This window comes from Phalacrocorax aristotelis, chromosome 4 (assembly GCF_949628215.1).
Source record: "Phalacrocorax aristotelis chromosome 4, bGulAri2.1, whole genome shotgun sequence".
Classification (NCBI taxonomy): domain Eukaryota; kingdom Metazoa; phylum Chordata; class Aves; order Suliformes; family Phalacrocoracidae; genus Phalacrocorax; species Phalacrocorax aristotelis.
This window is the reverse complement of record NC_134279.1, coordinates 73,986,974-74,130,410: the sequence shown is the minus strand read 5'-3', so window position 1 is coordinate 74,130,410 and position 143,437 is coordinate 73,986,974. Positions and strand designations below refer to the sequence as shown.

Here is a 143,437-nt window from a genome sequence, read left to right as displayed (position 1 = left end):
TAACTGAATTCCATAGTTGGAGATCTTGTCAGTATCACAGTACCAGCTTCCAATCTGGCCCTCCCATATTTTTGTAGTTATACAATTCTCTGATGCTTTTCAAGCAGAATAGAAGTACCTGAAATTTTACTCAAATTCATCTGTTCCTTGGGACTGAGCATGTTTTACAAACAAACAAAATGAAATGCCAAGCAGCCCTCCCTCCCCTCTCTTCCCCCCACCTCAGGTTTGCATTTTGGATGATGCTCGGTCTGGTGCAGACAGCTTACACTGGGCTCTTTACAACTTCTGTGCCACATGACTGCATAAAAAACAAGGAAAGATACTTTTACAGAGCAGCCATCACAAATGGGCAATCAGGTGTAAGCAGAGATTCTGCAAGAATCAGAAAGAAAGACTGATCAGCAAAGGTAAACCACATCTCGAGGCCAGGAAATGAGGCTTGCCAAAAGTCAAGCTAAACTAGACATGCAAAGACAATTATAACAAACAGACCAAGGGTTTGCAGGCATGTTAAAAGGAGAAAGAAAGAAAAAAAAAAAAAGAGGGAACAAGGAAAGAGGAAGCAGGTCTGCAATGAAGCGAGGGGCAGTGTCATTCTCAGAATTCTGGATGAGCTGGCTAACAAAATCACAAATAAATATTTTGAGAAGTCTATTAGTTTGGGAAGCTAGTCCAGCTGAAAATCACATACTGTGTTTCATAATGAGGGTTATGCAAATTCTGTATTTAAAAAGAATGGAAGTGAAAGCAGTATTACAGCTACTGTCCTGTCAATCTGATATGTTATATGCAAATCTGAAGATAAATTAAGGATGGAGAGGTAAATGGGACAAAATGGATTTTTTCCCCCAAAGGAGACCATGCCAGACTAGTCTGACCATTCTGTTTGATAAGAGCATGGATTTTTCAGATCAAGGTAACGTTATATTTACTGATAAAATGAAGTTGGGGTGTTTCCTCACTACAGAAGATAATTGCAATTCAGAAAAACTGGCTGGCTTCAATGACTAGAATAATGCAAGTTCAATAGTATATAATACAGTTGTGAGCTGGTAGAAGTGTTAGGTACAAGTAATGAATTCATCAGTTTGAGAAAACTGAGGCAGAGCAGGCTCATAAAATAATTATGATTTCCTGATGTTACACAAGGATGATCCTGAAAGGCCCTGAGCACAGTGTTTCCAGGAGGAATAAGCAAGTGTTTGAGTCCTCTCAGCTGGAACACTGTGTGCAATTTAGGTCAGACAGAAAGCTTAGCTTGTACAAAAGGAAAAACTCAACTCAGAAGAGAGCTGGAGAACAGCCTGTTACACTGTAATACAGTTTGTATGAAGGCTGGTCAGCTTAGCCTTCAGCTTGGGGGTGGGGAACCTTTTCCCTGCTGAGGAGGAAACATGCCTTTGCAATGCAGCTGGCAGACTACACGTTAACATGCTCCACTATCCAGTAACAACACACAGGGTAATTTTAATCACGGGCTGTACCCTATAAAATGAAGTCAGAGGCCATATTCAGCCAACAAAATGAAGATTCCCCTCACCTGCTTCAACTTAATGCTGTCAATGTTCTAATCTGTCTTCTCTGGAGACTGAAAGTTCTGGGTTTAGTCAGGCAGGAAAATAAACGCTGTAATTTCCACCAACAAAGTCAGGGTGTTCTGACACAGAACTCGCACCAGAAATCAGTGGAAGTGCCACATGTGAACAGCTTTCCTGCTTGTGGTCTTCGTATGGGACTGACTTGTGTCCCACAGCCTGCCCACAGTTCTATACAGCTGGCAGCCTCTGTGCACAGAAAGCGAAGGCCAGGGTAGAGGCTGCTGCTGGCTGCAACTGAGGTATGTCTCATGGGAAAGCTTAAGAAACCTCATTTTCCTTAGGCCCTGCCAGCGCAATTACTCCCTTGTGTGTAGAAATGATCTTTTTCTTTACGTAGGTACTCTTTCAAATCCAACAGTAGGTGTTAACAGCACTGTATTTATGTTATAAATCAATCAAAGATTGTCACTAAACACATTTTGCTAGCCAGCTTTTGCTAGTCTCCATTGTACTTACAACACAGGGCTTCGTTTCACAGACCAAGCACTCTCTCTTTTGCATTCAGAAGGATTCTCTTGCGACTTCATACTACAGATTTCTCTGAATGACAAATAAAAATGCTAATAAATGGCATTCACAGGAAACGTCACACCACCTTATGTTCTGACCACAGAAACTACTATAATACCATTGTAAACGTTAAAGGCTTTAAAACTAAAGTATTAGCTGACTAATCACCAAAGGAATCCGCTGGTTTTTTTTAAAATAAATTCCAAAATTATCCAAATAGTGACGTTTTGGGAATATTGCTTGATTAAGCGCTCCTTTTCAGTTATATTCTTGTTACTAAAGTAAATGGAGTTAAAACCAACTGCGTTGTACCTCTCATAGCAGTACTCTTACAGTAGTAATACTACTTTGTATATAATTTTTACAAGACAAAAAATACATTCTAAGTTACATTTTTAAATAGCCTTTTGATAGATTTTTTCATATTTTGCTGTTGTATATTTTTAAATGTCACTTTGATTTTTCAATTTTCTACTCATCTTTTTAAAAAAACTGATTTTTTTTAGTTAGAAAAAGAAATCTGGGAAGTAATAAAAGGCAAATGGAGAAACAAACAAAAGCCCAAGAGAATCCAAAATACTGAATAAAAGCGTATCTTAAATTAACATTCAACACATGAGAATGAAGTGAACAAAGTGAACTTATCAAATTTTAAAAGTCACCTTTTAGTGCACTTAAACACCTTTCCAACCGTGTGACATCCCTTGGGGGTACAGGTAAGCTTCCAAGCAATGGGGTCTAGCTACCATGGATATGGGGAAAACCTGGATAAAATGAGAGTTGAGTGCAGAGGCAACCCAGTGTCTCTGTGCGCAGCCAGTGGAGCCAGGAGCATGGCTGGTGGGGCTGTGGGCTGTTTCATAGACTCACAGAATGCCCTGAGTTGGAAGGGACTACTGCAAGGATCATCAAGTCCAACTCCTGTCCCTGCACAGGACAACCCCAAATTCACACCATGTCTCTGAGGGCACTGTCCAAGTGCTTCTTGAACAGCGTCAGGCTTGGTGCTGTGACTGCCTCCCTGGGGAGCTGTTCCAGGACTCCACCACCCTCTGGGGGAAGAACCTTTTCCTAATATCCAGCCTAACCCTCCCCTGGCACATCTTCCTCCCCTTCCCTCGGGTCCTATCGTTGGTCACCAGAGAGCAGAGATCAGCGCCTGCCCCTCCTCCTCCCCTTGTGAGGAAGCTGCGACTGCCCTCAGCCTCCTCCACGCTGAATAAACCAAGTGACTGCCTCTCATACAGTTTCCCCTCTAAACCCTTCACCAACTTCGTGGCCCTCCTCTGGACACTCTCTAGCAGCTTTATATCCTTACTGTCCTGTGGCGCCCAGAACTGCCCCCAGCACTCGAGGTGAGGCCGCACCAGGGCAGGACAGAGCGGGACAATCCCCTCCCTCGGCCGGCTGCAATGCAGGGCTTGAGGCACCCCAGGACTCGGTTGGCCCTTGGCTGCCAGGGCACGCTGTTGGGTCACGTTCAGCGTGCTGTTTCAGACCCAGGCCACCTCTGCAGCGCTCCTGGTAACAAAACCTGGTGCCTTCCAGGGACCTGCGGCAGACCCTGGCGTCAGTCAGATAAATCCCGATCCGTCCAAGTCACGGCCTCCGGGGCTGCGACTTACATCCCTGCACTTGCCAGACTTGAGACAGCGGCCGCCAGGGCTCCCGAAGCCGCCAAGAGTTTTCAGCACACACAGCCCTGACAGAGCCCGGCGCTGGCTCCGGCGTTAGAACCGGACCCTGCCAGGGTAGGGCAGGACAGGGCACCCCCTCAGGCGCGAAGGGCGGCTGCTGCGGCACGGCGTAGCAGAGCCCAGCTCGCTCCCCGCCCCACGGCAGGCCGGAGCGGGGCGGCGCGGCTGTGGCTGCCAGCGGCAGCCCCCACCGGCGGCAGCAGGGCGGGAGCGGGAGGCGGGCTCATCCCGGCAGGTGAAGGAAGGGGCGGGCGCTGCGCGCCGCGGCGGCTGCGGGGCCGGGCCGGGCTGTGGAGTGGGGCTGGGTGGCCGGCGCGGGTGCTGCCGCTGGCGTAGCGGAGCCGATCCTAGCCAAGCCAAACCGCGGCTGAGGTAAGTGCCCGCTCCTTACAGCCGCCTCCTGGGGGGGCTGAGGAGGACGAGGCAGCAGAGGCGTTCCCACTCCAGCCGCTACCGCTGCTCCCGCATTGCCATGCGTGGGGCGCCCGTGCGGGAAAAGGCGGGGGGGAGGCGGGAACGTCTCCGCGTCTCCCTTCCCGTCGCCCGGTGCCGGGACGCTCCTCGTGCGAGGCGGTGGGAGCCTCGGGAAGGGCCTCTGCCGCCTGGCCGGGCAGCCCGGGCGCCCGGCGTGCGGCCTCGCGGGGGAAAGGCGAGGGGTCGGGCGGCCGTTCGAACAGCTGCCGGGCGTCGAGGTGCTCCGGAGCGGCCGGTTTCCCTCGCGAAGATTTCTAGAAGCTTCCCTGGGCTCGGCCTGCGTTCCTCGGCGGGTACGCGGCGCCGGGACGCGGGTGACCCTCGCCGCGGCTCCGGGGACAGTGGCATTGCCACCGCTACGAGGGAGATGGTGGGAAGGTGCCTCGTGTCTCCCAGTCCCATCTGTTGACGCCTTTGGTTTGGTGCCGCTTTGGTTGTCTGCAGGTGGGAGTGCAAGGGATGGAGTTGGTTTGGTAGTGCAAGCCCACCTACGTGAGGAGGAAAGGCTCTTCAAGGGGGAAAAAAGCATAGGTGCTTTCCTGCAAGAAAGAAAAGATGGAAGAGCCATACTGTTTCCCTGCTTACGGTGAGCTGTGGCTTTGGTGATGTTGTCTTCTTCAAGTGCCTTCAATCTTGGAAGGTGCCTCGTATTTACTCGGGTCATGCTGTTCCTTCTGCCTGGGTTTGAAGTTCCCATTCATCCACAGGTGTGGGCTCTGTAGAAATTATGTATTGTACTTCTTGTATCAGTAGAGAGCAAGGACACCTGGCATGTGTGTGTTTAATTTGTCAGCTTTTATCCCACAACTGCCTGGCACGAATTGGTAGCAGCTTAAGGATACTGATACCCAGAATGAGTTGAGAAGGTGGATAAATGTTTCCCCTCCTACCATTCTGTATGCTAAGACCTCTTTTCTGTGGGTCTTGATGATGCTAGCAAAGAACAGGCCAGCAGTGGGACAGAACTGGCCTTGTATCTTGTTTAACTTCAGCACTACAGATGAAGTAATGTTACTAAGTGGTATTGAAGAGCCACTCCTGCTGTTGTACGTGGTCTGGCTGGCCTGTGCACAGGCAGGACTTCAGTTTCCTGTGTGAAATTAGTTGCATTAAATCGGTATGTTTCCTACTGTGAAAAGCAAATTTCCATTTTCACTCTGCTCTTAGGGTTTATGAAGCAAATTCAGATCCGAATAATTACACATCTCTTCTGTTTATTTTCAGTTGTATTTGTACAGGAAATGTAGAGCTGGACTCTCTGCAGTTTATTTCATTCACGTACCTCTTTCATGCTACAGGCAAAAGTAGAATTAGCTTGCTGTTTTTCTTTTAGCCATAACACATTTCTTTCCCTTCCTGTTACTGTATTTTGGAGCCATCTTGCTGTTGCAACAGAACTGATTAATAGATAACCCTTGCCAATATTCCATTACTGAGGAGTCAGTACTGGGTCAGCTTCGTGGGGGGTTAAATGCTGTTTCCTGTTTATAATTTGTTTGTTTGTTTGTTTTAAAATTTCCCAGCTCTCTATAAACTTCCCCACAAAACATGACAAACTTCATGCTAAAATGCCCAGAAAATAAAGAGCTTTTTTTGAAGTTACCAAGGAGGGAGATACAGAGATACCAGTTTTGGAAGAGGTTTGGTGTTTTCAAACCAGTAAGGATGAATATACAAAAATAAATTCCTGCAGGCACCTCAGGCAGGGCTGTCTGAGTGAGAATTCCTGTGTTTGAGGCCAATCTCATCAGTTGACAGCAAATCTGTAAGCTCCCGCAGACAGATCAACCCCCTGTACTTCTAAGATAAGGCTTCCAATCTAATTTTGTTGTTAGAAAAGTTAGCCTACAACACTAAAAAGTCTCCTCCTTCAATTTCTTACTTAAGTGGACATGGAGCAGTCTCCTTTGATAGAACACCACACGACAGCCACTTTGGTAATGAGTAGAAGTGGAAACGCATTAAGAACTGTTAACTTCCCCTTTACAATCCTGAAACGCAAACATGGATGGCCAAAAGGCGCATACATGTTTGTCATTTTACCTATAGGAAAAGTGCTTGTGACACTCAAACCCTGGTGGTGAAACTGTTTGCTCTTCGCCCTGTAGCTTGTCAGTATATTTATTGCTATGCATTACAATATGGTAAGATTGCAGTAATAGAGGGGTATGAGTTTTAACTTGATGATGTTGACTTAGCGTTGGTGTATCTTCCAGTCTGTTTGGCACGGGATGTTAGACAATGGGTAATTTACGCTTTCATCAGATTATCCAGCAGTTTTGTAAGTTGTTTGGAATGTGCAGCCCTGCAAGTATTGTGTCAATTGTTGCTGGCTTAAGCCCTGATCTTAAAAGTACTTGCAGATGTAAGTAACCCTATTATTTGTAAAACTGTTAGTTTGTATTAGTGTAGGATCAGGATCTTGGCTTATTACTTCTATTGTACCTTGCAGGAAAGTTCATACCAGCTCAGACTCTTGGCAGAATTGATGAATAGCTCTGTAAACAATGGTGAGGACTCATAATAGTTACTGGGGACTTCCTGAGTAATATGTTTTGTTTAGATGTGAAAGTATGGGTTGGTACAATGATTCTTCCACAATGTGTTTTGTCTTCTGATGGGGATTTCTAAGGGAGGAGAGAAAAATAACCTCCTAGATGGCTACTCCTCTTTTGTGTAGCTAAGCATTCTTCTGGCCTTTTTTTAAGGTAAACTTGTTCCATGAAGGCATTTCCTAATGCCATTGCTTCACATTTGCTTTTGAATCTGTACTGTAGTAGAACAAACAGTGTCTGGAAAGGAACTGGGAGTCTGGAAAACAGAGGGACTTAAGGCAGCCTCAAAGGTAGTCTGACAGACACAATAGATTTCAGTAAACAGGATACTAAATGGAATATCTATTTCTTTATACTTTTATCCCATGTATGGACGTCCCTGTCTATTCCTCTAATATTTACGGGCTATTGCTAACTCTCTTGTTAATCAACACCTCTTCTACTCATCTTATGCTAGAATGTTTAGACAAGTTATGCCTTTTGCAATGTGTTGAGGAAAGAATTGAAGTCACTGAAGTGTTGGTCAGTATAACTACACTGGGAATAGTAAACTTCGAGGAATTATTTGTCGTACTGTATATTACAAGCATATGTATCATCAGATTGCTTGCTTAAGATAGATGACTAGAACACGTAACAGAATTCTCACTGCACTATGCTTTTTTAGAGCAATATGCTGTCTCTACAGTATTTTTCCAGGACCTTTTTGAAGGTTTTTTCAATCTTGACTGTTTTCCATAAACTCCTATGTTGAATTTCTTTGTTAAAAAGAAAGGGGGTTGAAGAGTCCACATTTCATTTAACACATGCAGGAATCTGAAAACTATTTTTCCTGAGGTAAGGGGTGAATTTTAAACAGGGGAGAATGCAGAGACATGACTTCCTATGGAGACAAACCTAAATGTTGTTCTCCCCTTATCCCAGCATACCAGCACAACTGAAATAATTTATTTTACTTGCATGCCAGCTCATTTCCAGTAATGATCAAGTTCTTATCTCTTCTAAGGTGTTGTTACTGCAGTAGTTACACATATCTGAATATCTTTGGCAGAAAGGTATTTAAAGTTGAGTTACAGTGCAGAGAAGGAATTACAGTCATTCAGAAATCAGACCTTGGCAATATTTGTCTTCAGCTCCTGTAAAGTTTGTTTTTAGGAGCAGGGAAGACAATAGCTTGCATGCATGTTGTAAGGATTCCTGTTGTATCTTCCTGCTGCAGTCGCAGGCTGGTTTAACCAGACTGTTTCAGGGACCTAATCTGTAGCTAGGGCTCTCTCTAAAGTAGTTCTGGCAAACCTTATTTTCATGGAAAGTGCACGTTCTGGATCTGTCTCCTGAAACAGCTGTCAAGAGCTGAGCTAGATAGCTGGTGTGAAATAAGCAAATCTTTGGCTAATTTTAGGAGTAGCTGCTTGCTGAATTTTGTTGCTGGATACATCTTCATATCTGTGGTTGCCCAGGGGTAGGGAAAGCAGACCTTTGCTTACTTATAATCTTAGCTTACTGGACAGGCCACAGGTAAAACCCCAAGAAGGCTAGGGAACTCCTGTTTTCATCCTCTTTATGTTTGAAAATTTTCACTGTTCAACTGGTTATAGTTAAAGCTTTCTGGTTATAACTTAGCACAAATAAAATAAAAAACACTGGCAAACTGTACATCATTAATCATTTAAGGTCAGGATCACTTCCATCCTAATGGAACAGCAGGTACATTTGAATCATTACGTCTGTTCTGTCTTCGAGGGAATGCATACGTCTTGGATTCCCACCGCTCTGACCCGCTCGGCTCTTCTAGTGTTGATTTGTCAAAGAAGAAACTTCCTAATTCAGGCTAGCTTTGTATCCTTATGCTTTTAAAAGCTAAACACTTTTTCCATAGTCAAACGCAACCACTCTACTGTAACTTATAGAAACATGAGATTTGTTTTTGTCATTGTAGGCCATTTCCTTGGATATGTTAGGGCAGAAAGACAGGAATTTTGGGTTGTGTTCTTTATGGTATGACTAATTTATGTAGGTGGTGATATTGTATTTTGTAGTGTGTGAGCACTTAGGGATGACTGGGGTAATTGCTGATAATTCCAAATGGTTTTAGGTGCCTATGGAGACTTCTACAGCATGGAAATGGTTTTCACTCTCTCACGGAGAGTTTAGAAAACTTAATACCTGTACATAGATTTGAGATCACTTCACAAAAACTTTAGAATGGTCTGTGTAAACAGGTTATGATTGCTGCTGCTTGATGTAGTAGACATTGCAACTAAACTTCATTTATGTGTACAGCATCATCTCCTCTTGATACATGCATGCACAAAGGACTTGCATATATCTCTGTAAAATGCTTCATAGATATTCTTGTTTTTTTCAGTGCAGGGAATATATTACCACCCCCAAATGGGAAAGTTACTGAACATATTTAAAGAAGGCTTTTATTTCATTATCTCTTCAGTGTTGCCATATATGAGAGTACTAGGAGAAACTTGGATTTATACCTTTAATCATTAACTCACCTGTAAGGGCTCTTCAAACAGGAAATCTTTCATTCCAGATGGTTTCCTCAAAATATGAAAATGGCATTTCCATTGGAACTCATACGGGAGCAACAACTGAGCAAAGTATCAGCCTTAATTTTTTAAAAAAAATCTGGTGGCCATACTGAGTAATAGTTAATGTCTTTGTGAGCACCAAACCCCTCAATTTTTAGAATTATATTATTTTTGGCAGGAACACTGCACAAATACGCAACGGTCATGAATGAGGTCCCTAAGAAGAGGGAGCTATATACATTTTAAGCAAGCATTTATTATTAACTTTCTTTCATGGTGTATGTACTGTATGTTTTAAGCCTTTCCTCTCATTGGAAGGATAATGTGCTGTTTTAAAAACTCGGAGACTAAAATCCCTCACCATAGTAGCTGGAGCCTTAAAAGAAGCAAGGCTCAAATTTAGTAGTCGGCAACATTCAGTGCTACTTAAATACCATAAACTTCCAAGGGCCTGGACACTTTTGCAGAGTTGACAGTTCATCATGTTATCTCAGTTCTCAGAGTTTGAATTCAGTTATGAGTTTCTGTGTAGACAGAGCATCATTTTTGCCCAGTAAAGGAGGTAACTGTTTCACAGACTGGAGCGGCTGCCTGTTGTCACACGGGTTGAGACTATGTCAGGGTGTAGTCATCCTTTCTTTACTGTGATTTGTTTGTTCACCTTCTCTGCCTCCCTGCCCCCTCTCCAGCAACTGTAGTACTGTCTTTTTACTGTTTTCAGCATACCTATGAGAGTGGTAACAGTCTGTGGCCCAAGTCTTCAGGCAGACATGGGGTTTTTTGTTTTTCTCCTTTCCTTTTCAAAATCGATGGCATGACAGAAAGACTGGAGGTGGATCAACTATTTATTTTACCAATTATTTTTTAACTGTGCTGTGCAGCAATACCACAGTATGTTGTTTGCATATTTGGAGCAGTACTGCAATGATGCTAGAATTCAAGCACTGTATCAGTTTCAGTATAGTTTCAGTGAGTTTAAAAAAAGAAACCCCACGCTGACTGACTAGTGCTTCTAGATAGTGGCTGCTCACACCTAGAGCAGTGTAAGAGTAGCAATATGTAGACCAGAAATTTAATAAAGCACCCAGTTCTTAGTGTTGGGTATTAGTATTTTATGGTACAGTTCATCTCCTGTCTTACAGCTACCTTGTAAATTGCAGCACCCTGACTTACCACTGTTTACCAAGTTCCAGTTAAGTGATTTGTCCCAGCTTGCTGTAGAAAAACAACCTGCATTTTGGAATTTGAATTATTTCCCTCATTCTTGCTTCTGGCAGTACTGGGAAGGAAAAGGCTGGGAGAGTCCAACGGTACCAGTGTGCATGTCTGGAACTGTTACCTGCCTCAGATCTTTGTTTGCCTAAGTGTTGACTAGAGGGAGAGGTGATGGGAAGCGTGCTGCAAGACTCATCATGAAAGGTGATTTACACATAATGGAGACATGACTCAAAGCAAAAGATTTCTCAGGAGTTTGAAGCATATCCGAATAATCAAGAGGAGAGAGAGTAGTAGAAGGAATTAGGAAGATTTAGGATTCCTAGGTTTAGTACTTGTATGGTCAAAAAAGTAAATCAAACATTCTGGGTGATGGAAATGTAGTCTGTGTGTATGGGTTTTCTCTCTGTTAGGACAAGAATGTAGGTTTAGATTGGGCTTCAGTGGCTTGAACTCTGTTGTTACTGAGTATAAATGCACTTTTCATTTTTCAGATTATCCAATCTGGAACTGCCAGCTGACCTGCATCTTTTGGTGTTATTCTGCTTTAACAGACGGAAATAACGTCAGCTCTAGTTTAGCTGGCAGTCTCCTATTTAGATGAACCATGAACCTGTGCTGTGCAATTTAATAATTAATTCTTAAACAAAAGCAAGACTTAATTCTAAATATTCTTGAATTGAGATTACTTTAAATAATTCCTGATTCATCTTGTATTAGCATGGAGTTGTTCATTTAAAGATATGCAAAATAAAAACCAAGAACCCTTGGAGGAGGGAAATCTTACTTAATACGTCAGTTTCTACTTTGATGTTGAGTTCTTCAACAGACAAATAAACTTCCTACTCTCCAGGAGAGCTTTAGTCTGCTGAAATCAGTCACTGAGATGTCTATTTTTATTTACGCAGCACTACAGGGCAGCTTCTCAGATCCTGAAACAGATTCTAGTAAGTATAAAAGCGTGTGTTAGTCGTTTTCATTTTTCGTGTACTAACCGCTTAGTAACAAAAGAAGGGGAGAAGAGAGGCGGAAGTAGATCATGTTGTAGATGATCTTGTCTGAAATATGGCTTGTAAGACCAAAAAAAAAACCCAAAGTGGTTTGGTAGGAAGCTTAGTTTCCCCATTCTAATTTTAACATAAGCTACTGTAGTGATAGATGTTAATCATCATTCTGGAAACAGTCATTTTTATAAATATTTGCATATTTTCCTATTAAATAAATGGTAGTCTGTTGAGGTGCGGAAAAACTAATTTTAAGTCTCGTGAACTATGATTTTTGGGGTTATAGCCTGTTGAAACTATAGAAGTAGAAACTGGATCTCATCTGCAGTTTCCTTTCAGTGTCTGCATGTAAATCTTATTCCAAGTTAAAATCTCTTTGAAATGGTCCTTCATCTCATGTTTTGTTACCTCTCTGACATTATTTTGCAAGACTTACCGTACTTCTGAACATTCTACATGAGTGAGGGACAATCTCTCTATTGGTGTAAAACTTGTTAAAACTCTCCTATAAAGTAAAAAGTTTAGGTTTAAATGCCGTATCCTTAGAAGTTTCACCTTGGAGCCTACCTAGTTCCTCGTAATTTCAGCTGAAGTTGTTTGGATGCATCTAAGTGCTAAGGCTGGCATTCAAACCAGAACGTAGTTAGCGCTGAGAGCTAGTTCCTGCAACCAGGCAGCAGAGGCTTAAATTATTAGTCTCTAATCTTGTGACAACCCTGCTAAAAAAAGTAAATCATTACCATGATGTTGCTTAACAGTAATTCTATTACAACATGTCACAGAATTGTTTGTTTCTCTCAGACCAAGTTGGCACCCTGAAGAGACTTATCTTAAGATCAATGTATTACAATTGCAAGACAGATTTCCTCGAGTGAGAGCATCGCCTATCTCGGAGTACTGTGGTACGATCTCATTGCAGAGGTGGCACAGGTTGTTACTGAACATGGTTTCTTCATTACATGTGCTCCTAAACCTTTTACACAAATTTGGTGATCGTACTGTTTTGACCAAGGCTATGTGCTGAAGTAAGTTTCTGATATTTCCTTACACTAATAAAACTGTACACTTTAGATACATAGGCTTGTTTAAGAACTAGTTGTCCTCCTTTTTCATTGTTTTCTGTACTTTCCTGTATTCCTGGAAGGATTAGCATTTTTTCTATGTTATGTCCCGATAATGATCTAGAGAGAAATTTAACGCAAAGAAACCTGGACTATGAGCCTGCAGGTCCTATTGACAGATCAAAGGCTTATAATTAGCTAATTCAAAATTGATCTGATCTGTAAACTTGACTAATCAAAATGAGGCACTTGAAACTATGTTTGAGCAAAAGAGTGACCTGACTTGCACAGCTGCTGAGCATCGACAGCTGTTAACTGCCTTCAATCAGACAGGCTTAAACATTGAAGCTTTCCACTGTAATTTTTCAGTCAGTTAATCAGACTCTGCTGTTGTGCCAGGTAGGTGTGTTTCTAAAGCACTGCAGTTTCAAGTGAGGAGTGGGACTTTTGTACATGTTGTGGGGAGAAATTCAGCTTTCTGCTGTCAAAGCGGGCATACTGCCTGTAGGAGCACGGGACAATCAGTCCTGTGCAGTCTCCGTTGTTTGGTGTTTAGGGGAGAGTGCTTAACTTTGATTTCTAACTGGAGATTTACATTAGGTCTGTAAATAAGTGAATATACTCAACAAAACACTAACCAGAAGGGTTTTGTGAGAAGACAAAATACCCATTGCAGCGGGGGAAAATGAGTCTTGCTACAAGATTAGAACTGGAGGTAGAAAACTATCATGAATACTAACGGGATTATATACAACAATTGTGATCCTGGATTTAGGAGAACCCAAACAAATGATAAGATGATGCATAGCCTGGCCCAAATTTATTACAGTCATCAATAAGCTTGTGTGGGGTACTCTTACTCTGTAGTAAATTAAGCATGGCAGACTGCTGGAATTATGCTAGCTAAATACTTGATGCATGACGGTGCAGTGGGGGAGGGAGGAAAATTTGGAAGGGAAAGAGGAATGTTTTTCATGTACTTTGCATTTTAAACTAGGAGAACAGGGTTAGATAGCCTGACTATTCTCTAGCTGCTTAGACAAAATTATTTTATTTGTGGGAAGCTGTTATGGGAAGAACTTGCAGTGAAATCCTTTTTTTCCCTTTGAACTCAAAGCCTCAGTGAGTCATTTTGCTCTGTGCCACCCCCCTTAAAAAAAAAAAAAAGCCCTTATTTCTGTCCCTGGACAAATATCACAGCTGTTGTGAAGATGGTTGGAGTTCAGAAAGCCACTGATATGAGCATCTGAAGGGGCAAACTGAAGCATTATCAGAGGAATGTGTGAATTTGCTGAATCTCACATCTTTTGCTTTGAGGTGCAGATAACCTTTCTAATAATGATGGAAACAATGCTGATAAGATGGAATACCATATTTCCAAATGTACACAGTACTAAATAATATCAAAGTGATTAAGTCTGGAAACTATCTGTCATTTTGGCATGATGCCTGCTATGCCTCTGCTGCCAGACTGTTTCTCCACAGCTGCATGGTATTCCTACTCCTGCAGTGGAGAGCATTTGTGTTTCTCCTCCTCCGTGCTGGCTGGCAGCTCTTCTGCTTAGCAGAGCTGGCTGATGTCATGGCTCATGGGTCCTAGAGAAATGAGAGGGCTCCTGAGGGTAGGAGGGTATCTTAGTTGAGAAGGATGTCACAGTGCTGCTGACGCCACCTGTGTGCTTGCACTGTGGGATGCAGCTCCCCAGCAAAATTGGGTTGGCAGGTGGCAAGGGATTAGCAACAAATCTGTTAATAAAGATGTACTAACCTCTAATTGAATGGGCTGCAACAGTATCATGCTACTTAATAATTACTCGGTAGTAGTAAGCTTGCTGCTGGACTGGAAGCTAGGTCTCTACTGCTAGAGCTGGAGATATTATTTCAGGGAATGTGGCGCTCTGTTGATGGGCTTTGGTTATTGAGAGAGTGCCGAGCAGAAGGGGTTTGCATCAGCGTCATTCCTATGAAATGTGGCAAATGGAATTCTTTTTGGTTAAAACTCTTAACTTCACAACTCTAGAATTCCTTTCTGTCCTGGAGAGTTTTGTTGTGTGGGGTTGTTTTTCTCCACACACACCCCGCCCCCCATGCCTATGCCATTTCTGCCATTCTGTTCAACATGCTAAGTCATTTGACTGCCATGTGTTACTCATGCCCTGTCACTTTTGTAGCCCTAAAGCGATGATGAAAAGTGCATGGTCTAGTGGTGTGGTAGGATTTTGCTCTAAATGTGCTTGCTGGTCTGTGTTAACTGAGAAGGTATGTGGAAGAAGTGCACCTCACATATGAATCGGGAGTTCTGAAGTGTCATTCTTACTCTCACAACTTTTATGTCCATAAGAGAAAGCTCTGTCTTCCACACAGTCTTGACCATTTGCAGTAGTGGTGTTGGCCAGTCTTCCTTTCCTTTTTTCTTTTTTTTTTTTAGTTTCCTATTGTAGGGTTCTCAGTTTTTTGAGCAGCTCACAGGTAAAGACCAAATATTAACTTGGTCCAATACTTGGATGTGAGTTCACATAAAAACCAAATACAAACCTGATGTATTCCTAATAATCTTGTGCTAAGAAGATAAACTATATCGCTATATTTAACCCTCATATCCTAAGGTCTGATGGTTTTACATTGCATATTTCAGCAACATCACCTAGGAAAAGCAGAGAGAGCTTGTAGTAGAATGAAAAGGATTGAGGATGGTGTTCTGTAGAACAGTCAAAATATCGAAAGGGATGGTGAGTCTTGGAGAATAGTTTCCTTGTGATTTCTAACTGAATGGTTGCATCTCCAACAAAGTAGAATGAAAAGGGCTAAAGAAAAACTATATAGCGTTCCAACCAGGAAAAAGTTTGCGCTTTAAGATTTCAAGGTATAGAGTACACAACAAGAACTCTTTCAAGATCAGTTGTGTATACTTTAGTCTGAATACTAGAATTCTCTCTATCCTTTCTGACTTAAGCCTTATTTTTTCACATTCAGTTAAACTAACTGTTGCAGTCCTTGCACTTGTTGTTTTTGATTTGCCATGCCAGCTGCTTGTTCTCTGGTAGATTGCACAGGAGAGGAAGTGGTGCTGGAGCAATGGAAGTGAAGCACAATGGTTTTGTTGTTACTTTCGTGTTGCCCAAAAAAACCCCAAACCCAAGACAAGTTTTTACTAATGGTTATTACAATTATAAATGTCTTATCTGGACTTAAAAGGTAGACAAGTCTTATTATGTCTTGTGAATAATTTGACTTACTCTTTTTTAAGATAGATCTATTAGTTCTATACAGTTAGTTTTATTGTTAGAAGAATTTGGCACCATGTTATAGCTGGAGTAATCTAACCACCATCTGTTATAGTTCTTCCAGGAAAAACAAAATAGCCATAAATGAAAGACTAGCATTGTTAATCAAAACTGTAGTGTTATGCTACCTTTTGTTGTATTCCAAATAATATATTTTATTCATACATACCCGCATGTTATGCTACATATATAAGATGTATATGGATATAAACATGCACAGATACAGATGGAATATAACCTGAATAACAGGAGGTGGTAAGGGTCTGCAGTTTTACCTAAAACAAGCTATTTTCCAGGAAGCACCTTTCATAACCATAATGATGCTTTTGTTTTTTCTGGTATGAGAAGACCTTTGTTGAATAATCAAACTGCTTATTGTAATTTTCCTTTTTTTAAAGAGTGATTCTCTGGAGCAAAAATCCTACTTAATCTATCAGTAGTGTATCATTGGTTTATAACCATTGGATAAACCATTGGTTTTTCATAGAAACTGTATGTGCTTTTGTGATTGTATCAAAACCTTTGCTAACCTGTGAGGATGCTAAATTTAGAAATATTTTTATTTCTGTAGACAAATTTTTTTCTAGTATGTAAAGAGATAAGTTTAGTCTGAAGCATTGGGACTGTTCGGTTTTGATCTGCTGGAGATGTGTATCACAGAAATTGAACATGAACTCCGTTACAACCCGGGAAATGTCTTTCACTAAAATAGTAGCTTATTAGTTAATGTTAAATTACTAGAATGCATGAAAGATTGTCCCTTGGAGGAAGGGGAGGCTTTTTGGAGAGTCTAATGGACTTTTAACACTTTCTAGCACACATCTTAAGCTGAGAGTGTTTTTTATGGCTGTAGATATACACAGGTGTTTAATGCATGTCTATGCTTTGAGATAGTTAATTAGTGCAGTTTTTTGGTGGATGTTAAGAGTATCAGTCTGTATGGATTCAAATGCTTTACAAAATGTCACAAATACCATTAAATACTTAAAAGGGTGCAGAAACAGGACTTTCTTCCTTGAAGTTCAACTTCTGTAGACATTTTATTTTGTGGTGCCAGTAACACACGCAGTTGAATCAATGAATCTGTGATATACTTGATCTGTCAATTGGCTTGGGTCTGGGTGAACTGTTGTATTTACTACACAAAGATGTCAGGTTTGATTACTTGGGTTGAAACAGGACTAATCCTATTGACCCAAATTCCTGAACTTCCTTTGTGCAAGTGAAATCCAGCTTCAGCTCTTCTTTGTGTACAAGTGACTTGTATTTAGAATGCCTTAAGAGTATCTAGGATGAATATAGCAGGATGATAATCTGTTAATGTTGTAAAAGCTTCTACTGGAAATGTTATATGTTCCATATGTAAGAGTAAGCTTGAATTTTATGGAGTACAAAACTTGGAAATGAAAGAATGGTGTACGGACTTCTTGGAGATAATGGCTGTTAGTCCTAGGCAGTACACAAAACATATGCTTTTGAAGGTCATAAAGAAGAGTGCCCTTATAACTGGTTTGTGTCTGTAAGGAGTCTGGCTGTGCTGTTTTGAAAGAGTTTTTTAAAAAAAAACTTTTAAGAAAGGTGCACAAAGGCAATGTATTCCTTGTAGTTCATCCTGCTAAGATGATTACTAGGGTAGCTGGAGTTTATACCTTAGACCATTTATTTAAGAACTGTATGGATAGGAATCTCATATATGTATTTATTTATAGTATGTATAATAAATAAGAGCCAGTTTTGGAGATGAAAAGTCAGCCCAGGAGTCAGCCAAATGTTCTTTGGACAAGCTTTGATGTGACCATAGTAATGGAAAGAATAGACAATGCTGTTAGATGTTCAAGAAAGGATTTGGAAAGAAGCAAGTTCTCTAAGGTAGGATAGATTAATGTGGTGCGAAGAAGCATCTTTAAATTAAAATGGGGGGAGGGAGGGGGATAATGTAGCTGGACTGTAGGATGTATGTAAAAAATTCCAGGCTTCTGCTAGATTCAAACTTCAGCTGGAATAAGTCCTTACGTCTTAATTAAAAAAAAAAAAAAAAAGAAGAGTTGATCGGAAGGAAATGGAAGTATCCTTTAAAGTGAGCTTTCCAGTTTACAGACTCTTTTTGCGCACTTGATGGCACTATAGGAATGGCTGTATGGAGTCAGACCTGAGGAGTGCTTACTGAAGAGTGTAAGAACTGGAAAAAGATATAGAATATTTTTCCAGCCTAAGAATTTGCAGCTCAGGGGCTTGCTGGTGTCATTTGAAGGGCTAGAGACTGAGATCTTGGAGTCTGAGACAGTTTTCTGTATTCCCAGCTTCTCAATCGTTGTGTACTAAAATAGATGCATTACAGTTCTGGTTTTGGTTCTGGGATTTTTTTTTTCCTCCTCTGAAATATTAATGATCTAGGAAGGGTTTTGATTTACATGTGCAGTACCACTACAACCATTTTCATAATATTTAGTTTTCTGAAGACTTCATCCCAGTGTGAATGAGTTAACCCTTACAGAAGCTTTTGTAAGAGTATAGGTCTTGAATTTCAAGACAGGTCAGAAAAGGAGACGATTTGAAGAGAAGAGTTAAGTGATGTCAAGATCAGATGGAAAGTGGGGATCTAGAACTTGTATTTTAGCTCCTCACCTTTGGCCTATCTTACTGTCAGGTGTTTGTAATTTTTGTAGTATGTTGTGGGGTTTTTGTACCTCTTGTGAAACCTTTCTGCAAACTTTGGCACTATACCAGTAGTCGATTTCATTAGGCAAATTGTGATCTGTATTGTAAAGTAAGAATGTTGTTGTTCATGTCAAGTATTGTGTATGAATGTCTTCTGTACTTGGAAAATAGACCTGCATGAACTCACTTTTGAATGCAACTCTACAGCTTTGGAGGCGTAGGCCAATGTTGGGCTAATCCTTGCTGTTGGAGTTTATTTAAATAAGGTTGAAGGGGAAAATTTTTTTTCCTTTTAGTCATACTTCTGAAGCAAGTAGTAGTTTCCCTAAAAGAAATTATAAACTGGCATTGGCCAAGTTGTCCTGTAGAAGCCCATTGCATGTGATTATACATTTTTAGGGTTAAGTGATATGAAATGACTGTTCCTTCTCATGTCCTCCAAATCAAAATTGTTTACTGCAGTCTTTCCGGCACAGCCTTGCAGTGTACATTTGTTTTAATTTTAAAATCTTAACCTAAAATCCCAGCTACGCATGATCTGGTGGCTACAATTAAAGTCAGCTTTTGTAGAAAGTAAGTGTGAGCTTGCAGAGATTCTTCTTTCCAGTGCATGTTTAAAAACCAAAACAAACCAAAAAAGTAGTGATGAAAGAAACAGTAGCCTTAAATCCCGGTTATTGTAATCCATGCTTCTACCAGTTTCAGTCTTAGACTGAAACAAGACTTAGTGTTTGGGTGGTTGGAGGTGGGTGTGGCAAAATACTTATGCCTTCCAGCATCCTTTAGATTGGAATCACAATAAAGAAACCTTGTTTCTGGTACACTTGCTTGCATGAAGTTTTTTGCTCAATGAGCTTCAAAGCTGTTGGAGGTAGGGACTGTCCATTAGCAGCACAGCCCAGTTGGGCCTTCTAATTCTAGAAATCACACTTGCATGGTTATTAGCTTATTCTGAGATTCTGGTTTCTAGTCAGAGTTTCCAAGTATGAGAAGAGCATACTCTGAGATGCTGCACTGGATCACTACTTAAAAACCAAGCACCATCTGCTGTGTTGTATGGCAGTAAAGTATACAGTGAGTCTTTCCGGTTATACTTTGTCTTTAAATTATATCACATAGTCTCTTTATAAGCAAAATAAAAATAGGAAATGTTTGTCTCATTTTGTTCTCCCAGGGTCTGACAGAAGTTGAGCTTCCTCTTTGGTGCTGGCTGCAGCCATTTGCCTGCAGAGGTATATTTCCCTTAAATACAAGATTATTGCAGTCTGCCAGAAGAGGGACATGCAAGCTTGAAGGGCTCATGAATGACGTGACCAAATGGTTCCTCTAAACCAGGGCTTGCTGAATTTCTTTAGTATTAAATTAGTAGCTTCTTACTGGGGTCGGGGATAGAGTTTATAAATTTACCCATTGTAGCTCTTTGCTGATAGATGTTCTAAAGGTCTTTCTCTATAAGCTTTATGTGTTTTTGTTGGTTTTAATACCCTGCTGCAGGAATGTTTTAAAACTGGTTATATTCAATAATTTTTCTGTTAACTTCTATATACACTCACATGAAATATTCTCTGTAACAAGTAATAGTAGTCTTGGACCTATGTTTTTTTTAAGTCTTGTACAAGCACGGTATATAATGAACTGATGGATGTTGTATGTCTTGCTAAAATTAAAATGCTTTAGCATTAGAAACGGTAGAAAATGGTGAACATAAGTGTAGGCCAGTAAGGTGGGGTGTTTTGCCTTTCTTCCCCCCACCCACCCCCCCCCCTTGATGTTTTTTAAATTGATTTAAGTAAAATTCTAAGAAAACAGAAAAAATATTTCCGAACAACAGACTTAACCAGCAGGCGTCTTGCTGTATAAAGTTAAATGTACCTATCAGATATGCTTTATAATCAGTAATGGATATTTGAATCCCTCTTGTAAATTTCTAAAAGCCTTTATTTAGGTGTTGCTTTTATTAAAGTTCAATGGTGTGCCAGCTTAAATGCTTAAAGGTGTTTTGACATGTAAGTAGAAATTTTATGGGCCAACAGCCATTCCTAAACTATCAGTTATGAGTACATTAGTGATAGAATTGTACACATTTCATCACGAACCAGCCTAGCAGTAAAATTGTCTCAGCTGTAGTATCTTAGAATCGAACATTTCTGCCAAGGAAATAAATAATTTGTGGAAACTCCCACTCCACGTGTATTTGGGAAACTCCCTTTGCAGCTCTCTGCAGGAATAGGACATTGGTAGTCATGTTTGTACTTCTGCTCTGTTACATACATTTTTAACTGTGGTCTAGTTTAAATTGTTCAAGTACTGTTGAAAGATACCAATTGTATCATAGCTGCATTTACAGTCTTTATATACAAGGTCTTTGTAGGTAGGTAATAGTTAAAGGAGCAAAGAACCTATCCATCTGGTTTGAATAGTAAATGAGGATGGAAGTTTTGCCTTGGTAATATCTTTGAATTTATTTTAAAGAAACATGATAAGTAGCAAAAATGATTTAAGAACTTGCCTTCTGACTTCTAAGAGTTACTTATACCAAGTGTTCTGGTATGGTTTGACTGGCATAGTCTTGACACCCAGTGAACTCACTGGGTGAATGCTTCTATACAGTTTTGAGGCGCCTTTTTCATTCATCAGAAGTCCCTTAAACTTAACTTGAAGGTACTCATAATAAAATTGCCAACATAGTACAGCTATCCTAATGTAATTTTCTGATTTTGATTGAATCCTTATTTAAACAAGTATGAAGTCTTAGGTTATTTTTCAAGGCTAGTTGATATAAGAGAATCTGTTGAATGATAATGTTCTTATATTGAGAGTTTGCAGAAGGTTATTCTCTTCCAGCTGCACAGTGTAATTTGTTTTTACAAGCTATGCATATATTGCAAATACTTTGCAGCTGTACTTTGGTCTACAGACATTTGAGCAATGTATGACATTAACCATATCGCAAAATCCAAGTCAGTATATCATCTTCTAGGATTTATGCCAAACTGTTCGGTGAAACAACCAAGAAAAGTTACAACTTTTGTTTTAAAATTGATATACTCTTTCCCTGAAGTATGGCTTATTTATTGCAGATCAGTGCTGTCTGGCTTTTTTGAAGTTCCAAGCCAACAATATGTCCATAGATGTTCAGAGCTTAAGAGCAGTGGGGTATAAATAGAAACTCAAACTTTTTGACCTGAAGTGTTTCTCAGTTTTAGATGGAATATACATTATTAAGGCTTTAGCTACTTTTTAAAATATGTATTAAGTATGTAAGTAAATATATTATTAAGGTTTCTTCAGCTCTGAGTAAGCTGAATGAGGGAATAATAGTTGAAGTTTAAATAATAGGAATTCTTTTGGCATTGAAAGAGGATTTTTGGAAGTTCTGGCCTAGTTTTTCCCCTTTCCTGATTTTTTTTTTTTTTTTTTTTTTTTTTTTTAAATTCTGCAGGTCAACCAGCAGAAGTAATTTTGATGTATGGTTGTTCACATTTTCACAGGACTGCCTTACCTAGCAGATGAAGGATTCAGGTGAGTAATTTACACTTGCTCTTTTACAATTTCCAGTTGTGGAGTTACAGAATTGACAGATATACCATCTCTCAATATAGAGGATGTGTTTCCACTGTGATCTAAAAATTTGAGCCTAAACTAGTTTTGTAGAATTAATAAAACCCATAATAATCTAATCCTGATTCAAGCTCACTAAAGTCAATAAAACTTCAACCGAATGTGGATTTCTTTAATGCCTTCCTATCTGTAGGCTTTTGTGGAAATATATAATTTAAGAACTCTTATGTTACCCTGAGTGGAACTTGACTACTGAGCTGACTAATTGCTGCAGCTGGAAAATGGGTTTTATATCATTTTAAATTTTTTTTGTTACTTTGTTAATTTTTCTGCCTTGCCTGCTGCTGTGCTCTTCTCCTGCTGCCTTTATTTACAGTCCATTCTTGCAGTTTCCTGTAAATTGGTCAGTAAGAGGAAGCTCTCTTGCTGCAAAGACAGCTCAACCCGTCGGCTAGACTAGTGAAATTATACTGGCAAGGACAGCATAGTGCTAGATGTATATTTTATTGCTCTTGATTTCCATTAACTAAAGATAAATAGGACTGCTTTTGACTGGGAGCAAGAGCTGTTCCTAACAACGGCAGAGATGGCTGGCTGACTTCCTGAGACAGCGGCCCTGCTGGAATGAAATCCAACGGTTGGTTTCTGGTGCTTTGGTTATACCTATTAAGGCTACCTGACTGAAATCTCATAATGTTGAAGAGATAAAGTAACCCCTTTTGAGGGAAATTCTCCCTAGGCTAGCTTGGTGCAAGGCTGCTTCTCACTGTTGATTTTGTGGGGTTGAATGAAGGTTAGTGATCTAAAAACCACATACCAGAGTTCTGTGCAAAAATCAATTTTGCATTGTGAAGGATAAATTTAATACTCTGTCACTTCCCTGACAGACATGTTAATCAAATCCATAAGGATTTCATGTCTCTTCAGATTTTATTTGCAATTTTGAAGCACAACCCTTCTGATTAATGTTTTGTCTAGAGAGTTAAGCTGAATTTTCATTCTTCCAAAGCTGTGAAACATCTACATTTTTTTGTTGTTGTTGTTCCTCAGTGGAACACCAGCTTGTGTGTGTGCATGTGTGGAATGGCTTCTGTTCTACCTCTGACCGTTGACAGTGTTGGAAATCACCAGAAAAATCAGAAGGGGATCTTGGAACTTGAAATGAAAAATTCTGTATTTCTGAGTGCTTAAGTGAAGAACAGGAGAGGACAGCATCAGAAAGGCTGGAGTGGAAAAGCAGTGTTCCTTCAGGAACATGTGTTGGATAAATGAGACATGATTAAAATGAGACTGAGGCCAAAGAGCATGGTACTATAGTTGCTGAGTTTGGAGGGGAAAGCCAGGACTTAGGTGTGTCAGACCAGAAAAGGGAAAGAGGAACTGCTTTTTTTTCCAGTGTTACATATACTCAAATGATGTCATTTTGATCGTCGCTTTTTTACTGAGGTAGAGATAAAGGCTGCAAAGATGGTAATGCAAACTTAGAAGAGTATGCTTATATAGCAGAGAACTGGGGGAGGAAAGATTAAAGCGTTTTGTGTTGATGCTTAAAGTCTAAATTGGTAACTGATATTGCAGCAGATAAAGCAAGTGAATTTCATTCACAAACTGCTGAGATGTAGTCCTCTTTACATCTTTTCTGTGTGAAAAATCTGTTAGTTAAGCCACTGAGACAATGGTGTATTGATTCTTATTAAATAGCATTGGGATTTTGTGCTGATATGCTGATCATTTTAGCTAATAACAGGTGTGTGATATTGATGGTTTGCTTCCACTTCCTAAGTAGCCTGGCTATGGAAAGAACGCAAATAGGTGCCCTATGGTGAAGAATAATTGCTTTTCTAGCCATGGCCAACACCTGAAATGTTACTTTCTTCTGTGATTTGATTATTGGGCAGCTTACAAAAAGAAAAGATGTTATAGAGAAACTTCTTCCTTCTATTTTGGAGTACAGATTCATGTCCATTTTGCAAAAAAATATGTGAAGTAAGCTTTACTTGTCATACTCATGTATGTAGGTTTTGTCCATCATTCTGAAATTTGCTAGTTGTTGTCTTGTTTGAACTTTCTAGCCCGGGATGTTGGTTAATTCCAGACATGGTTAGTGAAACACGAATCCTTTTAAGAGCTCCAGATGAAAATAAGTGTGAAATAATGCCATGTATTCATCCTCAGTTGGTGGTACTTGTCCTGTAGAATTGTCACCCTTGTGTTGTGAGCCTTCTGGATTTGAATTTTATTGTCTTTTGTGGTTTGCATAGCGTCAAATGTACAGGCAAGACTTGCTCTAAAGCATGTATATGCTGCATAATCTTTTAAAATGGTTAGTTTTAATTTCTTGGGTTGAAGAGGGATGGACAAGCTCCAGCTACAGGAGAGAAGAGAGATTAAATAGTTAGCATATTTCTGTGGTGCTGTGCCAGTACCCGAAGCACAGGCTCTTCAGAAGCACAGTCAGTATTTCTGAGCTGTGCCTCTGCTCGTGTGAGAGCCTGAGTACACTAAGAAAAAAGGGCTACTTTCTTTTTCTCCCAAGGGAAAATAGTTGATTGAAAGGTGAGTTGGAAACAAGTGAGCACTGGAAAATCCCCTCTGCTTTCTGGCTCACCATCTGACAGATGTTTGAGGTATGCAGGGTTTGATTTATAACCTTTTTGGGAAGCTGGGATATCTGACAAAGACAGTGCTGCCCACTAACACTGGGGGAAACAGGAAGTAACAAAGGAAACAAGTCATTGCCTAGGCGTCCCTTTTGGCCGCAGTGCAGATGCACAAGCCGTTGGGGCAGGGTTTCTTTTCCTTTTGTGTGTTAAGCGTACAGCAGCTATCGCAGTCACATTCAGCCTTGTAACACGCGAAACGGGGAGAAGTGCAGAGATGTTCCTGTCATGCCTGAGGGGGGGTCTAAGTTATTAATGGCTTTGTCATCACAGAGGAAACAAGCATTCAGTGAAACTGTCAGCAGAAAAATTATGTGTCGTTCAGGCACAGTCACCAGGTTAGTGCATATTTGTGGCTTGTATTTCTGTCATCTTTTCTCTTTTAGGTAGAGAGCAGACTAAAACTAAGAGCAGAATGTTCTATCTGGGGTAAAATACTTTTAACTCATGCAGAAAATTCAAGGGTAAAGAACTGAAGGTGGAAGAGATGAGGCGAGTGTTGGTTGAAAATATTTGCCAGAAAAGAAAAACCAGCTGAAGCAAGTTACACTGAGTAAACTTACAACAGTGTATCTCAGTTGGGCTTAGTTCTCTGTTCCCTTTGTCCTGTAAGGTTTATTTGACTTTGCAGTGTTTGTACTGTGCTGTTAGTCCTTTTGAGAGACTATTGTGAAAGGGTCTGTTAGAAGTATTAAGAAATGGAATGTGTACCCAAAAAAGTAGGAGAGATATGAAAGAGTATTTCAGAAATACTGGAGAATGTTTAATAAATGGAAAAGGGACCGGAAAATTTTGCAGAAAGTTTTAAGAACAGATGGTAAGTGTTTAGATGGTTCAATTGGAGAACTAGGTTTTTTTCAGAATTGCAGAGGGCACATTGGGGAAGCTTTTATTTTACAGTTATGCTCTCTGTAATGCTGCCTCATTTTTGGTTAAGCCTTTTCTAGAGACTGGAACTTCAGTCTCCCTCTGCATTAAATGAAGAATGCATTTGTTTCTGTAAGTTATGTTATATATGTAATGTTCTATGTAAGTTATATATTCAGAAGGAAACTAGCATCTTGCTTTGCTAGGTTTTACTTTCAAAATAGATTTTAAAGACTAGAAGTTATGAGATATTATGGAGTTTAAAAAGTTCTCGGACATAATTGGCATAGAGATACTTGTTAAATTCAGATCAGGTTTAATTTTTATACTCAAACTTCAGAGGCTGGCTTCTATTTGTTTTCAGCATGACCAAACTGGGCTCCAGGACAGGCATAATTATTGTTGTAACAAGTGAGAATTTTTAATATGACTTTTGGCAGCTGTAGTTTCAGAGATGAGGGTAATGTGTTTTTACGCCTGTATACTGCAAGATGTGGAGATGATCGCATCTGCCATATGTTCTGCTGAAGTTAAGCAAGAACTGAGGACTCATGGCTCTTCCAGGATGTGATCCTTAGCTGAATCAGGTTGTATTTGCGTTAACTGAGCTGAAAGCCAATAGCTCTTAAGGCCAAAAGGGGTAAGTGTTCTTCTGTAATGTAATCCAAATTTTTTAATGTAGCAGAATTTTATTTTTACTCATGGAGGGACTTCTACCCTTTAAAATTATGCCCTAGCCTCCAGTCCAGCTATTCTATATAAGCTGACTGAGGGGATAGGTTAAAATTACTTCACAGATGTATACATTTGCATCCTATACAATAACAGAAGTCGACTCTCCTTTTGGAGTTTGAGCTTGGCAACAGCATTGTTATGATTCAGAAGAAACTTCTGCATCAGACTGGCATTATCTAGCTTACATGAAGTGTGTAATTTCACGTTTTTTCATGCTGTTGTGACTTTCAGGGTACATTAAAACAAAAACCACCTCATTGTGATAGTGTTTGAGAAAATTATACTCACGTGATAGGCTTGGACTGACTTTATTGATACCTTAACAATACATTGCAAATTGGTTTGGTTTTTAGTCTGGCTGACCAGTTTGTATATATGAAGTGATTACAGTAGTAGCTGTATAAACTCTGTATCATGTTCAAGAGTGCTAGCTGCTCTTTTCTGTCTCTCTAAAAGCACTGTTGAATGATGAAGGAAATCCTATAAACTGCTGTTCCACCATTTCTCCTACTACTCTCTAAGGCCTATCATCTTCCTCACAGGCATAGAGTTATTGTGGGGATCATCTGAGAAACAAAGGGATGCGAGGCCTTTCGCTATCTGTTGCCATCCTCTTCTGGTTCAGGGGGTTCCATTCAATGCTGTTTCAGTGGGGGAGAAGGTTGATTCAATAGCTACTTATAATGGTTTTTGGGGCTTGATGGAAAACTGAATTTTAAAATATGCATCTAGTCCCTTGGTGAGTGGGAAGAAGAATAAAATGTATAGCTATTACTAGGAGCTTGCACAAAGCAATGGATGAGTAATGTCACCTTCTGTTTGTAACAGAGGACCGCATCAGAAGGAGAGCATGGCTTGGCTCTGATTGCACTTAGTGGGCTCTTTCTGTTAACTTCATTGTCAGCTCCATGGAAGAGACTGCTTATGCCCCTGGGGTGAAAATTTGTAGTGCGCTCCTTGGCTTGTAGTGCAAGAATGTGACTGCAGAAGAAACAACTTGGAAATATCTTTCTGGTCTTAACTATCACGGAGCTAACAGGCTCTACAGTGATGCCAGTGCTTACTATCAATCTGTTCTTCATGCAATGGATTAAAAAAATAAGAGAAATATAAAGAGTGGAAGGAACCTTTTCAGTGAGCTAAAGGCAATTGTATTGTAGATTTTTAAGACCAGAAAAATCTTGAAGAGCACCCATTTTTCCTTCCTCCCACCCCTACAATGAAGATACACTGGTTACATTGTTTTGACAGCTTTTTCCTGGTAGCCGGATGCAAAATAACATCTAGTGTCATTCCAGGATTGTTTTCTGCTATCAAGAAAAGAAGAAAATCTGCTTGGGACTAGATTCAAAGTACTTAAATAGATTTTAGAAGCTAACTCAAGCATTTCAATTCAGAATACCGAAGTCCTCCCTATGTGTCTGCAAACGAAAGTGCTTGAGCACTCCCCGCCACATCTGTAGGCTCCTATAAGTCACAGTGACGTTCAGCCTTTAAATGTATTGAAAAGCCTGGTATATTAGGTGGGCTCTTTAGATTGTATAATGTGTACTTGGTTCTGTGGAGTTCAGCCACATCTCCTTTAATTCACTTAGCTGGGATGGGGAAGTTCTGAGGTTTGGTATCTATTCTCAGGACTGTTTTATGGTAAATAGTCATAAGTAAGAAACAATAATGAATAGAGGAAGCAGAACCTGATACTCTGCCATCCTTCCTCCTCAGTTAAATCCTGTAGTCATCACGCTGTAGAACTAGATTCCCCCCCACCCCCCCCACCCCCACACTTGCTCCTCTGCTTCCATGACCTATTTCCTTTTTTTTTTATTCCCTGTCTGCCTGATATTCGGGCTTTTCAGGTGGAGGAGAAAGTGTCCCATCCAGGCACGCTTTAGTGAGTAGTCTAACTAGCCTGTTCCTGCACAGAAGGCCAACATGACCTCATCAAGTATTTCTGTTTTCTGTATTGACCTAGGGTGGGATACCTTTGTCCCCAGTGTTTGTCACTGGCTTCCTAGAAATCTCAGCTTACTGGTTGTTTTGGATAACCTCCATGAGACATTTAACTCTGCCTCTTCTGGTATGTTTTCAACCTAAGTACGTAACACCGAAACAGTTTCATGCTGAAGGCTAGGTGCTTAAGTCCTCTCTTTTTCTGTTCTTTGTCCTTAAAAGCACACAGGATTTGAAGACCCATGATGAACTTAAAACTGTTGGATGGCCTTGAGACTAATATTAGGGTTAGATGAAGCAAACTGGGATCAGAGTATATTTGTCTAAATAAAAAGGTTCCATTTTTACTTAATCTTTTTTCTGAATCTAACTAGAAACAGGCTGAAATAACTTAATCATAAATTAATTTCTAATGTTTGAATGTTGATGTGCCTGTTCTTAAAAGAAAAATTTAGCCCAGGACTTGCCTTTGCATTCCTCGTTTCAAGGAAATCACTCTTAGCAGTACTGCTGCGTGGTTTGGTGTCAGCAGCCAGCTGGTTAACGCTCTCCATTTCCCTCACTTTGACTTTTCTGCAAGATGTGGAGAAATAATGTGAAGGATTCTTTTTTGGTTTTGCCTTTTTTTGGGGGATGGGGAGGTAACTTTTATTACTGTTTTTTTAATTCTCAAAAGCCTCATTTATCTGTGCGTAGCCCCTTCTTGGATCTGTTAACACATCACTGTTGCTAGAAATTTTATTCTCGGGGAGGAGGAGGAAGGAACAACTCAGCTTGGAAAGATCTCAGTCATACAATAGGAGCATGGAGGAAATAGCAGAAGAAAGGATATAGCTAAATAAAACAAAAGTAACTTACTTTTTGGTGAGCAGGGAGGTCCTGGAGGAAAATTGGGAAACCATGGTGCCTTCCAGTGTCTGCTGTGAGAACCGTTCTAGGGCCTTGGATCTTATCTTCTCTGCTTGTGCCTGTTTTATAACACTGGGGACTAAAATGTAATATTTGTTATTAAGTTTTCTCTGCTGCCTAGAGAATTTAATTGAGTTAAAAATCTCCTGGTAGAAATGGCTAGTAATTTCCACCACTCCCACACATGCATCATCAGCAAATTAGGATCTAAGTCCTAAGCTGATCCACTGAAAGATCAATTGACTTGCATTTCTGTTGCTCCTAACACATATACAATGGATGTGTACTCTACTGTAGCAATTAATCCCTCAACCGGACTGTATCACTTACTTATTCTTTTCCGTATGGGTACTTCAAGTTGCCATCTTAGGCTGGAGAAACTAGTGCTCAGGTAGGCATGCTGTGCTGTAGGCTCTTGGATTCCTGTACTGAGCTACACTATTGACTTCCATTACTCTCCCTTAGGGGAAAGGAGAAGCAAACAGGATCCATTCGATTTTAGTCCTTCACTAAAAGGTTTTCTGTTCTAAAACATCATTTCTCTATCCAGAAACTAATTAACTGGAACTTCAATAGTTTGCCTAATTAGTCTAGCCCTACACCTCAGGATAACAGACCATTTCATGGCTAGGTCAAGCTTCCCATTCAGTTCATGCACGATTTCTGTTCTGTATTGCCCAGTAGGATTTTTAGCTTAGTTTGTTACCAGTTGAAGAAAGAAAGGTTTCGTAGTGATATATCAGACAGAAGAAAATACTACTAAGACACTGATTTTGTTGTAAACTGTTTAAGATGATAGCAGGAGTGGTAACTGCAAAAGCACTTGCTGGAACATGGCATTAATAACTGATTTATAAATTAAATGGCAGTCTGAAGCAATCTGAGATAAACTTCATTTCCACGAACGCTGTGCCATGTGACATCCAGTATGAGATTATATACTGATGCTTTCATTGAGAATAAAACATGTAAATATACAAAGTAAGTAGTATTAGACACTGCAGTTACTAAAATATGACTGTTGATTCCCCGATTATACAGGAAAATTATACTGTATACATGTGTGGCATTAGAACTTTGGAGGAGAAATTGATTTGCTTGTCACCTGCCTGATTAAGTCTCACAGTGTTATCTGAGGCACTCTTAAAATAGTAAATGTTATCTAAGTATTTCTAAGTACTCTTCCATTGTTTTAACAACTGTCAATCACTTTGGAGAGCTGTATAAAAATAAATTGGGACTTTTTGCACCATGTGTTTTTATACATTACAAACTTCCTGGAATCTATGAACACCCGTCTGTGCTACATACTTGACTGCTGAACCATGTTAGTTGTTTGGAAAACTTGTTTAAGGAAACAAGCTTTGTTTCTCAGTACTCATTTGTTAAAGTAAAATCTATGTTAAACTGTTTTTAATTATGCTACATTGCAGAACGATGGCCTCGCAGGAGCAGGTCTGGCCAGTCCCAATGAAGGCAATTGGAGCACAAAACCTTTTGACAATGCCTGGAGGAGTGACCAAATCAGGGTATCTTCATAAAAAAGGAGGCACCCAGCTACAGATCTTGAAGTGTAAGTTGAATGAGGTATTAACTAAATTAAATGTTTTAAATGCTTGCCTTTGGGGCAGTTAACACATTTCATGTTAGCAGACTATTTAATGAAGGTGTTCTTCCACTTTGTCTAATGGATTCCAGTTTTACTGGAATATATTTATAATGGTCCCATATTGAAAGAATTTCCTTTAATTGTTTTGGAATTGTAAATCTTAGATGACAAATGTGGTTGATTTTCTTTTACTTTGTTAAATCTCTTGTCTAGTCCTTCACAAGTAGGATTTTTAAGGACAGAAACAGATTCCTGGTATATGTATCAATTTCAAATACCCTTTTATAAAAGAAATTAGTACACAGCTTTTTTTTCCAGTTGGTTATTCTGTACTGGGAAAATATCCCCACCTCCTACCGCTGTTGTGAAATGGAAATTTTCTCACTGCCAACGTTAGGCTGTACTTAAAACCAGTAATTGTTTCTGAAACGGAAATCTATTTATGTGGAGAAAACTTACAATTTTGGGTTTATTTATATGCTATTCATTTGCTATCCCCATTTACAACTAAGCTATACTTACATAGTTAAGAACAAAGATTACTGCCTTTGGTAAAGGCAGGAATGTTGGCCCCTTTAAAAAAAGAAAATAAAACATGATTTTATTGGCAGCTTTATGTACTTGAGCTGAAAGATCAGAGGGAGGTACTGTCATGGTTTTGGGATGGACATAAATAGGTATTTGTAACCTGTGGCTACCTTTCCTCCCATTTTGTTTTAGGTTGCATTCTTATGTTAGTTTATTCCTCTAGTAAAGGAGCACAGGTGGAGGTGAGACCTGCAGTCTCTTAGGCTTCTTTTGAGGTTTTCAGATCAGCTGCCTCTCAAACGAGGGAAGGAAATACTACCCTTAATCCTGAAACTCTGTGAATGGACAGCTGTACCCTGTGGCTGGTCATCAACAAGCTGTCATTTAACTAGTTTGTGGTGTTCTATCATGATTAATAAGATTACTAAAATCTTGAACAATAATTCTACCCAAGTTGAGAGGTTCTAGTTAATGTGCTGCCTTTGTATTTATGTTTTGCTCACTTTTTTTCTTTATCTTTTCAGGGCCGTTGAGATTTGTGATTATCCATGAGGGATGTATTTACTATTTTAAGAGCAGCACATCTGCGTCTCCACAGGGTGCATTTTCTTTGAACGGTTACAACAGGTGGGTGCCAAAGAACGAACTTAACACCTAAGCTCCTTTTACTTCATTGAGGGGGCTATGGTTTTCATTTCCAACTAGGTTAAACTCAACTACATCAGTTGTTTGGTTTAAGCACTGATCTCAGATTCCAAGAGATATATTCCTTTCAAATTGTATATATGATGTTTCGTGTGCCTTGCAAGTGTATAGCCTTCATATTTTGTAAGTGAACTGGTAAAGCTGTTAAAATTGCAATGGGCTTACTTACAGAATTAATGCAGACTTTGCACATTCAGGCACATGTGGATTCTTTCAGACAAACAGTCTTCGTTCTCTTGTGATTTCAGTGATAGTCACAAAAATTAAAGGAATCGGAAAGGAATATTTATGGAGTTACTGATTCAGTAACACTAATTTGTGTCAAAATTGAATCAGCTACGGGAGTGATAAGTGAGAGGATGCATGTACAAAGTGTCTGACTCATTTTGCTGTATGTTACAAATCTTAATATTTGCTTTTCAAGTTGAAGACAAGTATAATGGCTTTCAAGCTAGCCAGTAATATCAGAATCTGACTGACTGCAGCATACATACAAGGCCTACTAATAGAAGTCCAACCTAACTTCAGGAAATTGCAGTTGTAATTGATGCTAAGAAAGCATTAATGAGAGAGAGAATGTAGAGAGATATCACATTATTCATCCTAACCACTGCCACTTTATTGTTTTTGTGAACATGTATGTTATTCTTGTACTGCATATTGCGCTCAGACTTCTGGAATAAGGAAATACCTATTATTAGAATGTGAGAACTCTCTAACTGACCACAACAGTGGCATATTTTATAGGAAGGCAGTTGTAAACATTGTAGCTAATTAAAGGTTCAAGATTAATTTGTATAAGCAACCTATACTGTAACTTGGCCATGACATTAGCTTCTGTAATCACATAATGTGAAAAATTCTAGGGAATTTGTAAATGCTAGGGACTGTCCCATTGCTTTTTATATATCCACATTCTAGCAGCCTTGTAGAGACCTTGGCTGGAATTGGGACCAGGTCTTGGTTAGTATTAGGCACAGACATAAGTGTTATTGAAAAAGAATTTGAAATTAAATAACTTGTTTAGAATTAGTAATTGCATAATATTGTGTCAATCTAAATAACAAGTCACTCTAAAGCTTCCCTGGACTTCTGTTTTGCAGTTTCCACTCAATAGCCTTTATGTGTTAAGAGTGGACAGGAGATGAGAAAGTTCTGCATTCACTAGTGACTCAAAATGTATAGTGATGCAAATTGCCAGTGTCCCTCCCAGCTGTACCACGGGTATTTCTCACTTTAACATCTCTATTAGCCTTACAGTAGTGAAATAACTTAGTTCCTTTTGTGGCTTTGCTTTGGGACTGGGCAGATGCAGAAAACCTCCAGCTTAAAAGTAGGATTGGGGTTCTAAAAAAGATGCAATTTCTAATTCTGAAATAATTTTGCAGTTGACATGGGTCTTAATGGCAGCTTCAGGGTGTTGATTAAATACATTTTATTCATAGAATGGTTTGGGCTGGAAGGGACCTTTAAAGGTCATCTACTCCAAACCCCCTGCGGTGAGCAGGGACATCTTCAACTAGATCAGGTTGCTCAGAGCCCCGTCCAACTTGACCCTGAATGTTTCCCGGGACGAGGCAGCTACCACCTCTCTGGGCAACTTCTGCCAGTGTTTCACCACCCTCATTGTAAAAAATTTCTTCCTTATATCTAGTCTGAATCTACCCTCTTTTAGTTCAAAACCATTATCCCTTGTCCTATCACAGCAGGCCCTTTAAAAAGTCTGTCCTCATCTTTCTTATAAGCCCCCTTTAAGTCCTGAAAGGCTGAAACAATGTTACCTAACCAAACGCCAAATGTCACTGATAATCTTTTCTCCTACGTTTACAAACTACTTTCCCAAAATATTAAGGACTTATGGAAATACTGTATTGTATGAGGAAAAATTGGTGAGTTAAAAAGTTCAGGGACAAGAAAGCAAGCCCTAATAATGATGGTAAACTTTAATCAGCTTTCTTTATGGCTTATACTGAATAAATCTTAGAAATGTTACTTTTAGACTACCCACAGTCTTAGGATTTTAGTCTCCTTACTTGTTCCAAAGCCTCATTTACAACCAAATTTTTGTGTGTGTAAGGAATTTCCTCATTTGAGACTCCTCGGGGCAAAAATAAAAAGGAACAAACATATCTAATGCAGTTTGTGAAAGAGGTTGAGTTATGCTTGTTTTAAAATAAAGAGGTACAAGAAAGTGTTTATAGGGGAAAAGTGGAAAATTAAGTTAACTTTTAATATTCTCATTTGTTTTCACGGACAACCTGTGTTCTGATTTCTCCTCTGTGCCTTTCTGAAGTAAGGATCACAGGCAACCTAAATACTCTTTGCCATGGTGTGAAGCTTGTGAACTAATGCAATGCATTAAAGTATTGTACAGGTGAAAACATCCATTTCTAAGTCTGGCTGATGGTTTAATTTGTGCTTCTCCTGTCAGTGCTGTTGCATTGTCCTTTCTACCACATTAATGGAGAAATACAAAAAATGCACATAGGGGGATTTTGGTGGTGTTTTCCTGGGCTTGGGGGTTATTTTTGGTAAGGTAAAACTAGCTGGTAAAACTGTTTTCTGTCAGAGCTTTATGATTTTCAGAGCTGAATTAACTTTATAGAGTAAGGTTTTTATGTATTGGTTGTTCTGTTTCTCAGGGTTATGCGGGCAGCTGAGGAGACAACATCAAACAATGTGTTTCCTTTCAAGTTAGTTCACATTAGCAAGAAGCACAGGACGTGGTTTTTTTCAGCTTCTTCTGAAGATGAAAGAAAGGTAACTTTCTTTTTCTTCTGCAATGTAATTTTCCTTGAAGCAGAAAGTGAATCTTGGACTTCCCCAGAATCTAAATGGACTGGATGCGCAGCTGGCACTGAAATCTGTACACAGAGTTCTTTGGGCTCCTCTGAAAATCATGTCTGAAGTTTAGCTGTTAAGTTAGTGTTAGTTCAAGTTGTAATTTAGGGAATGGCTATAAGTGACGCACCAAATGTCATGCTTTTCTCCATATTGCTCATTTTATTTTTAGCCAAGGAACAAATATTTGTACATTAAAGCTTTGATAAAGTATGAAAACTGTTTAGTGAAATCTGACCTGTAAACATACTATGAACAATTACCTGGCTTTAGAAATAACAGCTTGAAATTTGCAAACTGAAAGTTTAATATTTTAATATTAATATGTCGTGGTTTAACCCTAGCCAGCAGCTAAGCACCATACAGCCCCGCTCACTCACGCCCCCACAGTGGGATGGGGGAGAGAATCAGAAAAGTAAAAGTGAGAAAACTCGTGGGTTGAGATAGACAGTTTAACAGGCAAAGCAAAAGCCATGCAAGCAAAGCAAACCAAGGAATTAATTCACTACTTCCCGTGGGCAGGCAGGTGTTCAGCCATCTCCAGGAAAGCAGGGCTCCATCACATGTAACGGTTACTTGGGAAGACAAACACCACCACTCCAAACGTCCCCCCCTTCCCCCTTCCTCCCCCAGCTTTATATGCTGATCATGATATCATATGGTATGGAATATCCCTTTGGTCAGTTGGGGTCAGCTGTCCTGGCTGTGCCCCCTCCCAGCTCCTTGTGCCCCCGGCAGAGCATGGGAAGCTGAACTAGTCCTTGACTAGTGTAAGCACGGCTTAGCAACAACTAAAACATCTCCACGTTATCACCACTGTTTCCAGCACAAATCCAAAACATCGCTATAAGAAGAAAATTAACACTATCCCAGCCAAAACCAGGACAATTCTTAGAGCATTTTAGATAGTCAAAACATTTGGACTGATAAGCACTCTGTGTGTATATGAACTCAGGGATAAACACTGTTTCAGTGTAGGCGCCTTGCACAGTTACTCTGTGCTCACAGAGGACAGAGACTGTGCATCTTTGTTTAATGATTTAAAGGTGGATGTGTTGAATGTTGTGTTTTCATTCTTATGTAGAACTGGATGCTATCCCTGAGGAGGGAAATTGATCACTACCATGAGAAGAAAGAAACAATAACAGAATTCAGGTATCAACCCTTAATCTTCATTTGCTTTCATCTCTTTTGCACTAGCTCTTGCCAATGGTGTTTTAGGCTCTTTGCACCTACAGGTAATTTACCGTTCAATAAAAACAGGTGCAGTAAGGCCCAAGAATGAAGGGCCTTCCTAACACATAGTTTAAAGAATAGCAAGACAAAAAAATAAGAGAACTGTAAATGTCAGCTTTATGTAAAAGAAAAACTTCAAAATGACAGCAGCAACATACCTGGCTATTAAATGGGAAATAGGAACAGACGACTGCTCCTTTTTCAGCATTTCTTTCCAGTGCTGCAGTCCTAAAAGGCATGTTTACTGTCCCAAGACCCATAGCACAGTGATGCAGAAGGTACTTCGTTCTCTCTTGCAGTGACTCTGGTTCTGATGCAGACAGCTTCTATGGCTCAGTAGAACGTCCCATTGATATCAAGTATTCTCATCATTCAGCAGATAATGAAGGTAACAAATTTAGGCACTGATAAATAAGACTGATTTGCTTGCTTATTTATTTCTTCTGGATTCTGCAGGAACTACTCCCATAGCTTAAGCAAACTGATCCAATTTGCAACTATAAACTCTTGTTTTTACAAGGTGTGTACCTGTTGAAATTTTAAATTGGAAGCAGATATTGTGTGCCATAAAAAAATCAGTAAAAAAATTATAACTAAAACTCAGATCTTTCAAGGCGTCTGATACCCTAAAAATATTATTTTTTCATTAAGACTGCATGTTGGAGAGTTTGCAGATCTAGCAAAAAGAGAAAACTTTTGAGTATGTCCATAGGTCATAGTGTAGAAATACAAAGTGGTCTGTCTTGTTATAATTGAAATTATTGACAATAATTGAATATAATTATAATAATAGGATATTAGTCGCTTGAAAGTATGTCTGAAACCATGCAGAGACAATTCAGTAAAATGTTGTGGAACTAATTACTTCCTATCTAGACTGTAAAATTAATTCACCTGGCCGGCAAATCAAGCAGTCACCCACACTGGGATGTTGTTGTATCTGTGTTGTAGTCTGTTCAGTATGAAACAGAATTGATCGTCTTTCCAGTTCAGGCAGACCTTACGTCAGGCATAGGATGGGCCTAAGTGAAACATGTAGGATAACATTGTTCAATGACTTTCAAACTGAGGAACTTTTTAAAGTAAGGCTCTAAAAATCTCATTCTTAGCATAGCCTTTTTTATTCAAAGTTTGATACCTGTTCATTGCTGTAGTTGTTTCACAGTAAACAGTTCTGGCTGAGCATGTTTATTTTTTAATTAGAAGTGAGGACACTACAGAAAGCCTGTTAGGTAGGCCTTCACAGCTTAGTTCAGCAACTGTCTTCCTCATCAAGAAATGCATTAATAAAATCCAACATGAGCAGCTTCACCTCAAGGCTCACCATAGTTTCTTCACTAGGCATTTTCCCATCTGCCCTTTCAGATCTCTAAGGGCAGGGCTGATGGGAGCAAGTACTCTCATTTCCTGAAAGGAAATTCCTCACTATTTTTCCTGAGTAGGACAAGAAGGCAGGAGTGAGTCTTTTTTAGGAAATCCGGTTCAGTTGCTGCAAAGCAGAGGAAAATAGACTTACTGGCATTTCATGTAGGATTGTGATTGAGTACTTCTGTGTCTATGGGAGGGGAGGGTCGTATGCCATACGAATCATGCTAAGAGGCCTAGCAGGAGTTGAAATTAGGAAAATTAGAAGAGCTAACTGATTTTTATCAGATACTCTTTATTTTAAAAAAAAATGCATTTCTCTGGGGAAATACTGCATGTTGTCCTTGAGGCTCCTGTCATAGTCAATGATGAGAATTTACTGCCTAGAAGTAGCATGTTTTTCATGTCTTGATTATTCTGACTTAAAGACAACGTTGAAACCATTTAAGCTATTTGTTGTGGTGAATTTTTTTGTCGCCAGAGCAAGGCAAAAGAATTTTTTTGTAGATTGCTAGGCTTGCTTAGGGGCTTCCGTATTGCAAAAACATCAGTGTTTCTGTGTTAGGTTTTGGGGCTTGTTTTTTTTTTTTTCCCGCAACTGTTTTTGCCAGTGCATCCATGTAGTTGTCTCTGCAGCTGATTTGAGATTTTTCTTGGGAAGGCTATAACACTAGAGGGTGTCACCAGAAAGTAAATTTTAACTTGAAAAATGGAAAAAAATTTAATGTGCAGTGTAGATGATCTCCCACTGTTCTAAGCAATGGCTTTCTTATTTGACATCAAAATTTAAGGAAACATCTATTCTAAATAGCACAGAGGTGGACCAACATTTTTAATTTTTTTCACCTCTTTAAAAAATAAAAAAGCCAACAACAAACAAAACTAAAACAAACAAAAACCCCAAAACCCAAAACTGAAAAATACTTTTATATTAAAAAGCAGTAGGTACTCAGTACTCTTCCCTGGTTCCAGGAGTACTTCCCAGAATCTGACACATTGATTTATTTTTACTTCTAATCTGCAGATTACGACCAGGAGGAAGAGGAGGAGTCTTACTTGCAGCCAGATACTTCTGACATGGTGAAAGATGGTGTGTGATTTCTTTTATTCCGTTCACAAAAGGCCACCAATGAAGGGACTATTCATGTAGAATGCCAGATTATTTTTTTGGCTTGGTCATATCTTAATGGGTATCTAATCTTCAGGGGTGTTTGGGGTCATGAGGTCCTAGTAACAGCAGTTACAATTTAGAGTGTTACATGCCTTTAAGGGCAGGTTTTCTTGCAGGCCTCCTGCCCTGGAAGGACTTGTATCTGGTCATTAGTCTGGAGGAGGGGTAATGCTTTTAACGTAGTCTTTCTTTTCTTGATTTTTAGCAAAGGGAAACTGCAAAATCATTATAAGCCATGCCTGAATAAAAAATGCAGTAGTTTGCCACACATAACATTCAGAATTGTGCTGTAAGTTAAACGCTTATGCAGTATTTTGGGTACTATCAGACCAGACACCAATGAAATACCTTAAATCACATGGAAAATAAATTTGAAAAGTCAAGTTTCTTGACATACTGTATATCCCCTCAATGTCATGTGTTTTGGATGTTTTCTCTGTGTAGATATGGTCCTACCCCCAGCCTACCCACCTCCACCAGTTCCTCATGTCAGAAAAGCTGCCTACTCAGAATCACGGGCAAATTCCTTTGCTGGCAAATCTACTGTGCCAGTACCACCACCTCCTCCTAAAAGAAGCTTACCTGACTTCAAATTAGAAGATTTCTTACACGTGAGAGAACCCCAGTTACAGTGCCGAGCTGAACCTAACCTAAAGATTCAATCCGCAAGCTGGAGACTAAGCGAACAGCTGCCCCCGGTACCCCCTCTACCTCCTTTCAAAAAGCCTGTGTGTGTCAAAGAATCTTGCTCATTGCCTCCGGAGCCTCTGCCTCTAGCTCAAGTTCTTCCTACTCCAGAAGGATGTGAGAAGCTAAAAACTTTAAACCTTTCACCACGAACTCCTCCTCCACTACCAAGCAGTAAACCCAAGCTGTCACAGTTTACTGAAAATCCAGTCGAGCCCAAAGTGCCAAGAGAACATGGTAAACCTGGACTGTTTGTGCCACCAGTGCTCCCAAAGCCACCTGTGCCAAGCCACCTGCCCCCTGGAATGAAGCCCAGAGCAGAGAAGTCTTCATGTCCCCAGTTACAGTAAGAATGAAAATATAATGCTGTATGAAATTTTTCCATTGCGTATTAGTTAGCTCATTGACAGACATATTTCTCAGATTCACAATGACATCTGTTCCTCTTCCCTGCGCCATCCCTCTTTTCTTCAGTGTTGTGCTTTTTGGCCTCTGTATTTATTACTTGAAAAGTTTGCAATGAGTTCAGCTTCTGAAATAGTTCAGAAAGAATAGTAGATAAGCTAAACTTTAAAAGAAATTGCACCAACATTTTGTAGTTCATTTGTTTTCAGGTCTGGCTTGAAAGCTTAAAAGCCTTTGATTACAGTGAATAAGAAGCCTTTATGTCAGAACCTCAGCAAACTGCAAAAACAATAAAACAATTTTAGGCTTCTGTGGAGATAGGAAATGTGTTTCGTTTTATATAAAGATCAGCTGTAGTAAGGGACGTGGAAGTATTTATGGTGGTGAGTCAGATGAAAATATTTTTGTCAGTTGGATCGTTTAGCAGCTCTGAAGAACAAGTAGTAAACTCTTTAAAGACAGTACAAGGAAGGCAGCGATATACTGGAGTGAGTCCAGTGGAAGGCCACCAAGATATTTGGGCTTTAGTGCATGATATGTAAGAAGGGGCTGAGAGAAGTGGGTTTATTCAACCTTTAGGAAGGCTAATGGGAGATGACTGCTGTCTACAACTACTTAATGAGTGGGTATGGGGAAGACAGAGCCAGACCTCAGAGGTCTGTGGTGATAGGATAAGAGGCAACAGGCAGAAGTCACAACCTAGGAAATTACAGTTAGATATTAGGAAAAACTATTCACCATGTGGGTAGTGAAACACCAGAACAGGTTGCTGTGGAAAGGCTGTGGAATCTCCGTCCTTAGAGATACTCAAAACTTGACTGGACACAGCTTCCTGAGCTACTGACCTAGTTAGACCTGCTTTGTGCAGGAGCTTGGAATAAATGATCTCTAGAAGTCCCTTCCAACCTAAGTTAAGCTGTGATTTGGGACCTAACTGACTTGCTCTTCAATTCTAGTTTTATTATCCCTTCAGTGTTTTGTGTATAATTGTTCTGTTTGCCTGTGGAGATGTCCTTCAGTTTTTGTTCTGTTTCTGCCAGGAGATCACCACCAGATGGACAGAGTTTTAGAAGCTTCTCAGCTGAAAAACCAGCACTACCCTCCAAGCCAAACCAACCTGATGATGACTCTGATGACGACTATGAAAAAGTAAGATCAAGCAGATGATCCATTCTCAAATAGTATTTTTTCTTGCTTATGTATACTTTCGGGAATGTTTTAAATGCATATTTCAGGGAGAAAAAAAAACTACAACCTTCTGAAAACACAGTGCTGTGTGGGGTAGTTTTGGCTTGTCGGTGTTTTGGGGGTGGCAGTTTGAGCTTTAAGGAATACCTTGATAAATTCTGGATTTTAATATTGGATGTAAAGGAGGAAGGAACATAAAGTAAAGATTAAATCACCATTAATAATTTCAGATACTGATGGCTGTAGCTTATTTGCATAAAAAGTTGCTAGCATTTTGACTTCTCATTGACTTACACAGTGATTTATTTTCTGCGTGTTTTCTTACAGATTGGGCTGCCTCCTTCAGTGTTTCTTAATATCTCTGAATCCTTCGAAGTCGAAAGGTAGAATGTGACTTTAAAGCATTCTTTACAAGTCCTACAAAAACTTGCACTGAACAGTAGTCCAAAGATCATTTTGATAGGCACAATTTGTGTTTAGAAAAACAATAAAAGTATTCAGATTCCTTTATTATGAAACTCAGTTTTTAGGGGAGTTAGTTCAGTGCTCATGTATCAATTGAAAATGCATACTACTTGCAAGGTGATTTTGCTCCACCTGGAGAAGCTTGTTCTGCCAGGATGCTACTTGGGACAGAAAGTCAGATCATCTGTGCTGTGTTGCTGGGTCAGATGCTAGAACAGTGAAATTCTTTCAGCTGTGATGTACTATGAATTATTGCAACTGAAATAGAGACTTATAATACGAATTTTAAGAATCCAGGCATTTAACTTATCTGACGCGTAAAATGCTAATATATGTAATTTCTGTATTATTTTTAGGACATTTAAAGCTAGTAGCCCACGGGGACAACCACAAAATGGATTGTACTGTATTAGGAACTCATCTACTAAGCCTGGAAAGGTAACTTGCAATTACTGAATCGACTCCCCAAGAACCTTCTTGGTTTAGAGATACTGTATCTTATATATGATAAAGTACTTAATTTATGTGTGCTCTTTCCTTAAAACAAGACAATCTGAGACAATCACTACCGTAACGTCAGTGATTTTCTTTTTTTAGGCTGGATTGTAGCTAATTTCTTAATACATTGCCTTAGAAGAGCTTATTAGCATAGACTGAATATGTTGCATTTTTCTTCAAGGTATTGGTGGTATGGGATGAATGTGCAGAAAAAGTGAGAAACTACAGAATCTTTGAAAAGGTTAGTAGTTGCACTATGTGCATACGTGTATGTATGTGTATGTATATACATGAGATCCATGTATGTATGTGTGTAAAGCGTGCATGTGTATAGGTATATATTGGAATTAACAAGTTAAAGTCTAAACTTCTTCCCGTTCCTAAAAGTAAAAATAAGCTGATCTACAAATACCTGGTCTAGGATGACAGTCCAAGCACTCAGATCTGGGCTTTCTAGTTGCTATATTGTGCAACAGACAAACTAGCTGTAAACATTCACATCTACATTTTGGCTCCAGTTGAACCCTAAAGGAAGGAATATTAAATTCCTGAGCTTAATTTGGACATGTTGATATAAGTGGCTAGTTTGCAAGGCAGTCACTTGTTTGAAAGAACCTTCTTAGTTCTGATCATGATGTTTTGGGGTTGTGGGGTTTTTTTAGCTTTGAGTTGGAAAAATTCTTGTCAATGATTACATGCGGTTTTGTTCTACAACAGGATTGCAAGTTTTACCTGGATTCAGACATCATGTTTTTGGACATGGGAAGTTTGGTTGAATACTACAGCACTCATGTCTTACCTAGTCATGACAGCCTGATTCTTCGGTGTCCTTATGGTTACTCTAAACCAAGGTGACGTGACTGGCATAGTTCACTGACACTTAGAACAGATGGACTCTCTACTGCCCTTAAATTCAACATGGACTCCTGCCGCTTTTGGACATCCCATTGTTTGCACACTGAAACTGAGTCTGATTCAACCGTTTATTCTCACACAGATTGTATACAGACTCCATTTAATGAACTCGTGGTAAAACCTTACAATCCAGATCAGTGGATTTTATGGCCTTTTCTTTTAAAAAGATCTGAACTGATTATGCTGTGAAAGCTGCCCGTGATACCTACATCTTTTATAAAACTGCTGCTATTACTAATCTCCTTGGAATGTGGAAGATGGATGTGAACAAAGAAGTGGTCTGAATACAATACAGAAAAGGGAGGCTTCTGAAAGTATATCAGAAGTCACTTGTGACAGGAGATACTAATACTCTGACTTGAAGGTATTACTCCTTAAGTCAGCACTGGTGCTCAACTGAGAGGTTTTGTATTACTTGTATAGTTGATGTGTAAATAATGAAGACTTCTGTGCAAATAATTTGGTTTACTACAGGTAAAGAGGATCAGGAAATGTGGCTTTTTTTTAAGCGACCTCATATGTAAATGTAACTTCTGATTACAATGTCTGCAGTGATCAGTATCAGGGTACTATCCAACTGATACGGTTATGCCATGCCATATATTACTTCATGACATGCATTTCAGATAGGTGTGGAGTAATATTGACCTGGCTTTCATAGGAGCCCCATTACTTAGTCCTGAACTAGGTAGGTGCCACTAGTATTTTTAATGTATGAGAAAACTACTTAAGATTGAGGGGGAAGGGAGGGGTTTTTTTGAATACCCCAGATTCTGACTAGCAGTTTTCTCTCACATTGCCATCATCAAAGGCTCTTCAAAACAAAAAACCCTGAAACCATGAGTGTGATGCTACTATCGCTCCGTAAATCTTCGTGGTCAGTCTCTTAGGATCGGGTTGCCAGCCCATTGCATTCTGTTCTGTTCTAGGGCAAAACATACTGCCTTAGTCTACTTTTTGTAGTTCAGCAAGAATTTTTCCATTATTACAAACCGAGTAGCGATGGTAGTTGCATATAAAATAAAACCTGTTTTTAACATACTATTAGCACTGTCAGACTATCAGTGATACGCATTAGCAGGGTGTTTGTAATATTTGTTCCTGAATATTTTGGGGACAGGTATCCTAAAACCAAGGGCTTGATATTTATGCCAAAATTACCCTATTCCTATATTTGAATAAAAAAGAAAAATCTGTTTTAATGACCTCTTAAGTATCTTTGATTCTGATAAGTACTAGTATAATGGTCTCATAGCTTTACTAATGTTTACAAGACTTACAGTAATTTTTTTAAAAAAATCTTGTTACTCCTGAAACAGAAGGTATCTAGTTTGTCAGTCTGAACCTGTATCCACAAATGTCACTTTTTTGTTACCTTTTCAAAGTTTACAATGTCAGTTTTAATCTTGTTGCAGTTAGATGGTCATAACTTTAAAAATGTAAACAAAACCATTACACCAGAAGATTTTTCTGTTTTATGAAAACAGTAAACCAGGATTTAATCCCTAAGGGATTTTTCTTAATAAAGAGATGTAAAATTAGGACCACACATAGAGGCAGAGTTCCTTGCCTCAATTCCTATCTTTTGCAAGAGACACAGACATTGACAATATCGGTCTTTTGATCCCTGTTCCTGCTGTAGTAGGTTCTATGTGCATAAAGAATATGCAGTACTTAAATTTCAGATTTTGTTGAACATTGGATATTCTAAGTTTCTAATTCCTTTTATTTTAAGTGAGTATCCCTGTGGTTCACTACCCTGATGTGATCCACTCTGTCAAGAATGGTCAGCCAAGAAAGCATTTAAAAATGCTTTCGGTGTATCAATACATGTATATCAGAGCAAGTTCTAGTTTTCTTGCAGTATTTACACGTACTGTTTATGGAGTGAATTTTTCTCTGTCTGGGAATAATTGACTTCGTGTCACGACAGTTGTACAGGATGTTCTCTTTGGAGCCCTATTCAGATATCTAAATTTTTTTTGCGGCCATACATAGTATACTCTTAAGATTTTTAATCTATAAAAATGCATATGTCATCCAATACATATAAAACGTAACACTGCCTTTACCTGTGTAATACAAGGTTTGCAAATATGTAAATTTTTGTGTTAATTTCCTTTTTTATATAAATGTATATATTTCTGAAATGGATAAACATTCAGTGCCAGTTCACTTAATTTTGTGCTGTCGTCCTTAACTTTGTGGGTGTGTGTTTTAATTCTTTTACTTGTAGTTGTGTTAAATAGCACTTGATTCTTCTAACCATGATGTTAGAATAATTTGTTTTCAGCCCCCTTAAGGAGCAAATCTTCATGTAAGTAACAAGTTTGGCATTCTGGTCATCGGGCAGTGGGGCTGGGGTGAAAATTACCCATTTTCCATTTACTTCAAAGTTACCTGAGTGCAGCTTTGAGGACTGAAGTATTCATTTTATCTACGGACACAAAATACAAATACGACTGTAATAAAAAGAGCATCTCGGAGGAACAAAAATGTTTGAGCAAGAAACCAAGCCTCCAAAGGTGTTCTTCAGGAGCCTGCTTGGCAAAAGGGGGCCTTCCCATTTCCCAGCACCTTATATCCCTCCTGCTCAGAAATGTCAGTGTAACCTGGTAGGTTTACGCCAGTCGGTTAGTACAAGCACAGTAGGCTCACAACCTGGTAGGTTAACATCTCCAGAGTTCAAGGTGGGAGGTGCAGGTAAAAGGACATGCTAGGTGATCCCCTCATCCCTCCAGAAACAGGTAGAAGGGTTCCAAACAAATCTGCAATCACTCACATACACTCTTCCAAGTCGTCTTGCTCCTAAGTGCTCTTCGAGTCTTTTTTTACACAGAATTAGATGAAGTTAAATGTCTGGTGTTTGTAGGGAGGAAAGGCACAGCTAGAACATGTGACTCATGGTCTTGTCTCCTATACCTCATACTAACCCAACTCGCCTCTTTCCTTTGCCATAAATCAACTTCTTGCATATACAACCTACCACAGACTCTTTAGCTTTAAAATAGTTTGTGGAGAAGTGTAAAAGCAGTATTTAGTATGCAGAAAAAAATGCAGTTTGAATTTGATAATATCTAAGTCAAAATAATTGATACTAGTTTGGAAAAACTCTTGCCTTTTCTATCTGAACTTCTATTAAAAAGTATTACAGGTGATATTTGTGGGAAGATTGCTCTTCCAGGGGGAAAAAAATTAGAGTGGTTTTGAAAATAAAAGTTTCAACAAGGGACTGTCAGGCAAGAGCTAGTGTGCCATAAAAAGCGATCTGATAGCCAGACAGTTCTTCTACAGTGAATGTGCTTTGTGGCAGTAGCCTGTCCAGTATTCCCCAGTTCAGAACTTCAGTTTTTACAAGAATGCAAATAAGTGGCGACAGTTTTCATGGCTTCCGGTGCTCCATGCTTTGGGAAGTTCAAAAGGGCCATAAAGATTTCTGAAGCTGTAACTGTGATTATTTTGAATTTGGGGACATCTGCTGGTCAGCCTTTTCCAGGCAGGGTTCCAAGCAACAGGAATCCAGCTGCTACGTGTGTGCATAGAAGTCATTTGGGTAGAAATCAATCCGAAGTGACTTTGGATAGAAGCTAGAGATTAAAGCTTAACTTCAGGTGGGAACTTGGCAGACCAGGTCTTTGAAACTTCAGATTTCTTTTGCCACATGCTTCCCATGTAAGTAGCAACGTTATTTAGCCAAATTTCTCATCTGAATGCCTTTTAACCTAGATGACAACAAAATTAATTTAATTTTATATTCCTGTGTTTAAATTACTTTGGGGTAGAGTTTACGTAATAGACATCTGAGCACAACCTAAATTATTGACATCATGAAGCATTAAAGAGTTGTTCTGAACACTGAATACTTCACCTAACAGCAAGCAAATCGCATGATGGTGTAATAGGTTCTTTCTAGTCAACTCTTGAAGTCAAGGAGATTGTTGGTTTTTTTCTAGCAATGGGAGTGCTTGAGATGACCATGAGTACATCCTCTTAAATAGGAGAGCTCATAGTTCTGTTACTATAAATACCAAAGGTATTTATATGAGGTACCAAAATACCAAATAACAAATGCTACCAAAACTTCTAGAGTAGATAGCATTTGAGCAAACTTTAAAACGGGATGAACTGAAATGATTACGTTCAGTGGGCTTAGGATACATGGTGAATCTTTTAGCACAGGCAGCCCTAAAATGTATTCCCTCGGGATTTCTGTTCCTGCCTTTTTGATTACAGGATGATCATTGCTGTCCCTCACCTCCATCCCCTCCTTTACAGCATCGTGTTGCCAGGGAAATGGGTAATCCAGCCGCTCAGGTTCATGACATGGCACTAATGACCAAGTAAGTTTAGAGAACTCAAAGAATAGTTTTTAATATAATTTTACTCACACAGCTCTCAGCTGGAGTTGGTTTGCACAGAAATGACAGTAATTAATTTACTCAAAATTGAATTATGAATCACATTTGTAATTAATTCAGTAATCAGTTAACCCCAATTAATAATAACTGTTTGCAGGATTAGATCTCTGGATATATAAAACCAGTGAAAACGATCTTAAGCCTTCCTTGATTTACCACTTTTTCTGCCTTTTAAGAGCCACTTCGTACCAACTCTCTTTATGTGCAAGCTTGGCCCAGTTGGATCTTGTGATTCCAGGCTTTGGGGATTAAGCTGTCCTTTAATTTATACTGTGCTAACATTCATGCTGGCTTACTTTTCCAAGTAAATGCCAGCCGTACCCTAACCGTGAGGATACTGCTGAAAACATGCCTTTTAAAAATTAAATGTGATTTAAAGGAATTCAAAATTTAATATTCTAATATTGCAAAGCTTCTCCTGAGATTAATTAATATTTTCCTGTATATAATAATTAAAATATTAAATACTTCAGAATCTTTTTCTTAGGCTACTCAGCCCTCCTTATTACTTTGAACTTGCCCTGGTATCTTTTTTTTCTTTCTTCATTTGTTTTACTTTCCTGGGTCTGTTTTTAAGTTGTGCCTCTTCAAAAGTTCCAACTTCTGTTACTGGCACTTTTCCTTCTCCTACTACTGAGGATGAAGATGTCATTAGAGAGCAGCTAAAAATAATCTCAGCAGCTCTAGCGACACTTAGCATAGCAGCAACTTGTAGACACCATACATCTAGAAGGAACACGAAGCTTAGGCAGTCATAAATGTTGTAATTGAAAGAATCAGCTTTACTTGGAGAAGCATTTTGGAGAAGGAACCCCAAACCTCCACAGAGTGTGTTGTGATGTTATAAGAGGAAGTTGGTTCTTGGTTTCCACATGGCTAAAGCAATAATTGCGACTTTGGTTGTGTTTAATTGAAGCAGTTATTAACCAGCTTGAACCATGAAAATAGATTTATGTTTAATTTCAATCCTGTATATAAGTTTCCCTATGCCCCCCCCAAGCATAAGATAATGTTTTTCAAACTTAAAGCCAAAGTGGCCTTTCAGTTTAATAGATTGTGTAAAATCTGGCAACATTTAGTATCGGCCTGTCCCAGCTGCTCTGCCCTTTCCCCACTTGCTGCTTCAGTTCTTTTTTTTTTTCAGCTCAAATAAACCTCAGATGTGTTTTTTCGTTGTGGAGGGAGATGAAAGTAGAGCAGAATATGGTTTAGTTTGGTTTGGGTTTTTTTCCCTCCATGTCATTGTTCCATCAAATGTTTCTCAGATATATGTACGTTGATACTATCATTCCCAGTTTATAGGTAAGAAAACTGACCTGGAACTGCTTACGTGGGATGAGTGCAGCCCATAAAAAGGAAACGATAAATGTCCCGATGCCAGATTTGTGACATCAACTTAGTATCGTGCTTCTCACGGGTAGCTGTAAATGGTTTGATCGTCGAGGAGTGCCAATGCCAGGTAAAGAGGTCAGCTGCGTAAAAACAATTGTACAGAGTTATTTTTCTGATATTTTTCTGTAAGTTGAGTCCAGTGCTGCTGATGCTTGAGCCTGCTGAGGAAAACAACCTTCTGTGGGTGAGGCAGCAACTGGAACATCTACACTGCCTAAACAGTACCACAACGTTCTGACACCTCCTGTGGGAAAGTTGTGCTGTCTGTAAATACGTGGTGGTATTTTCCTATTTCGTGAAGGGCCAGTAACCGTTCTCCAGTACGTGTGCAGATGTGCACACAGCAAGTGCAAGCCTACTGGCAGCAAGCTTGTCTTGGTCGTTTTCCCAGATCCCTCACCAGCAGCGCAGAGATCTTGAAGGGATCAAGTACCACAGGCTGACAAATACCATCTGGTTCGTATTGCACCTTTTGTTGTAGCTGTAACGCTGTAAACCCAGCTGGTAAGAGTTATCACGGGCAGGGAAGTTCTTAAATAATGCAGAAGTGCTTTTTCAGGTTGTCTTTGATGCCGTATTTCTGCAGCACAGCATACTGCTTTAGTACATGTGTGCCCTCCCTTATATTTTTACCCATGTAATACTGCCTTTGCCTCTGCACCAGCGCTGCTCTTCCTGCAGCTGGGTAGAGGCAGTTCAGGAACCTGGTCAGGCCAAAAACCAAACTGGCAAGATTAACAGCATCATGCATCAGCTTTAGCAGGCTTGGGCTGCCAAATGAGCTGGCTGAGTCGGCTGATTCAGCAGAACACTGGCCTCACCCCCTCCTTCACCCTCCGATTCTCCCATCATATGAGCTAGGTGAAACAATATCTTCTCTGGCCTCATGATTACAGCAGGGGGAAGGGCAAGGGACAGTGGGAACCTGTGACCTTGGGCAGGTCACAGCATGGGACAGCAGAAGAGAGTGGTAAAGCCACAGCACTGTCCGCAGCTCTTCGCCATTTGATTGAACAGGTGCGATGATAAAACAGGCTAAGCTGCTCATGACACCGCACCCGGTAGTTACACAAACACTTCAAGCCAGCACTGCTAGTGATGCCCTCCCCTAGTCCCTGGGCACTGCTGCTGTCCTCAGCCATCCCCCTTTTCCCTGGCACTGCTGTCCTTACAGCTGTGCACTGAGGCAGGTAGGAAAACCATACATTTTAAAACAAAACAGCATTTTTTTTACTTGAGTTAGTTTTAACATGGATCCATTCTCCCATTTTCTTTACCAGACAAGAAGAAAGAGAGCTTTATTTGTTGAATGCTACAGTAAAGAAAGGAAAAAGAGGGTAGTGAGGTGCCAGGATGAAGAAGAGTTTTGTCAGGCAGTCACCTCTGCGCTGAGGGGAAGGCAGCACCTGAGGCAGGTGGCTGGATCCTGCAGGTGCAAAGCATCCTGGAGATCTCGTTGAGTAGACTTGGAACAGGACCAAAGTACGCTACCTGGTATGTAAACACATCTGCTGGGTTTAACAGGGTCCAGTACTAGACAGGTGAAGTGACTTTAACGTTTTAGGCCTACAGCAACGGTTCTTAAAAAAATTTCAGACATGATTTGCTAATTATTAGTAATTACACTAACATGTGTCCTGTTATGGGATGTTTTTGATTAGGCAGATCTATGCCCAGTAGTGCTTCTTGTCAGATGTGCCATAATCATTTGTGTCATCACTTGACAGTGGTGGTTGAATTCACATACAAGGTTATGTACATCTCTATGGCCTGTTTTTCCTTCTGAACAGTGAAAAAATGAAGATTAATTGCCAGAAAGCGTGAACTAGATAAGCAGAGTGTGTTTCCTCGGTGGGGGTGGCTGGAGCTGGTTAGATTCCTCCCATATTCCAAGGGAGAAATGCTTTTGGCTCATGAAGGCACCCACCAGGTTCTGCTACCAAGAGTCTGTTTTTCTTCTGATCATATGGGTAACTTGGGGTAGGGGTACAAAGGACAGAGGAGAAGAGTCTGGTGTTTCTGAAAGCGTGTTACCAGACCCCCAACTCTTCATTTAACCTGAGGCAGGCACTATTCTATACAACAGGGTTTCCAAACAGAAGTGTAAAGCAGCAGTCTTAAAATGAGACAGAAACAATAGTAAAAATGTACAGAAAATGAAGATAGCTAACAGAACAAGTTAACTTGACAGTTGGTGATTTATTTGCAGTGACTAACAAACTGGGGGTTGTACTAGCCACACAGCTCTTCAGAAGATTTAGAAGATCAAAAGGGATGATTTACAAAGATCTGATCAGGCCTCCTATATACAAGTTACACAATATATCTGCACATTACTTCCTGAATCAAGTATACTATATGAGGAGTGGCTGAGGGAACTGGGGTTGTTTAGCTTGGAGGAGGCTGAGGGGAGACGTTATTGCTCTCTACAGCTACCTGAAAGGAGGTTGTAGTGAGATGGGGGTTGGCCTCTTCTCCCAAGTAACAAGGGATAGGATGAGAGGAAACAGCTTCAAGCTGCGTCAGGGGAGGTTTAGATTGGATACTAGGAAAAATTTCTTTACTGAAAGAGTGGTCAGGTATTGGAACAGGCTGCCCAGAGAGGTTGTGGAGTTGCCATCCCTGGAGATGTTCAAAAAACACATAGACGTGTCACTTGGGCATGGTTTAGGAGCCAAGGTGGTGTTGGACTTGACGATCCTAGAGGTCTTCCAACCTTAATGATTCTATACTAAGAAGTAGTATACAACTTGATTATAGACTGGAATTTAACATCCGGACGATATTCGACTGACTTAAACACCTGCAGTTGGATATGGGCGCTTCCTGATCGCTCTTGACCTGCCTCGAGCTTCCAGCGATTAGATACCGTCACCGCTGTGCGTTAAGGAACCCTTTATATCGTAACGCTCTCCTGGCAATTGCTTGATTTCTGCCCCTATCTCCCCGCCTGCTGTCAGATAAGCTTCCCAGGCGACGCGCTGCTCCTTTCTGGAGGGATCCAGCTCTACGAAACCCTTCGCCGGGCCGTGTGGCTCTGCCCCGCCCTTACCGCCACCCCCACCCGCAGCCCCCCGACCGCCCTGCCCCACCCCGCCGCCACAGGCAACCCCCGCCGTCCCCCGCCCGCGCATCCCGCCGGCCAATGGGAGAGCCGCTTAGTCGCCGAGCGTTCGCCCTCCAATGGGCGGCACAGTTACTGGCCTGCGGCCTCGGGAAGCCGCACCCTGTCAGGTGGGGGCTGGGGCGGTTCGGTGGTGGCGGGGGGTGGGGGAGGAGGAGGAGGAGGGGGAGGGAGCGGCGCGGCGGGAGGCGGGGCTGAGGCTCAGCGGCGGCGGCGGCAGCCTCAGCCTCCTCAGCGGGACCGTCTGCAGCGGCTCCTTCTCTCCCGCTGCGTCCCGCCGCCCTTTCTCACCTGCTGTCGGGTGAGCGCTGCAGCGGGGGGTGGCGGGATGGGAGGGGGGGTGCGCTGGTAACGGCGCGGGGGGTGGGGGTGGGGTGGGCAGCGGACAGGCGCAGTCGTTAACGGTCCTTCGTGCGCGCGGCGCGGGTGCGCAGCCGTTAACGGTCCTCGGTGCAGGGGGGCGCAGCCGTTAACGGTCCTGGGGGCGGGGGGGTGCAGCCGTTGGCGGCGGGCGGGCCGGGGGGGGGGGCGGTCGCTGCGGAGGCTGCGGAGAGGCGAGTGGGGGGGGGGGCGAGGCTGGGGCGCAGCCGCTGGAACCGGCTTGTTTAGCCCGGGGCGGCGGGGAGGGGGAGGGGGTGGGGGTGTTGTGTCGTCTGTGCCTTGAAAACAAGCAGCGGGTGGTTGTGGGGGGTGTGTGTGGAAAAGCTCTCCGTGCGCGGGTCTCTGTGGCGGTGGAATGAGGTAGCCTGCAGCCGCCGAAGGGGCTGGGGCTGGGCTGCGGGGGCGATGCAGGGTTGGATGAGGCAGGTTGCTGCCAGCCCTCCTGCCGGAAAGCGGCCCCCCACCCCTGCCCACCGCCCTGGGCCAGGTGGGATGCGCCTGCCGCTCTTCCCGCCGCAGGAAGCGGCTGCTCGGCGTTTAAATCTCCATTTCACCCAGGCGATGCGTCGTCTGGCCCTTCCCCCGCCGCCCGTCTGCTTCACCTGCCTCTGCTTCTGGGCTCTGAGGTGACCTGCCGATTGGCAAAATGCGGGCATTAGCGAGTCCAAATAACCGTCCGCAGAGGACGTCGGAATGAAGGAGGGGATGTGATGCATTTGTGCGGTGTTATTGATTGGCGGGGTACCAGAAGCAGCAGCAGACGGGCAGTTGTTTTGTTTCCTCTGCTGGAAAGGGGTATCTGGATTGTAGCATTTCCAGTGTCTGCTTTTGATACAACATGTCCCGTGTCTTTTTTACATAATTACTGCACGGTCTCTATGCTGCTTTTAAGCATTTGGTTCTTAATCTACATTGGCTTTAGTTAAAACTAGCAATTAGGGAGGGGGAAATTCCAGTCAAGCTGGAAAAATATTTATGACTATACTGAGATTGGGGGCTAGGAATAGCACTGGGATTTAAATCTTTCATGTGATACTGCTTTAGCTCAATGGTGTAGGCTCATTGCTGGGTTTTATTCTCTGCTTTTTGGAAAGTCGCTATAGATCATAACATTATCATATACTAAATGTATTCAGTATTCTTGCATGATGACTTATGTCTTTATAGAGCTTTACGAAACATGTCTACCTTCAGTTAAAGGATTCTCCAACTGCAACTACTGCTGCGTAATTTCTGTATGCTTTGCTGAAAGCTACAGGTATCGCCATGCACAGAGGCTGTTTGCGGCTCTGGGTTCGTGTAATGTGACTGAATGTGCTAACGGACTACTCAGCAGTTCTTGACTGCTGCAAATTTTTTCTTTTTTTGGTAGAATAAATTATTTTTAACATTAAGAAACACAAACTATTTCTAAAATGGGCTTCCATTTTTCTTTATTAAATTGATTGATGTAACCATTCTGTGCCTCAATAAGAAAATATTCTTTTTAAAGCTGTTGTATGATAAGTGAGAAAAATGCAACTATGGACTGGCTCCTTAGTTCTGGAGCAGGTGACTTTGGTATTTTGTTATATTCAGTAAGCAGATGTGATGTGATTGTGTGAAAATAGTCTTAAGCGAACATAAGGTTCTATGTAGTTCGCCTCAATGAAGGAATTAATGCTTGGTGGTTTTCTTAGGAGAGTTTCCAAGAAGAGACAGTTGCAAGTTTTCACATCTTCACTGTAACAAGATAATATGTGCATTACCACATTTGCACGTTTAAGTATCTTGCAGTTTTACTGGAGCTCTGTTTTCTATGCAAGGTTACACGCAGACGATAGTGCTTTTTAGCCAAAAAGTGTTGTATTGCCTGATTGTTTTCTTTTTTATATTTGGCTATGCTGTGAGAAATCAGGATGTTTGTGCTTCATCTGAAACAAGCACTTCTGCTAGCCTGTTGTGCCAGTGGGTTCATTAGAGTATGGTTCACTAATGCTGTAGAGTGAAGAAGGTCATCTGCTGAATGAGTATTTTTCTGTAGCATTTCTTTATAGATGTCTCCAACAGAAAATGACTCAAATCTATTCTTTCTTTGAGGTTCACCATCAACATTAAATGTTATTTTGCATGTATGGAATTGGATTACTTGGTGAGATTATGTGGACAAACCCATTTGAACACTCAGACCTTCACAGGACTAAGGATAAAGCTACTTCTGCCCCACTTGAGCCTCGGTTTTTGAAGGGTAGCTTCACAGCATGAAGTGCTTTTAACAAATCTCCTCATGCAACATTCTGTGACTTGCTATTAGAGGAAAAAGCTGCATTTTGAAGTAGCCAATTTTGTTAATGAATAGAATAAAATGTTACAACTGGAGGCGTCAAACTAGAAGGATGGTTAGCGTGTTGATTGCTAGTAAGCGTATAACTTCTGTGTGACAAGTGCTTTCTAACTCTGAGGAGGCTACAGAGTAAATCTTGTACCCACTGCTTTTCTGAGTTGTAGAAATGGTTTTCTTAATTATTTAAGAGCTGTAGCAGTGGTGAATAGGGGGTAGTTTGTAAATTCCAAACTGTTGCTATGCAAATGAGCCAGTCCTGTTTTGAGGGAAAAACTCATAGTAACAAAACTTGCCCAATACTTACATGAAGTGTTGCTTCCATTGTGCAGTGGGGACACCTGAATCATGAGGATAAGAAGTAAAAAATAATGCTAAATTTCTGATTTTGATGGCTTTTAAATTAGAATTTACTCTTGGACCATGCTGCATGGCAGAAAGCAATCCGTTTGCAAATGCAAATGTGTTAGTAATTCATATGTGACTAAATATTTTTAGATGTTTTTAGAGTGGTAGGAGCTTTATATTTGAAAAGTGATTGTGAGCAAATATGAATGTAGGTTTAAACTGCTGATTCTGTTGTGCAGGGCATTTGATATCTGTTGAGTAACCTACCTAAAACTCTTCTGTATTAAACTACCTAAAGATTTTCTGTGTTAACAGATTCAAAAGCAGGTGTTTTTTAAAACAGTAGAAGCTCCTAGATTATCTCAGTTTTGCAATTTTAATTCATATAATTTAATCAGCCTTCTCAGAGGAATAGGAAAACATTACCTAGTCTTGCCACTTTTTCAGCATTTCTCTTCAAAAGTACTTCTTTTTGGTAGGGCTGAGAAACATCAGCTGAACAAACCTGTTGGTAAAGAAGGGTGTAATATGTGGATCATGCAAAGCAGTTTATTTCCTGAGGACAGCTTCTACTCATTAGAGGTTGTAATGCTTAAAAAGTACTGGTTATATGGATATGTTGATCTATGATAATTTTTACTTCAAAATTACCCTTTTCTATGGTTACTTTTCTTATCATTTTGAAGTAGTGCATGTTCAACAACAGGGTTCCATAGTGATTTAATGGAATGTTCAACATAACTTTATGATAATGTCTGTTATCATCTCAGTAGCTTCTGTTGTTTACGGAGAATTATCTTGATAATCTTTAGTAAAATTGAAGCAAATTATTTCTTTCCTGACCAGTCAGAGGATGTTGTTCACGGTGGTCTTGTCAGTTCAGAAATTTTAGTGGTTAGTAGTTGCAAAAGTTGTAAGGGCAGAGACTCCAGGAATCACAATTTTTAGACTGTTGTTAGAACTCCTGGTTTTTCAAGTCAGTCATTTGTCATGAGGGTTTTGGTTTAACACTCTACCCAGCCATCCTGGTCTTGAATAAAGTTTAAATGTTAGTGCTACTCTGGGGAATTCTAAAGTATAACTGTTCTTCATTTCAGGGAAAATTAAGATTTAGCGTAGAGGTGGGTTTGAATAAATACTGCCAGTCAAGCTGCCTGACCATCATGTATGCTTGCCGGCTTTGCTGGATTGGCTCTTTGACTGTTGAGAAGAAACTCAAAATGTTGTCAAAGTGTAGCCAAACAGGAGTAACAACTTCTTCAGCACCTTCCTAACTTCCTCCTTTTGACCTTGCTTATTAGATTGTGTTTTGAGAAATGATCTCTGCCTGCTGTGGTGGGTACAGTTATTATTCAGTGCAAGATCAATCTTTCAGCCTCAGATCAGTTGCGTTAGCAAGTGGGATATCAAAAGTGTTTTTCACCATCACTTATTTGAGTGGCTTTTGCTGCAGATTAATTGAAAATTGATATACATGAAAGGGCATTTCAATTCCGTTTTAAAACTGGGATATGAAGAGCTGATCTTTAAAACTGAGACTTGGAGTTTCCATGCTTTTGAGACTAATCAGATATTCCTTTGCATTTTTAATTGACTATACATTGCATTTTGTCTTATTTTAAAATTACTTATTTTTACACTCTATTTTGTGTATGGTTTTCAGGTCATGACTCCTGAAATCTGAAAAGGTGGGGAGTAAAATACTTTGGAGTTCGAGATCATCTTTTTCTTTTATACACCTGAATGAATTGCTAAAAAGGGCTTATGGAGATTGTGAACAGTAAATGCAGTTAATCAGTAACACTTTATGATATCTTTGATACTTTCACATCAAATGAGTAGATAAATGTTAAGTTGTGGTACATTTATGCACCAGAGATTAGGGGGAAATGAAACTGCTATACCCAAGATCGTCTAGGGTTTTGGTTGGTATCAATAAACGTGTAAAAGCAACTTTTGACTAAAACCTGTAATTTAACTTGCAGCCATAGAAACTGATTTTGGTTTATTTTGGGTTTGTTTTCATTTTGTATGTACAAGTTTTAAATTCTTGGTGTGGTGCTTTTCATGCTTTTTATTACTATCATGTTTCAGATCTTGAATCTTGAGAGGTGTGATACACTATTTCAAATTTATTGTAGCTGGTGCTGGATTAAACCAGCAAGTGTCTGGGAAAACCTCGACCCATGAAGATTGTTCTATGGGGCTTCTTGGTTGGTTGTTTTTTTTGTGTTTTGTGTTGGGGTTTTGTTACATACTACTGGGCATAAAGTTGGTGTTCCTGCATTGTGACTCTGGAGGAAAAGGATAAGGCATACTTTGAGTTTAGTTTTTTTTGAATGGCTGTCTTCCCCTTCCCCCACCCCCCCTTATATAGGGATTTAGGTAAAAAGTTAGTAAATCCTTTAGTGCTTCCCCAACGCCAGTGGATCATATCTGGTTTAGATGGAGAGGGAGGTAAAACATTATACGTTTAGTTTAAGGGAAAGCTATTACTACTTTTATGTGTCAAAGGAAGGTGGTGGATTTCTGTGCCTTGACTCAGAGAGGACCCTCCTGTTGCTCTCTTTGATTGCTGCTACTTGTAACTGCATGTCTGCCTATGTGTGTTTCTCACTGCACTTTCCATCTACTTTAGAACCTACACTAATGCTGATGCTCCTGAGTTATATGGATCATCATATACTGAGCTTCTTGCCTCTCTCCTGGAAAGAGAGGATGTTTGTGATTGTAGCATGGGGTGAGGATTTTGACAGGTGGGGTGTCCATTTCTGGATCTGCTGTAGCCTTTATTGTTGATCAAGGACACTGTCTTTGACTCAATTCCAGCCTGTTAATGGAGATGTTGATTTAGGGGCAAGGAAACCCCAGTTAAGATGCCTATACCCTTGCTTCACAGTTGTGGAATGATAGTCCTTCCAGTATCCTCCAGTTTTCCCTCACTGCAGCAACTTGGGGAGGAGCCAAGAGCAGAGAGCACAGCGATCAGTTTGCTGCACAAATTGGAGGAAGGTAGTCTCACACTGTCCTCTGGCCTGCCTAGCCACCAGAAAATAAAGAGCATTTTGGCAGCTGGTCAACAAAAACCAGAAATGGTGAACAGAAGGCTGGGAAACATGGTTAAAATCTGAATGTCAGCCAGAGAAGCTGGACTTAGGCAGTCTTGAAAATTATGAGGGCAGCCTTATTAATTGAACAGTGTGGCTGGTGGAAAAGTTGCCTGAGGCTAAGAGTCTTTATGGGTCAACACCACTAAAGTGGGGAGACACCCCTCCACGCCTCAAGCAAAGCTCACAATGTCAAAATAAACCTTTGTAGCTGCATTTGCCACTTCAGCTGCATGTTTAATGGGTTTCAGATCCTGGCTAATGTGAGTGGGCTAAAGTATTGAAATAGTTGGTCTCTCAAAAAGACAGACTACTATTTTTCTTGCTCTTTTTTCAGACATTAACGTAAGTATGATATTTATTGGTACTGGAGTAGTGACCATTATGTTAATTATTTTTAAGCATTTATTAAAACAACCCACAAAGCAAAGAATGCTAAAGATTGCATAATGAAAAGATAAGTGATTAGTTACTTAGAATATCATGGGTCTGTTTGTCATAATGTCACCTTTTTAAAAAGCTTAAGCTTATTTCTGCATTCCCTGGTTTTCAGGGCATTAAGTCATTAGTATGCTTGCATATGTTGTTGAAATACGTTAGTTCTGTAATAAATGAACTATATTTTAGGAAATTAATTGTACCTCCAAGTCAAATGGGGGCCTATTATTGCACATTTTCAGTAGTGTAGTTACTGGAGTCACTTAAGAATGAGGCAGATTTTGAATGCCTTTTTCTTTGCAGACCTTTAATCAGGACTAGACACCTTCCTAAATAATACTGTTTGTTATCAGTTATTTGTTTGAAGACCTGTTGTGATATCACGTAGATATAGTAGAAGGAGAAGGTGAAGTTATTAAGTCTGAAATTTTGTATTTGCTACTTTACTTCTTGTACTACAGTTTTTGCTTGTTTAACTTAATCCTTAATTTGATGTGTTAATAATTAATGAATAGGATAAATTAAGTTCATTTGACTGAAGCTCAAATCTAAATTTATTCTTTCAAGGATTTGATGATCTGAGAGAGAGTAATCTGGTAATTTTCTCCTCCCTCCTCTCTGTTGCTATAGTAATCCTAAATTTGAACCTTGTTTCTGCAGACTTTTTTTTTCTTTCAAGTATGTTTTGTAATAGCTGTGCAGTGTGTTCTCAAACCAAAATATTGAGAATTCAGGTTTTGCTGTTGCTTTTTTTTTTTTTGCATGTGACCTCTGAGGTAAAGCTGAAATTAAGCAGTCTTAACACTTGCCTTCTCTTTCTCAAGCTCTGGGAAGACCTTGTAGTATTAATCTTTCTAATCATGTTTTAGGCATACATAATTTAGGGAGAAAAACAAGCAAATAAAACCCCACCTAAATAAAATAAGACCCAAACCCCTCTCTGAGTGTCATGAAAAGCTGTTAATAATGGTAATTATAGAAGTCAACATCCAAATTGCAAAGGTCATAACTTAGTTTAGCATCCAAATGTTCTTGCAATTCCAGTTTTACAGCAATGTTCAGGGCTTATTTGATGAGGTGTTTTCAGCTACTTCTGGTGTGGCTGAACTTCTGATACAGCAATAAATGCAGATAAGTCTGGCAACTGTATAAAATATTTGTGCTATTACCAAACTTTATTTTTTTTAATATACAAAAAAAGTGGAAATGCAAGATCGAAGGTTAACAAATTGAAGAGGGCCATCAGGAGTAAGCAGAAAACCTGAAAAAGACTGATCACTTCTCTTGTCAGGGAGCATGGGGACAATGAAATAAGACTAAAAATAATTTAGATACAGGTGAAAAACTACATGAAAAGTTTGCCTTTAATTTTCAGTGAAGGCAGTTTTGAACGTACATATACTGGCAAACAGTGAAGTTATAAAAACTATTTCCATAAAGATAAAGTTGAACTTCCCTGGTGCAGATCAGTGGGACTATATAATATTTACTTTGGAATTTTGAAGTAGGTGGTCTGTGTAATTAGAGGCTCAGTTGCAAGAGTCATTACTAAATGTCAAGGCAGAAGGGAACTGGATACAAAAGTAGTCACAATGGTTAGAGGAAAAGGTGGGTTAGGATAGTTATTCTGTCATTAGTGTGACGTTAATATTCAGGGATTTGTTTAAATTTAGAGAAGCTATTTGATATGGAGGTAAGAGGAAAATGAGGTGTGAAGTGATACAGCTCTGAACAGAGGAGGACTTTGTCAGAGAAATCTAATGGCTCTTTTTGTAAGATACCTGACTACTTGGAGAGGATACGTGGTTAGAGCTGACCTCTTTTAACTTAGAAGTCATATAATGTGTAAGTCGATTCCATGTGACAGCTAGGGTGATGTTTCTGTGCAAATTGGTTTAAAATGGTGACAGGATGTGTTGAGTTTGTGTAGAACTGGGTGACCACAAGATGATGGATTGGAAGTATGTTAATAGTGGAATTTGTCAAGGGTTGGTTTCAAGAGTTAGTATTTTCATTAAAACATTGATGTGTTCCTACTTCTTATGCCAGTCTTGTGTTTTCTCATCAGATGTCAGGTATCATCAATACAAAAGGAGGTTTTGGACAGAACAAAGTTGAGACCTTAGGACATCACCAGTAGAAAAAGAAGTCATGTTTAATGACACTTTAAAAATGAAGGTGATCTTGTAATGCTTCAGGGTGACTAACCTATCAGAGTTAGCAACTGTGAAAATATTAGGATAACAGGTATACTCTTGTTGCCCTACTAATATTTTCCTTTAAAGAAGTAAAGTGGTACTGACTTTTTGCGGTACTGGTGAAAGCTGATCTGGAATATTTTGTCTAATTTCTGTCACCTACCAACAAGTAAAAAGGGTATTTGGTCTGGAAGAGGTGCAGGGACTGGTTCCTAGAATGACTAAGAGAATGGAGAATTTGCTTGGTAAGGGGGCTCAGAGTGTCTTGTTTGATCATGGAAAACAAAGCATGAAAGAAGTTGCTCTTCATAAAAATGAGTGAAACAACACAGGTGGGTAAAAAGAGCTTCTTAAGCTTGAGGTGTGAGAACAAATGAGTATAAACTATCCAAGAATAAACCTAGTCTGGAAATTAGAAAAGGCGGTTCCTAAGCAACGGAGGCATAGAAGTCTGCAACAGCCTTCCCTTAGGAGTAGTGGTAAGATGGAGCTGCTTAGCTTATATAAGGGGGAGGAGGGGATATAACACGTAGCTTTCCACAGTACCTTGGGATTTGAACTCCTTGACCAAGAATATCCATTTGTTCCCATGATTCCTGTCTTGTTAGTCAAATATGATACTTGACCAGATACTGTCCAGAGACCAGGAGGTACACAGATGGTCTGTTTCTTGGACAAATAGACTAGCTGCATTCTGAGGTATGTAGATGCTTATATAAAGTGATAATAAATGTTTTATGTAATACACTACATTGTATCTTATGTATTATGTTTTGCATTAAGAAATCCCAAATCAACAGAGAATAATCTAATAGATTGGATAATGAGCCCTGTATTGTCGTCTTCTCGTGCTGTCCTGTGTGATTGCAGGAAGCTGCCCACAACATGTGCACAGCTATGTCATTGTCTGCATATTTCTCTGAGAATTCTCCTTTCAGCTGTTTGAAAGAAAAAAAAATAATTGGTGCAAGCTGAAGGGTTGAGTGGCGAAACCCCTGTGTACCATGTTGCTATGTATTGCCCTGCTGTTCCTGTTTATTGCCCTAAGACTCTGTCCATCTAATAAGCTTGGAGTGTAATATTTTGAGGAAGCATTGTGCTTGTGTTTGCACTAATGAGGAACGCTCCCATATCTCTGCATAATAGAAGATTGGTGGTTTTGAAGGAGTCTTGACAAAGACAAGGCCTCTACTGCCTTCTCCCTGACAGAAACACACTAATTGGCAAATTGGGGAATTAACGTTGCCTGAGGTTACAATATTTTTCTAATTTATTCAATTATTATGACATGTTAAATCATGCTTTAATTCCTGCTGAGGTGTTTCAGACCTAGGAGGGGATTCGTAAATGCTCATTTGTGTAATTGTTTTGCCTCTATCAATCAGTAGTGTAAGTTACTGGTTATGCTTTTTATACGAACAGAAACAGAGGTAGAGATACAGTATTTGCTTTATATTTTTCTATTCTCTAACTCTGCCTTACTTATTCTTTTTTGTAAATGTTACTCTAGAAAGCTTCATTTTTGGAAGGAAGTTCAAGCATGGAAAGTAGTTTGGTTAGGACAGGATAGAAATTTAATGATGTTTGAAAGGTTCCTTCCTGACAGTGCTTAATGTGTATTATTGACTTCCCTTCAGCTGTTAGCTGAATTTCCTGTTGATTTTAGGTACAACTAATTGCCAAAGCAGTGTGTAGCCCTATCTGTGCACTTTAAATAGGATGTGTTTTCTTTATTCACAAGTTTAACAGTATTTTAATGTTTTCAGAATTAATGTAGAAGATTGAGTACTAGATCTTATTCCCTTAAATTGCTGTAGTCACACATAATGACTAATATGAATAGTAAATAGGTAGGCATAACATCAATGACTTAAATGGCACTTTGCACATGTTTAAGTGTTAATGTTGGATGAGTTACATCCCAAAGTGGAATTTTTTGGGAAAAGCTGATAAAGAATAGTTAATACTTGTGGAAGAGTTCGCTATTATATGAATATTGACTAAATTGTATTTAATCAGCTTTATGGTTTAGACATCCTCACTTGTCATTTACTGTTAAATATGTGTGAAGTAGAGACATTCTCATGTAACAAAAGAAAAAAAATGCAGTTTAAGTCTCAAACTGTTTGGCAGCCATCTCCAAAGAGTGGATGACTTAGCAGATATAATCTTAAAGCTCTTGCAATATTTAGGAATACTGGTATTTTGAAAGAATATATGGGCAGTAAGAAAATTGTAAAAGTTTATTATCTTGACCTTTTTGTTGTTAAATAATGTTTTTTCAACTAGACTGTACAGGATTTGTCATGGTAACTGATTAAAGTAAATAATATCACTTTGGAGTGATAGAAATTATAATAATAATTACTGAAAAGCCAAGTATTCTTGTTTTTTAAAATTTGCTTTATGAATATGACACTGGAAGCTTATCAGTTTCTCCCTTCTGGTAAACAGGTAATTTTTTTGTTAACTGAAAATATGCTATTAAACATTGGAGAGGAGAAAAAGCTTTCTGGCTTTATATGCATTTTTAGATAAATTATTTTTTATTCATTTGTCTGTCAAAACTGAAGCTGAGTATTGCTCAGTTGTCTTAAATTCAAATAATCTTTTATTACATGGTGTAGAATAGCATCCCCTGCAGATGTGGCTTATGCTATAGCTAGTTCTGAAAGGGATGCAAAGTTGGAATAATTTATATTTTCAGTAGCCTATTCAGCTGTGGCATTTTGATTTCTTATTTCGTATGAGAGTCAGTTGTTTTGAAAATTCTGCATGATGTTAGCTGGTGACACTTCTTTTAGTAAGTGTTTTTAGAACTATATTTTTCATTTTGTCACTGTGCCTCGTAAACAGGTAAAATCGAAACTGTCCTATAAAGTGAGGATGCATGTTGACATGCAGTTTGATCTTTGGAGGATAAATCAGAAAAATCTTACTTCCTCTCACTCCCCCCAAAGAAGAGTGAGTGTCTATCCTTTCCAGGACTAGTTGGATTAGATTAAATTCCCTGTGAAAAACGTTAAGGAATAGTTGGTGGAGAAAGTAGCATCTGCACAGAACAAATTTGCAACAAGGAGATACAGTACACTGACTAGCTAATGGGCTGTTCAGATTTTGTTACTGTTAATTTCTTTCTATATTAAAGATCTGGAAAACTGAAACAATTTATATTAACAATCTTGTATAGGTTACTTAAGGCTGGAGGAGAGCAAGAAGCTTGAGGATAACAGAGAAAGATCAGCGATAAGGTTGATAAATAATAATTTAAGCTGGTGAGTTATCGCTATTGTGTGTCATTGAACATCTTCATAAAACCATCTGATTTTTAGTGATGTTCATAGAAGTGCATGAGATTAAAGGGGAAAATATTTGAAGTATTTCCTGTTCAGTGTTAGCTGGTAGATCTCTGAAATTCTATAGTAAGGTCTGATACTAATAAGAAAGAAAACAGTGGGCAAGTATGAGGCAGGAGGGAAAGCTGAGGTCTTAGTTTAGAGAAGAGAGACGAGAAAAATACATTCAAGTAGAATAGAAAAATAAATTGATACTGTAAGGACAGAAACAGTTTTGAAAATCTGGATTACATTACACAGAGGATTTATCTAGGATTTTTTGCACATAATATGTTTAAAACTTTAAAAAGTCACATTCTTTATTAGCTCATGGGACTCACTGCTATGAGTTATTGTTAAGGTCAAGAATTTAGCACAGTGCAAAGTAAGATTGCACATTCTATATCAGTTATACAAGGAATGTTGAAATGTATGTAATTGTTTTTCATGGTGTAAAGTATAAATCAATAAATCACTGCAAATGAATGTGAGTTATTGTGTTCTTAAAACTACACACTGGCCATGGTTAATCAGGATATTTGAAGAGTTAAACCACTAATTTGACTGAGTTTGGCAATTTTTCCCTTTTAGACAAAGTTTTGGCATTTGCTTGTAAAACCCCAAATGGTTTTTACTCTGGCAGCTGCAGAAACTCTTTGTATGCAAAAGAGAATTCTACAGAATATCTTCCCTTCAAAATCAGGGCAGTTGACTAAATAAGCATCATGCTTAATATTTGAGCATTAGATTTGTCAGACTTGTTTTAGTTTTAAAAAAAAAAAAAAATCTGAAGTGCTGAATTTCTGGCTCCAGGGTAGCTGAAGTTGAATGGCCTGTATAGACTGCATATATCTTGTGTGGGGACTCCTGGGAGAGACATGATAGAATATATTAGTGTGTGGGTATACATAGAAAGGTAACCTTTTAATGTTAAAAACAGCATAGTAAATTATCATGTGGCCCTATAGAATACATTTTTTGTAGGTTTTTGGTTGGATTTCATAAGCTTCAGTGGATGCTTTGTTACTGAACAACTCCCAACAAAGTGGGAGTTGCTTGTGGCCAAATATGCTCTTAAGTATGTGGCCATGTTGGATCCTATTGAAATCCCTTAGGGGCAGGAGCTTCTGTTGAACAGGTTTGGGTGGGGGGGGTTATTTACAACTTACCTACCCTAGTCTGTGTTCCAGCTCACAGCATGGCCACACAAACAGTTGTGTAGGCTCAACAATGTAGCAGGCACCATGTGGGAATAACTGTCAAGGAAGAGTTTGAAAATAATACAGTGCTCCTGAAACAAAATATGGAAACAAAGACTTAAAGAGTAGATGCAAGTGATTATTGTTTTCATTTCACACAGTTGTTTTGCCCATCTCCTTGGAGGGCTGCTTACCAACTTCCAAGGTTTTGTTGAGATGAATTGGACTTCACATGGGCAGAAGCTGCTGGCATGTATCCGACTGCATGCTGCGTGGGAAATCACTGTAAAAGCTGGGTTTAGAATCCTGGCTTTGAATACTGCGTGCATGTCACCATGTTTAGCAATTTCTGATGCCAGTAGCCTTTCAATGAGCTTGAGAGAACTGTACATATGTATTTCAGCAATAAAATAGTGGCAGTAGGGTTTCTAGAAAGAGTTCATTTTACAGTTTCAGTCAGGAATAGAAGTACTTTGACAGTGCTGTGTGGCTTATTCAGGATCCTGTCTGTCTCCCAGCTGATTTGACACAACTATGCATCCTTGATTATTTTAACTTAAATTTCTGTTTCTGGAATTATAAACCCAATGCTGGCTAGGTGTAATTTTTAGAACACAGTGGATAAAGGACTCTGGTTAGTACTAGGCAAACCTAAGCAGGTGTACTGGGTTTTTACAAGTTTTCTAGCTATTGGTAGTGGTAATGGTGAGAAAGGGAGGACATTTTGTCCAGGAGTAGAAGAGGAGTTGCTCGGATGGGGATCCAAGTAAAAACCAATAATAAAGACAACACGACAGTCAGTGGAGTTGTTTTAGGCAACCAAAAATAAGACACATGTATAGAAATATTGGGGTTTTTTACTGTTAATCTTCAAATGTTTGTCAACTAAAATAATCCTTGCCTAAAGATGTTAGTCTTTGTGCATGGATAGCATTCAGTTTAATCTGAAAGCATGGGAATGTGTAGAACAGGAGCCTTTCATGTTTTACATTGGGACTTGAATTCAGTAAGTGCAGCCAAAAGCATTATTTCAGTTTTGTTCTTCTGGTTTTAATAATGGTTTTAGCTTATTTTGTCAAATGTTATAACCATGCAAAATCTTTTGGACCTTTGGATACTCTGGCTGTTCAGGGCAGGTGTGCTCCTCTGTGGGGCTGAACCTTGAGAGAGGACTTGTGTGCTTGGGCTTGTTCTCTCAAAGCTGGATGTGTGGAAGAGCGGGAGGGAGAGCTGGTGCCCATCTCCTAGGGTCTCAGACTGGATGGCCAGAACCAGACCCATAAAGGAAATGCAGCCAGTTTGGCTCCTTTAGTGAAGGCAGCCTTTATGATGGGCCTACTTTGTAACAGCAGAGCAGAGCATAAGTTGTTTTGTTCTGTAACTGTAGATTGTGGTGTGCGAGGCTCTACAGCCATTCTAGTAATTGAGCGAGTATCAGGCTTGGGTTAGCCCTTGTCCTCCTGTAATGCAACCAGAATCTTTATGCCATGGTTTGTGCATGTCCATCTGTTTTGTGTGTTCTCCTTTATTCTGTTGAATTTTCAGTTGAATAAAGTAATTGTCTGCAGACTAGAATGGTCCTAGTTAAGAAATACGCCTAGCAGAAAGTGTGAGAGTAGCCATGATTCCCAAAATATTGAAGTCCAGGCTGCTGTTGGCAATTGTGTTTGTGATTCTGAAAGGAACTTTTGCTAAAATGGCCATTAAACATTGTGTTTGCATGATTTACAGTGACTGGGGAAACTGGACTACTGTATTTTCCCCAAATGTAATTCTGAAACCCTGTAGAGCAAAGTAAATAACAGCTTTTGCCACTGTCAGGTGGACACTTCACTCTTCTTCTGCTGGAAGGTAAGCTCTGGGTTTGCATAATGTTGATTTATGCAGCCATATTCAGTTGTGCAATACTTGCCTGGCAAGGTAGGCAGTGTGATCAGGAAGATGGTTTTCTTGTGGTGTTCCATCTGTTGCAGTGTGGGTGTGCTTGACCCTTGAGGTTCACCTAGAAGTAGGAAACATGACTACATAATTTTGGGGTGGGGAGTGCATTCACACTCCCCTAGGAAAAAGACAAACAGAAATTAGTTGCTTCTAAAACAGAGTTCGTAGGGGTTTCTTGACAAACCATTTCCTGATACGGAACAACAATCTAATACAGGAAAATGAGTTCCAGGAAGACTTCTATCCATAGTTTGTGTCTTTAATCTGTAGATTAAAGTTGTCAAGAGCACTCTGAGACATGGAAAAGATTGCTCTTGGATTTGGAAACTGTGTGATGGGATGAACTTTGTCTTACTGTCACTTCCAAGACTTCTGTGAAGATAGCATTGATATCCTGTATATAGGATGTGCATTTTAAACGCTGTCCAGAAATTTTCAGTGTAGGGTGGGTAAAGGATGGTGTGACCACTTTGTCTTCCTAAAATTTTTCGTCTACCTGAAGGACTTACAAATGCCTGATTAACCACCATGTAAAAGAATTTTTTTTTTTTAATTTGAGTAAGCCTGGGTCTTAGCTATCTGATTTGGAAATAGGATAACAGTATATATGCGAGGCTCACATTTCAAAGCTGCTGTCCTGTGCAAGTGCAGTATAAAATCTCAAATGGAAGGTTTATGTCAAAATTAATACTTAGGCTTGCATTCTCCAAAAATATTTGTTTCCTCCTGCATACACGCTTTTAAAAACTCTGTCCAATTCTACTGTGTCAGGACACTAAATAGGTCTCATAATTTGTCCGGATTTCCATCCCCATTAAAACTGGGAAGTGCTGTAAAAGAACTGGGGGGTGCCACCTAGAAAAGCCTCAGATGAACATGAATGAGAAACTAATGAAAAGTTCATCTCTACTGCCTTCATCTGCCTGATTCAAGCCTACTTAAAGTCTCCAGTTGTCATATTAGCCTCTACCTCATTTATGTATTTTGATTCACTCTCCTCTAGCTCAAGCTGGTAACGCACCCATTAACAACATTTGTGCTGCTTGCATATCAAACTTGCTGGTTCCAGCATAATGCCTGCATGCTCTGCAATCACTGTAGCAATTTCTGAGTTACTTGGACTCTCTGCCAGTTATTTTCTGGCTGAATTTATGCATCTAGTCATGAATATTCAGGTTAGTTCCATCTCAAAAATCTCAACCACCCAGTCTCATAATAATGCAGGATTTTTTTCTTGTGGGGCATTTGCTGTAGGATCTCTGGAGTTATAGGTATATTAATCATTAATTCACCAAGAAACCTTAGTCTAGTTCACTAGGTAAGTTCAGCTTCTGGCTCTGTTGCCAGTTGGTTGCACACTCTGCAACTTAGCCTCTTCATCCTTCTTTTTGTGATTTCATAATCTTTTGGAGCAGGTGCGATCGTTGCTTGTAACTTACTTAACATTTACGGAAAAGCATAAAGAAATTAATGTATTCTGAATTCATGAGCTCTTGAATGTTATTTTGGGGGTTTATTACATAATTTTGAGTAGCAACAAATGCTGCCAGAACACATTTAATATGTTTGATACCATTGCCTAATAAATCCATCAACAAAAATGGGATATTGTGTAAAAAAAGAGTTTTAGTGTACCTGTGATTCAGATAAAAATTGCATAAGGAAGTATAAGGTCTTAAAAAGGGGGGCTGTATGTCAAGTTATCTGAAACTAATAATCACTGTTGATGGATAGGTAAGATAGTGGGGTTTTTCTTTTTTTTTTTTTTTTTTTGGCCATGTACCTCAGAGCAGGAACTCAGAACAACACAAGAAGAGTTAATGAATGGGATGTCTTCACATAAGAAAAATAGATATAATTTAGTACAGTCTAACATTAGTGACACTGTTCCTTATTGTAATATGTAAGGAACATACTAATACTCTATTTCAGCCTGGAAAGCAAAACTGATATGCTTATGCACTTCCAGTTTGTCCTTGCTTCAACAAGAATGTCTTGTCTCCAAATCAGGATATGTAAGAGCTGTTATTAAGGTTTAATAATTTCTGGTGAACGAAGAAGTTGAACTACAGTATTGCAATTTTGCAGTCCTTCCTGCAGAATGCTTTTATAAATCCCTAAGCTCTGTTTACACAATCAGAATAAACTGTAAAGCAGAATCTGATTAATCCGCTTGATTTTTAGAATTTCAGTTTCTTAGTAGACTTCCTTGATTAAAAACAGTAACTCCTCCAATATGTCTAGTCTCCATATATACGTGTCTTGCGGTTAAAAACACCACAGAATATTTTCCTCCTCCCATCTTTAAATATTCCAGTTTCAGCCTTTTAATGAACAGTAATAGTAAATGGAAGATTTTTTTCTTTAGTTATGGTCTCTTCCATACTAGAGGTGAGATTGAGAAGCAGTGCCTTGGTGTCTTTGTTCATGCATGTCCATAGACAATTTGGAGGGATTGTAGGCATGCCACCCTCTCTGTTGCTGATCTGTAGGGTTTGTATACTCAGAATGTAAAGTGTAGAGTTGTCCTTTAGTCTCTCATAATTCCTATGGCTGACTTGAACCCTTGGAGTACATTGCATTTAAATTTGCTCTAACATTGCCGGTGCAATTATATTTAAAACTAAAATGATCTGATCTTTGGGTTTTCTGTATCTGATCAGTTTAAGGGTTTATCCTGGGAAGTCTTCTGTTCTAGGGGTAGTACCCAAACAAGTAAGTCACCAGATTATTCATTCTAGGATGGGAGATGTTTTTGGCATTTAACCTGAATTAACTTTAAAAAAAAAAAAAAAAGAAATCTGAACCAAACCCATAAAATGGCTCTCATGCTTGCATAGAGTGAAATCATAGCTTTAGCAAGTCTAGGGCAGTTACAAAATGTCATCCAGCTGTGCTGGAAGATATTTTTGCAGAGTAGTTCAAAGGGTTAAATGACATTGTTCTGTCCGTTGCCAGCTCATTTCAGAAATCTCATTTCTCGCTGTTCAGTCTACATGAAAGTAACTGGATCCTGGCCAAAATGGGGCCACTTTGCCGATGCACTACTGCATTTCAGTTGATCCTTTATGCATCATGACGCTGATACTTTAGATGTGAATACTTAGTTACTGAAATTTCTTGTATTTTTAGAAGTATCAGGGAAGTGTTTGTTACTGTTAAAAATCAGTTTTAATGTATTCTGTCATTTGTAGGAGCTTTTTTATTGATAATACTTTTTGAAAGCATAGGTTCTGAGTGGTTTCAACAGTGGTGAGCATTAAAGATAATTTAAATTTTAAACATAAGCTTTTGGGTTGGGTTTTTTAATATCTGTGATAGCATTGGGTATGTGGCTGGGGTCTTTTTGCTTGTTTGTTTTTTTTCCCAGACACTGATATGGTATAATCTTTTTGAAACCCCTAACAAACATTTTAATGAAGGTAGATATTAATGTCTAATTTTGGAATGTATGCTCTCCTTTATTTAAAAAAGGGTAGCACTGGATAGGTAGTACCGCAGAAAATATTATGTGTAAAACCTTACAGGAAAAGTGAACCAATGCTACTGTGGTCATATTGCATTGTGGGGAGGCCTTGTTAATTCTGCTGAACCTTGAGGTCAAGAGAAAATCCTGAGGGAAGAAGAAAGCTGCTCTCTCCTCTTGTCTTTGCATCTAGAGCATGTGTGTGACTTTCCCTTAGACAACTTGCAACTTGTACTGTGTCCTGCATTCAAATGAGCGCTGGAGTCTTCTGCCTTCTGAACTCCTCAGTTCTCATGCAGTGCTACAGCCTCTCCACTGCTGTGGGGAAAAGCCTGTGCCGTGTGTACTTTTCCTCTTGACCTGCTGCGTCAGAAGCATCCCCAAGTTTACAATGGACAGTGGTTAAACCTTGTCCTCAATTGTAGGTCCTGACCTAGTTCTCATTTCTGTCTGAAACCACTGGTGCAACCACAGTGTATCTCCCTGACTTGCTATTCTGTGAAGCAGTGGTAAGTGCCACTTGGGTGCGTGCTACCTCTATGTAAGCAGATGGCTTTCCTTCCGGGGGACCATGTGGAGTATTGCTAAGGAACTTGGGGGCTTTCAAGACTTTGAGTATGATGTTTCCTAGGAAAATCTGATTTCAAATGTGTGCATATGAAAATTAGGGAAATTTTCTTATCTGATTTGTTACATTGGCAAATTAATCTAATTTTGCTTCTGTCAGTTTTGGCTCTTTCTTTGGGGAAACTGCTGTGTGCATTTGTGTTCCACAAATCCGGTGTTGGAATTAAGTCTAGCAGCTTTTATAACTTTAGTTTAAGGCCACTGTTCAGTTTTGGGTCAGGCATGCTGATCAGTGTGTCTCAAGCTTTCTAAATACTTGTTGGATAAAGTTGGGGCCCTGCCCTTGGAAAGCTGGTGATCTGATTTGACCTGTGCTCAAAAATTTGAGGGCACTGGCTTATTGGCATGTTGGTGTGAGACTTGGGAAGTGCATGTGGGTTCATAGAAACCTAAAAATAAGCAGTATTTGGGTTAACCCTCTGTATTTGTATAGTCCCATGACCCTGATGGCAAAAATAAGTGTAAATGTACCTTTGCTTTCTGGTACTGCCTCCACCATCCATGAATATTAATAGTGGAAAAATATTTGAATTTTACATTGGCTTGGCCTCAGATGCTTTCTGCATAATTAGAAGATGAAAAAAAAGTAGTGACTTGACTCGTTCTTGTGTAGTACTGAGTGGCGTGTCTAGCTGAGTCTCTGACATCAGTGATGAAATTTCATGTAACAATAAAGCAGGCTGGAAAAAATGCTTGTCACCAATGTTTTCTGTTGAACCAATTTTAGTTTTGTCAATAAGGCAGAGAGGGATCACCTCTCTAGTGCAACCATTTTTATTCTACAGGCTGTGAAACTTAACTTTAAAAAACATAAACCTAAGCAATTCAGTTTCAGTGGACTAAACTGCTGAACGCATTGGAGAAGCCAGAGAGACAAGTTAAGGTATTTGGGAACTTGTGTAGTTTGTGTCACTGAAATTTCTCAGGTACGGCATGGCTGAATGATGTGAACAGAAGATTTGCACTTCACACATGCTGCAGAAGATCATTAAAAAACAGGAAGAGATATCCTACCTGATGTGAGGGAAGATTTGTCCTAATTGCAAATCTGATCAGTTTGACCTGAGTGCAGGAGGAGGATTAAGGAGGATTTTTGGTACTGTCTCTTGACTCCTTGTGCCTTCTGTCATTCAGTCTCCAGCTGTAACCAACCTACCAGCAGAGGAAGGTGCTTTTTTTTTTTTAAAAAAAAAAAGTGCTAGAATACTAGAAGTGCTTTGGAAGCTGCAAATAACATGAGCATATTGTACATGTGGGAATTTATTTTTCCCAAAGCCTAAGAAGGAAGGGCAGGTTCATAGATCTCAGAAGCAGATGGGACTCTGTTGTCAGTGCAGACATATAGTAGAAGGTATTCTGGCAGTTGGATTTAAACTTGTTCTATAAAGATTTTTTCAAAGCAGAGTTGCTGACTCAGTATGTGTGTATATGGTTAGGAAACTTCCATCTCTATTCAAGGCCAAATGTGTCTGATATTAACTCCTAAGTGTTAAATCTCTCCATACTTTTGTTAGCAGGACTGAAAGGCCCCCTTCGCCTCTATGACTAGTTAACCTTTCTGGTTAAACAAATATATCAAACTACTAGGCCCTACAAGTTAGTCTTAGAACCTCTGGATCATTTTTTTCGCTCTTTCTTGAACTCTGATATTTCATGTCTTTTTCTGAAGTGTGTACATGGGAACCAGAAATAATTTTCTAGTAGCGGATTTTTTTCAAAATTAGGGAAGATAATTTTGCACTTGATATTCCTTGATTTATTCTATGCTTACAGTAGACCACCTGGCCACAGCATAATCTTTGCAATTTCTACATAGTGATCTATGACAGCTTCTGAATTCAGCTCTAATCTTATCTTTTTCAGCACTGAGTAATTCTGGTTCCATTTTGTCTCCATTTGTACTCCTTTACATTAGATGTGTTAAATTGACTTTTATGATATTACACTATTAATTACATATTTATCTGGTTTTTACTTGGGAAGCTTCTTTGAACTGGAGTTCAGGTTTCTGAAATAAAAGTGCAGACAAATCAAGTTCTGTGGTATTTGGCAGGTTTTTATTTGGCAGTGTAATTACAAAGACTCATTTTGGTGGCTCTTTAAGTCCCGGTTCAAAGTGCAGCGAATTCAGTTTCAGCCTTAATGTTGGAGCAACTTCGTAAAATAATTTTATCTGAAAATCACAATACTGCTCTGAAGCATAAGACTGAAGCCTGTGTTTTTCACTGGACTTCAAAGAGTTTTCAGGGCTAATAGCCACCAAAGTAGTGGAAAGGAAAAGTATCTCCACTGCCATTACCATTGCTGACCATTTGTGCTCCTCTGGTAAGAGGCAGTGGAAAAATGTATGATAGTTTGCAGAATTCATACTTACACATTTTGCCTGGAGAAATGGAAAAGTCACTGGTGAAATTCCTGTTTTCTAATCTCTTTGCAAGTTTTCTGATGCATTTGTGAAGCTCTCAAAGTTTCAGAAGAAAATCTTAAGGTGTCTGTGGTTTAAGATACTTAAGTAGAGAGTTTCTGTTATATGAACAGTGTGACATCTTATGATTTCTGCTGTCCCTGTCCTTAACGTTTTATGAAGTTATGCGCCGAACATTTACAGAAATGCTGTATGAGAAGTGAAAGGAACAAGTAGTTAAGTTACTGAGTCAAAGAAGTGAAAGCAAGGTAATTTTCATGTTGATAAGTTGGTTTGAAACTGTTAGTCTTTAGCAAATTCTTGGAGGCTAGAAATGACTGTTCGGTTTGTCGTGTAAATGGCTTAGCAGGAAAATCAAAGAAGGAAATGATCCAAAGAGGCAAAGGGAAGTTAAAAGGCTAAGGCTGGGAAGAAACCAGGGACCTGCTCAACAGGAGATATGAGTTAACAGTTTCAAGAGTCATGCCCTTTTTAATCTTATTCCTAGTCCCATTTTTAGATTGGGATATCTTCCCATTTTTTGTTAGCTTCGAATGAGCTGTTTGTTGGGAATTTGATCTTTCTAATATAAATTAATAAAATGTGTTAGAGGGTTTAACATGAAAATGGTACCAGTGGTGAGTGTAGTCTGCAACCATACCTTCCAGCGTGCCCAGTGCCAGTCACTGAGAGAGGAATAATGCAGTGTGCTGCCCTGTTCCTCCTTGTGCGTCATTCCCAGCTTCCTGTGGAGTCTGATCTCTGGGATGCAACGCTTTTCCAGGTCAGGGAGGGGAGGTGAATGATTACTGGGCCTAAAAGTTTGATACTCTTGGTCTTTTAAATTGTTTATTAAAAGGAGGGAAGCTACCTTTCTGTATCTTGGCTTCTAGTGTAGTTTTAATGCTGGCTTCTCCCCTCTTCTGCTTGCAAGGACTGAATTACGTATTCTGAGCCATCTATATTGGAACTGCTGCAGAATTTAGGCAGCTGTATCTGAACAATATTCCAGATTAATCTGCCCAGCTGAATTCTGGCTTAAGTTTTAGGTGGGCTTATGCTGCATAGAATCATAGAACATAAAACAGCCCAGGCTGGAAGGAATCTTGAAAGATCATCCGGTCCAATGTGTTGTGGGAAAGGGAGCCTAGAAAAGATTTTCTAGCACTCTGCCCAGGTGTGTCTTGAAAACCTCCAATTGACAGGGACTCCACCATGTCCCTGGGGAGATCGTTCCAGAGATTGATTGTTCTCAGTGTAAAAAAATTTTTTTTATATCTGGATGAATCCTATCCTGGTGCAGCTTGTACCTGTTGCCACTTGTCCTCTCCATGTGGTTCCTTTGAAGAGAGAACCTCTGTCCTTTTTTGTAGCCACCCTTTAAGTACTGGAAAGCTGCTCTTTTCCAGGGAGAAAAGACCTAACTCCTTCAGTCTCTCCTTGTGGGACAGCTTCTCCATCACCTTCATGGCCCTCCTTTGGACCCACTCCAGTTTGCCCATCTCTCTTGAATTGTAGAGACCAGAACTGGACACAGTACTCCGGGTGTGGCCTGACAAGCACCGAGTAGGTTGGGATGATCACATCTCTGTCTGCCAGTAACGCCCCTGTAGATGCAGCCCAGGAAGTGATTTGCCTTGGTAGCTGCAGCGGTGCATGGCTGACTCCTGTTCAGCTTGTTGTCCACCAGGACCCCAGCTCCCTGTCAGCAAGGCTGCTCCCCAGCCACGCAGATCCCAGCCTGCTCTGGGTTCTTTGATTGCGTCGTCCATGGCGCAGGATCTTGCGCTTCTCTCTGTATAGCTCTGTACAGTTCTTGCATGCTCTCTCTTCCAGCCTGTCCAGGTCTTTGTAAGATGGTTTTTCTCTTCTGATGCGTCCACCTCGCCACCCAGTTTGGCGTCATCGGCAACGTTGGTGATGGTGCCCTCAATCCCATTGCCCAGATCATTTAGGGAGATGTTGAACAGTGTGAGGCCCAGTACTGATCCCTGGGGGAACCCTGCTTGTGACAGGCTGCCAGCCTGAGTAAAAATCATTGATCACCGCTCCCTGCATATGACCCGTGAGCCAGTCTCTTGCCAATCTCAGACCACCCATCCAGTCCGTATCTTGCCAGTTTGTCCAGGAGAAGGCTGAGGGAAGCAGTATCAAATGCTTTGCTGAAGACCAGGTAAACAATACCCACTGCTCTCCCCATGTTGACAGAAAATGCTGTTTTGTTGTGGAAGGTGATCAGGTGAGTCTGGCATGATTTACCTTTGGTAAGTCCATGCTGGCTTTTCCTAATCAGCTGCTTCATTTGATTTTGCTGAAGCTAGACAATTACCTTGTTTTACAACCTGATGTAGTTACTGCTGTGCTTTACCTGTGGTTCTTAAATGTTCCCTTATCACAGCAGCCTAGAAAACCTGATAATTAGCAAGTTACCAAAAGTACTTTATGAAGTTTTCTTTCTACAGATACATACTTTCCAAGCTGTGTTTTTTTGGTGGATTTTTTTTTTGGGGTGGGGAAGGTGGTGTGGTGGTTTTAGAGGGTTGCCTTTTTTGGTAAGAGGCCTACAGCAACTGCTGTTTTGATAGTTGTTACATAGATTCTTGTCCTTCATAAATAGTTGGAATTCTAGGTCTATTTTGAAGCAGGTTATTATTTGTTCTTAACCATTTAAAAAGGTTTTTTTTTAATATAGGTATTGGAAATAATATGATAAGAAATGTTGATGACCTTCAGTAGACAATACTATGTCTTAAAAACGGATATAAACAGTCTTGTTTTGTGTGGTTTCAGGTCTCAAGTTTGCCCAAATGAGTTTTTGCCAGTTCTGTAATGTAACCTCATGATCACTCACAGCCCACTGTGCTAGGCTTCTGATTTCAGTGTTTTGGGAAGGTGAAAATAGGAAATAATTGCTGACAAATACCTTTCAAGGAAGTTTTTGTGACTTGGTCTAATTTTTTTTTCTTGTTCTCTAACATGACTTTGTTCTTTGAACTACCATCTTGGATACTAAGGCATGATATTACAGATATAATATCAAATACTTTTGGTCAGCTAAACTTTTTGTTTGATTTCTCTGAATTTTTAGAGTCTGGTATTTGACTTGCAGCATCTCTGTTAATAGGCAAGATGATGGTGCCTGCATTCAGTACAAGATAAATAACTGTTCTTGTTCGTGAAATAGTCTCTTCCTGTTTGAAAACAAAGAACAGAGGAAATTTTGAAGATGTGTGAGCTAGGAACATTTGCTAAAAAAGAATATAATTGTTCATGATGTTAAGTATGTTGTCTAGTAAGTAGTACAGTCATGATTTACTGTCTTTGTTCTTGGACTTCCTAAGATAGTGCCAGCTTTTCCTTTTAAAAGATCCGTAGGAAATATTTGAAATGGCAAGAACAAATCCATTGTCATTGGTGCCAAAATGTTCTCACTGAAAATGATGGAAATTGAAGTGCAAGTTGTAAATAATTTCTGTATTATAAAGTTATATGAAGTTTTTAAGGAGCAAGTTTGGCAAATATTATTCTAAAGTAAAGGAAAATTGGAAAAAATACAGAAAATACCAGAATATTGTGTGGAGTGGTCACAGTGCAACTTGTTTATAAACAGGTTTTTGCAGATACCAAGTGATAAACCTTATTTTCTGTAGATGGATGTTCTGCTTTCTTGCCATGTCCCCACTAACTCAGTTCTCACACAAACTCAGTCTGTTCACAGAGGCTGTTAACTCCTGGGTTTCTTGCTGCCCACAGTGCTCCACCACCCCCGTGCTGCTCGGCCCTTTCCCCTCCTCTTCCTCCCTCCTCTCGCCTCATGACTTCCCTGTGCAGTAATTTCAGCTCTGCAGCTTTCTACAGTCCTCCTGGCTCCCTTTCCCAGGCCATAAAACTACTATATCTATTCTCTATTCTTTCCCTCTCCTTTTCTGTTTGCATCCAAAACAGAGCTCCCTTCCCTCCCTCTGCCAGCACACTGCCTGACTTGGCACTTACATGAGCCTTTTAGGTAACTTTTACTCCTCAAAGACTGCTGATTGCACAACAGTAAAGACAACAAGTTATTTTGTTTTAATTTGTTTTGCTACCCCCTTGTTCCTTCCCCAGTAACTTCTTGTCAAATCAGTTTTCACCTCTGTTAGGCTTAGCACAGTTATGGTGTCCGAGGATATAACCTGTTGAGAGAACTGTCAGAAAAAAAATGGATACAAAGCAAATTACTATAACATTGTCAAAATAGGTCTCAGGAGCTACGCATTCTGGAAATGGGTACCCTCAGTCTTTGTGCTAGTGACTGGGATTGTATCGACAGTTGAGAAGCTTGTTGCTCATTTACTTTGCAAATTTGACACGAGGTCCCACACAGATGTTTTGCTCACATACTATTTTGTACAGAGAAATTGAAAGCTACCAGGAAAAGGGCAGGGTTTTGTTTGTTTTTTTTTTTTTTTTTTTTTTTTTATATCTCAAATGACTTGATTTCATAAGGTTTTGATCAGATAACTCTCCTAAATTAAAAACAAACAAACGAAAGCCAACCAACCAACCAACAAAAACCCCAAACAAAAAACCCCAAACCAACAGAACTGTAGGGATTCTTTTGCACGTGCTGTCTTATAGTTGGCAGTGTGTTTTGAATTTTTTAGAAGCCTTCTAAGTTCCCTTGTCATCTTGTCACAACCTCCTTCCTACTTCTCAGTGTATTTTATTCTGAACTGTCCTCAGCAGACTTAAAGCTGCAGTGGTGGGAAGTGGTGTGCTGAGTCCTTTGGTGCCAGCAAGCTTTTAGGTTAGGTCAAATCCTGTCGACTGCAGCCTGAGTAAAAACTATTTCCTCTGGGTGTGCAGGAGCAAAAAAATAACCAATTACAAGTCATTACAAAATAAAACCAACGTTGAAGAGATTGCAAAAATTCATTTCCTCCAAGAAATGTAGTTAGCTGGTCCCTGCTACTGTACATGTTGAGACCTTTTAAGTCTTCTCAAGGTTCCCATAATATTCATTATGATGATTCAGGTGAGAGACACTGGACTTATAAACTACCAGATCTGTGCCAACTTCCAGGTTGAAATGAATTTAATATTAAGGTTTTAAATACATTTATTAACTACAGTGTGATCCCAGCCTAAATTCAATGTTGTTTTTATGATTATTTTTTATAATTTTTTAGATTTAAGTTTTTTTTAAAGTTACTGTAGATTCTTTTTGGGTATTTTTCACTGTCTTACCTGTTTAAATTTATTTAACTATATGTGTATCATCTAACTCCAGATTGAGTCCTGAGGGAAGTAAGCTGTTCATAAATGGAGATTTTTTTTCTTTCTGGATATTAATGTGAACAATTTTATGGCTCTTTTTTTGTTGTTTAAACTAAACTCTGTAACACCACTTCCTCTTAGGTGAATCCTGTGACGAAACTCTCTTTCGTTAGAAAAGGATGGGGAGGAAGGGGACTTTGAAAGATAAAAGTAACCTGAAATATTAATACTAATTTCAGAATATTTTTGTAAACAATGCTTAGTATCTGTAAATGAACTCTAAATTTTACAAAGCTGGTTTCCTGACAGAAAAAAGATATTTAGTGAACAACCTGTTTATAACACTAGCATACGCATACATGTGCCCTGTGATATGCTGCGACTTGGCTTGGTGGATCCCATTTGATCCTGTGGTTTATTGAAATTGTGTTTATACGTACGTACATATTGGAAGAATGGATCTAATTGCTTCCGTAACTATAAAGTGTGATTTGGATTTTATGATATCCTGTCCGTGTCCTCCCCCCAGTAATAGATGCTGTTCCCTCTGGCTGCTCTTTAATTTGAAAATAGCTGCTTTGGAGGGAAGGGCTCTTTTATGCACTTCGGTTTTCCAGCTACGGCTTTTTCAGTTAAGGGTGTGGCTTTTTCTGACATAGTTGTGTTATAACAGGCTGTTGCATAAAAACACTTATCATGGCAAAAAGTCCTTTGACATTACAGCTTATCTTACTTGGGGGCTGTAATACACTCCATCGGAAAGGATCTGCCTGTACTGAAGAGTTGTGTGTGTGAAGGCAGTCTTAATTTTCTCAGGTCTAAATTCCTTGGGCTAAGCAGAGGGTGGTGAAGTTCGGACTTAGATTGGGCCAAGTGAGCTATTATTTTAAGAGAGCGAGCCACGTGTTTGGATCTGCAAACTGTCATTTTTCAACAAAAGTCTGGATGTAGAGGCATTAGGATAGCTAACAGAGCTCAGGAGAGGGGTTGTGGGAAGTGGTGGTGGGCCGTCGAAAGTGCTTTTGGGGTATGAAATGGCAGATGGTGCAGGTTGGAGGTTGTGATGAGGAAGAGAACTTGGAGAGTGTGAGTTAGGGATCTGAAGCTGCCAAAGGAGAGGGGTGGCTCCTTTGCTATAACTTCGCTTGCTTAAAACTTTCTAATACCTTAAAAGGTTTTCCATGTGGATAAAAGCATTATTTCTTCTCGCTGTACCCTGTATTTCTTCCTGGGTGGAGGAAAGGTAATACAAAGAAGTAATGATAATAAAGAGCTGTGTATGTGCTTACTTTAAAGAAAAAAAAAAAAAGCTGACGGACTTTTAAAGTCTAAACCGATTGGCTTAAAATGAAATGCTTTGAACGGTGCAGAGGTGTCTGTGTGTGCTTATTTAGCAACTCAGTGGGTGGAAATCACTGAGCATCTAAAACTTGAGTGTCTTAAGTGCTAACATAGATTTTGATAGTAGTATTCTCTTCTGCAGAGTCAAGGAAAATACTTTCATTTGCTCATTGTGCTCAGCTTTCTCAGTTTGGTGATTTGTTCATTCTGAAATAAGAAACCAGTTGAGTTTTGAAACTTGTTTTCTAATGTAAGAATTAAAGAGGATGAGGTCTGCTAATTCTGAAGTCTTGAAGCAGATGATGTTCTTCACTGCAATTTTAATATAATTGCATTTCAAAATAATTTCTGTAAACTCTGTGTGCATCCACATCTGAGGTGATTTTAGTGAATAAATAGGAAGGTGAATTCCTAATCAGATTAAAATCCACAAACAGGTACAGTTTAAGATGAGTCACTAAGAAAAATCTAGAAATAGTAAGAGACGTATTTCAAAATTTACTAGTTATAACGAAGAAGATTAATCATTACTTAAATAAAGATGCATGCAGTCTTTCCTAATACATAGCAAAAAGAATTGCAATGACTTGATAGTATCAGAGGATTTTAGTGGTACTAATCCTTGCAAAACTGAAGACGCATAATGAAATTGACTGTTTACATCAGAGTTCTCCTTACGGTGTGAACCCCAAATCTAAATTGATATCTTTGAAATTAGTCTGTTTTGCCTTACTGGGACAGGGAACTAGATTCTGCTACTTCATTCTCTTTATCTATTCTTCCAGCTCCAGGGAAAGATCTACTGGCTTTTCTCAGCTCAATTTCTTAGTAAAGTTGCTAAATGTCACGATGGCAAGGGATTTCAAGCTTGTGTATTTTGTGTATAACATAAATAATTGCAGTTTGCTGAATGAGCAAGTCATTCAGAGTTAAATATTTTTATTACAGTTCAGAGAAGTCCAGTTTGTTAGTGACATTTTGTTTAGTCATGTACGATATGCAAAGAAAATCTTTCTGAAAAAGCTTAATTTTAATTTGATATGTCAAATGATCAGGAATCAGGTTTGGGTTGCAAGGTGTTGCAGGGGTGGCTTTATTGAACTGGTTGCTTGGCAGTGGAAGGCTTCAAGAAAATCTTCTGAAAAGGATTTTGGAATGAAGGTATAATATTGTGCCTGGAAAACTGGGATAATGTTACAGAAAGGGATTCTTGTGAGTAAAAGAAGGATGTGTGTATGAGCAATACCAGCTGAGTTTTCAGCCTTTCTAGCAGATACGTGCAATTGCTGATTACAACACGTGAAACTGAAATGAACCCTGGCCAGTGGGTGGGGGTTGTGTGTATGTGCTTTCCAGATTCCAAAAACCACATGCTAATGTGGTAACGTGCATGTTGTTCAATGAACCTAGAATAAATATAGTTGTGAAATGCATGCCTCAGGTTCTAGAGTCAGTATTTCTGAGTTTGTATCCAGAAATGTATTTGCAATCTGAGCATGTTTTGGTGGGGATGAGTCTTCATATTAGTTAACATGCGTAATATCCTACTTTCTGTGATGACTTAAATTCTGATTTATGCAATATTATTTTCATTATGTCTGCTTTAACTTTTTGAGTGTAAAAACCCAAAACAAAACCAATGAGTTGAGACTTCACATGACTTGAACTTCTCTGTCATTGTCTGTGAGAAGGTTTGAAAGACTTGCATGCTTCTGAAAATCAAGCTGTGTAGAGAGCTTAAAGAACTGGAGGTAGTTTAAATGGGAACTCTTGGGTTAGTTTTGTTGCCTGTATATATGTAGCATATTTGACTTTGCATATATGCTAGCCTACTTTTCTAATCTTGTATTTTAAAATCTTTTTTTTCGCCTCTAAAGTATTGCTATCCAATTGCATAAACATAGTTTCTGTTCTTGGGAAGCCATGCTAATTTTAGATGGATTTGAACTGTTAACTCTGAAACAAGAAACACATACGAAGATCTTAATTATTTCCTTGCTTGATTTATTTATTTATCAACTTTGCCTCCTCTTCAAGGTTCCTTAAAACTGTGCTATGAATGGTGATTCTGGTGTGGGGGTGGTGACTTCACCACCTCCAACAACAGCCCCTCATAAAGAGAGGTATTTTGATCGAGTTGATGAAAATAATCCAGATTATTTGAGAGAGAGGAATATGGCGCCTGACCTTCGCCAGGATTTTAACATGATGGAACAGAAGAAGAGAGTCTCCATGATTCTTCAAAGCCCAGTAAGGAATGAAAATGCTTCATCTTTAAAGTGATAAATTTATTATCTCTCTTTTTAATATCCCTATGGAATTGGAGAATTCTCTGTTATCTTGGATCATTTTGATCTTTTTTTCTGGTTGGCCTTTCTTCTAAAGTATCCTAATTTTAGCCTAATTTTCCCTCATGTTATCTGGTTGAATTTTTACTGTCTACTCGTGAAGCAGCTCCTCACTCTTGCTTTCAGAATGCTCTGTGTAATCATCAATACTTTTTTGTATAGTCCATCTAGTCCTAGTCAGACATTTTTTCACTTGTTTATATATTTAGTATTTGTTTAAACATTTAGATCAAGTAACTCTTCTAAGAGTAGCTTATACAAGGCAGGTCTGTCCTGTGCTTAGTTTTTCCTGCATGATTCTGACATACCAAATATTTTATGTATCTCTTTCTGAAAGGGCACAATAATAAACTATGAATGATTGAAATGTAATATTAAAGGTCCTTCCCTCGGGGAGAAGGTGCAGAAGACAAAAATTCTCTCATAACACTTATTCCTTTTGTAATAATTGATGGATAGTTACAAAACTATGATAGATACAAAGCATTTCATGACATGATTTCATTAAGAATAGGGATATAGTGGTATATTTACAGGTTTTCCACAAGAACTCCACCCATTTTATTTAGATTCACTTAACAATTGGAATACTTCTCTTTCAGTACAAATTCCAGTGTTATTGTCAAAAGCAGTAGCTACCAGCAACAGTAAAAAAATAGTTTTCTTCCTTTCAACGTTAAAACAAACAAACAAACAAAAAAACCCCAAAACCAAAATAAAAAGAAAAAAACAACCAGGAAAAAGTAAACAATCCCTTGTTTAAATGTATTTTAAAAATTCAGTGGCTATTCCTTCTTGTGTTCCTGGATGCCTTCTTGGCTCTTGGTTCCCTGTGAGCCACATTGACAACTTTCCTTCTCTTTTCTGGTTCTATTGCTTTTCCTTTCATGTTTTGTGTTGAAGTCTATATACATTCTGCTCCCTCTTCCAGAAATCCGTGTGAGTAGGTTCAATGAGTATTGATGTTACTTGAAGAGAAAATGCTGGAATTGCAATTCACAAAAAATAAGTGACTCGTATCATCGGAGCTCCAGAGAGCAGCATTTTCAAGTAACATTATGCACCCAGTAATTCTGCCCTGAGCTGTTTCTTGGAAGAGGTTTAGGTTGTTTCCATCTTAAGTGCTAAAAAGAAGCTCTGTATGAAAGGTTGAGGTTCATTTAAATGTGCTTTATAATGTGCGATGTCTTCTTGCTAGGCTTTCTGTGAAGAACTGGAATCTATGATTCAGGAACAATTTAAGAAGGGGAAGAACCCAACAGGTTTATTGGCATTACAGCAGATTGCGGATTTCATGACAACCAATGTACCAAATGTCTACCCTGCAGCACCACAAGGTGGAATGGCTGCATTGAACATGAGTGAGTGCACCTTAATTTATAGTAGTTGAATTACTTTTTTTTGAAAGGCTTAAAGTGACAACAGAGTGAATGAAAAGTGCTGTGAAGTTCAAATGCTATCCCGTTCTGCTCACAGGAGCATGGCAAACAAAATGAATTAATTAGTTTCTAATGCCACAGTGATATGCAATGCGACTCGTGTGTATAATTTATATCAAAAGCTATTTCAAGTATGGTATCTTAATTGAAAAGTAAGCATAAGTCAGCATGAGTAAAAAAATTTAAATATTTAAATATTGCTAATGTTTGCTACATGGATTGTCTGCAGGAAAATGAAACGCTCATTAGTAGTCTAGTAACAGCGAAGGTCTTCAGAAATTAATTATTTTTGCCATTGAAATACTGTTTGGAGCTTTCTTCTGTGAAGTGAAGCTATAGACAAGAAACATCAGCAGGCAAAACAAAGACAAAAACCAAATGTGCAAATGCATGTATGTGCAGGTTTTGTGTTCAGATAATATAAATCCTTGCCTGTGCTCCAAAGCAAATTTGTGGTTTAGACTGTAGAACGGTCTGGTTCTGCTTTATCACAGTTACTTTTAAACACATTTCTAATTGCACTCTAACCAGAACTACAGTATTTGTAATTATTTACCATAACCCTTTTCTCTCGAGCTTGTGTGCTTAAATGAACTTGTGTGCATCTTTTTAGGTACATAATTCTCTTTTTTCAGAAATGCCAAATCATGTATCTTGAAAAGGGGGATATTTACAGTTACATTTTTATGTTAACAATGAAGTTGTATTTTACAGGCAATCATTAGTTTGAGAGGAAAAAACATATTGTGCTAAGGAATGCACTGTCACTTTAGCACTAATGAATATTAAGGAGGGAAATGAGTGCTGAGGCTACTGAAGATAAATGACCTTGTCCGAGACTGTCATTATATTTGTGTAATATAAATTATGACATTATAGTAACTAAAGTTTGCTATCCATTCCTTAGGTTGATGTGTTGATATGAACTAGTAAGAACAACCACTATAAAGCAGTACATGTTAGGTTTTAACTGATGAGGAACACAACCCTCCTTGTGCTTTTTTACCCCTTATCCTTTTCAGGTCTTGGCATGGTGACACCAGTGAATGATCTGAGAGGATCAGATTCCATTGCTTATGAAAAGGGGGAGAAGTTGTTACGATGTAAATTGGCAGCTTTCTACAGATTAGCAGATCTGTTTGGCTGGTCTCAGCTTATTTACAATCATATAACAGTGAGTATTGAATCAACAGATAACCAATTGTTTTAACATACAAGAGAATTTCTTTCCTCCTCCAATTGTCATTTTCTCTTTGTGTGGAAGAGGAGCAAAGTGGTACTGAAAGCAGTATAATAGTGAAGAGATTTGTCATTGCTTCTCAAGAATAAGAACTGGAACAGCTTGGAGGTCAGCTACCATAGCCTGAATGGAGTCTTAAAAGAGTGTGCATGAAAGTTTTTATGATGAAGTTAAGATTCCTGAAAGACTCATTTTATGTATAATAATTGTACAGAATAATTGTCTGTATTATTTTGCAAGGTCATGTCTTAGTTTTCTTGCTGAGTACTAAAATACTTCAGTCATTCAGTTGAATTTTCTAATTCAAGGTACTAACCTTTTCTGAGAAAGAAGCCATAGTATTTCTGAACATGCACAAACTACTTAGCTTAATGCAGTGTGCCAACAGCTTTCCTTGTGACTGAGTAATTGCTGGCATCCACAAAAATTATTACAAGGAGGTCAAATCAAGGAGGTTTTATATGCTGGAAGAATGATCACCATGAGTCTCATGAGTAAGTCACAGCTGTGGTGTGCAACCCAGTCAATTGTTTTCCTAACAGAGCTGAATTGTTTTTTTTCTACATAGTGGAGTTTGTCCTTCATATATTTTCAGATCTTCCTGTTGCAGTCTGAATGAGATGCAGTAATTTTATTATTTCTTCTTTTTGAGATTAAGGTATATTATTTGTGAACCAACAAAGAAGATAAATGATATGGGTAGACAATGGGATCAAGGCAATGTTTGTTAGATCATTTGGTTCCTTTAGTAAGGGAACATATCCAGCATCATGGTTCTTGTAAACAACTCTGTGCTGCCCCCTGCTTTTTTTCATGACAGGAGAACTGATTTTTGTAGAAGGGGCATTAGTAAAAGGATTGCTAGGCAAGCAGGTTTGGAGATGGCTTTCTAGTGTAAAGTTCAGCCCTGGGAATGTTGAAGTGTTTAGATAAAAAGGTAAATGTAATGAAGAGTGCGTGCCTAGGGAAGCGGTTAAGGCAAGGGCATGTGTTTAGGGTAGAATGCATCAAGTATACTTTTGTTTGGTGGCAGGGAGCACAAGAAGATTAGATAATGGTGATAGCAGTTCACGTGGAAGCCTGTCAAAGCACTTGGATTATGAGATTCTGAAAGTATTTTAGGCAGGTTTGAAGGGCAAAGTGGTACTGGAAAGCTCTTGGTTAATGGTTTGTTGCTGGCAATCACAAAGTCATAGTTCACCCGTCTCTTACAAACTTCCCCAGTGAATAGGATTCTGGAAGATGACTAATAAATATACTTTACCTTCAGAAGCAGATATAGAACAAGGTTGTTATATTTATAAAATAGTCTTGTCTTTGTTCTGTATACCCATACATTAAGTAATAGTGTGGTAGTAAGGTACTCCGCTGGAATGTGGCGAATGCCTACCACTTCACGCAGAGCTGGAGCTTGACTTCAGGTTTTCAGTATTTTTGTGAGTGGATGCTATAATTACTAGATGGTTGCATTCAAGTTAAAAGCTCCTAGTGCACTTAAGTGAGAGAAAAGATGCAACAGACTTTTGTGAGGGACATAAGCCTGTGTGTTAGAGGAGAAAGGAACTGTGAGGATATGAGAGCATGCCAGTCTGGGTGTATCAAGGAATTTGGTGGAGTATCATTGCTTTTCTGGACCCTTATCAGTCACTGACAACTGCTGTGTGTGGAGTTGTTCAGTCTGGTGTAGTCCTGATGCAGAAGCAGAATTACAGGGCATCAAGAGCTTTCATGTCAAGTACAATAATGTAGAGTAAACTTGGGTGTCTCCAGGGTTAGGCACAATTTGAGATTAGAGGTTTACAGAAGGTACACATCATTCACCAAGTCTTGGTTTGCTTTGAGGGCATGAGCTGTTTATTGGATGTAATCCTAAAGTAAGGTGGTTTGTGAGTCTTGCTGCTTGTTTATCTTATGTTTGAGCTTTCAGAAGCCCCCAAGCTTTTGGGTAATTTTGAATAATACCTGTTCTTTGTCTTGCATAAATCAGTAAAAGATATTCTAGATCATTTACACTTCTGTAATGGAGAACTGTTCTGGTGACTCATAGTTCAAGTTAACCTGTACTTGACTGGTGCAGTTTAAGTCTCTTATGCTATAGCATGTTACTACCTGGCTGTAAAGGAAGCTGAATTTGTACTAGAAGCTTTTGGATGACTGATCAACTACTTACTTTAGAAGCTTTTTCTCCCTGCGGTAGAACTGTGTCAAAGCAAAGTATATATGTAATGTTGCAAGTAGTGGAAGACATGAGGCAGCATGAAGTAGCTGGATCTCAGGGAAATGGAAAACTCATAAATAAATAAATAAAATGTTAAAAGCAAGAAAAAACCCCAAAACACCAAAAAGAAACAAACACAAAAACTGGGTAGACTAATAGCAAAATAGGGAGTTGTCTCATGTGTCTAATAAAACATTTGAAGCATTTAATTCTTCATTGAGAGACACCTAAACTACCTAGCTGTCCTGTACTTTTCACTGCATAGACTTTAAACAGATGCATCCCAATATGTGAGTGGTTTGAAGTCAGAGTTATTTTTGTATTATAAACTCCTGATCGTGTGAATTGGACAAAAGAGCAGAAACATAAGTGGGGATACTTTGTGGAAAACCTACAAGTGTGCTGTACTGCTCACAGGTGCGTCACAGGGCACCAGCATCTGTGATGAAACCCTTCTCAGTATCAAGGTGTGTTAGATCTGTGGGCCAAATTCTTACGTTTTTTCACACACTTCAATTTGATACGTTCTGTTTTACTAGGGTAGACATACAGTTGGAATATAAACTTACTATTTTTTTTAAAAGTGACTTTTTCTTCACCACTTCTCTCAGTATCATTCCTTTTATCCACAGTAGTCTAGTTGTCATTATGACAGGATCTAAGGATTTATTCCTTCCACCGTTCTGAAGGACTCTGGCATCTGGTTTTGTTCAACATGAGTTCATTAACTGTGCTGTATGTTGATCATCTGTTGTAGCATACATGACAGTCATAATGCATTTGTCATAGGCATAGTTGCCCATTCCATGCTCAGGAAGTGAAAGTAACTTCCATGGTTTTGGGCCTTCTTGCATGCTCTAATAAAATATTCTTAATGACTTCTACTCTTGTTCATCCTTAGGCCAGAGTAAATTCTGAGCAGGAGCACTTCCTCATTGTACCTTTTGGACTTCTCTATAGTGAAGTCACTGCATCTAGTCTGGTAAGCAATTACTGTTTTTCACAGCTCTTGAATATGAATAGCTGAATCTGCTCGGTATATCTGTCACTGTTTCAGTTCTGTCCTAGAGAATATTTTACTCTGTGTTACATGTTTAGAATAGTTTTATTGAATGTAGTTGGGTTTGGTACAGCTGAGGTTATCTCTGAGAGAGGTTTCTTTGCACGTGTTCACCACCAGGTGTCCTCCAGTTGATCTAGCTGTAGAGGGGAGCCAGGTCATTTGGATAGCTAATCATGTTGTGCCCTTGAAAGCTGCTGGATGTAGTCAGCCTTGTTGAGGGCAACAGTACGTGTTTCAGACATAAATGATGCAAACCAATTACAATTTCAAGACATTGTGTCAGATGCCTGATTTAGTTGCCATCCTTTAATGATGTAAGTAGCTGAGGGTGTAGATAAATTATGTTTTTGAGATTTAATGGTTGCAACTGAACACACAACTCCCTCAATTAAGCTAGTGGGAAGCATTTTGTAAGCATTTATCTTCAGTCTAGTCTATGCTGCTGCTGAAGGTGACTTGAGTTAATGTGGTTGACTCTTGCATTGAAATAAAATAGAAACTTCCACACTGTTCTTTCCTCCTGGCTACTGTAAGGTAAGGCAGCAGAGAGGTGAGGTAAGTATGTGCAGAGTAGTAACATTTCAAACTTGTGTTGTTCTTGACACCTTAAGGTCCCAATAGTCCCCCACAGCTATCTGTAAAGTTGGGTCCTTCATACACAACTCCACCATAACCATCTGTAAAAATTTTAATTGAAAAAGCTACAGGAAAAGGAATGGTGAAAACAGAGACCTGCCATTTTATGTTACTACAAGATATTTAAAAGAGGGCAAGGGCCATGCTATGGGGGTGTTTTATGTGGTTTGGGTGTGTTTGTGGTTTTTTTTAAGGTGTTCTGCTTTTATCTCTATATCATGAATGTGAGTACCTTGAGAATGAAGGTTGCGTGAAGGTAGCAAAATGTGCACACACACATGCAGTAGAGAGCATGTTCATACAGAAAATAGCTAGCAGCAGGATTTAACAAGAAGATAGGCTACAGTGATCAGGCACGTTGCTTAGCCAGATGAGCGTGCTGACTAGCAGCCTGCTTGCACGACTGGCCCTTTATTGCCCCTTTTTCTCTGTTCCTCCCATGCTTGTTCTTCCTTCTCCACTTTGAAACTCCATTTTCTCTGGTCTTGCTCTCTCCCAAATAAACCACCCATGCATAATTAATTTTATCCTTTTATTCCAGTTTTGCTACATCCATATCCAAATTTGGTATTTATATTATTATTACCTGGGCAATCTCAGCCTTAGATGGTATCAGTGGTATGGTCACCTAGGTGCCAGCCTTTCAAGAACCTACTCCCCAAAAGGTTCCAATACTCCTCTTCAGGTACCTGCAAAGTTTGCAAGTTTCTTATGTAACTCCACCATAACTCTCTCTGAAATGCAGCCATTTGTCACAGCACTGTCTGTAACTTTTGTCAGCTTCTTGCCCTGTTACTGGTGACATGTAGCAATTTCTTGTCATACACAGTAGTTCCTGATGTCCTCTTCAGTTAGCTTAGTCTCAAGCTGAGGCCCTCGTCACCAACATACAGCCTTATAAGTGTACATTTTGATACTTGTTAAAATAAAATACCAGAAGAAATATTATTTTAGAGCTTCAGTGGTAGGCACTGAATTAAATCAGATTTCTGGCAGTCTTGATTGATTTATGAAACTAATTTGTTTTGTTCCCAGGTTAAAATCAATATTCAGGGAGACGTAGTTGATCGTGGAAGTACTAACTTGGGAGTAAACCAGGCTGGTTTTACTTTGCACTCTGCAATTTATGCAGCTCGACCTGATGTTAAATGCATTGTTCATATTCATACACCAGCAGGGGCGGCGGTAAGCACATTTTTTAGTTTGTCATCTGTCCTGTTCCCCCCACCCACCCAACTGGAAAATAGGTGGATCCCCTTAATTATAGATATGCTTCCTTCTTGAAGGGAACAAAGCCTTTAAATCTGCCTTCAAAGATGTGGTTCTGTTGAATCAGTGAGATCCTCATTATATGTTTGTTACATAAGTGGTCAGACAGTAAATTGAGATTTATAACTGGGAAATATATCTTTCATATTTGTGTGTCCTTCACCACATATGCTTTAGCATATTTTGTTGGTTTTGTAAACCACAATTTATCAAGGTTTTCTTAAATATTTGAAACTTTTCCAATACCTCTCATTAGAGCAACTGGTTATGAGTCAGTTTTACCCCTTTGGAATTTTTTTGAGAGTCACTTGGTGACCCTATTTCAAAGTTCACATTCTGGTTTGTTACTTTTTATTTTTTTTAATTAACAGCAGTGATACAACCATTTTAAGGATAAATGATCAGATTCCTAAAATTGAATTATAGAGTAGTCTTCAAAAATATTTGTTAACTTAACATCCAGTGCTGCGGAATTACCTGTGTCAGTTTGTCACTAAATTTATTTTGGAGGTAGGGGGGAAATCACTGGGTGGAGTGAAAGGAATGAAGGATGCAGTTCATTTGGGTTGGGGTTTTTTTTGGGGGGGTGGTGGGTGAGGAGATGTTGAGTCTTTTCATATTGGTGTTGATGTCACATAAAAGCAGCCATACTGAGTCAGACCCAAGATCAATGTGACTCTTGTATCTGATCCAAAAGCTGCGAAAAATAAAGGCTTTTTAGAGATGGGAGTACAAGACCGCTATGTATGTGCCTGTATACAGACTCATACATATAAAAGTTTTTTTCGTTATCGTTTTTATCATTATGGTATTTTCAATTTTTTCCACTTTTTCTGTTGCAAAAAATAAAGTTAGGTTTTTTAATATTTCTCAGGTTTCTGCAATGAAGTGTGGTCTCTTGCCAATTTCACCTGAAGCACTTTCTCTAGGGGAAGTAGCTTATCATGACTACCATGGTATTTTAGTGGATGATGAAGAAAAGGTGGTTATTCAGAAAAACTTGGGGCCTAAAAGCAAGGTCAGTATTTGCATCTGGAATTAAAGAAAAGTATGTGTGTGGGGGTGGGGGAGGTATGTTCTAATCACCTTACTGCTGTTTAACATTCTTTGCAATGTCTCTCTAGGTCCTTATTCTCAGAAACCATGGCTTAGTATCAGTTGGAGAGACTGTTGAGGAGGCTTTCTACTATATTCATAATCTAGTGCTTGCCTGTGAGATTCAAGTAAGAATTTCAGTATGTTATGTAATAATACAGTCTACTATATTAATCTTCAAACAGATTAATAGTTGCACAGTTTACTGGTTAAACTCTTGATCTAAAGTAACGTGGTGATCTGTGAAATGGTCATGTTATATGAGGACATCCAAAACATTAGTTTAACCAGCAATATTCAAGTACTGTATTGGAACAATTGATTTGATATATGTGCTGCCTCTTAAAACAGAGCTACTTTCAAAGCCTTAAGACAACTTTTATACAAGTATGTAAAATTATTTACCTTTAAAATGAAGTATATTTCTTCTGTTCGCTGATGTCAATTTTTGGTTGGGGTTTTTTTTTTGTGTTTTTTTTGTTTGGTTTGGGTTTCTTTTTTTTGTTTCGGTTTGGGTTTTTTTGGTTCCTTCCCCCAAGAAACTAAAAGATTACTTTATTGTTTTCAAGGTACGTACCCTGGCCAGTGCAGGTGGACCTGACAATTTAGTGCTTTTAGATCCTGGAAAGTATAAAGCCAAGTCTCGTTCCCCTGAGTCTCCAGTAGGCGAGGGTACTGTATCCCATCCAAAATGGCAGATTGGTGAACAGGAATTTGAAGCTCTTATGCGAATGCTCGATAATCTGGTAAGGCAGGCATTTTTGTCTAGTTGTTTCATTTGATTATGTATAAAATACTTTAAAAGCTGCAGTAAGGGACATCAGTGAAGAATGGGCTGCATGTGGTTGGGATAGTTTATACAGCCTGCAGCCTGTTCTTTCCAAAGATTATGGGTCCTCAGAGGAGGAGACAGCATGAAAAGCATCATAGACTTCTTCGTGCCCTTTGTGAAGATAGCAGATTTACTTCTGTGTTCATAATCTGATAGTTGTCAGAGAGATCAGAGGGGATCCTTGTGTGATTTGGCACTTACAAATGGGAGTACTGTGGTGTTTGCTATTCCTTAGTCTGTCTTCTCCTCTCTTCCCATCCCCTCCCAAAATGTGTAAAGCAGTGTTAATGTTTTGTCAGGTGCAGGGTACAGCATGATTTGACTTTATAAGACACTAATAGAACCTAGAAGAGATCAAACAACAGACTACAAATAAATAAAGTCTGCAGATAAAATGGTTTCATTAAAATCCTGTCTGTAATGAATGACCAGCTACCAACATTTGCCATCCAGCTTTAATGAGAAAGATGATACCTTTCCTGTCAGAAGGCTCCAAGTGGTGACTGTACACGGTGGTAATGAACATATTAAAAAAAAAAAATCTGTAATAATCAGACATAGTCTCCTGATTTGTGATGTAATGAATCTTTTTCCTTTGTAGACTTAACTGTGGTCTTCATGGTCATGTGATGCATGTGACCCTGACAGGATCCACACTGATATCTTAAAACACTGTCTACCACATCTACTATGTAATAAGTAACTAGGTTTTTTTCCCCTTAGGTCAGTGTCCTATCTGTAGTATGGGAAAAAAATATCAGCTAATTAATTAGTAATTTGAATACCTAGTATTTTCATATCAGACAAAGTGATCAGCTATTACCTTAGGTTGATAAAAAAAATTCTCATTGATTTTAGTGAGCAGTAATGAGACTAATGTAGTTGGCTACAGACAGTAGACTCCCTATATCACTGACTGGCACCTTTGGTAGATTCAGTTGGATTTCATTTCTCTAGGAAGTATGAGTTTTACATTTCTTAGTGCAAACAGGAAGGAGGATTACAAAGGAAATGGCATTGTACATGCTAGGAATGTAGGAATAGAAATGAGCTTTCAGTCATCCAGTACAGGCCCTTACTATTACACATGGCCACATGTTATATTGGGTCGTTCGCTACATTAGGTGGTGGATAATTATTCAAGATGCACTACTTTGATCATTGAAAGCATCTTGGCTGCTGCTCCAGTGCTTAATGGGCTGAAGTTTCTTTACAACTAGCTTTATAAAGAAATTGAGTGATTTGGAAGGTAAGCTGTTCACACTGTTTTGCTTTGAGCCACTTTGAAAATAGTTTGCTAGTGAAAACTGCTTAGAGAAACTGTTAAATGTTTTTTTTGTATGTTAAATGCTGAGCAAAGTATGGAAGAAAGCAGGGGAAAACATGGCTGGTGTATTAGGGAAGGTAAAAAGGGAAATAAAATATAGATGCAGGAAAGAAAAGAACAGAAAGAAGATCAGGGAGAGGAGAGAATATGGGCATAAAAGTAGCATTTTTGAAGCCTTCCTTCGTATACAATATGTTGAATTCCAGATGTTAGAATACAGAAGAGATCTTATTTGCCTTACATTTTGTATCATACAGGTGCTTCTTTATGTCCTTGTTTTAGATTGTGTGAAACAGTAAATGTATTTGATTTTTAGTAAAAAAAAAAAGTGTAAAGGAGTAGCTGGAAATATGGTTCAAAGAAAAGTCAAGATTCTGCATTGGGACTTAAATCCAACTCCAGAGACTTGAGACTTGAACTGTTACTTGAGAATTTAGTGAGAAATACCAGGAACCACCAATATACTACCTCTCCCCAGTCCCAGCCCAGCTTCTGAGGAAGTGTACACGTAGGCAATTACCACAAAGTACATGTACTTTAAATGCACCCCGAATTCAAACTTAGCTTGCCTTGTGCAGTTTAATCATATACTATTGTCCCTAGGAAGAACTGTCAAAAAGAGAGGGCAGGACTGATATTTTAGTGATAGCAATTGGTTAAATTGTACACTTTCATTTATGTAGTTACAACAATCAGCCTTCATCATTTTGAATGTTAGAGTCAAAATCCATCCTGAAGTATAACTTTTAAAACTACAGTTCAGAAATTTCCTGAAGAAAGTACCTTCTTAAAACTTTTACAGTGCATAAATTTATGATTATACCTTCTGTGCCAATGTGATAGAGCACGAAATTAGGTTCCCCAGTAGCTTGCTATAGCACAGTGAATTCATTAAATGCAGGCTGGCAACTAACTGTTCACTTACTAATCATATAACACCTGTTTGAATACGTATTTTCTTCCTGAAGGGAACCAAAATTTTCATGCTGGAGCCCCCCCTTTTAAAATGCAGGCATTGAGAGGAGAGTAACTTGATGACAGTTATGGTACTATGTTGTTTTTAGAAGCAGCCCTGGAATATTTGGCTGGTAAACTTGTCCAGCCGAAAATTATTGAGAGTTTGTTTTTTTTGTTTTTGCTTGGTTTTTGCTTGGTTTTTTGTTTTAATCTGCCAAACCCATAATTACACAAGTGGTAATTTTTTCACTTCAGTGCGAGAAGTGGCATAGCACTGTTCTTGATGAACTTCATGATGACCTCAGTGGCTTTTTGCAGGACTACTGTAAATTCTTGATAAAACTTTGTATAAAAGTTTTTGAAGTTTGATCTACCAAAAATGGTGACTCACTTAAATTAGTGGTTCAGAAGTTTATTAGATTGGAAAGGATGCTAATGTAGCCTCATTGCTGTGTGTCATCCACCTTTGACGTGGCTTTGTCCACCACAACTGGTGAACAGCAGGTAAAGAAAAGGCTGTATTGTAGAACTGTTTTCACAATTAACGGCATTGATCAAACCAAAATTCAGTCATCTGTTGAAAAACTTGGAGATGTAGAAGACTCATTCTGCTGCTCTGCTTTTTCAGGGTTACAGAACTGGCTATCCGTATCGATGCCCTGCTCTGAGAGAGAAATCTAAAAAGTACAGCGATGTTGAGATTCCAGCTAGTGTCACAGGTTACTCCTTTACTAGTGATGGCGAATCAGGCACTTGCTCCCCCCTCAGACACAGTTTTCAGAAACAGCAGCGAGAGAAGACAAGGTGGCTGAACTCTGGCCGAGGGGATGATGCTTCTGAAGAAGGGCAGAATGGCAGCAGTCCCAAGTCGAAGACTAAGGTGTGGACGAACATTACACACGATCACGTGAAACCCTTGCTGCAGTCTCTCTCGTCCGGTGTCTGCGTGCCAAGCTGTATTACCAACTGCTTGGTCTGTGCCTACCTTACTGTTCATAGTTAGATGATGTAGAGCAACTTGGGGTGGCTGGCACTTAGAGGCTTTGGGAATAAAAAGATTACTCTCCTAATTATTTTCTTCTTTCTTACATAAAAAAAACTAAATGTGTTTTACTAACCACTTAATTTGGCTTTGATTAGAAGTGAGCAGTAAAAATCATCTTGCTTTCTAATGCTTAAAACTGCTTAAGACATTGGAGCCTCTAGTGTTCTTTTGGCTTTTCAAGCTAATGACCAAAGAGATTGAATCATAGTTTTGACTGAGTAGGTTCTGCGTTTAAATAGTTTAATTAAGTACAACTATGTTAGGGAACTACTAATTCTGTCTGCATGAATGCTTTTCAGTTAAAACAAAAATTAAACTAACTATTCAATGTACTTTTGTACAAGAATATTTAAAGATAATCACATTTCTACCCTCTGTTACATACACAAACTTAATTTGCAAGCCATTTGCAACTCTCCCTGAGAATGTACGACAAATTATTTCAAAGTATTTGTTGGGTTTTTTTTCCTTAAGCAGTTTTTCTTGTCCAGTTTCTCAGCTCCTCTTTCTGTCCTGCTTACTATGCTTTCGTCTACCCCAAAGCCTCTGAGTGTTCACAACCAGCTGCCTTCTGCATGTAGTGTTGCATGTAAGTAGATGGCCATAAATGGAAAGTATTCCTAAAGTACCAGCTGGGTGCGGCATGACTAAAGTGCAGCTCAGGCCATCAGCAGGCACTAATCGATAGATTCTGCAACCGGTGCTTTTTTTTGTTTATCAATGCTGCTTACAAGTTAAATTTTGCACTGAAAAGATATGTTGATTGAAAAGCAAAAGTATCAGATGCTTTCAGATGGATATCGGTAGCTGTTGGTGTGTAACTGTGGTTTTGATATTTCTTGGGCAAACACAAATCATCTAAAAATATAGGCAGGGATTTGCACGCATACAAGCTTTTGTAACAGTTGACTTCAAGCTGAACTATAGTAGTTCAGTAGTGGTACTGAGTACAGTAGTAGTATGGTTACAGGTGAGTCTTAAACAAAACTCCTACTCTCAAAAAGGAAAAAAAACCACATTATTTTTCTCCTAGAACACCTCTTCATTCTGAGGTACTTCTACAAAACTCTCCTTTGCCTCTAAATAAATTCAGAGTTCTCTATATTTTGAATACTTTTATGGAATGGTTACTCGAGCAATGTACGCACAGAAATATATAATGTTAACATGTAGAAAGCCCTGAAAAAACCAGAGGATCTCTGTGGTATTTTTGTGGTGTTCTTTCTGATTTAAGAAATTAATGTATACATATATTGTTTGTACTATCAACATTTTACTAAACTCAACTATAGTTTTGCCGTGATTGGAAGAAAGCTTAAAGCTATGCATATGCAGTTTGTGCTTTCCAGCCTTAGCTCGCTTAGTAGGTAGTATTTCATATTTGAAACTATTGGTGACAGATTGAAGCAAAATTCCTGCTCAGAAGCTAGTCTCATTTAATGATATACTGAAGCAATAGAAAGTTTCATACAGTATAACAGGTTTGTGTATTTAAATTTTTTTAATGCTTGTTATTAACCTAAAGAAAAAGTAGCTTGTTATGTTGAGGTTGTTTTTATATGTTTTGACTAAAAACTATCTTTAATGAAAAGCTGGAGTAGTTTTTATCTGAGAAGATAATCATCAGTGAGTATTTCACAGCTCCATGTTCATTCCATATTTTTACTTTACAGTTGCAAAACATTTTAAAATTCTGTTGCTTTTTGAAGTTTGACAGTTTCTGGCTATCTTATTGTTTCTTGAAGTTACCTAGGAGAAAACGCATAGCATTTGCTCTATAAACAGGTTTGCTTTACTGTTCAGTGCATTTTCTATGCAATAATGACTGGAAATTAGGACACCACATCTAATAAATGTACCAAGATAAAAAAGTTAGTTGTGCATCAAATTAAAGAGAGCTCCATACTAAATGCACTGATCAAATAAAGCAACCTTCTATGAAGAACCCATGAAGCGCTTAAAGTTTGTGTTTGGGATATTTTTGTAACCTTTTGAGCTATGAGTTATAAAATATTCGACATCACCAAACTGTTCCTCTAGGTTGCTGTGCTGGTACAGCTATTCATTTGTGCAGAAACTAATTCTGGAAACAGAATATTTTGCTGAAGTAGCTTGTTTTAATGCAAAACTTTGGTGATGCCCACTCTTGCTTCACAGTACAGAATCATTCACTAAACCTGGTTAGTGACATCACATTGCTTCTCATACTTCTGTCATCTTATGCTTTAAGTTCGCTTTGATGTTTGTTAAGTATCAGAGGATTGAATCAATGATCTTTCTGTCTCTCTTGTGCTATTTTGTAAAAACACCCAGTGCAGAAAGTGAAAATGGCAGTAACAGGGTTCTAGAGCTCGTGTCTTAGACCTTGCTGTACTTCTGTTTGGTAAGGTATAGTGTCCCTTTTAAAGAAATATGAACTTATTTTTAAGGACATTTTTATCAGAAATTTCACAATAAGTAATTATATTGGAGTTTTCCTACTCCTGTTTTAATATGTCTCCTTGTAAAGTGAGAAGTAGATGGTTTTCAGAAATGCAGAACACTGCAGTTGTCAGTGTGGTCAAGTGCACAGAAAAATGGCTTAAAAACCTTTCAGCCTCCATAATCTCTGAATTGCACATAGCTGTAGTAATTGCATTGTTCTGGGTAGAAGTTATTTGCAAGTTAACTGGCTCTCTAGTTTTTGCTGTTGTTACTAACTTGACATAATAGAATGATTCTGATATTTAGAAATATATCTGAAGGTACAGTTTATATTACTGAAGAAAGAAGCAACTTAAATAGTCTTAGGAATGAATAGAAGAATACAATCATTGGTTCAGTTCTCTGCGATGTATAATGCATGATCAACTGTTATGTGAATTTGCTGCTCTGAGTGTCCGTCACCATTACAGCAATTCTGACTGTTTAACTGTTCTTGATATTACAGTGGACTAAAGAGGATGGACATAGAACTGCCACCTCTGCTGTCCCTAACCTGTTTGTTCCATTGAACACCAATCCAAAGGAGGTCCAAGAAATGAGGAACAAGGTTTGTAATAGCAGTAAAATAACTTTTTTTTTTGGTCATCAGTATAATCAAGTCCAGTACTTGCAATGAACTAACTTACTTTGCTATTGTGAAATTTTTGGGGTTCCATAACACAGCTATGGAATTGTCCTGCCACTTTATAACTAGATACTGAAACAATTCCTAAATGTTCTGAACTCATCTTGGAAAAAGATGGTATTGCTGTCCACTATATAAAGACTTTCTTTGTCTTACATTTTGTTACTGGCAGACCAGTTGCTGGATACCTCTGAAACAGCCACCACTGAGTTTATGGTAGTAATTCTGTTCACGGAGATCATAGTTTTACATAAGTGACCTGTTTTCTTATTCTGGTTTCACCAGTTGTGGCCTAGACAAAGTCTATGGCTCTCTCTCCATATTATATTTTATTATATTATGCTTTGATTGTTAAAGAAATTTTTGGGGCCTTTGGAACTGCGTTTTAATCTTATTGAAATTACCTAGCAGTTAATTTTCCAGCCTTTTGAATTTCAGACCTTCTTGTCACCAGCCTACCAACAGGAGAGCATTGAATGGACTGAGGTTTTTTCACTTTATTTCTTGTAAAGTATAAACTATGTACTGGTATCTTGGTAACACTTGTTCTGGATTGTTTTGCTACTTCTAACTGATGGCCATATGGAACATGGGAGTCAGCATTATGTCACAGGAAAGTCTGTGTGCAGGGGTACTAGCAGGAATACTGATGTGTTCTAAAATAATTTGTATAAGGTTGGCAGAGCTTTTGCTCTTGCTGACTCAGCACTGTAAAATAATAATCACTTGAAATGAGAAGTCTGGTGAAATTGCCAACCAGTTTCTTGGTGCTTGAAACACAAATATTGTTTTATTAAAAACTTGAATGAAGCAACTAAGAGGGGAGAAGTAAAAGTACAAACTTTTCACTCCACTGATGTCAAGAAAGGTAGTATTAATAATACCTTGTGTTTGTATTCTTGTATGCATGTATTTCTAGATAAATTGAATGTCCTTTTTAGTTGTAAAGTAGAGGTCTTTCTGGACACATGCTTTTCTTCATTTATTTTGGAACAGGAACCAAAATATTTTAGAAATATATTTTGAGTCAGTTGTTATGAATTCTTTACTGCTGTAGAATATCTAATTTAAATAGATAATACCTAGATTTAAAGATCCAGTTTCTGTGCCCATCTTCTGTATGGAAAGAACTGGGAGGTATTTAGGATGCAGCAAAAGGGGTGTGTTTGAGTACTCCAGAGAATGTTTAATGCACAGAAAAATATTTATATGCCCTTTTGAGAATGTGGTCCTGAGTAGATGCAAAAATGGAATGTTGTGCAGTGTTTTACAGTATGCTCTGCAGGACGATGATATTGTGGTGCAAGATTGGTGACTAGTGGCTAGTGACAGAAACCTGTAAATGGTCAGCTACAGTAGACTTGTATAAATATGACCTCTGTGCTTCTCCTCACTTTTCTCCATAAACTGGAGTTGTCTGTTAGCTGATCTCTAGAGTTTTACCATTAGCTAGTACTAAAAGGCAAAGGACAGTACCTGCTGTGGTACTTAAAGACTAAATTCTGAGAAATGTGAGGAAACAACTAGGAACCTGAGCATGTATCTTGAAGTGCTGTTAGTAAGCACAGCTCTATTTGATGGGTAGGGCCACAGCAATAGACATTAGTTGCAGCCTGTTGGCAGGCTCACCCAACCCTTCTTCCAACATGAAAATGTAGTTAACTTTTCTCTGTTGTGACTGTGTTCTGCTGCTTTCCTTTACAGATCCGAGAGCAAAATTTACAAGACATCAAAACCGCGGGCCCTCAATCACAGGTTCTTGCTGGGGTAGTTGTGGACAGGAGTCTTGTACAGGTGAGAGTATAAAATGCCTAAAACTATTAGCTTAAAGTTAATCTACAATATCCTTTGCTTTCACCTAATGTATCACTATAAAATTATTCTTTAATTGGCAGAGAGTAACTGTTTACAAGGTAAGTCGTAGAGGTAATGCCATTGTCCTTGCGAGAGTGCTCAGGGTCAGAAACTTAAGAGGCTTCAGCCATGTAGTCCAAGCATGTTTGTGGAGGATGCTTCTTGGGGTTTTTTTTGGGTTTGTTTTTCTTTTGAATGTAATGCATGAAATTCAGGAAGCTTATTTATATGGGTTAGATTCTTGTTCAAAACTAGTTGGGCTTTGTGACAACTTTTTGTTTGTTTGTTTTCCAAGTATATGTATCTTGAAGTATTAATATTGGGCACAGCAGGCTCACTATGGGGCAGTAGTGTTGCGTGTTAAATGTGTTTCATCACACTTCATAATATTTTGTTTGGAAAAAAGCTATTAAACATCAATAAAACTTAAAAGCAGTATATCTGGATATACAAAAGACTTTATGGATCATAGCTTAAAGTAAGAATTAGAGCTATACAACTATACTGTATAGCTGAATTACTTTAAAGCTCTGTATATCTGAGTGCTTTAACTGGCCCAGATAAGTAGTTTCTGATATACTTTGAAAAGTTTGGCAAGTCATATCATGACCATAGCATTATTCATGTTGGGTGTCATATTGTGTGCATGTCAATTCATTGTCATTTGCAATTTTATCTACCAGTTACTGTTTCTTTGCATGTTTTTAGCAAGGATCATAATGCTTTTGGTTGATGTTTTAAAGCCTGGGCTCGGTTTGCTCTGTTTACTCAATTTACTGTTGCAGGATGCTCCCCTCTCAGACTGTACGGAATCTATTGAAGGGCTCGATCTCACAGAGCAGGCCTTTAGTCCCGCTAAATCTCTGTCTGTTAGAAAGGTACTGCCCTGTCATACTGCTCTAAATACTGTTGTTCACCCTTCATTTTACCTCTTCCTTACCCTGACCTTTTCCCTCTGTTAGTTAATGATTTGGCGAGAAAATAAAAAAATAGATGGATCTCCAAATTATGTATGTGCAGCTATACAAGCAGTTACTTTACCCTGTTAAAGTATTTTGTAAGGATTTTGATCTTTTATCTTTGTAGAAGCTGGTGAGGAAACACTTTTGATGTTAAGGTGCTAATTAGGTTCTGCATACAGTGGGTTCCTTCGTGCATGCTATTGGTGTTGAATTAATCTAATTTGAGATCCATTTTGAATTAGCTTAATCTCAGCCTGATTACATCAGTGTAATTCCAAAGATATCCACATGTTCAGAGTGTGTCGTGCTGACAAACGCTGTCAACTTGTGATCCTGTGTTGCTAGATGTCTTGTTTCCTTAAAACTTCCCATGGTTATCTACAAGAGTTGCTGAGTAATGCCACACACTTCCAAAACTGATTGGCTGTCAAACATGTAATCATGCTTGTGCGTATGAAATATACTTTAAATACAGGATAAATTTGAGATGTATGTATGGTTGGGGTGGGCAGTCCTTTGAGGCTGAGTAAACAGGGACGGTTTGCACACTGGAAACAACCTGTCCTTAGCTGTCTTTCTCTCCCAGGTTTTGAAGGAGTTTCTTAGAGGTGATCTAACATGGTAGCACAGTGTGTAAATAAGCATCAATGTCTTTTCTGCTCCAGTATTTTACCTAACAGGTTCTTAAATCTTGATTTAGGTTGTGCCTAACACCTCATTATCAGAATAGCTTTCCCTTCAGAAAACAGAATACTTTGAATTTCATTTGAATCTCATTTTGCACTTTCCAGTGTAATGAGCCAGTTTGTATTATATATAGTTGTATCATACTGAGAATTTGATAATGATATTCAGATTACGGTTTGTTTTATCTATATTCTGAAAGGAAAAGCAATAAAACACTATTTCCAGATTTAAGATGAAAACTAAACAAACCCAAATTCTTCTAGGCAGTGCATGCCTTTTATTCTCTGCTTAATTATACCTTCAAAGTGAAAAATTATTTTTATGCTAGTCCTCCATTGGTTATCACAACACAGGTAGTTTTTTCCATCAGTGATGTGCAAGATATTTTTCAAGCATTATTTCTGGATAATGGCATTGTTGTGCTATAAAAGTAGTAAAATATTTTACATGCATTTCTGTAGATGGCAGGTGACAGGAAAGGGTCTATTGGTTTTATGATTTTGCCTAGTATAATGTTAGGTTTTAGATGTCCAAATGATGTTTCCTTTTTGTGGTGTCATGAAAGTGCTTTACACCTGAAATACTGTTTAAAATTAGATCCCAGTGTTAGTTACAGTAGGAGTGGTATGATTTCATAATCTTTATCTTAGTATGGATTGTGACCTGAGTGCTTAATAATTTCTGGGGCGGGGGGACACACGACACACCAAACCAACAACAGCAACAAACATTCCCCCCTTTCTTCCTCCCCGCCCCCCCAAAAAAATCCCCAAACCAAAACCCAACACAAAACCCAACAAACCCACCACCACCAAAGAAAACCCCACCAGAGATATTTCCTAGAAGGATTATGCCAAAAATCAGTCGTGTATTGTAGAACAAAGGAAATATAAGCAGTCTTATGATGCCCACATAAACCTCGCATGAAACTTTGAGGAGCCCTGTACATCAAGTACTTAAGGACTTTTAGGTACCAGATAATTACAAGTTCTCAGTTGACAAATTCTTTGACACTCAATTATGGCTAAAGTAAAAAGCTCCATCTGATTACAGGAACGCTTAAAATATGTTACGTTTCCAGTTAACATTGAGATTTAAATAAAATACTAGTGCACACTATTTTGGACGAAAAAAATCCTGTTTGTGTACAGTATGCATGTAATGCTTTGAGTCTTCTGTGCCTATGGCTGCAGTCGTAAATACTCCATTTTGCCTTGTCATTTTGCTTTGTCCATGTTCTGAGAAGTCCTGGCCATGTTGCAACACAAACTCCTTGCGCGTCGTGTGATTTCAGTCATGTTATAGACTTGGCTAACCAAGCTTCTGCTGTGGTCTTGGGTGACTGAGAGGGAATGTTAGTTATTCTTACCAATGACCATTCTGCAGTCTGATTATTAAAAAAAAAAAAATTACATGAGTTTTCAAGAATTTTAAGTAAAAGAGGAATCGCCCATTTCATGTGTCTTCCTTTGGAATGGAAATTCTGTTGCTTTGTTTTTCATGAAGACCCTCTCAGTTCTGCCCCAGAGGTGGCATGGTGTTTTAATGGTAACTTCTACGTGAACAGTACTTCAGGAATCTTGTTTTTTTTGGATAAAGCCACTGCATTAATGCCAGATTGTGTTAAAAGCAATTATTAACTTTAGACAATTATTATGAACCTACTGAGAGAAAAATTGGTGCATATAAGGTGCCAATTTTGCTCATATGTATCCCTGAGAGCAAGGTGAAGTGCTCGCCTGTTAAGTGATGGTCACCTCATAGCAGTTCTTAATTTTTCTCTGAAAGCAAGATTTGGTGGAGAAATTGCAAAATTACTTGATAATCTAAAATTTCTTTGTAGGATATGTGAGCTCTAAGTTTAGTATGAAGGTGTATTGTGTATCATTAGCTATAAATGACTTTCCCTCTGGATCCTTGTGGGAGAGTATGCCCCTACAAAATGCTCAGGAGTGAAAAGAAATTCTGTTTGTGAATGTAATCTATCTGTTATTTCTTACAGCGGAGAAAATGCTGTTGCTATTCCTATGCAATCAAACTTCAAATAGTCATCAAAATAGTACTAGAATCATCATCAAAATAATACTAGTATCAGCATAATCCAGATGAAATCACCAGGATGTTAGTTTTTTGCATGTCGTCCTGTGTTGAAACAGAGTGCTAGTCCTTTATATGGGAATTTGTTCCCTCTCTATAGGCGCTCTAATACTAGAAGGAACTCCAGAACGATTTTTCTGAACGTTCATGGCAATCTCCGCACGGACGGGTTGATAGCTCTGCAAAATCTCGTCTTTTTTATTGTCACATTTAACAGTCTAAAATATGTACTGTACTGTTGTCTTAGTCCTTTGTACTCGTTTTCCTTCTGTCCTGTGTTATTCTCTTAATTTTGTGTTGTATATTTTTGAGTCCTTGGAAGGCTGCTCTGTGGCCTGTTCTGTGAAGTAATGCATCTCTTTTTCTTTGATTTGTACATGTTTTAGAGTAATCATGTTGCAGAACTTACTAATGTACTAGTATGATTTATTTTACCTGTAGAATCAGTCCTTCTGCCCTTATAATTTTCATTAGTGGCCTTTGAACTTCTTCCACATTATTGATACTGAGAAAAACTGGATGTGTTAATCTGGAAACGGCTTTTAGCAGGTGAAAAGTTTGCCTTGCTGGTCTCTCCTGTGATTTATCTGCTTTTACAGTCCAAAACACACAAGTGGTTTCTCTTTGTAATACATAATCCGCTTACTGAGGTTGCCTCTGATCTTTTTCAGTATTATTTCTCTTGGGTCCAAGAAACTCAGCTAGTACAAATACTGCTGGCATTGATTGTGGGTGTGGTTTTTGTGTGTGTTTGGTTTTGGTTTGTTGGGGTTTGTTGTTTTTTTAATTTAGTAAGTGTGATAAGCTTGATGTGCTGCTTTTATTCCCAGTAGTTAGCAAAAGTCCTCTCTTAAAGAAGAGAACACATAATGCCAGCGCAGTGCATGTCTTGCTGTTTGTCATTATTAAATCAATAGGCATTCAGTAAAATCGTGTGACGTGAAAGTTGTTCTGCCCAGTCATGTTGGATTTTAACATGCCGACAAGCTTCAAAGATTCACGAACATTCCAGGGATACCAGCGTGCACTGTATGTCTTGTTCCTCTGCTGAGCTTTGTAATCCTAGAAAACTCTAGAAACTCTGCCTGAGGTCAGTTCTTTACAAGCTCCTGCTATTTATTGCTGAGTTTCAGTAAGAACTACATATTTAGTTTGAAGGGTGGGCGGAGATAGAAAGGGAGATATAAAATTGCTATGGGCAGCAATCTTCTGCCATCATTAAAAGCTGGGACCTGTAGTTTTGGGGATGTTTTACATTTTCTACAAAAAAATTAGGATTTGTACAATGATTGGTGGTTTTTGACTTTTTAAATGCATTGTCCTGTAAGAAAAGCCGTGCCTATCAAATTGGAGGTTTTCTGGTATTAAGAGAACTAGTGGTTAATGGAAATAGTTGAGAAAAGGCTTTTGACATTCTACTGACGTTCAGCATCTGAGATGACAGTTCCTCTTACTTTATGGAGAAACGGAGGTGATTTATAATGTTTTAGAGATGTTTCTCCCCTGCAGTTCCTTTCAGGATCTTACAGTGGAGACCTGTTGTTATGCTGTTTGTTCTTCAGTACTTCTGGCTGGCGTCTGCTTCCTGAAGAGCAGCACAGATGCTAACAACCAGCTGTTCTTACCTCTCTGGATGGCTCTAGACCAGATTTCTGGAGATCTCTCAGAAGGCCTTCAGAAATATCTAACTGCTGTTGTCCTCATTCCATCTGGACATTCTTGTCTGTCACCTTTGTGGTGTGGACAGCTTGTCCAAAGCAGCTCTTAGGCAGGGTACTGTTTTGGATGCTAATTTCATCTTAGGTTTACAGTGAAGATCTCATGCTTGTCCATCAAGTATGGATGTGGCACAGAACATTTGTCTCTGTTCAGGTGATAAGTATTTTTGAACAGTGCTTTCTAATGCTTTCTTTTAAGTATTGGTACAAATAAGATTTAAGTATGAAGATGACTTGGGCCAATCAGTAACCTATACTTATTTGGTAAACTCTTTTCAACAATGAAGACAATTCGGGTATCACACTGACATGAGGCACAGACCACACATCAGTCATTTCCAAACTAGTGTCAGTTGTTCTGTATATCCAGTGAAAAAACCAAACACACCTGAAAGATACAGCAGCTCTACAGGCAAGCATCTTCTGTATATGAGACAATGAAATGCCAATGGCTTTAGTCTTTACTGTGTGAATAGAGAAGAAAAAGTAAAAACCTTAGCGTTAGAGAATCTCTGATGCAGCTGCTTTTGTCCATTGGAACTTACTGTCCTTAGAATTGATCATGTTTTTATTTGTGTAACTTGTTATCTGGCTTGTATGACCAATGTTATAGATGTAAATATGCTAACTTGTATAAGATTAGAGTTAACCTGAACTAATTAAAAATTGCTGGTAATAAACTGTTAATCGGGTGTATACAGAATACATAGAAGATGGCTTTTTACTATAACATCTGTTAGATGTTACATAGTAGCTACTAGAAGTGGCTTTTCCCTTAAAAAGAAGAACAAACCAAACTTAACAAAAAACAGAACACAAAAAAACCCCCACCACTAACCACCCAAAAAACCCCCAAGACAATCCACAAATGGTACTGATGAGCTGAGTCCTGTGAACTTCTACAGGTATTGTGTGCCCAGACTGCCATGCCGATAACAGGGCCTGGTATCCTGTTTCTTTTGCGGGGAGAAAAAGAAACTTGATACTTCTGTGACTTCAGACATAATTCAGCTAGACTGTTTGGCTGCTGTTTGATTTACTGCTTCACGGTGGATATTCCCTGCTGGAAACACTGATGTGTCTGTAGGAGTAATAGAGACCTGTTTTCTCCTTTATATTAACCTGCTATCAATTAAATAATAATTAAAAAATTCTGTATAAATTTTTTTTTATCTGAAAGAAATGTAGCATTTTCCAGCTTATTTTTTTGTTTTGTTTTTGGTTGCTTTGTAGCCTCTGCTTCTTGGGATTCTGCAAGTTACTGCTCAATTGCAGATGTATCTTAATTTTCTTTTGTCAGGGAGAACTGGTGACTGCATCAAAGGCAATAATTGAGAAAGAATATCAACCAAAAGTCATAGTGAGCACCACAGGACCAAATCCCTTCAATAAACTCACTGATCGAGAACTGGAAGAGTATCGCAAAGAAGTAGAAAGAAAGCAGAAGGGACCAGAAGGTTGGTTTCTCTGTGTTTTTTTTCTTCAATAGACTATAATAACAGCAAGTTTAGCACTAAGTAGAAGGTGGGTTACCTGCAAAGGCCGTGGATAAATTATTCCACTTCTGTGTGTTTCAGTTTTTCCAGTGTGAAATGGAAATTTAAAAAGCATATTGGAGATAGATTGCACGTTCTAAGTATTAATGCAGTGTTCTGTAAAATACATAGATCTCATCTTGAAAATTATCCTAGCAGACGAACTGGGGTGTTTAGTATGGCCAATTACTGCCGCTGTTTGGAAGTTGAAAGCTTGAAACTTCAGTCAGAAAAATGTGCAAAGTATTGCAGATCATTCCACTTTGCGTCCCTTGTCACTAGAGATAATCTAGGGTGAGAGGATGGTGTTGCTTTTTAGCAGCAAAGCTGCAGTTTTCTAACCCATTGAAAACTGTGGATTTGAGAAATCCCTTGAATGGGGAAGAATACCATCTGATTGCCACTTGGAGGTGGCACATCCCAGGGACTTACCCCAAAACAGAGTTTCTAAATTATCATAGAATTATGAGAGAATTGTGCTGTAAAAAGAGATTGTTGCTGCACTTGAAGTCGCTATCCTGCTTTACTTCTGTATAGCTCTAAGGGATGATACTTAACGATGCTCATCTGTTGTTAGGTTTTGAACGTGAATGAAGCAGCAACCAGAAGTGCTGTTTCTATTGCAGTGTGTGCTCCCTGCTCCTGCTTTTCAATAAGACAATGTAGGAGCCATTGCAGACTATGTGCTCAGTTAATCGAGTGTTGGAGTGTGCGGGGTGGGATACTCAGCTGTTACGCCTGTACAGCTGCGTACGTTTATTCTCTCAGTAGCACTGCTACATCCTTCTTAGATAAGACACCAAAATATGTCTCAGTAACACAGTCTCTCCAGACACCAGCTGGAGAACAGAGTACATTGCTTAGAAATCAGACCATTGGTGAGCACAGTATGTCAGATAAAAATATCTGGATTTGAAAGGCAGATCAAAAACCTTTCAAGGAACAGATACGAAGACTTTACAGGATCGTGACATATTACCACTGTCTAAATCTTTAGATAACACTGAGGTTGCTGCTGCATGGGTTTCTTGTCAGACCACGCAGCAATTCATCACCCATCTTAACAGAGAAGAACCAGATGGGCAGAAGTCCACCCATAAGGAATTTCATACCGCAGTGATCAAAGCATTAAGGTCCGATCCTGACCTTTTGGCTGAGGCCTCAGGTATTACTAACATGGTACAGCTGGGCTTGCAATCTGAGGAGCAACCTCTTTACCTACACCATTTGGAGATTCTGTCAGTTGACTGTCATCTGTGGGACTGATTTCACTTTTAATTGTCTAGGAGAGCTATATGGAATGATGTTTTAATGTTGTTCCTGATACATGGTGTATCCTATTAATGTTTTCCTTTGGATCTAGGGCTGTTTAATCCTGGAAGCGAGGGCAACCCTCCTTACTAATAACAAACACGCAAACCACTGTGAAATGTTTTGAATCATTTAATTACTGCATGTTTCTCATGTTCCTCTGATCATCTTTGCAGTCTTCTTTTGGGATGCAATTTTGTTTACTCCGAGTTTCAGCAATACAAAGCAAGCAAAAGAACGTTCTCATGTAGGTCTGACAGCATTCCCCCCCAACCCCCCCAAATACTTGTTTATTTCTTCCTTGTGGTTTTTCCTCACAAGTTCTCTTTAGAACAGTGTGACAAATCAATTCATAAACAATTACATTAGTCATGCCCTCTTAAAAAAAACCAAAAACCCAAACCCAAAACACCGCAGTGCTCAGCTGTGACTTCAAGAGTTTTGTGAATATCAAGCTATCACTTAATTTTCTTTTGCTTGTTTTGGTATTATTGAATATTCTGTCAGATTTTTGATTCACAAAATGTAGTTGTATCTTGTGTGCATGGAGCAAAAGGACACTTTTGTTTTCTCACATGCTGAAAGGTTTTGTCTGCCTTTCTAATTTCTCCTTGTCTACGTCCGCAGAACCTTCAGAAGATGGCAGGCAACAGAAAGAGAGAAGCCCCCCTGACCACACTTCAGCTCGCACTCCTCCCAGTACGCCGATTAAAATAGAGGAAGGTATGTTCTTCTGATTTGGGGCCAGGGGAAACCAGTAACTGCATCATTAGTGACTGACGCATGAAAATATATGAACTAATATCTAATAAAGGTAAATTATTTCTTGTATTTTATTTTTATACTACCTAAAAGATATGACACTGAACTATGAGTGTAATAGGAGTTCTGTTAACAATAATAAAGAAGTGTGCATTAATATAAAGACAGATGTCCACCTCTCCGGAATGGCCGTGTCATCTCTTGGTGTTTCTCAACTGATCTACCCTTGTGTACATTTTCTGCAAGAAAGAATTGCTCTTATGAAAGGAAAGAGTGTCTGATGGTGAACCAGACGCAAATTTAGATGCTTTGGTAAATGTCCTTCACCGATTGCACATTTCTTAAACATTATTGTACTTGGATTACACCTCAGTATTTTTTTTTTCAAACTCAATTTGAATCTAAATATAATTACTTGCTCACCTTATGTAGCAGTTTTAACTGAAATGAGAGCAGGGCTGCTAAACAGTACAATTTCCTCAAAAAAAAGGATAAAATAACAATCTTGAGCAGGTGTAATCTAACTTTTGTCTTGTTTCCTTTACCTTGTATATTGGATATATCACTTGTCTGTTAGTCTTCCATTCACTACTTCATCTCATTCTGTTTTCTATAAGAATGGTTGCAACCATTCTTCTGACTTAACCCAATGGCTGTGATGAATGCATAGATTCTCTACTTGTGCTTTTTTCTTCTTGTGGCTGCGTTACAAACAGGAGATGGATATGCTAAAGAGTACCTGTTACCATAGTAAGTATCATTCCATACTCTGACCTGCTTATGTGCTTTGCTTCACTCTTGCATCTTTGTTCACTGAGGTTTTTTGTTGGGTTTGCTTTTCTTTTTAAAAGTAGGCTTTTTCAGTTGAGATGCTGATTTCTTTAGTTCTTGATTTCATTAAATTCTAGGTAGCTGCAGATCTTGTGTTAAAATGCCCTCCCCCTTTGAAAGAGACTGTGAAAGTGACATCATGTGTTTCCATATCTATGTGATTCTTCAGTTTGAAAAGGAATAGTCTGAAGTTGTCTTTCAGATACAGCTGAAACAGGTCTGGGAGTTCCTGCCCCACCAGTCTGCTGCTGCCTACGCAGCTTGGCCTGGTAATGACGTGGAAGAAAGTTCCTCACCTATTCCAGTGCAAAGCGTCACCACTGATGGCGATTTAAACTTACCCAACAGACTTCTGCCCAGAAGTGGATACGGAACTACTCTGTTATGTATATCAGCTGTAGGGAAATTCAAATTCCAGCCAATGAATAGCAGCAACTCCTACAGCTGTTTCAGCTAGATCTGCAGGGCTACATCAGATTATGCTTTAAAGTAACAAGGATGTTTGGCCCTTCCATTTGTATGTCCCGTTATATCCCAAAGTCGGTGTGTTCGTCATAGATATGAAAGTCGAACTACATTGTCGCCAACTGTGGTGTTACTAATAAAGTTCTAAAACCGGAAAATTCCTTTCAACTGGGAATTGTGTTCCACAAACTCTTCTGGCTGTATAAGTTTTCCAGGACAAACATACAAAGCTTATTTTAGAGAATAACTGGAAGTTCATGCCATGACAACTTTGGCTGGCTGAAGTGCTGTTGAATGACAGCGGTCTCCATATACGGCCAATTCATATTGTTTCTATTTAAGCGGAGCTGAAATCAGTGTGTTTTGTGTTAACTCGGTTACAGCCTAGTTTGTATGTTTGTCCACATGCTTGTGTTGAAACAAAACCATAAACCTTTGTTTTCATAAATAATGTGAATTGTAAACACACGCCAGTATTAATGTTACTTTTCAAACTCTTATGCCACAGTACACACAAAGGGAGAGCACGGATGTAGACATGATTATTCTAAAAAACTTAAATTTTGAGGTACTGCTGAGTTCTTATATCTTGCTGCAAAACTTACTTAAAGTTTCTTTTTAAACCTTCCTAGTTACGTTACTGAAATCCATCAAGTAGAATAGCTAGGTGTTTACATACTGTGTGCTTTCTTTATCAAATGTGGAATTTGTAAACCTCCCTAATTCTGGTACAATATTGCCCTTAGCAAGCAAGATAAACTGATCTTTGTTGGATTCCAGCACGATGTTAATCCATTTAGTAAAGATGATGGTAATGTGACAAACTGGGAAGGATAGCAGTCCTGGATTAGTGAGTTATAAATCTGTTTCTATTTATCCAGTCCTTAGGCCAACTGGCAGATGCTGTTTGAGCGCCTGTAGCTTCCTATTCTTAAAGAACTTCTATTCCCTTTTTTGAAACTTTGTTTAAAACTTTTTTAAACTTCTTTTAAAAAGATAAAATAAAAATGACTGACAATTTAATATGTTGCTTGTTCTAAAAACTGGGCAAGCTAATGAATAGAACAGAGTATTTCAGTTGGAAGGGACCTATGAGGACCATCTTGTCCAACTGCCCACCACTTCAGGGCTGATCAAAAGTTAAAACATGTTATTTAAGGTCATTGTCCAAAGGCCTCTTAAACACTGGCACGCCTGGGGCATTGACCGCATCTCTGGGAAGCCTGTTCCAGTGCGTGACCACCCTCTCGGTACAGACATCCTTCCTAAAGTCCAGTCTAAACCTCCCCTGGCGCAGCTTTGAGCCATTGCTATGCATCCTGTCGCTGGATCCCAGGACAAAGAGCTCAGCATTGCTTTCAGTTAGTTCCTGAGAAGTAAAATGAAATCCAAAAAGAGCGTAGTGGTAGTGAAGAATTGTAGGTGGGCTTTCTTACCAGTTTGTGCCATGTACATATATGGGTTAAACTTGAACTTCAGGAAGCAGCTTGTAATGTACATAATCGCTTTCTCTTTTTTACTCTGTTTTAAATTCTGCCTGCATTATAACTTTTAAACTGCTAACTTGTGCATTCTGAGTGTTTGGCACTGAATACTAGCGTGTTTTGTTTATTTAACCTACTAGAACTTCATGGTGCTCTAGGCAAAACGTGTTGGGTTTTCCAGCCGGTGCTCACAGACCAGAGCCCTCTCAAATACATTCGAGGACTATTAATCCCATCTGGCAGAAATAAAAATAACTTTAATTGTCATTATCACAGGAGGAATAGGAAATGTCAAGCATTTTCTGTAAATTCTTGTGAATGCCTTCAGTTTTTCAAAAATCTTGTTAATTTTAATTTGAAAAGGGGGGAAAAAAAACAGTTGCCTTCTGTTTGTGCCGTACACGGAGCTTGCCCTGGATTTTGTTCTAAATTCCTCCTTACGTAACATCAGCGGGGATATATTTGATACAGCTAACGAGACACTTCTCAGCTACAGTGCAGTGGTGAACATCGCAGGGAACTTTAAACAGTGCTCGTTGTTAAAGATATATGCGGAGAGAGGAGCTTTAAACAGAACATCTCTAAAGCAGAGTGGGGAGCGAGGGAAGTGCTACAGCTGGGGCAGTAGCAGTAAAGGTCAGCTTTGGACATAAAGTTATCACAAGATTTGTGATGTTCCTTTGTACGGGGGTGAGTTTTGCTGTTAGACATTACATACTTTAAAAAAAAGAAAAAAAAAAAAAAGCTGTATCGCATAACCTGCTGAGCTCATCTAATTTGATAAACTACATGGATTTCCCCTATAGGAACCCATAATATATACCCATACCTTGCAAAAGAAGCGAAGCCTTTGTGATAGGAGATCATTTTCTGAAGCAGCATCTGTTAGATCTCATGGAAGAACATTACCAAAATCCAAGCACTGTGATTAAACTGGTGCCTTGCCAGTCTTCAGAAATTCATGGATTTGCACGTATGGGATCGCTGCAAGCCAGCAATTAGTTCTATCCCACCAAAAGAGAAAAGAATCATGATACAGGCTGTCATGGCGCGCTCATGGCACCAGTGAAAACTGTAGGTTTAATTCCTGCTTACTGTGCTCAAATCTCACGTGGCTTGCAAATGTTATAAATAAAACATGAGAGAAGTCTGAACCGTCACTTCTTTGCTGGTTCACACCCACATGCTGGAATTCAGCTCTCTCTTCTGTGCCAAGAAGCTTAGACTCAAACAGAACTTTCGAATATCTTATTTCTGTCTCTGTGCCCAAACCTAAAGGAGAACAGACCTATTACAAAGGCTTTTGTGCAAAGCAAATATATTAGGGGTTTTTATCAACTTGCTTTGCTTTCTCTGTTCTGGGGACACTTGTGTAAACTAACTGTGCCCTTGTCTGTCCGTCCACTAGAGACACAGCAGGACCAGACCTACAAAGATGACAGTGACGCTGCAACTTTCAAGCAAACCCTCCCAGATCTCACCCCCGATGAGCCTTCAGAAGCACTCAGCTTCCCTCCCTTAGGGAAGGAGGAGGGGAGATGTGATGAAGATGTGCCCAAAAGCCAAACGGAATCACCTGCAGTGGAAAACAAGGAACCCCAGTGTCAACCCGCTGAAGAGCCGGTAACACCGACAGCCGAGGAGGGGACAGCAGCTGATGCAGGTAGCGATGAATCTCCAGGGAAGTCCCCATCGAAAAAGAAAAAGAAGTTTCGCACTCCTTCCTTCCTGAAGAAGAGCAAAAAGAAGAGTGACTCCTAAAGGCCAAACATACTGCAGAAACACTGTCATGTTTTAAAATTCATTAACCGCTAGAATGTACCAGGTCGTACTGAGTGTCTTGTCTTATTACCTAAATGAGTGCAGCAAGTAATCCAACCAGCCCCTCAACTTATGGCTTGATTGTTTAAGGTTATAACCAGAAACTAATGTCCAAAAAGGTGCTAATCCCGTGTTTTCAGCAGCTGCCACAGATCTGATCCCGAATTTGTAAGCAGGTGTATATGACTTCCATGGGGAAGGCATTGAATCACTATTTTTCAGTTGAAGCCTGCACCACTTTACAAAAGAGTAACAAAAATTTTCACAACTAAAAATAAAGCACACGTTGCTTACCGCAGGAAGTGTTCTTTTCCAGTAAATGTCGTCTTCTATACCGACTTCTAGAGAGGATGCTGTTGCAGTGGTGATCTCCAGGGGGATGTGCTCATGAACTGACATGTAAACTTCTGCAAGCTTGTGCTTACCCATCATGTTTTAGTCAAGCTTTGAGGCCATCCATTCCTTCCTCGCTTCCTCCCCTCTAACTATTGTAACGAAATGAAGGTGTTTTTCACTTCGTTTTATTTTATAACTGGCACTTGAAATCATCCTTGATGTCTAGGACTGAAGTAACCGTGGTGTGTTCCCCTCGCGTTGTGTGTTGAAAGAGCCCAATCGTTCCTTTCTGTTTTTTTCCTAGTGAATACAGTTTAAGGGAAATCGGGTTTTCAATCTGGCTTCCCTAAGATTCAGTCATATGGTAATTTGGCTGTTAGGACAGGTTAAGAAATAACTGCGTTACAAGGATTCTGGAGGTGTTTGCAGCCAGTGGTGTGAAGCATGGGCGCTTGTGTTTCGGGCCTTAGCACAGGGGGGTTTTACCCTCTTAAAAATCCCTTGGGTGCACACGCAGACCTGTTGCATATGAACCTGATTTGTGGCCTTTTGTGTTTGTTCCTTCCCATGATAAAAATGTAAATGCATTACACTGAATATTTAACCTTTTTTTTTTTTTGTATTAATTATTTTCACTTACAAAAACTGGCACTTCATTAATTTTTGTTGTTGCCAGCAGTACAGAAATCCCAAGCAACCTTCGAGGCGTGTTTTCAGAGTTTGCTATAAATGTTTAACGTGTAGCACGGTAAAGAGAATCACTCTCACCACTGACTTCACTATTTCCCAGTTATTGCCACGCTTCTGTCCATCACTAATCACAATGTAGTGTAAGATCAGATAGGTGAAGCTTGCAGGAATTCCGCAGGAGCCCCGGCGGGGTGGCTGGGAGCGCCCCCAGTGCCCAGTGGTGGCAGCCCCGCGTGGGAGAGGGAGGCAGTGACCGGCGGCGGGGGTCTGTGGCAGAGCGGAATGTGGGGGTAGCCTTTTAGGACAATATTAAACATCACAGCTGGTAAAATAGCAGAAAACAAATGCCTTGGGTTCCTGCAGCAGGAAGCAGGGGCTGGGCGAGTGGTTGGAGGCAGCGGTGGCTGAGGAAGGCCTGTGCCAGCCTGGGAGGTGCTGGTACCGCTGGTGGGTTTTAGGCAGGGAAGAGGAAACAGCCGCAAGGAGAAGGGGAGCTGTGAGGCTTCGGCAGCAGAGAGGGGTGGGGAGGTGGTCACGGGGAGGGTGAGTGGGGGGCACCCATGGGGGCAGTGAGGGGCTCCCTGTGAGCCACTGCATGGCATGAATGGCTTTTGGCTTGTACTGTAACCTTGCCTGTCCGCTGCCCGCTAGGGAGCCTGCGGTACTTACTTTGCTAAGTTGCGTTTCATTGCAGGGGCGTAACTAAATGACTAATTGCTCTGTTTCAGTTCTTTAATGGAGTCCCTCCATTTACCTTGACCACATATGCAATGACTCTTAATTTCTAGTTTTGTAGTTTCTGTTCTTTTACTTCTTTGTATTACGATATGAAATGTAGTCACGTATGGTATGGTTACACACTCTGGGGCTGAATAAAGTCCTGTATTTTTCTTTCTTTCTTGTATCGTTAAGTTCTACTCACAAATAAAACTCTTTAAAAAAAAAAAAGCTCTGGATTCAGAACTTGTACAGTTTTATTTTACAGCTGTAGCCTGGTGAATTGAATTGGCTCCATTTTCTTTTAATGATTAATGTGGCGGTAATGATTGCTTTAATGGATTCTCAGAAAAGAATCACATGGGCTACAGCAGGGTCCCTGCTGCCTGGGCACCGGTGCCATGGGCTCCCTCGCCTGACCCAGGCCTCTGGCAGCCCCAAGAGCCCGGGCTGGTGTCGACGGGTGAAACATCTGAACCGTCATGAACTGACGGGATGAGTGTGCAGGTAACAGTTTAGTTGTAATGCAAAAAGAACAGTGCTTGGTCATCAAAAAACATCATACTGTACTAGAAATATAAAACATCTCACAATTTATGTATTAAAACCAAGGCACCTGTGCCACAGGCTCGGTCAGGCGCAGGAGGGCTGTAGTACATGTCTCGCTTTCGTTCCCTATTGTCATGTTTTAGGGCAGTTGATGCAGCTCGCACCAGAGGTGCCGAGCACGTGGGGAGATCGCTGACTCTTGTACAGGAGCTCCCCATGGGGGGCTCCGCTGGGGCGGCCTGTGCTGACAGTGAAGGGAGAGGCAGAGCAGAGCCCTCGGTTCCTGGCCGCGCAGTGCCCAGCGGCGCTTGGGGGCGAGTCGGGACTGCGGGCGCTGCGCTGTGCTGCCGTCATGCCTGGCTCTGCTCATCTGATCTTCGTGCTTTATGCAACTGCTTGGTGGGGCTTTTTTCTGTTTGCAAACCTGGCCGAGCTGGCTGGAGGCTGCCTTAAATGTAACTGCTCCTGGGGGGGGCCACAGAAACCTGAAGCCTGTTGTGCACGTGGTCATCAGGTCTCCCCTTCCAGACAATCAAAATCCTCTCCCTGGTTGATCAGCGGAGTCAGGTGTTGCAGAAGTCCTTGGAAGCTGGCACGAGGTCTGTGCTGGCTTCCTACTCCTCCTTTTTCTGCTGCTTCATGGAACCAAGTAGAACGAAGGGGATGAGGAAGAACGCTCCGCAGACAGTGAAGCAAACCTCTGCCCCTGCCAGCCAGTAAACTGCAAAGGAAACATGATTTTGCTCATTAGGCAGCTTGGCTATGTGTCTGTCAGCTGGCTGGCAAAGCAGCTACGCTGGAGCCCCCTCACTGCCCCTGCTGGGGGCTCTCGCTGTTGGTATCAGGCTCCTGATGTGAAGCACTTGGGAGTCAAACACCCAGGAAACAGGTTCTGGCTTTGCTCCAACTTACCATTAGGTCTGAGGTGAAGCGTTGACTTGCTGTGTGGCTGCTTCCCCATATTCTGTCCCTTTTCCCGATGATGGTTTGGGGGAACTGGCCCCATATGGGAGTACTGTAGGCTTGGTCTTAGCTAGGGCCAGTGGAAGCTCTGCGCTCCCTGAGCCCACACTGGACAAATGCCCTGGAGCTCTTTAATCTCATTTATGGGTTACAGATATGTTTACTACTGAAGAGTTCATTACTGCATATGCTGGACTGTCCCTACGTAATCTGTAGCACCTTGGGCTGCAGCTTCATGACACATGGGGAACCAGTTACCGCAGCACAGGTGCCATTGCTGTCACTGATTCCTACTGTCAGCTGCCAGGGTGGCACCGGCAGCTGGGGCTACCTGCTGAAACGCTTCCTGGTCAGCCTCTGGCTCCCCCTGTGCACGGGGGGCTGGGGCGGGGTTGGGGGCTTTGTTGCTGAAATGTTTAAAGAGTCAGGCCCTACCTGCTGTCTAGTTTAGCTCTGCTTGGATCAACGTCTCTAACTCATCCACGGGCTTCACTGCTGCTAACTAGGGCTGTGCCCTGCCCCCGGTGCAGCTCTTGGGGGTACCTACTTCTGCAGCGACAGCGCTGTGGCTCTGAGATGTGCCGCGCGTCACCTGCATAGCCCAGCGGGCTGCGGGACCCAGAGCGACGCCGCACGTGGGCAAAGGCAGGGCAGGAGACTGCACTCACCGGTTGCTGACAGGACGGGTCCCAGGGCTCTGGCGAGGGCGCCCAGGCTCCGCAGGATCCCCATGATGCGCCCTTTCTGGCCAGCCGAACCTGCGCAAGCAGAGGGCCCACACTCAGCGACGGGGTTGCGCTTGGGGCAGGGAAAGGGGCAGCTCAGGGAGCCCTGGTCTTTTGGCGGTATTGCCCACATGCATCTCCCCCTTCCCGTGCCCCACTTGCTGCCCACGCTGCACCAATTCCCCCCTCCGCCAAGGTAACCATGGCTGACTGTGTCACTGGAAAACCACCACGGCTTGTCAAGAGTGCTTGTCCATGGGCACCTTCCAGTGCACTCTCCCCCATCCACCCCCAAAAAAAAACAACCCCAAAACCAACCAAACAAAAGCTTTGCCTTGTACACAAGCGTTGCTGAGGAGGCACAGGTGTATAATAAACAGAAGCACGGATGCACGTTAAGAGCAACACAAAAGTGCTGTTAAAGAGCAAAGCCTCATGTTTTTGCCTCAGCAAGCTCTGTAGTGCTGGCAACCAGCAGAACCAAGGCTAAAGAGGAACCGTGTCATCCACAGATGGTACACAGCACCAGCCGCTTTACAGGGTTACGTAGCAACCAGCGGCACAAACCTGGAAGGTTTGAGGAGGTTCCTTAGAAGGTCTTTCTTTGCTAAGGAATCAGGAAGAAATGATTTTCACTGCTGGCACCGACGGCTGGTGTCTGTCTCAGAAAGCCCAGGCCATCCCCAGCTCCGCACTGAGTGTGGTCTTTGCCCACAATAGGAATTCTTTGCCCACTGTTCCCCATCTTTTTTTTAATCATAACCAGAAATAAGGTTGCTTCAAGGTTCCCCATTGCACTGGAACCAGCTGCATTGCACAGCTCAAACAGTGAGCATGATGCTGACGGTCACTGCAAACAGAGCGTTGCTGTTTGTCAGCCCTGGGCAATCCCTTACGGAGTGCTGAGGGGTTTCGGGAGCAGCTACAAGTCAGTCTGGGGTTTTCCTATGCTCCCTTCTGGGATATTTGCGCATTTCCCAGGGTCCGGATGCTGCCCTCTTCTCCCCACAGCCCCACTGAGCTTCCCTTCTGAGCAGGATGCTCGCAGGAGGGAAAGGGTTGAAGGCTGCGGCACCTCCAGTGTAACGTGGCTGGTTTGTTGCCCCCAGCAAAGCACAGTGCGACGGGTGGGTATCGGCAGTCATGGATCGCTGGCTTTGCTGCGAGGGGTCAGCGTACAAGTGGCCAGGAAGGGCTCTTTCTGGGCTTTAGCCTCACTCCTGCAGAGGTGGTTATCGCTGCGGGGTTACGTACGTACAACGTGGAGCAGCGCTTTGCTCGATCACTTAGCATTTCCGCCTGCCTTGTTAATGCATTTGGGGGGAAAGAGGCCTTTTGTTGAAGCCTTGCAGCAGCCAGAGCCGCCGGTCCAACGCTCAGACCCGAGGTGGACCTACTCCACGAGCGTTCCTGTTGATGCATCACTAAGCTTGAGGTCAGTTCTGTATTTGGGCCAAGTCTACACAAAGGTCAGTTCTGTGGCCCAGGGCTGCCGCTCAAAGCAGGAAAGACACTCACCATAGCCTGACACCACTGCTGACAAACACGGGATAACAATGGCCGCAGCTGGAAAAATCCACAAAAGAGACTGTGAATGAGCAGCAGAGAGCTCAAAACAGTTACAAGAGCAATAGTGAAAAACATGTGGCCCAAACTTGTTACTACTGCAGAGAAATATGCTGAGCTCTGGGGCACTGCACCAACAATGAATCATCAGGTTTAATCCAGTTCAGTAATGAAAACACCCCCTCAAAGCCAACCTGCACAAAGAGCCCAGAGCCACGAGGGCTCTGAGCAGATGTTTCACATCCGTGTCTCTCACTCCGCGAGCCCACGGGAAAGGGGCGGAGGTCAGACCAGCTAACCGGCACTTTTCCAAATCGCTGCGGTCTTGTCAGGTGGAGCGGGGAAAGGGAATTGCCCGTATTTCAAATGGACAACGAAGTGGCTGTACACAGAATCAGTGTCCCCATGCACACGGCTTTACCGTACTCAGGGGTGAAGGAGGCAGCTACGCTCTGTCTTGGGAAATCAGTCAAGTCCAAGAAGAAAAGGTTACAAAATTTTTGGATGCAATGGCCAAGAGCCGTTCAGCAATCCCTGCCCTCTTACTGAAATAGGGGCCTTTACTGCCAAGAAGGAAGTGCTTTAAGCATACAAAGGAGAATCTTTTCTGGGAAGGCAAGGACAATTGCAGAGCAGGAACGACAGATATCTTGCCTTAACTGCAGGCACCCTAACTCCTGGGGCAGGGGGAGGAGGAGAGGGGGAGAAGAGGCCCCTCTGGAGACATTTCTAGCTGATTTCACTGCGGAAGAGATGGGGTCTCCTGCCCAGGTACAGAGCCTAGGAATACGAGGCTCCTAACTCAGAAGCACAGTTAGACAAAATGAATACCTCCTCCCACCCCTCCTCACCGAGGGGCTTTCAAAAGCAAGCTATCTGTACGTAAGATGTAGATTTTGAAGCCTGTCAAACACACAGCTGTCTCTAGACAAGCAAGCTACTAAATAGATGCATTTTGAGGTTTACAGTTTACTCTTAAATCCAGCTGTATCACATGAAAAGAGAAGTCTCCTACTTTCATAATTAGTCGTATTTGAAGCTTCTTAAAAATAGTTAGCAGCACTGGGAATATCTGAAATGTCTTTTCAGACAGGCACTTCAGTAGATGAATCCAACTTCATTCATAATTGTTTCCCTGAATAACAGCTTAAATTGGCAGAATATTGTTTATGTAAACACTGGAACATCTTTGAAAACCATCTTTCCTTACCAAAAACAATAGGAGGAGTTTTGCTCCCTCCCCAAGCGAGCAGCCGCAGTGCAAGTGAGCAGCGCAGTGTCCAGCCAGCCCCAGGCCACACTGTCCAGGGCGAGGCCGGTTTACCCTCGCTCTCGCTCAGCTGGACCCCACACTCCAGCCTTCAGCTTCAGAGCCTGCAGGTCTCCTCAGCCTGCTGCCTAAGAAAGAATGCAGCCACCGCAGAAACGGAAAGGCATGCTGCCTCCATTCTTTTCCTCAGCTGAGCTATTTAGTGAATATCTTGCTTCTAGGTCTGATGAGAGAGGTGAAAAACACCCTCAAGAGCTCCCCAGTGAGGCAGGACAACAGGAGCACTGGGGATGCTTCCAAATGTCACCATGGCAACTTCCTGTGATACAAACAGCATCAGAAAAAAGACAGACACTATTTCTTCTTCTTCTTTTCTAAACAGAAACATCAACTTTCTGTTACTCATAGTTTGAAATTAGAAGTGCCTCTTTTTTAACTGGGTGAATAAATAGATGAAGAAAAATTACTTGTGCTTCGCTTTCAGTGCGTTTTGAATAGCTCACCGAAGGAGTACAGCAGCAGTCCCACACTCAGCATGGTCACATTTGCAGCCCATCCAATTAGCAAGAAAGCTGGAATCAGCAACATAATAGCCTGCAAAATGAATGAGTCACACAGTTATGTTTCAGGGATGCTTGTCAAAGCCTCACTGTAGGTGTCCTGCCAGTTCTCTTCCACTGATGAGACTACATTTAAGTTAGAAGCAGAAATCCCTTTCTTCCCAAGCAGACATTTCAAATTCACCTGGATGGCCACACAGCAGCGCAATTTACTTTTCTGTTCGCTCTGTCACACGGCTGCAAACCATGCGGGGGCTGGAGTCACCTGCACCACAGGCTGCAGTTATCCCAGCACCCACTTCCCACAGCTGAGGAACAACTGATTTTTGCAGCTCGCTCTCTCACCTAATCTGCTGGGTTTTGGTGTTTTTTTTTTCTTGTTCTGTGTTGAACTGGACAGAAATCTAGCTTTATCTCCTGAGCCTGCACAAGACATCAAAAAGCTTGTGTGCAACAGGACTAAAGCTCCTCTTGCTTGTTTCAGCAGTACCAACAGATCTTATGGGCTAAATCAAACCCTCTTTAGCTTTCAGAGTCCATACTTCTGGAGCCAAGAAAATAAAAACTGGTGGGGGGGGAACGGCATTTGAAATTCAAGCCCAAAAAGAAAAAACATTCTTCATCTCCTCCAAGAGCCTGGACTTCAGTTCCCCTGTGATCTCTCCCTCACAGACCTTTCCCAGAAAAGACGCATCAGTTAAGATCTGCTGCACGTTTCACAAAAGAGGGTATTGACTCCCACCAAATGTCTCATTTTGAAGATTCAGTTATAAATGAGCTACTGTAACCACTGCGCTAAGGGAGGCCACATTTGCCATACGATCCAGATCCACAAACAAATTGGCAGCAAATAAGCAAAAGGGGGAGCTCCCACAAAAGCCACTCAAGCCACAGACATCCACAGAAAGAGTGCCCCGGGGCCAGCAGGCTTCTGCACAGTGCACCTGGGTGTTTATGAGAAGGGATCAGCCGAGACCAGCTACACGGAGTATTTCGAGGTAACTACACTTCTCAGTGCAGGGAAGAGGAAGGAGCATAAAAATTAGCGGGGCAAACCACAGTTGACATGAACTGCACTGCAGCGACAGCAAACACAGCAGGCTGGCAGAGCACGTGGAGGAGGCTGATGCAGAGGAGAAAGTGGCACTAACACAGCAGCAGGGATTTTCTTTCACAGGGAAATGCTTCCTATGTGACACAACAAATGTGCCATTAACGTTTGCCAGCCAGGGAGCAGGAGGGAGATGGTTTCATCAGCAGAAATAACTTCAAGAAAAGCTGTGTCAGTTCACTGAATGCAGGGCAGTTGGGTAATCTTTTCTGCCCTGCCACCATAGAAATCATACTGGCCTCAAAATCATGTATTGATGGAGGCTTTAACAGTCCAAGCAAACCTATTATCAAGCAGCCAACAAAAGTTCAGAAGCACTCAAAACCTGCTTTCTTTAGTTCCATACACAAATGTAAATGACAAAACACATCTACTTGTCCCACAGCTGTATAAGATGCAGGGAACCGTTCCCCATCATCCCAGTACAGCAGCAGCAGCATCTCTATGAAGAAAGAGACAAGCAAAACAAAGAAACACACTTTCATCAGTGGAACTTCTGGCTGAACATTAGTATGTGCCATTGTTACATGTAATACTGATGATCACAAATTGAAGATTGGAGGAAGAATCTATTTCCTGCTGCCCACCAGTGAAAGATACTCTAGGGAAAGCCTGTTAAGCACGGAGATGGCCAGACTGATGATGTCCCTGAAAATAATTTGCCAGAAAGAGAGTCAGAGATCAGCTCAGAAGCAGCTTTAGTAGTTTCAATGTCTGCTCTGCAAGAGAAATCACTGAAACAGAGCACAACCTTCACAGCATTTTTCCTGGCTTGCACAGACACTGTTCTCATTCTCTGCTGCAGTTATATATGAAGAACTCAAAGTTTCAATATTATTGTAGCTGATATGGTAAGAAATTGCTCTAATGTTCCAAAGTTTAGTTAGACTAATAGGTGCTCAACAACCAGGGTCTTGAGAAGTCATTTAGCTGGATTAACAAGGCAGAAATTTCTTTTGATTTGACAAGTACAGTTATAGCCTCCAACCACCTTTTGTTGCACTTTAAATTGAAAATTAACATATCAGATTTGTGGGGGAAAAGAAAAAAAAAAAATTTTTTTTACCATTTTTACAGCTCTGATTTCATTTCCTGGCTTGATTCGGCGAGCATAGCCTCCCTGGATCACAGCCATTGTTATTCCAATAAAGAAAAACATCTTGCCCTGCTGCATGCTAGAAGGGAGGCAAAAAACACAGATTATGGAGTCACGCACAGAGCATTCCACCCTGGGATTCACAGGTTCAGTGCAGACCCCTTCCTGAACCAGAGAGAGAAAATGCTTTTTGGTGCTCATGCGAGCAGTGCGAAGTTCTTAATATGCTGACATTAGTTTCCATGGCGGGCAGACAGCGAGAAGATAAACCTCTGAGGTCTTACACAGAGATGGGACGCTGCTGGCAAATGCTGCAACCATCTCTAGACTGCTATGATGTAGTTTAGCTGTTTCTAGGGTGGCCCACAAAGAGTCCATGCATTAACTACCCTGTGCCATATGCACAGAGGTGTTGGTTTCCAAGGAACAAGTGTTTTGCTTTCTGACAACCACTGCCACCACTCATGCAGAGTCTGATTAAGGTCACCAAGGCACAAAATGGACACTGGCATGGTGGTGATCATGTAGTGCACTGGGAAGCTTGCAACACCACTCCCTCCACCCTTATTTCCTCAAATTCCCCTTTCACCTCTCTTTCCTAATAAACTACATGGATATTCTCAGCTAAAAGCCCTCACCTCCATAACTACCTCATCTGTCACACAGTCTGTGCTGTTGGCATAAAGATGTCTATCTTACTACATGGCTACCCTGAAAGGACTGTGCAGAAGCAAGCTTAATACACTAGAAACCCTTTCCTTGATGCACACACATTAGTTAAGCCACAAACTGTAATGAAAGACAGACAGGAAAAGATGAGACAAACCCCTGAGAATTACTCAAAGCGAAGGACACACATAAGGAATCAAGCTGCAAGATCACGTTCCTGGCTGGAAATCTTCCTATGAGCTGACAGGAAAAGTATTTCAAGCTGAGCTGCTGCTGCTTAGTAGATGCTGTTCTCTTTCTTGTCTGGTGTTTGACTAAAGGAAATTAAACTCTATGATGTAATGACTGTACACCATATGCAATGCAGAACTCTGATGAGCGAATATAATCACATAGTTATCCCTCCATCCTCTGCCTTTTTTGAGCTTCAAGATTTGTTCTGATACTGAAGAACTCTTCTGGCCTAGAACAGAAAAGGTTTTATCATAACCAATACAACTAGCCCAGCTATACATATTTCAGGAGCTTTAATTCATCTTGTGTACTGATTTTCTCTAGTTATTAGAAGTTGTAGATTCAACGAGTATTTCCTTTCATGATAAACAGTGTGCCTGTATTTTCACAAATTGTTCCCACAAAGCCCAAGTATCACCGAATAGAGTGGTTGCTTTCTCAGTGTTTTCACTAACCTCATAAAGCCTCTCTTGGAAATAAATGAAAAGACCTTAAATCAAGATTTTGGAAAATATCCTAGACAAAATATATAACATTTATCTTCTAAGAGTGCTATACCTGCTGAACTGGAATCTCTGGTGAGTGAGAAAACTCAGTGTATACTCCAAGCCAGAAAACAGGAAGAGGTACAGGAAATAAGCCAGGCCCAAGATTTTGAGATTCTGAAAATCTAAACAAAACAAAACAACAAAAAAAAAGCACCAGGGGAAAAAAACAAAACACATAAAAAGAGAGATAAATACAGTGGTGTTTTTCAGACATAACTTGAGAATATAATAGCAACAGTAGAACAACTTTTATCAACTGTCCAGGGAAAACTTCTCACCTTCACTACTCATTTTAAATATCCATACAAGACATGCCACAAAATGTCCTCTGCCCACTCCCTCCCTTCTTTTGAGGTCACCCTGGTCTCACTCACCCAATCCAGCCCCTCTGCCCCACACTGACACCCCCACCTATACTGGGATTTATTTCTTTATTTTTAATCAATACCTGCACTCCACCTAACAGCTTGGTGCCGCTCTCAGGATGACACTGGCTAAAGCTCAGCATCCCTTTTTCTAACATACAAATGGTCTGTGACAGATTACCTCACTTGTTTTTCTGCCAATGCAGGGTTTAACAAGTTTTCTCCAAAGCGGCAAATACTACTCTATTCCTGATGCAGCAGCAAGGAGGACTGAATGATAAGTTGGTGTACCTGGCAAACACCGATTTATTTTCTACAGCTTAAATAATTTCATACACAGAAATGGCAAACTCAAATCCTACATCTCCAAGTCCTGACCTGAGAAATAAAATTCCAGCCTGAATTTTCTTGGTTTGCAGCTTGGATAAGCAAATTCATATTTCCCTTACTCATGCCTTGATCTATCTTTTTAAATCACTTCACTTACTGCAGCCCATCCCGTGCTGCAGCCAGTGCCTGAAGAAAAAGCAAGTAGCAAGTCAGAAATCTTCAAAACACTAATCTTTGTTGGGAATAACAGGACCGGCATTGAAGGGAACTTGCAATTCCCTGTTCGTAAGTTAGTAAGGTGGGTTTTAAATGAGCAAACAGAGCGCTGCTTCTGAAAAGGTTTGAGTAAAGCTTTCACTTAGAAACCACCGCCACAAACAAAAAGACATACAATATTAACATAAAAAGCCAACCAACACTTACTCTCCTCTTTACGGGATTCCTTTCCTCGGGTGACTGCGGAGAACTGAAATAAAGCCAAAGGACTGAGCAAGTCAACTGCTGCCTGAAATCCAGATGTCACAGAAGAGACCTGATCAGAGAAAGAGAGAGGTTTGTTTAAAAACCTGATGTAATAACTACTGCAAGGAATGGACAGTAACAGTCAAATGTGCTTCTACACCTACACAACTTATCTGAGATGAAACAAGGCAACTGTCATTGGTGTTTGAGTGATCCCCAATAACATCCCAGACCTTCTGATCACAGAACTGGCTCTAGCACTGTAACTAGAAGGTAGGGTACTGATCACAGCTTTTGCTGAAGACAGAAAACAGTTTCTTCCCTGGCTTCTTCAAAAGCAGAAGAGGCTCATTCTCCACAGCCCTGAAGGTAGCTTTATTTGGTTCACTTTCTGCATCCTCCCTCGTGTCCAATGAACATTTACTGGGAGAATAATGGCACCTCTGCCTGCAAGCTCATGGGAAGCTGGGGATTTGCTTGTGTGCTACCGGTTTGAGAACAGTATGTGTAGCACATCAAACAACAGTCTGCTTTGGTACTGGTTGTTCTTTTAGCCAACCGGGGACACCTCCTGGGCAAGAAAAGGAAAATAGGATTTTTAAAGAGATTCCTTGGAGAGATTTTAGAGAGATTTCTAGTGACATCTGCCCAGCCACACTGTGTGGCTTTGTGAAGAGGAAAATTTATTTTGTAGCACTTCTGGTCCTTGCACTACGTACATCTCAACCTAATTATGCATCTAGTGGCACCTTCCCTGCTCCTTACCAACAGCAGCTTAGGAAATGCTTATTCTTTCATCTATGGGGAATTTAATTTTTAAATTTGTTTATTTCTTACTCTAAGGTATACAAAATTGAAGAATATACTCAAGAAGAAATAAAGTCTAATTTCTTAAGGAGACAATCCCTTTTAAAGCAGCAGAATTTAGACTGTCACTGTACATGACAGTCACGGGGGGAGCTAAGACGGCCTCAAGAACCCTAAATAATCACACTTAGTATTTCACATCTTCAAAGCACTGCACAGGATTTATCTGATTAACTTCCTTCTCTTCCCAGATAGGGAGGGAGGGAGCTATTACCCCCTTGAGGGCAGTGATTAAAGGTCAAATTATCAGTGGAACTTAATCTCAGAGATCCTGAGGACTCATATGGACTGGATTTAATGAAGCTGTAAACAAATCAACTGTCAATATGGTATTAACATGACCCCCATCTTGTTTTGATAGTCAGAGCTTCGGAGTAGCCGACAGCAGAGCTCTGAAGCGCATTCGTCTCACAACAGCAACCAGTTCAATATACCAGACTGGTTTTGTATCAAGCCATAAAGCTGCTGATCCACACAGAACAAACTAGGATATTTATCTCCCCTTCCACTGTGTGTATTGCAGAGAGTAAACAGACACTCCCAAGAAGAAGTTTCCTCATGCTTTTAAAAGGTCTGTAAGAGGATTTCCTGAAGCTGGCTTGTAGCAATCCTCAGTTCCTGTATTTGTTGGCATGATGGTGTTTGTATTACAGCATAGAGACTCTTCTAACAAGCAACTCTCTTCAAGCATGTTTGCCAGTAATAAAAAAACCTGTAGCTTGTACCTGTTTTGAATTATTATCCATGTCAGACAGGGTGCCAAGCTGCTCTGTACTACAAGGCTGATTTTAGTTTAGTCCAGAGGACCTACATTTTATATGTATGTTTAAAATCTTACGTGTTTTATGGAACATATATATGAATTAGACTTTTTAAATATATTTGTGTGCGTGCATGTAAATTTCTCCTATCTTTGCCCTAAAAGCAGTAGTCTAGAAGTGACTTCATCCACTGATCGATAATGAAAACATTGTCCTAAAACTGACAAAAATGTTTCACCACCGCCAAATAACAAAGTATACTCTGCCAGTTTCAGTCAATGTCACCAGCTGCAAAGAGTTTAGATTCTTAGCAGGTTCAAAATCTGCAACATCTAACTTGTACTTCATTTCTATGTTTGTGATTTATTAATCCAAAATTGCTCAATTTTACTTCATGATCATGCCAAAAGTCACCTTGAATGGTAGACATTTTTCACAGTGTCTTTGTTTACTCTGTTTTCTCCTAATGCAGAGGGACTAAGTAGCATGTCTTGGAAGGCACACTGCCAGTCCAAATCAAGAATGCAGCCTGGGCCTTCCAAGCTCCAGCCTTACCCTTCAAATCAGACACTGTTTAGTATGCACAGAGCAAAAGCCTTGTTTTCCATTAGTCTGTAGTGATGCTGCATAGCCCTACACACAGTCCTTACATGATTAGCTGGACACCAGAAAAAAAAGTGGTAAGGCCCTTGCTCCAGCCAGGCAGCCTTGACCTCAATTACCTTAGTTAAAAACTAACTCAAAACCTCTTAAGGGTGACAGATTCCACTAGAGACCTTTCTATTTCTCCCTTCTCCCAAGCAGGACACAGCAGGAGCTGTTTTGGCCACCTCACATAAGGCCAGAGACACTGAGAGGTGAATGGTACAGTTAAGGTACAGTTCTCTGGTCACTCTTCACCTGATAAACTTCTGGAACTGTTACAAAAAAAAAAAAAAAAAACGGGGTGGGGGGAGATGCACAGCAGAAATTCTGTTCTCCTTGGATGAAAACGCATCCTTGTTCCCCGTCCTGCCCCACCTTCCCTTTTTCTACAAGTTAATTCCAACATGAACGAATGTGAAATATTTGATCTCTCCTGTGAAAAGAGGACTGACAGCAAAACAAGAATATGATGAGGACACAGCATATTTCAAGGAAACAGATGTCTGATCCCACTGGCACATGCTCCTACTGGTTATCATTATCATTTCCCCTCTTTTTACAGCTTTGTCCTTCCAACGCTTCCATTCCTATACTTTGGGAGCACCTGCTCCAGCTCAGCCCAGCCAAATTTCAGAAAGGCAGCCAACATAGCTGCCCTTCCTCTGTCATGCAGGGGCCAAGAAAACTGCTCTCCTCCCACTTGGACAGGGGGAAGAATTACTCAAGCAAAGAGCAAAGCAGCCTGATAAGTGAAATTACAAATACCTTGGAACACGTATCACATAGGGCCATGGCCCAGTTGCAGGCTGGAAGGAGACAGCATGAAAGCACTAACACTGATCACAAGAAGCTCCAGTGCTGGACAAACCACCATCTCATCAGCAAACACCCCGTGTATTTTGCACGACTGGGACCTGACCCTGAGAGGCACCTATTTATCTACCTCACACAATACCCACTACTGCACAGCCACAGAGCCCCAAAAAGCAGGGACAGTATTCATTCCCTTACCAAAATTCAGTCATGTTGGCTAATGACTAGCTTATGAGGACAACTCTTGAGAGAAAAACAAAAGAAGCGGGGAGATATTCAGCCATTACACAGTCCTAAAAGGCCCTGAAGCCATTCATCGCTCTACAGCAGAGGTGGGATTGTTTATAGAATACAGATTCGCTCTACAGCACTCTCCTACATCAACACGTTGCCACCACCCCAGAGTGTGCAGCTCTAACCAAGAACTGGATTTTATCTGGAATGTTCAGAAAGAGCCAAATAGGAAAGGGGAACAGATGACAAATGGAACAGCTGTTAACAAAAAATAAAATAGCTGTAGTGCTTGGGAAGATAACGTGAGCAACCATTTTCACATGGGACACAACCTGCTGGGAAATGCTCAGAGAAGGTTTAAAGTTTTGCCCTGGCAGGAGCATTGCAGACAAAAGTTTCTGGAACAATTTTTAATGTCCAATGGGTTTGGCTACCCAGAAACCAAGCACGCTTCAATGGGTGAGTGCTGCTTAGAAACTAAGGATGACAGGAAAGATTCAACCCAGCTGAAGGCCTCAAATAGAGTGTTTCACCCAGATACCTAGGTCTGAATTCGTTCTCCCCTACACTACCAAAGACAACTGTTCCAAGAGACTTTTAATCAGATATATCTTGGACAGTCTGATCACACAATATTGAATCATAATGTTGATAAATGTTTGGCCCCTACAAATCCAAACAGTCACTGAATTTTAGCACATGTAGATATTTTGTCTGTGGAAGACAGCACAGCTCAGAGATAACAGTCATTTGCTACTTGAGTGTTCAAAATAATCAAGAAAAGACAAGATAATAGGTAAGAAAATTTCTAACATATACTGGCTAAATGAAAGAAAACCTAATCTGATGCATTTACTTTTATGATTAACTCAAATTCACCCCCAGGGAGCCGTTGTAATCATAGTTTAAAATTCACCCTCTTCCTCATAGGCTCCCATTAGTTTTTGAGAAATATAAACATGATACACCAAACCCCACAATTAAGCAGACATGTTCGCTATAAAGAAGTTCTCATATTACACTGGGCTAGGAGACGGGACCATCACGCAACCGCTCTGACCCCAGGCTGAGTAATAATATTAAATCCTAGTCCCAGGAATGCGCTAAATACCCAGGATACTGGCTCAGACCCTTCTTCATTGTTTCCACTATTTCAACAGTTCTCAAATCCTGTTGTTGCAAGAAACAGATCTTCATATTGATAGCCCATTTACCCGTTTTTCTTTGGGAAGCGTCTCCGGAAGTAGGAAGAAGATGAAAATTAAATCAGCCACTGCAAACGTGAGTGCTAACAATGCTGAACGAAGATAGAATACTTCTCCTTTCTCTGTTTCCATGGCTAGGTAAGCTCCGATCATGGGGCCCAGGGTAAAACCAAGGGAGAAAGCAACGCCAATCATTGCCTGCAGTGATACAACAAACACAGACATGTTGGTTTACACACCAGTTTGTTCAGGTAGCTCAGCTCTAAAACAATTTGGAATTCCTGGCATCTACCTTAAAGAAATGCAACCAAATAAGGAATGTAACCACCCTGAAGGATATAGGGAGTGCACAGCAACAACTGTTAAGTGTGAAAAACCTGTTATTTCCAAATAACTAATTTTATTTGCTGTCTAGTCAGGAAAGTGGCAGGAACAAACTGCAATGTGGCTATGAGTGAAGGGAAGTCGGGAAGGGAAATAATGATTGTCGCCTCAGGGGCTACTCAGCCAGCAGACCCTTCAGCCATAGGATAAAATTTTCTAGTGTAAAACTGGAGAAGGGAGGACAGCACCATGGTAGGAATTTATAATGACGTCTATAGCTTCTAAAATGCTTTGGCAATTTGTGTATTTAGAAATATATGTCTCAGAGCAAGCAAGCTGAGAGCCTTCCCAGAACTGACTTTGGAACACAGGAAGTTCCACCTCAATAAGAGAAAAAAAACTTCTTTCCTGTGAGGGTGACAGAGCAGTGGAACAGGCTGCCCAGGGAGGTTGTGGAGTCTCCTTCAATGGAGACATTAGAAACCTGCCTGGATGCATTCCTGGGCCCCTTGCTCTAGATGTCCCTGCTCAAGCTCAAGACGATCTCTAGAGGTCCGTTCCAACCCCCACCATTCTGTGATTCTGTGACTGAATTCACTAACCTGAATTTAGTGCAAGTACTAAAGAGGATTTATTAACTCACTGTGAAACCAGTGCATAGGAAAAGAGGTAGAATCTGTACACGCTGGATGGGAGCTTAAAAGAGCACTGATTTGAGTCATCAGCCTCAGTGAGATTGCTTAAGAATACAACAGTACAGGATCCAGCTCATTTTCTTTAAGAGACATTCAAAGATGTATACTTGCATATGCAGGACCCAAACATGTGTCATCCCAGGACACGATCCTCCTGCTTTCCTGAGTCTATTTAACTATACCTATAGTACTAAACTAAACAAAGCCAGGGCATACTCAGCTGTCACCTCACAGTCTCCAGTGTCATTTCAGTCTTCCCAGCTAGCACTCTCCCAGGCAATGCCCCATCACAGTTTGGGAATAGCATCAGTCAGATGCTATTCTCTTCCCAGAAAGCAGAATAAAAATACTTACTCTGCTGTGAAGAGGAAGGTAGTACAGTTGTGTGGATGTCAGCCATGCTGCTATGCTGTACTAAAGTGATTTCCTCTCAGGCCTTTACCCATTTTATTTACTAGTGCTGTATGGCTATCCCTCTCCATAAATAAAAATATACTTTGGCTCACCAGGGCTATAATAAATTGCTCGGAAAATTCATTAGCTATCACTGTGTAATCTAAAGCTTTCACCACCCAAGAGGCAGCTGTCCACACAGTGGCTTATAACAATCTGTTAAGAGAAGTTTGGGCCCATAAGGTGTTTTATAGGATGAAAGATCTAACTGGTAATTCACAGGCAAAGTTCAGCCTGCAGGGTGTTTCCATCTGGTCCACTGCCTTCTGGAAGAGGACAGGGCAGCTGTTCATATTACTTGCTGCTCAGTCAGCCAAATGTCACATCCTTTACTCGCCAAGCTTGGATCCTGAAGCCAGTGCAGCATCCAAGGAAGTCAGGAGGCACGCTGTGTTATGCAGGGCTGCCACACTTCCACAGTTTGGGAAGGTGAGAAAAATGGGCTGTCCTATAGCTGGCTGCCAGCTACCAAATCTGGGCCATAAGACTTTTCAGTTTCTCAGCTATTATAATGAGGATTACAGTGATCAGCAGGAGTGAACACCTACACAGGAATTTTTTCCACCTCTACGGCATCTACGTTTCACTTGTAGGTAAAAGTCACTGGCAAGTGAAGCCTGAGAGCTCACCAGCAAAATGATCTGGCATCTTTTCAGAAGCAAGGCAGCATATGATGTCATGTTTTCACTTGATCAATGAATACACACCTGAGGAGGACATTCTGAGCACCTGAAATCAATTAAAAGTTACCCAGCAAACCCAAACACACACCCAACATGTGTAACTCACCATGCCTTTGCTCCGTGCTTTTGGAGAGTGCAAGTCAGCAATTATAGCTGTGGAGAGGCTGACGTTCCCTTTGCTTATTCCACCTACGATCCTGGAGAGAAGAAAAACGCCAAAAGTCCTAGAGGCAGCCCATAGGGCGTATGATGTTATCAAACCCATCTGCAGAAGCAAGAAAGGGTTCTTTATAAAGCAGAGCAAAGTTTATATACTTTCTGCATACTTCTCAGCTAAACATTTAATTTGTTGGTTTGTTTTCAACAGCTGCTCCCAAGCCCCATGTAACAGAAATGTCTGAATAGGCTGATACTGCACTATGTCCTGGACAGTGATATCGAAGATTAGAAACAAATCCATACGATCCTCATATAAATGTGAGATTACTAATAAAATCAGAAGGGCAAAGAAAGTTCAGAAGAAGCTAAATCAGTCCGGGGCACAAAACCACTTTTGTACATCCCGCTCCACTGATTTCCAACTCCAAGAGAATTCTGGTTTCAAAATAAGAAGAATTCAGAGTTCTAGCCCTTAAATTTCATGATCGATCATAAGCACGCCTGTTTGCCTAATTCACTCTCCACAAACCTACAGGTTAGGGGAGTTTGTATACCATTTGCTGCCAAGTTCCTCCATATATGTACACACTTGTTCTGCACTGCTTCTGTAATTAGAACCCCATACCAGCAACAGAGAAAATGTTCTGGAGAATGTTCATGTTCATAAGAAACACACCTTACCCTGCTGTATAGCACTCCCTGACCAACAATCCCCAGGCTCTGTGAAATAGGTCATGAAGTGATCAGCCCTTTAGTCCCTTGGGGAACTAAAACATACAGGGATTAAGGCTAACATTTGTACACAGAGCATCTGAAGTCATACTCCCATACACAGGGGGAAAGGGATTTTGGAAAATCCCAGCAACAGAAGGGTATTTCAGTGCTTCCTATGTACAGTTCTGGATCTGGGAAGCTCAGCTTAAGTACTTGCATTTGGAAGTGTGGCCAAGTGACTTGGCAAGAGGCAGCCAACAACCATCAGACCTAGAACATTCCATTTCCCAATCCTTTGTGCTAACCACAAGACCACAGTGCCTTCAACTGTGTTTTGAGATGTCATGGCTAAAATCAGCATGAGGTACATACCACCGTCATCAAGATGACAGGTCTTCTGCCAAAGCAGTCTGACACAGCACCAGTGAGGGGAGAGGAGAAAAACTGTAGGATGGAAAAGATTGAGCCAATCAGACCTAAAAAAAGAAATAAATATATATATATATCATTAGACTTGCTGCCTTCACCTTAAATACAAAGACAGCCAACCTGTTCCAGACTTACCACTCCATGACGTCCATTAAAAGTACGCAATTAGATGTAAAACAACAGCTATAGAGAACAGCTTTGTCTCTGAAACTAAATCACCCTCAGAACACTGATCAGCAAATACAGACAGACCGGAGTAAGAGGCATAAATTGCATGATTTGCTGGTTACTTCACTGGTGAGAAGGGGTTTGAAACTCTCTGGGTATAATGGAATGCTGATTCTCCAATGCTTCCCCAAATGACTACACATACATTTTCTGTTCCTAAAGCAGAAATAAGGCAGCTGCAACAGTCACAGTTCTTTTAAGATTTTTTGTTTTTTGAACCTGATTCTGTCACACTTAATTAGCTTTTCTTCTCTTTTTATCATGGAAAGAGGGACATAAGCACTGCTGTTAGTGAGGCACCCTAAGAGGTAGGAGTGATTCCAACTGACTCCAACAGCCTTTTGAAATCTGCCCCCAGCTTCTGTGATCTTTAACTCCTCTTTTCTCTTGCCATTTCTAGCTGCACACACTTAAAAATTTGTGCTACACTCTCAAAAAGCAGGCAAAAAATTGCCTTGCTGTCACAGTTTTTCTCTAAAGCAAAAACTGGGTTATATACCTTGGATCATCCAGCTATCAAAGCTTTAAAAGGCAGAGGAGAGAGAGAGACCAGTTCTGCTTCCATTGATTTTGAGGGAGGCAGAATATTGATACTGAATACCTTGGGGAGAACAGCTGCTTGTGATAGCTCAAAAGCCCAAAAAACTGTGTAAAAAGATCACAGAATCATAGAATGGTTTGGGCTGGAAGGGACCTTTAAAGGTCATCTAGTCCAACCCCCCCGCAGTGAGCAGAGACATCTTCAACCTGATCAGGTTGCTCAGAGCCCCGTCCAACTTGACCTTGAATGTTTCCAGGGACGAGGCATCTACCACCTCTCTGGGCAGCCTGTTCCAGTGCTTCACCACCCTCATAGTAAAAGATTTCTTCCTTATATTTGGTTTGAATCTTCCCTCTTTCAGTTTAAAATCGTTACCCCTTGTCCTATCACAACAGGCCCCGCTAAAAAGTCTGTCCCCATCTTTCTTATAAGCCCCCTTTAAGTACTGAAAGGCCACAGTAAGGTCTCCCTGCAGCCTTCTCTTCTCCAGGCTGAACAACCCCAACTCTCTCAGCCTTTCCTCCTAGGAGAGGTGTTCCATCCCTTGGATCGTTTCTGTGCCCTCCTCTGGACCCGCTCCAACAGGTCCATGTCTTTCCTGTGCTGAGGGCTCCAGAGCTGGACACAGCACTGCTGGTGGGGTCTCACCCGAGCAGAGTAGAGGGGCAGAATCACCTCCCTCGACCTGCTGGCCTCAATCTTATAGATTGGCACATTGGCAGTTTATGTTAATGAGAGACAAGTTTTCCTCCTTGTATTTCTTGCACTGTAAAAACACCCAGGCATGCCAAACACCTCATAGCCAGGGAACAGCAAAAGCAGGGCTGTTCCATGCACGGGAATGAGCCAGGAGTTGAGGGTGACCAGAACACGGGCAGTGCCCTCACTAACCAGGGTGCAGTCCCGCACGACCCAGACGGGCTGGGCAGAGCAGGGTGCCGCTAGCAGGGTCCAGTGACAGTCCCAGACAATGCAAGGGTTATACATCAGGTCCATCCAGGGAGGCCAGTCAGGACCAGCAGGAGACAGGGTCAGAGAAAGGAGTGCAAACAAGACTACAACGTAGGTCCATCCAGTGGATAAGACACCTGCAATGAGGTCCAAGGCCCATCCAAGACATGGGGCCAGAGACAGTCCTAGAGACAAGGATATGCCTACAAAATAGCTCAGGCAAGGCCCTGAGCTGAAACATAGCTCCTGAATCACTGTGCAGAAAGTGTGTGGGTGAAAGCTGGTCACCACAACAAAGTATTGGTACCCTCAGGGCCTTGACAAGGGCAGGGAAGGTTTCTGCCCTGAATAGGTTGCAGTCTAAGCAAAGGTGAAAGACAGCAGAATATATCTTGCACTGGGAGAAGCAACAAGATGGTCTTGCAAGTATCTTCCCAGTCCTGTGCTCCTCATTGCAGATGAAGGCAATAAAGGAATGCAGGCTGCAGAAGACTGCAGTGGCCTCTGCTTAATGTCGCAAGTACAGTGAACCTTTCCATTATAACCATTTAAGATGCAACCAGACAAGATGGTCTGGGACAGGACCTGACTACAACTAAGATGGCTTGTCCATCTTCCCCTGCTTCTGCAGCCTTGGTCAACTCTGCAGTGAGCTAATTCAACTCAATCTGGCAGAAAACTAATCCAGAAAAAAAGAAAAGTGAAAAAAACGTTTTCTTCTGGTTTAGCAAATTACATGGCTCATTAGGAAAAGCTGTCATTAAAGCCAGCAGAAGAGATGGAATCAAATGTGACAGGCATCGGGTTAATTCAGCCACCTTGCCTGTACCCTCACTGCCTGTGGCTGCCAGGTAATTAGTGAACATTCCCATCACTACTCAATACTGCTTCGAAATACTTTTCTCTCAATACTTCTCTCCTAGAGAGAAAACAGCAAGGGACACCAGTTTCCTTTGTGAGGCAAACAGTGTTTATTTGCACGTTCCCAATTAGATGCTATATTTTCTTCAAAGGGCAAAAAAGTCAGTTGGGCTCCTCTGGAAGGAGCAGGGAGATTTCTCCTTCCCCCTTGAAAGCAATTGAGCCAAGTCAAGAGATACAGCACTCCCAAGAGAACAGGACACAGCAGGTAAAAGGAATGGCAACAAGCTGGGCACGACTGTGAGCTCTCAGCCCCTTGTTTAAACAAAGTCTGAGGTAGAGAGAAGGAACAAGGAGGAGGATTGTGGTCAGGCCTTAGAGGAGGCAGAAAGCAGTTTCTGAGGGATTAAAGAAAACTGTTTCCTACCATTCAAATCTGACCGAAAATTAGCACAGAAACAAAAACATGCCTGCAAGGACACTGTGGGAAAGAAAAAAATTTGTTTACAAACTTTCTCATGTCTGTTAAACCCAAAAAAACCTACTTTAAATAGTAACAATACATTCAAACTTACATTCTAATAAAGTTCTCCTTTTTTTTAGTTTAAAAGCCTTTTGTTTATCTTGGGGGAGGCCTCAGCTCACTAGGAGAGGGTCTAGACGTTTCCAGTTAAAATTAATCCTGACACCCTCAAATCTTCATACTCTGAAATCCCAGTTTCTCACAACTCTAGATCCCAAGGAGCCAAAAGAGCCTCTGATGACATATGATGACATGACATATATTCTGCTGGACTTCCTGCACTCCCCCCACAGGAGCTCACCCACCAGAGCATCCTAGTGACAGCAAATGCTTCTGGACCCTGCACATCTGCAGCTCTCCTGCTTTTAATAGGGCTAATGAGATTTAGAAGCAGTGCTGCACTATAGCTGCCCAGCGGGGAGGTGAGACTTGAACTCACAAGCTTCTAATTCCAGTGTTTCCTACTGACTGATCTCCAGTCACATGCGGATCAAGTGTGAAGGGAGAGTAATTTCTGTGACTGTGCAGCGTCTAACACAGCAGGCTCCTGACTCTCAGCTGGCAGTCTGACAATAAGGAACAGCAGTCCTCCAATTCTGTAGCCATCTGGTGAGATGGTAGGATAATTCATGTTAAAAGGGACCTCTGGAAGTCACCTTTTCCAACTGCTGGCTCATAGGGTCACCTATGAGGTCAGACCAGATTGTTCAGGGTCTCATGCAGTCAGGGTTTGACAGCCTCTCAGAGGATGGAGGCTATAAAACCTTGCTGGGCAACCTGTTCCACTGGCCATCCTCACTCTGAAAAAGCTCCTCCTTATTTCCAGACTGAACCTCTCTTGCTTCTATTTATGCCTGTTGCCTCTCCTTCTCCCATCATGTACCACAGTGAAATGCCTTGCCGTCTTCTCGATAGCTTCCTCATTGATATCGGAGGGTGCTAACAGTTCCAGCCTGAACAAGCCCAGGCTCCCCAGACCCCCGGTCTTCCTGGCCCTCTGCTGAACTCATTGCAGTTTATAATTATCTTTCTTGTACTGGGAGGCCAAAACTGGATGCAATGCTCTAGATGTGGTCTAACAAGTGCTGAGCAGAGTGGGACAATCGCCCCCCTCAATCTATTGGCTCTGCTGTTCACACAGCCCAGGTGCTGTTGAGGCTTTTGCTGCCAGGGCTGGCTCATGCTCAGCTTGCTGCTCACCAGGACCCCCAGGGCCTGTACAGCAGAGCAGCTCCCCACCAGTCAGTGCCCAGCCTGTGCCACTGCAAGGGACTACTCCCTCCCTATGGCAAGACTTTGCATTTGTCCATGCTGAATTTCAGAAGGTTCCTGTTGGCTCGTTCCTCCTGCCTGTCTAGGTGTCTCCAAATGACAGAGATGGATCTGTCCAACTGTTCACTGTTATCAGTGTGGTGAAAACAAAATCGTTTATAGCCTACTGTAAGAGACATTTTCTGTTGTTATTTAAGTCTAAATCCAATAACAGGCAAGCATGCTTTTTGTATTTCTTGTCATTTTCCTCATCATTCATCATTCCTCACACCAACACTGCAAATAACTTGAAAACACCACACTTTCTTTTGCGGTGGGGGTGGGGTGGGTCTGTTAGCTTGTTTGTTTAATTTCCATACCTCCAAACAAGACACTGTTGTATTTCCGCTCCGGGGGCATCCCAACCATCCCTGCAAACCAGTCCACACCACGTTGCAATGACAAATAGAATCCATCCTGCAAAACAGATAGCTGGGAGATAGACACAGGAAGACCGTTTCTCTGTTTCATTTTCAGAGCTTAGTGAACTAGAGGTAATGTTTGATGATTCCTTCCTTCCTCCTCAGGAAAATGTCCCGGGTGATCAGTTGTCATAGGTTAAAAATAGCTTAAATTGTGAATGCTAACAGGCAGCAGGTAATTGGGTGTATGTGTCTGGGTGTGGGAATGTCTGAATTTGAACTTTTTAGAACCACCAGGCCTGATACTTGCTAAAACCTGAACTAAATGGAAGTCGTACGTCCTGAATCCTTCAGTTAATGAAAAGACATGAAACACAATCTATCCCTCTACACATACACTGTTTAGACTGGGAGAACCAGGGGCTTGTAGGTCCAGAAAGAAGAGGTGGTGCAAAAAAGAATGGTTCCTGAAAAGAGGAGGAGGACTTTGAAAGAAGAAGGGGACCCTGAGAAGAGGGCTACAGGAAATACACTGGAAGCAGAGGAAGATCCTGGAGATCAGAGCCCATGGTTAGAGTTAGAGATAGGGTTGTAAGAAAGACAAAGGCTACAGCTGCAGTTGGAGTTGGGTTAGAAAGGGGCTGCAAGATAGAGGTGGGGGCTGCAAAAATACTTCTCCCCTGACAACATCTTCATCTTGTCCAGTAACACCTGAGACTGGTAACCACGAGCAGCAACACAGCAGGGAACCAAAACAACCTTCTGCCCTGCATTGCCAGGCTAGCAGCCAGCTCCCTGCTAAGAACCAAAGTTGAGACCTAGTGACCATGATGCTGAGGGTGGGAGCAACAGAGCGTGTGAAATACTCAAGTAGGGTAAAACCTCTTATCTCTTTGGTTCTTAGGCACACCCCAGTACGCAGATCCATCAGGGATTGCTGTCTACTCTGTCTCACCAGGGATATCAGTGTAAGTCACAAATGTGCTGGTAATTACAAGGACTAGCCCTTAACACGCTTGAATTTTCCCCAAATCAAATCCCTCATCTTAATGAAGAAGCAAGGGCGAAGCGTCTCATGCAGATTCATAAACAAATTCGGTCCATGAACCATTTTAATGTACTGAATATTATTATTCTGCCTACAGGTTTGCCCCAAGGCAAGGGATTTTTCTTCCACCCTTCGCTAAAGGTTTTACATGTAACATTTTCAGTAGGCTGACTTTCTCTGTTCCTTACCTCAGTCTGGCTGTAATAATCAAGGATGGAAGGAAACAGTGGCAAGATGAGCGCGAATCCCAACAAGTCAATGAAGAGTGCCAGGAAGACAATTGTAATAACACGACTGCAGTTCTGTTCTTGCTTGTCATTCACAGAGTTGCTGCTGGTTTCTCTCTCTCGCAAGGCCATGTTCCCAGGTACTCCGCTTCTAAAAAAGAATATTGATATCCAGTATCAAAAATAATGTAAAAATACCATAAGACTATCTTGTTGATTCACTCTTGCTTTCTACAAACCAAACAAAAATAAATATAAGCTATAGCTATATTAAGCTACCTGGTTTTCAAGGGAACAGGAACCTCAACTCTCTAGCCTTGGTTATTAGCTCAGCACCAAGTTTGCTCACATCAAGAACAGGCTATAAGGGCAGTAAGATAACAAACTCCATTACAGGAGCATCCCAAATAAAACACAGAAATACGGAGCATTTAAGGTTTGTTAATATGTGAGCAATGCTAATGCAACTTTCCCAAATGTTTTCAACGCAGTATTACAGTAAAATAGACAAGGGCACTCACTTTGCTTTGAATATCTATTAGATTATTTATGCCTTCAGTGTATACTACGAATGACTAAAGCAATAACAATTAAAAAAAAAGCTAGACTTCCTAACTATTGCAGGAATGCTGTCTTTAAGATAAATCCTGGAAAGCAATAGCAACTCAAAAATCAACACAACAGAATTTTGAAACTGAAATTTATTTTTCTCTCTTTGGATGACAGCCACTGATAGACTGTGTGAGTTGGGGCATCAAGTGATTAAGGTAGCATTTTAGTTTGTCAGAAATATCAGAACTATCAACTTTATCTGGTAACACTCCAAAAGTGTCCTAAAGACTAAACAAGGACACAGGCCATACCACATTCAGTATTTAACAAATAAAGAAGTCAGTCCATATCCTGAAAAAACTCAGTTTCAACAGGTATCAAAGACAAGAATACACAAATCACAAAACTGCAAACTTCAGACTTGTAAAGCATTACAGTATCTCTCAGTCATAAAACAGTCAAATTTACAGTTCCTTCTACTGCAAAAATCCCTGACCATTTGTTGCACTAGACAAGCAAAAAAAGGAGGCAGAATTTCATCCAACAAAGTCAACCAATACCAAAATGTCCATTGACTTTAATGAGTCAGGACTGAAAATGCTGAGCAATTCTTAATATAAATTCTATTCCAGACAAGACATACCGTATTATGCACAAGGCACTTGTGCATGTAACATCATATGACACTAACTGAAGATCATACCACTTTGTTATGCTCAGCAATACTGTTGAGACGTTTCTCTACCTGTGGATTCAGTTTACTAGCACTGAAGAATTACTAAAGTTCAAACGCCACGAGGGAAACACGGAAGAGGGCCACCTGCAATCTATTTATTAAACTCTTGGCATAATGCTCTTATATCTGCTAGTGAAAAGAACAGTTTGGTTATGTTATGGATCCTCTTATTTAAAATGGTAAGCCATCACCGCTACAAATATTTAGCACGATTTTGTTTTACCCAAATGATACAAGAGCATCTAGAGCCAAAACAACCATTCCTTTAGCCAAATCCTCCCTAGGCCTAGGTTTGTCCAGCCAATAGCTGAGGGATGGGTCATTGTGGCAGATTCTATCTTGGTTTTCCTCACAATTTGTTTATTCATCCACTGAATTTTATTACCAAGATGAACTTTATTCCAGGGTTATTTGCACAGGGTAACATCCTTTACACCTTACCCTTACTGCCATTTCAGCTCGCGTGAGGCTTGAACCTACTGATGCTAGCACTGACCTTTTATTCAGCTCCACTTTCGGCTGCGTGGTTGCAATTTCCCTTACGCAATATCCCAAGGCACTACATGTTTCTGCCTTTGTGCTCCATCAGTTTTGTTGTTCAAACCTCTCCATATTTTTTTGCTAGGCAGGAAACCACTAAACATTTTATGGGTCCTGGCATGCCGTCAGCAAAAACAAAACACTTCACCTCTACCATGACATTTAACTTCTGTGAGACTTGTTTGAAGTGAGGGTAGTTTAGGGAAGTTCCTTCCCTGGGCACGGTTGTCCCTGACACTTGGCGCGGCTCTGCCTCGGCTCTCCCCAGCCATCCCCGTCTGTGCCTCATCACTTCTGCCTTCAGCCTCCAGCCCGCCGGGCCGAGGTTTGATGCCGTGCTTCTCAGGAAGGGATCAGCAGCAAAGCCGGCCCTGCCCTAACGCACAGAGATTTGTCATCAACCAGCAGGAAGAATTTTATCCTTCTGGTGTTTTCTTAACATCCCTTCCCCCCTCTGAAATTTCCTAGGCCCGACTTTACCTTGCGAAGCCTTGGGAAGGCTCCTCTGACTCCTTAACAAAGTCCCGATTCAGGTCAAGAGCAGGAGTTTCAACGGGGGAAGTGCGGGGAGAAAAAAACCAAGGCAATTTCCCAGAGCAGCCAAAGCCCAGAGGACAGGGGGCCGCCGACCGGGAAAGGGACGTCCCTGGAGAGACGTGGGATCCGCGGCGAGGACCCGCTGTCCCCCCACAAGGCACCCTCCTCCTGCTGCTCCCGCCGCCGCCGGGTCCGAACCCCCAGGACCCGCAGCCCCGCTGAGGCGAGCCGTGCCCGGCCCAGACCCTCTCCCCCCTGGCCGCTCTCCCTCCGTCCCACGCCCCGGCAGAGCCTGCCCCGCTCCGGGCCACCTACCGCTCCTCAGGGGGGCCGGGCCCGCGGGCGGATCTCCTCCGCCTGCCAAGAGCCCTCCCTCGGGGATGCTGCGGGCGGGCGGCGGCGGCTCCTCCCCAGCCCTCCGCAGCGCCCGGCGGCCTTCCTCTTCCGGCCGCGGATGGAGCCGTGGCGGGTGCCGGCGAGAACGAACGGAGGGAGGCTGTCTGCCCTGTGAGGGGGATAGCGGCTGCGGCCCGGCAGGCGCCCCTCG

At 40.5% G+C, this 143,437-nt stretch overlaps 3 protein-coding genes across 36 annotated transcripts; 2 read left to right on the top strand and 1 right to left on the bottom strand.

The window, feature by feature from the left end:
- Positions 1-4,056: 4,056 nt before the first annotated feature.
- SH3BP2 (SH3 domain binding protein 2) lies at positions 4,057-45,080 on the top strand. Of its 8 annotated transcripts, XM_075092019.1 has the most exons (17): positions 4,063-4,180; positions 11,507-11,545; positions 12,404-12,627; positions 19,780-19,837; positions 22,048-22,127; positions 30,721-30,860; positions 31,949-32,051; positions 34,772-34,889; positions 36,055-36,125; positions 36,506-36,594; positions 38,596-38,661; positions 39,187-39,775; positions 40,875-40,983; positions 41,350-41,405; positions 41,844-41,925; positions 42,167-42,226; positions 42,703-45,080. In XM_075092019.1, exons 5-17 carry the CDS (start codon positions 22,075-22,077, stop codon positions 42,838-42,840), a joined length of 1,674 nt encoding a protein of 557 aa, XP_074948120.1. In that variant the 5' UTR covers positions 4,063-4,180; positions 11,507-11,545; positions 12,404-12,627; positions 19,780-19,837; positions 22,048-22,074; the 3' UTR covers positions 42,841-45,080. The 8 variants fall into 8 exon arrangements, with proteins under 8 accessions (XP_074948119.1, XP_074948120.1, XP_074948122.1 ...); XM_075092021.1 differs by lacking the exon at positions 19,780-19,837; XM_075092020.1 differs by lacking the exons at positions 11,507-11,545; positions 12,404-12,627.
- Positions 45,081-51,837: 6,757 nt separating this feature from the next.
- ADD1 (adducin 1) lies at positions 51,838-116,274 on the top strand. 22 transcript variants are annotated; one of them, XR_012660421.1, is made up of 18 exons: positions 51,990-52,135; positions 82,233-82,445; positions 83,742-83,904; positions 85,005-85,156; positions 88,342-88,422; positions 90,175-90,324; positions 91,283-91,426; positions 91,533-91,631; positions 92,073-92,249; positions 95,248-95,592; positions 98,594-98,695; positions 100,478-100,567; positions 101,413-101,505; positions 107,392-107,548; positions 108,624-108,759; positions 109,565-109,660; positions 110,416-110,449; positions 113,888-113,989. XR_012660421.1 is itself a non-coding variant. In XM_075091997.1 (18 exons), coding segments are annotated over exons 2-18 (2,247 nt in total). In that variant the 5' UTR covers positions 51,990-52,135; positions 82,233-82,250; the 3' UTR covers positions 113,889-116,274. The 22 variants fall into 22 exon arrangements, 19 of the variants coding, with proteins under 19 accessions (XP_074948090.1, XP_074948100.1, XP_074948108.1 ...); XM_075091997.1 differs by having other exon boundaries at positions 108,624-108,791; positions 113,888-116,274; XM_075091989.1 differs by lacking the exons at positions 51,990-52,135; positions 110,416-110,449 and adding an exon at positions 51,838-51,944 and having other exon boundaries at positions 108,624-108,791; positions 113,888-116,274.
- A 265-nt stretch (positions 116,275-116,539) lies between these two features.
- On the bottom strand, positions 116,540-143,184 carry SLC75A1 (solute carrier family 75 member 1). Of its 6 annotated transcripts, none has more exons than XM_075092012.1 (13): positions 142,834-143,184; positions 140,487-140,676; positions 139,209-139,305; positions 134,417-134,488; positions 133,278-133,436; positions 131,026-131,214; positions 126,453-126,561; positions 125,345-125,456; positions 123,854-123,962; positions 121,620-121,710; positions 119,799-119,846; positions 118,224-118,313; positions 116,540-117,313 (listed from the first exon to the last, which is right to left on the bottom strand). In XM_075092012.1, exons 2-13 carry the CDS (start codon positions 140,615-140,617, stop codon positions 117,207-117,209), a joined length of 1,314 nt encoding a protein of 437 aa, XP_074948113.1. In that variant the 5' UTR covers positions 140,618-140,676; positions 142,834-143,184; the 3' UTR covers positions 116,540-117,206. The 6 variants fall into 6 exon arrangements, with proteins under 6 accessions (XP_074948113.1, XP_074948110.1, XP_074948111.1 ...); XM_075092009.1 differs by having other exon boundaries at positions 134,417-134,520; positions 142,834-143,171; XM_075092010.1 differs by lacking the exon at positions 142,834-143,184 and adding an exon at positions 142,502-142,581 and having other exon boundaries at positions 134,417-134,520.
- Positions 143,185-143,437: the final 253 nt, after the last annotated feature.

What these genes read in the sequence shown, in the direction of transcription:
- SH3BP2 (XM_075092016.1), top strand. Translation starts at nt 25,055, where the DNA reads ATGCCTGAGGGGGGGTCTAAGTTATTAATGGCTTTGTCATCACAGAGG. An exon ending in CGTTCAGGCACAGTCACCAG is followed by an intron (nt 25,165 to 30,720) that starts GTTAGTGCATAT and finishes GCTACATTGCAG; the next exon opens with AACGATGGCCTCGCAGGAGC. An exon ending in TTCTGACATGGTGAAAGATG is followed by an intron (nt 38,662 to 39,186) that starts GTGTGTGATTTC and finishes TTCTCTGTGTAG; the next exon opens with ATATGGTCCTACCCCCAGCC.
- ADD1 (XM_075091989.1), top strand. Translation starts at nt 82,251, where the DNA reads ATGAATGGTGATTCTGGTGTGGGGGTGGTGACTTCACCACCTCCAACA. An exon ending in AAGTCACTGCATCTAGTCTG is followed by an intron (nt 88,423 to 90,174) that starts GTAAGCAATTAC and finishes TTTTGTTCCCAG; the next exon opens with GTTAAAATCAATATTCAGGG. An exon ending in AAAGCAGAAGGGACCAGAAG is followed by an intron (nt 107,549 to 108,623) that starts GTTGGTTTCTCT and finishes CTAAATCTTTAG; the next exon opens with ATAACACTGAGGTTGCTGCT.
- SLC75A1 (XM_075092009.1), bottom strand. Translation starts at nt 140,657, where the DNA reads ATGGCCTTGCGAGAGAGAGAAACCAGCAGCAACTCTGTGAATGACAAG. An exon ending in CAACAGTGTCTTGTTTGGAG is followed by an intron (nt 134,521 to 139,208) that starts GTATGGAAATTA and finishes TTCTTTTTTTAG; the next exon opens with GTCTGATTGGCTCAATCTTT. An exon ending in AAGCACGGAGCAAAGGCATG is followed by an intron (nt 131,215 to 133,277) that starts GTGAGTTACACA and finishes GTATCACTGCAG; the next exon opens with GCAATGATTGGCGTTGCTTT.